Source organism: Clytia hemisphaerica, unplaced genomic scaffold, assembly GCF_902728285.1.
Source record: "Clytia hemisphaerica strain Z4C2 unplaced genomic scaffold, Clytia hemisphaerica genome assembly, whole genome shotgun sequence".
Classification (NCBI taxonomy): domain Eukaryota; kingdom Metazoa; phylum Cnidaria; class Hydrozoa; order Leptothecata; family Clytiidae; genus Clytia; species Clytia hemisphaerica.
The window spans coordinates 1,371,206-1,514,639 of NW_027103770.1; the positions used below are offsets into that span (position 1 = coordinate 1,371,206).

The following is a 143,434-nucleotide window of genomic DNA, read 5'->3' on the forward strand; positions in this document are numbered from 1 at the left end:
TTGATAGTCATGTGCTTATTACTACTATGCAACAACTTTGAACTTTGCATCATAACTTCCTCGTATAGTTTATTTATTTCTTACAACTTGCATTTTTCTGTACCAGAGTTCATTTTTTTGCTGAGTCTACAATGATATAGAGGTTTGGTGTATTGACGATTATTGATTTGTCACGCAGCTGACACATAATGTTGTTTCTACCAGAATGAAGTTTGTTTTAATGTTTATTTAATGTTAACAACGTCCATATAAAAATGTTCGTTGAAACAACAATGTCAGACAGATGAGAAGTAAAAGAGAAGAGGAGTATAAAGAAACTTTTCCGTTTCAAAATTCAGCAAACTTTGCAAGAATTTTGGCTTATTTGTTGTGTACAGTACAGTAAAGCCAATTTTCTCACCTGAGACAAGAAACTTTATTTTGGCGACTGGCTATTAATACGTTTTTGGAGTTAGTACTACCAGGAAAAATAGTAACATCAAGTTCTTCTAGAGGCGCATTCTGAGACGATTCTTTATATTTGAAATTCAATCAATTAGATTCATTTTTCTTACATTCTATGTCATCTAGCTTGGAGAAACAAAACAACAAAGAGAACTAAATATGACTTCATCAGACACAAGTGTTCCGAACAAAACAGTAGTGTTGGCATACAGTGGTGGATTAGATACTTCTTGTATTCTGGTATGGTTGATCGAACAAGGCTATGATGTCATTGCGTATTTGGTATGTACGAAAACCCTTGCCCGTATAATTAGTCTGAATCCCAGACCTCTATAGATATACTTCCTATATTTCTTATAAGAAACTTTTTTCGCTAGAGCTAGAGTATGCCCAGCTGGCACACAACGTTGTTTCAACGTTTATCTAATGTTCATAACGTCCATATAACGTTAGATGAACGTTGAAACAACGTTGTGTGTCAGCTAGAGGATGAGCAGAAGTCTACCGTATAATAAACCCCGCGTCCGATATTTACTAGACTTCCTCTAGGGAAAAATTTTTCGTATAGAGGAATTATATTTAAAGAAAGTTTGCGATTCAGTCAAGTTACTTCGAAATCCATTCCCGTAGAGGTATAATCTCTGAGCAGATTTTGATTACTACAATCCCGATTTATAAAGCCCGAAGGGTTAGATGTCGTGCTTCAAGCTTATTCCAAGCAAAAAAAAAGTAAAAAAGTTAATATCGCAAAAAATATTGCTGCTATTGTTTTCGAAAACCCCCGAAGCTTCATATTGGTCAAGCACTGAAATTCTATTGTGATGTCATGTACCTAACCTCGGCAGACTTTTCAGCCAAAGCACGCCATCTAGCCCTTCGGCTTTATAAATCTATGGTATTATCTCTGAGCAGATTTTGATTACACCGCGCCGGCATGTATTTAGCACTCTAAAGGTCATGGCTCAGAAAGAGAGACCTTTTCATAAATTACGTTACAAACATCACTTGCTTTGTTTTGAAATTATTACCGTGGTGATGAACTCCCAGCGGACCTAAAACTACTTTCTATTCATAAAAAAATCATTTAATGTCTCAAGGGACATAATTTGAATATGAGGCAAGTGATGTTCGTGACATAATTTATGAAAAGCTCTATTGCACCAAAAAAGTATTAGATTCAAGTCGTTTTAGCCATTGAGTTTAAAGCCCGAAGGGCTAGAGTAGAATCTCTAACCTTTCTCAGGCAAGAAAAAGTGAAGCCTTAAAAAATGCGCCGTATTTTTGACGACAGATTGAATCTAGCAATTCCTTTGTTTACGATTGATATTTTTTTTTAAATTTAGTGGTAAATTTTAGTTTCAATCTGTCATTCGTGTCAAAACCAAGCGAGCCGCTCAAGGCCGCGCAACTTTGGTAGGATTTGTTGGCTTCAAATCCTACCAAGGAGATTCAATTCTAGTCCTTCGGGCTTATACTTCATTGGTTTTAGCTTTCGCTTTCAAGCAAATGACAATGCGCTTTTAAATATTTTGGATGAACAATCAGATCAGATCATCCCATTCGCCATATCGCTATCACACGCACAAAGTTATAATTATCTATTTTGAGATTAAACGATAAACGTGAGCACTTTGTTGCAAATTTTAAAAGCTTTGTCTTTTGATCATGTATCTTTTTTTTTTGCAGGCAGACGTTGGACAAGAGGAGGACTTTGAAGCAGCACGTATAAAAGCTTTACAACTGGGTGCTAAAAAGATTTATATAGAAGACTTAAAAGAACAATTTGTAGAAGAATTTATTTGGCCTTCTGTTCAAGCTAATGCTATCTATGAAGACCGATACCTTCTTGGGACAGGTGTGTCAATCCTTTCCGTGCTGCTGTCGGCACATGTATGCATGTTGCCGACAAGAGCATTTTCGATTTCTTTGCCGGTGTCGGCATTTGCCGACAAGAGAGCCCCAAGAGAGATCTCAGCCTATTTCAAGTTTATTGAAAGTCCGATTTTGAGCTAGATTTTATTAAATAGCACAATTGAATAATTAAAATATATGTCAAAGATGTTTTTCATAATTATACGTTTTGCAATTCAAAGTAAACACATATCACTTATATTTCTGATATTTTTCAGAAAATAAAGCTAAATGTGATGATAAACTCTATAATCGCTCATGTCGGCATATGCCGACATCTGGCAAATAGGTCGAACCTTCATTTTTTTCCGTGGTAAATTGGTCGAACCCTTAAAAAATACGAACGGCATTTAAAAGGTTAAGTTCTGTTTTAAACAAGTTGTTCCCAAGCTTCTTGACGTGTATGAATTTGAGTATTTGTAACTCGAACTCGCGAAAATTATCAGACCCTTCTGGTAATGAACACGCTCAAGTCACATAAGCCTCTGTACATAAGTCAAAATTTTTAAAGTTAAACAAATTTGAGCTCCATGTGGGTCGATAGAGTCTCCCTTGTGACCCCCCTCCTGGAAATTTGAATTAATCGCCGTTGGAAACTTATTCATTAGAGAGAGGGAATGGTAATTTGGAAGAGAATAGAAACACTCATTAGGTGTGAAAATCTTATTTTTATTTCTCATTTAGCTTTTGCACGACCATGCATTGCGCGACGACAAGCAGAAATAGCAATCAAAGAGAATGCTGGGTATGTTTCCCATGGTGCAACGGGAAAGGTACATTGTTTACTTATTCGTCGTTGATATGCTATTTTGTAACTCGTACAATTGATGGGAAATTCCCAAAAGACAGCCTTACGAACGATTTTTAAAGTAAGATTTTAGGTACATGTAAAAAACGCTTAAAGACAGCAGACCTAATTCCACACCCCAAATACTTCGTCACAAATAAAAATCTCATTCCCTAGAATGAATTTCTAGCTTATTATCGAATTCTCGAACTTCTCGAACAAGAGAAGCCATCGTAGATCAGTTTAATGGTAAAATAGTTAGTACAATTTTAGGCCAACTAATACTAATGTTATCTTTTTCTTAAAGCGATATCGTTACTTAGGTTTGTTGTAAAACTTTATGATGAATTTTATTCCATTTTTTAGGGAAATGATCAGATTCGTTTCGAGTTGACATATTACGCACTTTATCCGGGCGTCAAGGTAGGAGGAAGCCTGCCCAAGATACCCGTGTTTTATTACCCTGTTAGGCTTTCAGGAATATAGTGGACTAAAGCATGACAGTCAAAATCATCATTTTATTTAGTGTAGTTGCAACATCTATTAAAATTTTGTTTCCTATTAATGATATTCATGACGTAATGTTTATTACGGAAAGACCCCGTATTTTGTCGATTTTGTCAGTAGTGACGATTTTAAAACAATGTTTCTTTAGCTTAAATTGTCCACTACTGGCCAAAACCGGGGTGTTTCCCTAGTAAATATTACGTCATAAATATCATGAATATACCTATTCTTTATTTCAGGTCATTGCACCATGGAAGCTTCCAGAATTTTACGAGAAATACGCTGGACGATTAGCCTTGTTTGAATATGCAAAGGTTTGTTTGTAGACTCGGTTATCGAGTCCCCCCCCCCACATTTAGAAATTTTCGGCCATTTGATGGCTTTAAAAACTCTTATTCGAAATCCAGTTATTTGAGATTTTGGTGAATCTTGGTTAAATTTCCCTCAGTTCCTATTGGCAGATGGTAGTAAGACTCGGCACTCATATTGTCGGACCTACAACATATGCCACCCTTTATCTGAAGTACCCGAAATACACTGTAAGGTTGTACTTTTAAAGGAGTGCACTGTAAGCGCGTATGTTTTTATTTATTTCTATTTTTCATATAACAGGAGCGAAATATTCCTTTACCGGTGACCAAAGACAGCCCTTGGAGTATGGATGCTAACTTGATGCACATCAGGTGAGATACATTGAGCTAAAGAAGAATCTTTTAAAACGCTCTAGCCCTTGGGAACCTCAGCGGTGAGATACGCTCACTGAAATTACATACTGAGATTACATTATGAGGGACATTTCCTTGCTTACAGACTTAAATGCACCACAAAACATACATTTTATGACTGCTCAGTTTTGTTTTTACTATAGTACTATCTTGTTTATTCTTTCAGTTACGAATCTGGAATCTTGGAAGATCCTTGGGTAAAAATTTTATTTCTCTAATCTCTGTGTAGTACTAATTAAAATCCAATAGAATTTTAAGTCTGTCCACGACAACTGGGACCCAATTGAATTTTGAAAGTGCTTAGTTTGATGATGTAGTAGCTTGTTGTCAAACTCGAACCCAGTTCATGTGCTTGCTTTTAATGAATCTCGTTTATCAGTAAAATCAAAAAGTGGTGTAAGTAGCTCTGGGTGCGAGGCTTGTTGTTAGAAATTAACAAACTGTCTTATTTTCAGCGCGAAGCACCAGAAGATATTTATCAGATGACTACAGATCCTGCAAAATCACCTGAAAAGGTATTGTCTAACTTTGAAATGCTGCAACAAAATTGACCAAACAGTCAATCATGAGGACCATTGACGTCCAAAATGCTTGATCTTTCTCGGTTTAAAAAGTTGAAAGCTTGAAAGTTTTCCGCCTTGGACCACATCCATCTAATGTAAACGTCTCCCCCGGTTATTAATTTGACCCCCTTCCCCTGTTCTTTTTGAAAATATTTTTAGCTATGAAAAGCTGACGAATTGTTTTAAGTAGCCTGGTTTTAGTATACATTACTTCACTATGGGGTTTTTAGAGGTACAATCTCCAACACCCGGCAATATATATTATTTCCGCCTGATTTTCGAGGTGTATTATCAAAATCTGGTTGTAAACTTCGCCGTAAAGTATATAGATAGAGTCCAATATTTAGCGTGGATAGTCCAATATTTGTAACGATTTCGCCGTATACCAATTCCCCATCGCTCCTTGCAAAGTTTGTGAGAAAATCGGACTTTCGTTTTCCCAAACTTTACTACAACAGTTGACGATAAGATAAGAGAAACCAAATTTCATTTGCAATTTGATTCTTTTTTAGCCAAGTACAATTGAGATTGATTTTAAGAATGGTATGGCTTCTATTTTTGCTTTCTTCTAAAATTTTAGTAATACCCTCAAATTACTTGGTAAATTGATGTTTGTTAAGAACTTGAGATGTCTCCTCACCTATTCGTCGGTTGCCCAATTTAATTTGCTTTGAATCGATGTCAAAAGTTTGTTAAATGGAAAACGAACGCAACTAACTTGGTAAAAAGGAAAGAGACGAGAGATCTTGCGGATTAATTAAATTACCAACGCTGAACTGAGGTCGTTCTTTTGAGCATGGCTCATGCTCTTAATCTGTATCTTATAAAAATATATCTGTGACATCTTACTTTTCATCTCAGGTCTACCAGTGACAACAAGAGATCTGGACAATGGAACAACTCATAACAAACCATTCGAAATGTTCTCTTATCTCAATAAAATAGGGTTAGTACACGCTTTTTTTTTTATAAGAATAGTGTACTTTGACTGAGGGTCAAGTATTCTTAAGAAATTGCCAAAATTGAGGGTGAAATATTCTTAACGTATTCTTATTATTTCAGAGAAAAATTTCTTTCCTGGACAGCTTATCTTTCATCCATGTTTATTTTCACACGAAACGTAACACACACGAAAGAAAGTACAAAATCTCTTTTGTTAAAATTATCTGTGTCACTTTTGTTTTACCATTTTCTGAAAAATGACAGTCTTATTCTTATCAATTGACTAAAACTCACCCTGGAGGGTATTCTTAGGGTATTCTTACGATTTGGCCAATTTTCACCCTAATATTCTTATAAAAGGTATTCTTATAAAAAAAAAAGCGTGTAGCTCAGTTGTTCAACACTTAATTTTACTTAATTTACAATTGCATTATTTTATTGCAACACCATCGAGAAACGAAAGGAAACGAAAATATTCTAGGCCTGAAGAAATCTGCTAATTTTCTAAATCCGAGACTGTATTTTTTGAAGGCTTAAATCCCGGACCATACTTCAATACACCCTCTTCTCATAGACCCACTGGAACCTCTTCCAACTGGAATAATCGGTCAAAATATCATCCTCAGAGGAAAGTTATACCCTAATTTTTGTCATCGCTGAAAATAATCCGATAAGCAAATTCTCACTGTAAGATATTGTGCTGTTTTTCTATACCATATGAGTTGTCTGGCTCGAAAACAACGGAGTCCAATTCCCCAGTCAAAGAAATATAGGAATCCCCATCGAGTTGCCATTTTTACCCCCACTGGCTAAAAAATTCCCACCGGGTCGGTGAGAAGATGTGTTTCAATGACTTCTTCCTTACCATGAGTATTAGAGGTTGAGCTTTCAAAGAACATATCAACCTCTGACGACGAAGCATATAAATTTTATCTTCCTTCTAAAAAAACAACCATTTTTTTCCAGAGGAAAGCACGGTATTGGTCGCATTGATATTGTTGAAAATCGAAAGATTGGTATGAAATCGAGAGGTGGGTTTTTTTTTTACTATTCCAATCTGTTTTATCGAATTAACGACTGGTTTTTTCTAAAAGTAAATCCCCTTAATCTTGAAAAATGAGCACCTTTAATTTTGAATATACACTTTTTATGAGAACATCCCAAATTTTGAAGCCTTTGGATGTTCCTAACTTTTTGAGTTTTAAGTCTAAAAATGTTCTTAGGATGTTCTTATTTTCACCATTTTGTGAGTATTTTTGTGTGGTGTCCTTAGAAATTGGGTGGTTCGGCCAACGCAGCCTTATGTTCTTCTATAGCTTGTTCTTTATATAAAAACGTATACATGGTTGGAAGTTAGAGTCATAACGAGATGTCCATGGGATAGAAGACAAGGATACGTATTGACTGTCTTATCATTTTGACTTTTCGTTGCCTTAGGAATATATGAAACACCAGCTGGTGAAATATTGAGACATTCGCATATCGATATCGAAGCCATGACTATGGATAGGGTAAGATAATGTTATGTAAGATGAGTGAAAGTTTGTTTGAAACTAACTAACTGTCAACTAAACTTTGCGTTTCAAAAAACAGAGATAGCTTTCACACTCCCGTGTCATAGACTGGGGTGAAGCTCCAGCCTCACTCCAAAAATTGGCCAATTGTCCCAGGTGGAAAAATACCCTCTAATTTCAACCTCAATTGGAAATTGCCTTATGATTTTATCCTTATTTCTTTTTTTTAGGAATTGAGGAAAATCAAATCTTATTTGTCAACACAGTTCAGTGAACAAGTTTACAATGGTATGTCTTGTTTATTGGTGTTTTTCTTTTATTTTGGTAAATTTTGGCGAGAAATTGACCCTTACAACGATGCATTTCTTGAAAATTTTTGCCCCAAAAAACTTCTTTTTTCTTACATTTTACACACATATAGTGCACTTTCTCTCATTTCAAACCTGACTTTGGGAAGCCTGAAAAACACAGCCTTTAAGGTCACATTTACGGTTGATCGCTTACCTTGAGTGCTCTACCCCGGGATGATACAAAATGTTTATTTTGTAAAATTGAACATTTTGTCAAATACCTATGCTGCCCTCAAGGGTGTACACTCTAATCTAAAATTGAGATTTAAATGTGGGTAGTTTAGAGTTTATCTAGGAAGAAGTATTTCTAAGAAACATACAAGAGCAGCGGAGCCTCTTTAGCTCGATCCTTTATAACTTATCGAGCTAAAGAGGCTCCGCTGCTCTTGTATGTTTCTTAGAAATACTTCTTCCTAGATAAACTCTAATCTACCTAAGCTACTCGGGTTATAAACCTTACTCATAACTCGAAATTTCCTTAGATCGAACAAATTTGCTTGTCATGCGTGTTTGAGTTATGGAGACTCCCTTGCATTGAGGTTTAATTACACACCTAAGGAGACAAATGAATGCAACATTCCAACTCTGGATTTAAATTAAATGTTTTTTTTTCTTCTTTTTTTCAGGCCTGTGGTTCAGTCCAGAATGTGAATTTGTGAGAAAATGCATCAATGACAGTCAAAAGAATGTGGAAGGGGTTGTCAGAATGTCTATCTTCAAAGGACAGGTTTGAAATATCTCAATTTATCGACCCACATCGGGTGCTATTGGCGTTAATTTTTCGTCGCTGGCGTAATAGAGGCCGGCGTATTGGCATTGGGATCAAATTAGGGCCAGACTAAAAAGAATGAGCTTAGTCGTAACAAGGGCCGCCGTAAAAGGGGCCAGTGCTAGATTAGGGCCGGCATAAAAAGGGCCGACATGGTATTTAAGTTTCTGCTCGGAATAAGGGATTTGATTTATCTTTAGGCCTCCAAATTTGGAAGGTTTATTTCTCTGCACTCAACCAAAAGCAAATTTAATTCAGGGACGGTTTAATAACAGTTGTACATTGTTTTGTTGATAAGACTCCATTTTTGATACTATCAAGTTATCGGTTTTAACTCACGTCTTTATTTTCTGGCAGGTTTATATCAAAGCTCGAAAATCAGATGCATCATTGTACAACCAAGAGCTTGTAAGGTAAGGTGTAGTTAACTGGTCGTATTAAATACAAAGGCTATCTCATACTCAGTTCTATACCATCCTTGGAATACTATGTTAGCGGTTAAGTTTTGACAATAGTTTTTATGACACCCCTGTATCGATAACCCGATCAAAAGTATCAAAGATAAAAATTCACCCGATTTTTTCTCTCTGAAAGTAGACTCACTTCCTCTAAAAAGGAACTTCTAGACCTAAAAAAAATGGAAGCATGATTTTATATTTCTCTCATCTTAGCATGGACGTGAAAGGAGACTACAACCCTCAAGATGCTGCTGGTTTCATCAAAGTTTCTGCTCTAAGGTAAATATAATCAAGAGAGAGTTTTGTCCACATATTTGAAGCATGAAATTAATGGGACAGCTAGACAGGGGGGATTTCCCTGCGGAACTTTAAACACCACGGATAATTTTTAAGCGCGTTAAACTACAGTTGGAAAGTTGAGTTTTAAGTCTTAGGATCTCAAGATTTAAAAGTTTAAATTTGCTCCAATAAGGTTTGGAATATAGCCTAGAAGCCACTCCCCCACAACCCCTCAAAAATCGACTAAGTAAGTACTAAAATAGCAATTCTCGCAAGAACTCTAAATTCTGAGAAACGTTAAAATACACTAAAATCTCAATATATTTCGACCAAGATTATAGTGAAATGCCGACTAAGGAATGTTCAGGGTAACCGTCTATTATGATATTTATTACGTGATGTTTTCTACGGTAACACGCCGGTTTTTCATTAACAGCAAATTTTTCTCTACCTTTAATTTGTCAATACTGGCAAAAACCGGGGTGTTCCCGTAGTGAAAACATTACGTCATGGATATCACGAATTGAAAGATCTTTAGTTCTGATTTTTGATCCTGTACTGTTTTCTTTAGATTGAGTGAACACACACGACTCCAACGACACTTGCAACAGAAATGATCAAAATGACTTGATATAATTTGATAATGTGATCGACAACATGTATCGATCACAATGTGTATGTAAAAATTACTTGTAAGATAAATGAACTCCTACTCCGATATCGAACGTAAGATGAACATAAGACAGAAAGGATAGCGAGAGATGTTGGAAAATCCGAAATGTATGAAAACAAGAAGATCGGTGGGAGCGATGAATATAGATAAAGTTTTGAGATTATAAATTTATTTAAATTCTCTGTATTTTTTTTTTGCACTATAAATATAATTGTATTTACTATTTTTATTTGGATAAAGATCTTACCGGGTACTGTATGCAGGTTGTGTCAAATTATTCTGATTTTTTATCATCTATCGCTTCTTATCACTGATCTGTAACTACTTGACTGGATCGGGCTTCAGTCACAAAAGGAAGCGTGTCTTATGACCCTCGGACCCTTAGCGGGACTAAAAAGGAGAAAAAATAGGAAAATTTGGCGATTTTTACGACTCTTATTAGGACTAATTTAACCAAATTTTGATCTTTCAAAGTAGGAATTTTCCAATTTTTCCGACTCTTAGTGGGACTGAAATTTAATTTTCTGTTTTTTCCAACCCTTACAGGGACTTTAAGGCACTCTTAAGGGCGGCACATACCCGTACCCTTCACTTGCCTAAGTACCCCCTCCCGGGACTGACTGCAGGCAGAGATGAGTCAATCATTTCGAAATAATTCACAAACAGGGCTGTCATCCATAATGTTTTCTTTACAAATATTGTTCGAAAGGGGTTATCAGTGATCGTAATGAGAGAGACGTTGAATTCTTTCTTCCTCATCTCTTTTGGTTCAATCTGATTCAACTTTTCTTATGTTTGTTTTTCTAGATATTTCACCCTTTAATGTGATCCTTGATTGTAAGAACAGGGGAAATTCCCGGGAAATTCTACATTCAATGTTTTTGAAATTGGAAGGTGAAACGGGATGTCAGTGAGGTTTAAGGCAAAGCTTTGAAAATATGACTTTTACACAGTCAGTAACCTTTCCGAACGCGATAGGTACAATCACAGACCTGCAGCGTTTAGTGCCCTCCAATCCATATTACATTTTAAATTCATAATAAAGTGTTTCCCAGTTTTCTTTACGTTCTTACAGAAAAAAGGTTCATTCCCCGCCGTTGGAATGTTTTGTTTGAGTGACACTTTCTTGTCAAAATATTTTGGAACAAAAAAATATGTCAAACCTTACAGTGTAAACAGTGGTTCAATTAGTTCATTCTGTTTCCCTCATAAAGTTTGGAGAACTTCATCATACCTGATGGAACATCAGCTTGAAAGTTCTATAAAGATTGGTTCTACAGAGATTGCATAAATATTGACGCTAAAGATTTTAGCAGTATTATATTGAGAGAGCTATAAATGGAGGATTATTGACTCCCTGACAGCGTACAACATTACAAATATCTTGGAAGAAAGGCACTGCTGCTGAGACATTGTCGAGTCTGATAATACACACTTTTGCAAGAATATGTTTAGTCATTTGGTTTTATTTTCTTCGATTTTTTTGTTGATCGATGGATACAAATTACCATATCAGATACCTGGACCCAGATCTTTGGACGACAAAATCGCCATTGTTGGGGCGGGACCAGCTGGAATTCACATGGCATTACTACTGAAAGAGAAAGGTTTTGCCAATATTGAAATCTTGGAAAAATCAGATCGAATCGGTGGTAAATCGAACTCAATCCAAGATCGAGGAACTGTCCATGAACTAGGCACTGTCTATTTATCGAAAGATTACCAGATGATTAAAGATTTAAGTGAGAAATACGTGCCAGGAGATACAAGTCCCTTTCCACCAGCCTCTGTTTGGTTGGATAACATGACGGCGCCGATACCTTTTACAACGTACGCTGGAGGTTTTGTTGCAAAAACTTTGGGCATTACTGACCAACAAGCAATCATGATGGAGATATTGAGAGCGTTGACGAGATACCAGGAATTACATCGAGAAATCTTTGGTGAATATACTGGTGAACTGATGCCACAACCTTCCAAAGAGGTTGGTTTGAATTTTTATATTCAAATTCTTAAAAGCTTTTTCTACTAACTTCACAATGTGTAGCAGGCCTGGTCGAGCTCCTTCCCTGCGGGGAAAAACTTTGCCAAGAAAATGTCTTGGTTTGGTAAGAGAAATAGCCTGAAATTCACTTCCGAGTGGAAGTCTCAATCTCAGTGGGCAAAGCCAAGATCTTCCATCCTCGTTGGCTTTTAGCTCGACTTTATCCCTTATCTTCCTTATCTCACTACTCTTAGGTGCCAAATAAACAGGGGGGTTGGAAAATTTTCAAAATTTTAATAAACGGGGGGGGGGAAACTAATTGCCGGGGGGGTTGGAAATTGTACTTATGAAAACCCAAAAATAAGGTAAATATAGTCTAAAATCAGGCTTTTTGGAGCAAAATAAGGGGCCTTCATTTTGCCAATTGAAAATATTCTTAGAAATTAATAAACGGGGGGGGGGTCCTAATAAGGTCCGGGGGGTTGGAAAATTTTCGAAAAATTAACAAGCGGGGGGGGGGGCGTTTATTTGGCACCTAAGAGTATGTAACCAAGACAGTAAAGCAGTGCTTGAAAAAAGATGAAAAATTAATCCTATAATCCTTCATTCAAATTTTATGGTGAAGAAGCCCTATAGTATTTCACAACCCAGTCATTTTCACTTTTGTTTGATTTTACAGAACATGGAAAAAATTCGAGGGACGTTCTTAGAATTTATCATAAGGAACGGCCTTCAAGCACTTGTTCCGTTATTTCAAGCGTCCACAACATTTCAAGGATACGGACATATCGATGAAGTAGCAGCTCTATATGGATTAATGTGGAATACGCCGAATTTCATCAATGGCTTTAAAGAACGACTTGCTGGTAAAGGCTTTGGAGGTATGTAGAATCTTATCTCGTACCAAAGGCCACTTAAAACACTTTTTGATTTTACTAACGTCCCACGTGATACGATAGACCTTTTTAAAGGGACATAACAGTACTTGCTAAATTTGTAAACAAACTGTATGCTGCGGATACAAAATCAAAACAAATGTCACATGTCAAAAAAAAAATCAAACCAAATATGGCTAATTTTGATTGTTCAATTGTTTTACAAGTTTGTTTTGGACACGTGATTTTAATTGTTCTCTTTAATGACACGTGGTTCGCGCAATGTTTACATTTTACTACTTTAATGTCCCTTTAATAGGGAGGTTAAGTATCAAAGATAAATCAACGCGACGAACAAACGGGTTTTGACCCGCAACCTGCAGTAAACATGTGGACCTGCATTTTCTAGAATCCAGGCTAAAACAGCTCAAGAACGAAAAACCGTGAACATCTTCGTTGCTGAAAAAAAAAGATATAACATCTACTTTGCTACCCTTAGCATCTTGCAGAGAAAAGGCCCGTTCGTCGCGTAGATTTATCTTTGATACTTAACCTCCCTAATAACTTACGTTTACCAACATCACTTGCTTCGTTTTGAAATTATTGTCATGGTGATTTACTCCAAGCGGGATTTTATTAAAACTATTTTGTATTCATTTAAAAATCATTTAATGTCTCAAGGGACATAATCACCATGGCAATTGTTTGAATACGAGGCAAGTCAAGCCTGTGACGTAATTTATGAAAAGGTCCATTCGTGAGCGCTATCAAAATCATAAAAAAAGATCTAAGAGGCTGGGTTCGAGTTTGTAGAATCTTAACAACTTTCGACCTCATTAAAATCAATTTTAGATTTTGATTTGGGGGTGTGGGTAGCATTCGGGCGTAGTAGTCAAGAGTTTAATTGGAGCTCACAAAAAATGACTTCAATGTGCCAAAGAATTGATGGAAAATGGACAAAAATCTTTTCTTATGGGTGCCAAGAGAAACTTTTTTATTTTTGTCGCTTTTTTTCCTGAACTACAGTGGAATACGAGCAAATGTCCTCGTTCCTTCAAACAATGCCTTATATAAATTTGCAGGCCAATCTCACACTTATTTCTACCATATGTGTAAATATGTAAAAATCGTATATCTACCATATGTGTGGATATTAGAATCCGTAAATCTACCATATGTGCAGAAATGTAAAAATCCATAAATCTACCATATTAGTAGTTAAGGTATAAATACTATCCAGACAATTTAAAAAGAATGACAAATAACTATTAAAAAGCGACAAACCTAACCATAACTATCAAAGAACCATAAATTTGTCGTCCTCTAACTAATCCTCACTGCAAAGTATTATGCTATTTTTTAACATCCTCTCTAAATTTTCTGACTGAAAACAAAATAATTTAAATCCCCGGTCATAAAAAATACGGGATTATCAATCCCCATTGAGTTTCAGTCCGTTATTTTTACCCCCACTGGCTGAAAAAATCCTACCGGGTCTGTGAGAAGGGGGTGTTAAATTCTATAATTCGAACAAATTTAAGTTCCCCGTGCGCGTTCGAGCTCGAGCTATAGAGGCTTCACAGTAGCACTCTTTTAAAATTTATAGATATGAACATACTGAAGTCAGGATTCCAAAACTTGTGGGAAACAATCGTCAACAAAGAAAACCTACGTGTCACATTCAATGTAGATATTCTGAAGATCTATCGACCAATCACATCCGTTTATAAAACCAACCAACCTCTCAAAGAATCAAAATGTCGACAAGTGTGGATCGCTAAAAGGACTGGAAACGAGGCTTTACCCACATGGGAGAAATACAATTTCCTTATATGGAGTCCGGAAATGAAGGATAGTCTACACCTATGGAAAGAGACCGTAGACAAGGAAATCGACCTGTTTTCAAAGACCATGGAAAGTTATTTTACAGCATCGGTCGTGGATACTAGAAATATGGTTCGAGGACAAACACCGATCGACTATTGGGTGGACAATGTGGTCAAAAAACGAGATCACAGCGTATGGGCTCAAAGGGATTCTTACGGTGTTATTAACAGACATATGGGACCTGGTTATCAGTCAGGTAGTCTACCCACTGGTGATGATGGTGACGAGAAACGAACAACAGTGGTCTATCAAATGAGTCGAAATATCCCGTCCGAATCTTATTTGAAAAAGAAACTACGCAAACATTTGGACACTCTGAACGCTCAAGATTTGAATATTAAACAGTTTAAAACATGGAGATACTTTCCACACTATCAACCAAAGGATATTGAGGATGGTATTTTGTGGAAGATATTGGAGATTCAAGGACGTTTTAACATGTGGTATATTGGCTCGTCTGTATCATTTGAAAGCGTCAAATCTGTAGTAGAATATAATAGCTTGATTGTTGAAAATATGGAGCCTGTAGCAAGATAAATATACTTTTTTTATAAGAACAAATAAATTTTTGGAACTTTGAGCCTTAATTTGTTCTTATCCTGTTCTTATTTATAGGTTGTAATGGAGGTACAGTTGACGCTCTTGGATTTTCTTCGAATAAGGGAGCGTCGTTTATGAGAGTTTCTTGTTGACGGGGACTTTATTAAATTTTATCGAATAATGGCGAGCGTATCAGTCGAATTAGAGAGCGTAAACTGTATTTTAGGCATTGTACCCAATTTTTACTACTCTAACTTCTAAATTGCTTGAAATTCTGTAATTTTAAAATTCAGCATTGTTATTACTTTTTGGCGATTTTGAGCCTCATTGCTCTTTTAAAATTGTTCTCATAAAAGAAACAATGCTTGTTTCTTCAGAGCTCTTGACTGGGCGTTTTTTAATAGACAGTCCGCCATTATTAGGAAAGATAATCGTCAGCCGTGCAAAATTACTCGAATCTGATTGGTTTAGAGGAGTGCGATTAATCGTTAATTGCACTATTACCACTTTTTGCACTCTTCGGCGGGGGGACACTTTTGTCCCCTTATTCTTTTCTCTCCCAAGTCCTGTGTCAGAGACTTTTTTTTACTATACAGGGTGTCCCTAATAAAAGTATCGAGTTTGAACATGCGATTGAGTAAAAAAGTTTGTGTGTGTTATCGCTAAAATATAAGAACGTTCTCCATCACATTAGGCTCATTACAAAAGGTAGTTACAACGTATAAATTAATCGTAATGACAAAGAAAAAAGAGGGAGAGCTTAAAATACAATTTTGTGAATACACACTTAAAACTTTCTACTCAATCGCATGTTCAAACTCGATACTTTTATTAGGGACACCCTGTATAATAAAAAACAAAGACATTTTTTTTCTCCAATATAAAAAAGAACAAAGAAATTCGCATTGTGTACATAAGTTGCATTGCAATTCGAATGTCAAAAATTTTCCCTTTTTCTAAAAAAACTATGATTTACTAATGATTATTTACTGACGGTTACCTCGGAATCGTATGTTTTGTCGTGCAATTAACGATTAATCACTCGTAACAAAGGAGAAAATACCGTATAATTTGCACTCGTCCTTCGGACTCGTGCAAATTACTATTTTCTCCTTTGTTACTCGTGATTAATCGTTAATTGCACTCCAAACCATACGATTACTAGTACGAATACCAACTTTGGAGAGACAAACGAACTTTTCAAATATTTACGTCACGAGCAACGCTTACCTCGTTTTCAAAATATTTCGATGATAATTGATTCCTAGAGAAGTTTATAAGAAGTTTTTATATTTATAAGAGTAACACTTGAAGACTCAAGGGATTTAATCACCTTGGTAATTGTTCTCAAAAAGAGGCAGTCGTTTGCACTGAAGATCATTTATGAAAATTATCGAAGGGCTTTCTTCTATGGTTGCGGAAATTATTTAATTGTCCAAAGAGCCTCTACTGAGTGAAGATATTTTCAAATAGTTATTATGAAAATAGATTTAAATATTTCAGGATTTTGTTAGAATTTCGGGAAATCAGTTGAACAGGCAGCAGGGAGATAACATAGCATTAGATGAAAAACGAAAAATATGTATTCTAAAAATCTGATCTACCCTATGTACAATGTTTGTCTATCAGTATCGATGAAAAATGGATGAAAAAGGATCAAAAAAGGATCAAAGAATACCTAGTCTACAATCAGTGACAAAATACTTGGCACAAAAGGGAAATTCACCGGGGTGTTTTGAAACCACAATCGATTTGTAAGTGCTCTAAAGTAGGTTCGAAGGGTAGAGTTTTAACTCTGAGTTTTAACATCAGACTTAAGGCTTACGACCTTAGGATCTGAGGATCTAAAAGTTCAAAAATGGTCCAGTAGGGCTTGAAATATAGCCTAGAAACCAATAAATCCCACCCAGATCGAAATAATCGATGAAATCAAGTTGAAGGCCTGAAGTTGACATTCTCGCTCAAACTTCAATTTTCGAAAAATGGTAAATTAGCCAAAAGTGCAAATATATTATGGCACTGATTGTAGATATATTTAAACTAAAAAAATGCGATCATGAAAAAATCAATATGGTTTTTGTTTTGAAAAAATATTTACATTTTAATCTAAATCTAGAAAACAAAAAAAATCTAAAAAAAAACAAACAAAAATAAAAACTGAACAAAAAACACTAAATCGTTTACAAAATGTCGGTTAGCTGATGCCAGCTTAATACCTGTATTATCTATCAATATTAAAATTTACCAAAAACAATTTGAAATGACTTTGCTTTTGTATGGTTTAAAAATAATTACTGTCAAATGAAAAAATATTCAACCAACTTGAATTTAGCGATTTCACTATCGCAGGAAACTCTCAAGTATAAAATATGATGATTTCTTCTCATCTAGAAATACAATTCTTTTAAAACGGATACTTTGTCGGATGATGGGTAGATTCGATTATCAGAAATGTTCAATAATTTCCTTTAATGCGGTTATTCTTTCCATCAAAGAGTGATTTCAAATGAAGAGTGGCAGGAATCATCTTTCCCATTCGTTCAATCTGATACTCTCCTTCTTTCAAAAAAGCATTATTGACCACTCCTCCTTGGGGGTCTTCCACGTAACCATACCCAATACTCTTTCCAATACTGTACCCAAAACCTCCACGACGGAGAAAACCAACTATTTCACCGTTACGATAGATGCCTTCGGAACCGAGTAATGCTCTGTGTCTGAAAGAGAGTAAAAGAGGTTTCTATCATTATTTGTTTGGTGAGCAAATCAACAAAAAAAATGCTCGATATAATAGATAGTTTCCATTTAATTCATCAAATTTCTATGACAAGTTTCATGCTCTCAGCAATCGTCAGATTGTCATAGAAATATACGATTTTAAAAGAGGTTTACAAATAGTTAAAACTAGACGGTTCCCGTCGTCACAAACGCCGGTTAATGGTTTTGCTTGCACATCAAAAGCCTTTAAAATACTATAATGTGGGTTTATTAGTCAAAATTTTGTGTCTGTAAGCCTCGATGATATGTCTTTTTAAGATAACGGAAGTTTGTGTTCAATGAAAGGTCATAGTGACCCTGTCAAAATTATCGAGGGTACCCGTCGTTGCAGACGCTCAAAGGTGTCTGAGGTGGTGAGAGGGTTGCTTCTAGGAAAGAAAAGACCTTAGTTGTGAAGGAGAGGCTCGCGCTTTGCGATTGAGCACTGAAGGTTTTCTCGTTTGTTGGCTTCACATGCGGACAGCTTAAAACCGGCGCATATGCAATGCAACCAACATTGAAACCTTTTTAAATAATGTTAGACGAAGTTTAATCATCAAACAACAATGTTGGATTTTGTTGCGTGTGTTGATATAAAATAATTCGAAATCGTGCAACAAAAATGCCACACCTTTTTATTTGAAACTTTGTGACGTCGCAGTACTTTTTCATGAAATTGACGTCAGAACTTTTTTCGTTTACAAATAGCAGTGTAGAGTCTTCTCTAATCCGAGTTTTCGTTGAAAACTTTTCTACGCTTGTCAAACTTAGCACGAGACTTTTTGTATCGAAGGTGGGTAGGTTTTTCAGCCGCGGCGTTCAAATTTTAGAAACCTGTTACTGGGCTAGCGTTACAGAAATTTTTCATAAACTCAATTAGTATAGTAAGATAAGTGCCAATAAAAATTACTTTCAAAATAACCTCGAGTTCTTTGTCTCCCTTGAGCATACTTTGTAGACCAATTAAATTCTATCAACCCACTAAAAGTGCCACTGATCTCATTTGAAATCGGCCGATTTTTTTATCCTTAAGGTACTTTTGGAAACACAAAATATTCGGAATGCGAAGTTACGGAGTGAAGGCATTTATATGATTAATTATAATTTCTTTTAAAATAATAGAGTTGAATACTCCTCGTTCTGTAGTTGTCTTCTGACCAGCCATCATAACAATCGGATGACGCACAGATCCGGTGAAACCCACAATATCATTTGCGAGCATCTACTTTAATGGGGTAAATTTTCGCGGGTGTTAAATTTCGCGGACTTCACGGATTAGGATGTCATCCCCGAAATTAAATCCCAATGGAAATTTTGAAAGGCCTTATCCGCGAAATATTTTAGAGAAAAAATTTACCACTTACCACATTCCAAGGAAGTGGCTGTTCGATTCTATCAAGCTACGCTTTGCTGCAAACCAATCACCTCACGAAAAAACTGTATGTATACACAAGCCTAACGTATGAAGGCGAAACATTTCAAACAACTTCGGGTGTCCGACAAGGTGGTCCAGAGAGCCCCTTCCTTTTCAATTTATTCATTGACTTTGTGATGCGCGTATTTATCGAAAAATCTACCAATACCCAATTCTTCGAACACAAGTATCGTATCGACCCAGGAGTTTGACAAGGGAAGAACGATACACACTCAGAGAACAAAATATTGACTTGAACGGCTCCTCCACATTACCCTGGTGTGGATATGCCGATGACTTAGTTCTGTTTCTCACAAATCTGGTCTGTCTCAACAATTCTGCAAATTTACTGAACTCTGTATTCAAAAATTTTGGTCTGACAATAAACACCTCTAAAATGGAGACAATGATTATCAACGATGAAAACCCAAATACAAATGAATACCCGGCAACCATAATTTCGATTGATGGCTCTCCGCTGAAAAATGTTCAAAAATTCAAATACCTTGGCTGCCATATAGACTATTTGGAACCAAATTCGGGTAACGTCGAAATAAATCATAGAATTCAAATTTCATCCGTTAAGTTTAATGAATTATCAAATTTACTACAAAACTTTCAAATCAACTTGAAAACGCGTGTAAAATTCTTGAACAGCTTCGTTCATAGTAGATTGATCTATGCATGCCAGAATTGGAATATCACCCAGAACCAATATGATCGCATTGATGCAACATATCGTATGTTCCTTAAACGTATGGTTCGTAATGGCATGAAACACGTAAACGAAGTGGAGAATGATTTTCGAATGATGATTAGTAATGTTCGTTTACATGAAATTTATGGCACAAAGGATGTGAGTGTATTTATTAACAAGCTACATGCTGAATGGACCTACCTGAAGATTGATGTAATAAGACAATTGAAAAATGAGAACAATAGTATGAAAATGCAGAATAATACGAGAACAACTCGAGAAATTCATGGAATCCGGCGATTCTCGGCTGTTCTGGCGATTTTTAGAAAGTTCATGTACCAAAATCAGTTTCATTGAAAATTGAACCATGCTTAATCGTGGACATTCTTATAAATTATGTTTTTGTTTGAAAAAAACAAAGACATGAAACGAAAAAATCCAATGAAAATCTGCAAGAACGGAAATTTCCGGCTTTTTTGGCCGGAAAAAAATTTTTCTCAAAAATCGAACTCGGTCATGTTTTGTGCATTGCGAATACGCATCACTCTGCAAAAAATCAAAGAAATATAAGGATGAAAATACGAGAAAATGTCAAAAAACCGGTTTTTCCGGCATATTTCCGGCATTTTCGACCGGAAAAAAATGTTTTTCGAAAATCGGGCTCCGTCACATTTTAGGTATTGTCATTTTGCATCAGTGTGCAAAATTTCATTAAAAAAATATAAAGTAGAGCTCGAGAAATTCAAGAAATACTGTCTTTCCGGCGAAAATAGGTTGTTCCGGCGATTTTTGAATAGTTCCGGCTTCAAAAATCAATTTTATTGAAAATTGGAACATACTTGATGGTGGACATTGCTATTAATAATTTTTTTGAATGAAAAAACAACCAATTATAAGGAAATAGTCCAATGAAAATACTGAAAAACGGCGATTTCCGGCATTTTCGGCCGAAAAAAAAAATTTCTCAAAAATCGGACTCGGCCATGTTTTGGGCATTGTTAATACGCAACTTTGAGCCAAAAATCAGAAAAAACTAATGATAAAATCTCGAGAAAGTGCCAATCCAAAAGTTGATCAAATCATTCCGATTGGTAAATCTCAAAATTATGATGTAATTGACCGCAATGAACCCATCAGTGCCCAGAAAAGGCGTTTGAATGTTGAGGGAACTTTTGGATTGTTATGGGTAAGTACGGTATAACAGGGAGAAAGTACCAAAAAGAAAACTTACTCATCGATAGTAAAGCAAGCTAATTTCTTTTTCAAGCCATCCACTTTCTGTTGTTCAAGAACGCTTCGGCCTTGGAAAGGAACATCACTTTTCATTTTACACGTGAACGCAAGTCCGCTTTCTAAGGGTGTGTCCGTATCTCGAATGTCCGCATGCCAATGACGGTACCCTTTCTCGATACTCAGATCGTCGATTGCACGATACCCTGGAAAAATGCGAATATTAAATTCATTCATTCATTCATTCATTAATTAGCATACAATATTATCAGATTTCTAATTACAATTTGAAAAACAGTATCCAAATTGGGAAAGTTTTGATAACATGAAAGCTCTACGTGGCTGAATCTAACTTTTCGTAAGCCCTCCCTTGCCTTCAGATTCGACTCAGTGTTATATTAAATATATGATATGCCGTTTGTTACCTGCATTAGCAATTCCATGTTTTTCGCCAGCATTCATCACAGCTCTGTAAACGTCAACACAACTTTCAGCAGGAATATGCAACTCCCATCCAAGCTCACCAACGAAGGTGAGGCGAATGGCACGCACTTTATGTCCTGCAATCACCACCTATGTAATATGAATTTAAAAATTATCGAAAAAATTCATTTAGCATTTCTTTTTTATTTCATCCTGATAAATAAAGTCATATCCAGTTGGTTTGACCTGTAGAAACCTTCTGTGGTCCTGAGTAAAACCTAAAAAGTATTTTTGTCTAAACTTTTTTCCAAGATTTGAAATTTGTAAAAATGGTAAAAACTCCTCCAACGGATCTTACGTTGAAATTCATTTGTTTTCTTTTAATAAAGTAAAATATTTGCAAGCTAGAATGAAAGGAAATGCCAAATATCTCGAACCATCTGATTACCCCTTTAACCAATAATACCATAAGACCACATCATGAGAGAACTTTGTTTCAGAAATCCATTTTCATTAAAGATTTCGAAGTACAGCTTGAAAAATTTACAATTCATAAAACTCTTGAAAGACTCCATAATTTCCAAACAACACCAACCTCTTTGTGAGTTGAAAATGGGAAAGCTTCATTGCTCAAATCCTGTCCAGTCAGTTCTTCTAATAAAGTACGGCTGTTTGGCCCTTGGATACTTAACATGCCAGCTTGTTCCGAAACATCTTTTAAATTGACATTGAATTTTTGTGCGTGGATTTCACGTTGTAAATGGCACCATGCGAATTGACCGATAGCGCCTCCAATCGCCAAATAGTAGCCTTTACCTAGTGTGGTAGATTTTAGATATTGAAGAATTGAGATTTTAAAAAATTGCGAGAAAACGTAAAAAGGAAAAATTAGGCTCAACGTTTTTTTTATATCCACGTAATGAGAATGATTCCTAAAAGGTATATTCGTCCTCTCGTCAAGGCGTCAACACCTAAAACCAGGGGTTTCCTGTTCGAATCCCCTCTCCTTCCAATGTTCCATTCAGTTCAAAGATAGCCGAGTCGGCTGACCGTTGACCCCAATAAAACACTAAATAGAATGCCTTAAAGTAGTGCATGATAGATCTTTTCATACATTACGTTACGAGCAACGGTTGCATCTTTTTCAAAATATTGCTCTAGTTATTGATTCAGAGAGTAGTTTATTATGAGTTTACTCTATTCAAAAAAGTCACACTCGAAGACTAAGGGACTTAATCACCTTGGTAATGGTTTCAAAACGAGGAAGTCGTTGCAATCTCAATAATTTATGAAAAAGACGATCTCTAGGTTCGTTCTACCGCTCGATGGAACTTGAAAAAAAAATTGTGGATAAAATATAGTTTACCATCGGTTTTGGGTGAGAAAAGGTTCGACCCATCTCCTTGATCTAACGTTGATACAGTCAAGTCAGCCATGATACCGCCTTTATCATTCAACATGCATGTATACGTCGTCGAGCCTGTGTTGGAAAGTAGAGAAATAGTCAATAATGTTGTTGAAAATTTCACAGTTTTGTCCTATTTAGAACATGTTTGTTTCAGTTTCAATTTTCATTTTCAAATGAAAAAAGGCCAAATTTGTAATTTCGCGGGGTCTAATTTTCGTGCTTTTGCCGAAAATCCGTGAAAAAAGCGAAAATTAGTTCCCTTAAGGTAGTTCTGGTACACACCTGGTTGTTTTCTCATGTTAGCAGTGAAAATCCAATCGACAGCTTTCTCGGCATCTGGTCCATCCAACAAGAACTTAGCAAAGTATGACATATTGAATGCAGCAACTGAATCACGGCACGCAAAAGCTTCGTTTCCAATCTGGTAAATAAGGAAATTTGTGAAGAAAACAACAGATCAAATATCTTTTTTGAGCGTTGTTTCTTTGTTTCTTGTCTGATACAGATAACATACAGTCAACCCTCTCTTATTCGAACTTCTATAATTCGAACTAAAAAATTGACCTGCGCAGCTGGAACGTGAATTAACTCGGAGCTTTCTCTCATGCGAAGATCATTCTTGAGAGAGAGAGTCAACTGTATATGAGAAGAATTTTTCGGTCACTGGCCTTTTTCGACGTAAAAATTGATTTGTTTAAATGTTTGACAAGGTTTATAATATAGGAATATACGAGAGAGTAAATGCCAAAAAGTAAATTTTAACTTAAGCCAACATAGCATTTGTCTGTCTATATTTAAAATATCGTTACTTTAAAAATACTGGACTTCTGAGAAAAGAATAAAAAAGTTCTGATATTGACACAAGACTAACCTTATGAAAATGTTCGGAGAAATCGAAAGTGTAATCTCCAACAAGAAGTTTATCGTATCCGTAATTTTCATGTTTGGGTGTCGGCTCTTCATAGTCAGCTGCATTTCCGTACCAATCGTAATCCAACACCTATAGAAATGAACAATTGTTCAGAATATACATTCCGTCTAAATGATTGGTTGTTCATTAGCCAAAATCTTAGTAACTTACAGTTAACACTCTATAATTCGATAATGTTGAAAGTCACCGTCAACAAGAAACTCTCATAAACGACGTTTTACTTTTCGATACGATCCCTTATTCGTTCTCCCCTTAAAAATCAACTGTAAGCATTTATCACCGGCTTTTCCGGTGAGTATGAGATCCTACCAGGCAGGAGTGTAATTATAGCTTAGTTTTCTCTTACCTAAGCTACCTTCAAGTTTTCAGAGATGCAATTAATTCAAACGATTCTTAGCGTCGGCAAAGGGTGTAACAGACAGCAGAGAGCAAATCTGATATTTTGGCATTACCACCGTGTTCTGATTTTTTGAGATGCGTTTAAATCGATGACCTAATGTATTTCAAATATCTGAAACTCAAGAGGGTTCAATGGAAGACACAGGTTTAAACTGATGTTTTAATATAAAAACAAGGCTTTAAACATACCTAGTTACGCGGTCATTTCATGTGCAAGAGATTGAACATTGCATTTAATCCAATGCTCTCAACCACAATTAAAATGATGTAAGATATTAAGATATCATTTGAGATATTTAGAGATTACCAGAGAAGTTATACTAAAAGATTGTCCACAGATTGGCCTTTTCCAATTTTTTTCCACTGTTGAGGATAATGATTTTTCGAAGTATCGAACCCCCTGGATATCTCCTCTTAAAAATATGATTACCCCTGGATATCGTATTTTTTACTTGAAAAGACACTTTATGAGCAGGGGGCTCATTATTTGAAAAGCCCGTTTTTTTAATAACAGTAATATAATAATATACCTCTGGATCGTCACCTTTGACAAAGTATCCGGGTCTTTCCCAGCCGTGTCTTTCTTGAAAGTGACATCCTGCTTTCACCATTTCCTGAAAGCAGAAGAAATCCCTTATTCAGTGGTTCAACAAGATTTTTCGACTGCGAGACGGAAAATAGATTTTACACACCAGGTTAAAGCAAATATTATTGAAATTTAGGTGAAATATGCAGATTGTCGAGACGGAATTCCGTTTGAAACGGAAGGACTTTTGACACTGCTTATTGGGTAGAATTGTCACTAGGGTGAGAAGTAGGTGCATTGTATTAATTTTAGCGCCTTCAAATACATAGTAGCATGCGAAAATCCATGTTGGACCTGGTTGGACATCGCCTTAGATTAGTTTTCATCATATAACAGGTAAATTGCAGGTCTGACAGTAAAAATCGGATGTATCTTTATAGTTTTTACTCGCATCCATTTGTTTTACACAGTGTGTCGATATCTCAGGCTCATTTTCAGGTGTCTTCAGCAAACTAAGATGTGAAATCAAACTACACTGTAAGGGTCATAAAAGTTTGGTAAAATGTACTGTAAGGGTACCTTTTCACTGCTCAAGGGCTGCACTGTAAGGGTAAACTGTCCGATTTTGAAAGCCATTTTTTTTGCGGCACATGTCGTCGTTAGAAATCGATTGCCCCCCGGGTCGTCAACCCTCCTAGCAGCTGGTGGAAACAGCATTATGCATACATACATAATTTATGTAGTTTTATTACTTAATGCCGATTTATTATAACGTATTAAACTTCGAAACCTGAATAACAGGTTTTGTAATTTTGTTGTAAATACGAATAAAGAAACCCCGGTGTGAAAATACCACACATTTTGTAAAAATTTAAATCTGCATTTTTGATAAATTTGAATTTGTAAGCATATTATTATAATGTGTCACTGATAATAATAAAAGTAAAAGATCAATGCAAACAAGAATGTCACGACAAAGTCTTTTAATATGACTTTTAGGTTCACTATACATTTGTGTCGATAATTTAAACTGATCTAAACATAATGCAATGAAATAAAAGTGTAAACCCAAGAGAGTGATTTCTAATTCCAATGAAAGTGACTGTAGTCTTGGTCTCTGATACCCAAAAGGTGATAGAGACCAAGACTACCGTCAAAGACCTTGGGATCACTTTAGATGTGGGTATGACATATGACAATCATATAGAAAATGTAATCGACAAAGTCAAAGGCATCAGTTCATGGATATATCGAACTTTCAAAACAAGGGACCCTACTGTAATGCTGACCCTATGGAAGACATTGGCAGTCCCTCACATTGATTACTGTTCACAGCTATGGTCACCATCCAAGAGACGCCAAATGCAACGACTAGAACAGCTTCAAAAATCATTCCTAAATGGAATATTCTCTTTACAAAAACTGAACTATTGGGAAAAACTTAAAACTCTAAAACTATACAGTCTGGAAAGACGTAGAGAAAGATATCAAATCATCTATACTTGGTACATCTTAGAAAAATATTCTCCAAATTTCAACCACTCTGAGAACAAAGGGGGTATCACCTGCTACGAAAACCAGAGGCTCGGACGAAAATGCCACCTTAAAGAAGTAAATTTTAAACACAAAAACATTTGGAGAGGCTCACTATCTGAAGAAGGACCTAAGCTTTTCAATTCTCTCCCATTCTACATTCGTAATATCACAAACTGCACAAAAATTAAATTCAAAAGACAACTCGACCTTTTTCTTTCCACACTGCCGGACGAACCACTGCTCCCGAATTATTACCGAGTTTATGTATCGGAGGATATCGAGGGCGACGGTAAGTGAAATGATGCAAAACAAAGTCGATAGTTGATGTACGGCTCTATATCGCCTTTGCTCACCTAAACAGACGACGGTATCTTGGTGTTTTTACCGTCGTCGAGCAAAGTGGACGGTGGTTTTGGAGACATGTCAACTTTGCTTTATACCGTCCCCCTCCATTTATCTCGAATACATAAACTCGCTAATATCCCTACAGGAGAGCGGATTCAAATAGTGTGAGAGAAATGGCGAATCACCGGATTCCCAAATTGGATGATTGAGAGACTCAAAAAACCCATCAAAAGTATCAAAAGTTAAGTAAAGTAAAGTTTTTTGTAAGCATGTCTTTTGGGGGAACATACTCGGTTTTGCTTAGGGATCTTTTAGAATAGAGCAGACATATACAGTCGAAAAACATGACCCCTATTGACCTACACGTTTTTTTATAAGAACATCCAAAATTTATGAAGCCTTCAAATGTTCTTAACTTTTTGAGTTTTAAGCCTAAAAATATTCTTATTTTCACCATTTTGTGAGTGTTCTTGTCTATTTTCCTAAGAAATTATATGTTTTAGAGTTCCCAAAGCCTTAAAATGTTCTTAACTTGTTCTTAACATTTTGGCCATCGAAGCCTTATGTTCTTATATAGTTTGTTCTTATAAAAAAGCCTGTATATACAGTTAACTCTTGTTAAATCGAATTCAAAAGAGAAATCTTATTCGTTCGAATCACAAAGAGATTCGAATTATAGAAAGTATTTTAAGAGCATAAATTGATATCATCAAATCAAATTATAATTTTATAATGTTCACTACTACTCATAATAATAGAAGTTCGAACAAGCGAGAGTTTATTTTATGTGTATAACGAAAGGAACCAATACTCATAGAAGATAGTGTTACGCTACTTACTTCGTGTAGAGGATCTTTTCTCATGTTACGACTAGCTAAGGGTTCGTCATGTGGGAAAACCATGCTGTAATTCTTAGCGTATGCTTCGTGCGATCTTTCGTAATTCCATTTCTTGTTTGATGTCAACGAATGATGGAAACGGCTAAAGAGGAAATTCGAGTTTTTGTCAATCAAAGTCAAAATATTTGAGTAAAAGGGAAATTCCCTGCAAATTAATAAAAACAACAAATCATTTCTTAAACGCTTTCATTTAATACTTCAAGGATGTAGAGTTTTAACATTAGATCCACTGAGACCTAGGATCTCAGGATCTAAAAGCCCAAAAATGTTATATAGCTAATATGGCTAGGAATCACAGGAAAAAATTATTGATTACCTAGCCTAGGGATTGTTCATTTTCAGATACGGTTTTTATTCGATTACATTAGCCTAGAATCTTAATAAGTTCGGGAAAGTAAGGAAACTAGAAAACCTACTTTCCCATGCTGGAAGTGTTTTACAAACGTGTTAGTGAAAACAGATTTCCACATGTGGAAAACTAATATCTTTAACTTTCTAGTTGCCCATTCAGAATTGCATCGGGAATAAATTAAAAATCCCAAGTCTTTCTAAACTGATTATGGATGAGTCGGGAAAAGACAGATCGCGAGTTTTTAAAATGATTACTTTTTACAAGCTAGGGAAAGGAAATATCACGAATTGTGACCTTGCTTGCTTTATTCTATTCTTCTTTATTCTTCTTTCTCTGGATCGGGAAATGTGATTTCTCGAACTCTTTAATTTGAGTGTATCCTTTAAACAATTGATTAAATCAGAACTTATTTTTCAAACCCTTCAAATAAGACAATTCAATCAAAAAATTTTAACTGTCACAACTTAGAGTTAGAGCCTGAGTTCGGGATAATTATTTTCAGGTTAGGGAAAATTGATTTCCCTAACTTGTATTATGCAAAAGTGTTCGAGTCGTATGTAAAGCAAACCATTATAAGGGTGTATTTGATCAGTGTGTATAACACAACACTAAAGGTGAGGCGTTCCGGCAGGGTGGCTTCATTTGTTCGCAATAGACTTGCGTCGCAAGGGCTCAGTGGATCGGTGAGACGGGTTTGAGGTCATTAAGTTGGCTCTCTAGTGCAGCTCCACTATTGTGACAAAAGTGCCGGGATTCTCAAAGTAGCGCAAGTACATGTCAGAACGAATGAGAGCTATCGAAACAATGCTCACAGAATGATCGAATACATTTGATTATTTTACCAGCTTCCTATAAATCAGGATTTAATTCATGAATATGGGTAACCCTATGGGGCTTTATTGAGGTTTGCTCGAGAAAAGCACTTTTCAATAATAGGGGAATTTAACATCCCTAGGTAGTCATAAGATCGGGAAATTTCATTTCGATAACTAGGGAGCTGTTGCACCTTCCCTAGCTAGGGATTTGTCAGGGGAAAATCTAGATTTCCAGATCTGGAAATACACATTTCCACAGCCTAGGGAATCAAAAAATTTTACCTGTGAATATAGCATGGGAGTCAACTGTGAAAGCAATGAAATACCCTAAAGTCTCAATATTTATCGACACTAAGTGTAGGCATTCCTATGAGACGATACACTGTCACATATTCAAACAAACGTTGACAATGGATTACTTTATGTACATCAACCCCCGTTATGATTTGTATAGAAAATTATGTTTTCCATTTCATGTATAGCTGGTGTACATAAAAAACTTGTCATATAATTTATTTTTATGTTCATAAAGAAAAGGTCAAAATATTCGTGTTAAAATATGGGTTTCCTTTCTTGACATCTAGTGTAACATTAGAACACTCTAGAAAAGAAACTGGATCACTCTGGATCACTTCATTAAAAAACACAAAGAAGGCATATCGCATTATTCCACGGCTTGTAGCTATTGTCAAGTTTTGAATTCTTACAGTAACATTTCAACCCATGCATAATATGACACCTTGCCTGTCGAATCTTTCCTTTTCGCAAAAAAACTGTTCACATTTTTATTTAGTTCTACAATTCATGACCATGAAATCGCTCAACGCGTTGAATAAAAAAAAAACAAAAAAAAAACGGATCTGCAAAAGTTCATCGTATGTTCAACTTTCAATCTCGTCATCCTTTGTGTTAATAGCTAACAATACCAAACGAAAGGTATCATTTCAAACTGTGAGATTGAAGCCGAAGCGCTTTTTCCATTCAAAATCACCCTTATTCGAAAGCTCTTTGCTTTTGATAGCTCTCAAAACTAAAGAAACATCACTATTCAAAGTGTCGCAAAGCAGCTGCATAACCTAGCCAAAAATTGTTACCTTGGATCATAAGCAAACATATCAAGATCAGGATGTCCATGGATAATCCACTTAGCAAGTTGATTTCCACAGCCTCCAGCATACATAATACCACTGGAGTTGAAGCCACAAGCATGGTAAAAACCACGCAAATCAATATCTGGACCAACCAAAGCTTTGTGATCTGCTGTGAATGACTCTGTGTGGAAAGAAGAATTTTTTTGATATTGTGTCCTACAGGTACTAATAAAATGTTGAATGTCTTTAATAGCCAAACAATTACATGCAATAATCACCCATTACAGCACCTGACCCCGAGAATGTAGTAAACCCCGAGAATGTAGGTTTCTCATTTTTTAGCATTGTAGCCCTAACGATAAATCAACATCATAAAAAGTTGTTTCAGAGTATACTGTTACATCTTACTGATTATTTCTGGACATAAAATTTTAACTTGAATCAATTGTTTCCAACGAAAATTTGAAAGGAAGTTGATTGGATACTACCCGAATTGATACATTTTTTAAATAAATCCTCTCTAAATCGAAATCTATTGGAATTAAGTTATGATGATAGGGTATTTTCTTAGTCCTAATGAACTAAGGAAATGGGGAAAATAGTTCATTTCAATATTTATTGTTCTAAGTTAGATATTTTGACGAAAATGTTTGACATAACTTTTGGGGTTAGTTGACCTAGAATTTGGGGGCCTTTATAACCCGACATAAAAAGTCTGTCAAATTATATAAAACTTGTTTGTTGTACTTTCATAACATGAAAGTACTACCTGAGAGATGATTAATGTTGACATTTGAGCTTTTACGACGTGTCCCAGACCCACTGGGACCCCAGCCCAATCAGAAAATTTGCCTAAGTTTGGAACAATAGAATTTCTATCCCAATTTGGACTTAGTTAGAAATTTTTGGACCCGCATTGGAAAAAAGTTCCACCGGGGCTGTGAGGCAGGGGTGTTGTTACATTATTCACATCATTTCAGCACAAAATTTTCAACCCTACAAAATAAAAACAACTTTCTTGCTCTTGATTTCGTCCTTTCTTTTACTTTTCCTCATTTGTAGCACGATAAAATTAATATGTTTGTTAATTTTTTGTCAGAGTATATTTCTAAAATAGGAATTTCACTTAGAGAACAATAATTTCCGATGAATACCGAGATTCCATTCTCAACAACCGAATCTTTTTACCTACATTCTGGGGGTTAAAAAGGGAAAAATCAAATTTTCAGAATAACACAATGCTCTTTAGAATATTGTTTTGGCATAAAATATTTCTAAAATTTACTGTAAGAGTTAATCCAATTGAAAAAATATCAACATTTTACTATTACTAGATATAAAGCCATAAAACCAAACCTACATTCTGGGGGCTATAACGAAAATGGGAGTCAACTTCAAAGACCAAATAAATTGGGCTAACTATCAAAAATAATGAAACTAACCCCTGGGAAAGGATTTTAGGAGTTCAAAATTTCGTTGAAAACATTCAAGATCTTTTAAAATGCAAATCTACGTCTTTCAGGTCTGATTCAAATTTCACCTACATTCTCGGGGTCAGGTGCTGTATATCGAATGCAGTGGCAATCCTCAACATAACAGACAGAACTTAAAATTTATACAACAAATTAAAACAAACTAAATGAATTGTTGAATTTTGAAATAGAAAAGCCTCCTTTTTACAATTTGTTGAAAAGGAACTTAAATTTTCAACATACACAAAATACATTTTCAGAACCATTTACCATATAGCTTGAAATGGAGTGTTAGCAAGTTCCAGGGATTTTTAAACTAGAACCTACCTGGGCCACAAACAGTTGATTTGACTTCAGTGTGTTCAACAATCGGAACACGGTTGATTGCTCCCTCAATATGAGTGCTGAAAACATCCCAATCCAAATCATACAGTGAAAAGGCAAAGTCCTTTGCAATCTGAAAAAAAGGGAGAATGGCCGAATATGAGTGATTGGGATAAGACAATTTTTACATATAAGGTCGTTATTCATGATATGTAAAATATTCACACACAAAAGACCCAACAGTTGATTGGTTGTTAGTGACATAAAATCAGTCAATAAATACGCCACTTGCAACCAATCAGCTGTTGGGTCTGTGATGTAATATTAGAAGAAATTACATTGATGATCAAAATAAAATGATGTTCTAACCGATTCACTTGTACTTTTTATGTATTTCATGTCACACTAATACTTTATCTTATGTTATTGACCTAGTAATGATTTCAAATTAATCCTTTCATATATTACCCTGTCAATGAAGATTGGGTTGTTTTCATATCCACCAATATGTAGTTCATCGCCAAGCATCTTCAGGTAGACTGATGCATCATGGTCACGAATGCTTGGCATCCCTTACAAATATGAGAGGAAAGTTTCAATTGTTTGAACAAAAAATTACACAATGAAAATTGGTCCCTATTCATGTCTGGCATCAGAAAGCTGAGACTGAAAGTGTGCTCAATGTTTTGTGAAGAGGTTAAAAAAGTCTTGATATGAAAGTTTTCATGTAATGTAAATATACCTCTGATTCCCTCTATCTTTTCTGTGATGATGTAAGCATGTTTCATGGCAACTAAGGGTACAGATACACCACACATGCCACCAATATATGGTGACCAAGCACCACATGCATTGACCAAACAATTTGTTTTAATTTCTCCTTTGGTAGTTTTAACACCAGTTACTTTTCGTGCACCAAAATCATCAATGTTTGTATCAACACCTGTTACTTCACAACCTTCTACAACCTAAGAAGTAAAATAAAATAATCTACAATATTTGGAATAGGATGCGACTTATGTAAGGTTTCAATCATCTTTTTCAGCCATTGCATCTTGTGTAGCCTGGATAATGAGCTCTTGATTACTTTGGTAAAGAAAGAAAAAAACACTCTTATCAGTTTCTTATCAGTTCAACCCACACCTAAATTCGTTACCTTAGCTCCTCTCATCATTGCCCCTTTAGATAGTGCAGAAGTCCAGCTTGAAGGGTCAATTGTGCCATCACCAGGACTGTACATGGTTCCATACAAATCATCAATATTCATCAATGGGTATAACTCCTTTGATTCTTTTGGAGACAATATATACGATTCAACTCCGTAAACTTTTCCAAGCTGTTGTTAAAAAGAATTATAAGAATGAAAAGGATACAATCCCATAGAGAGAGTTTTCTTGTTTTTTCTTTCACTTTTCCCAAGTACTTATTAAAGATTGTACAAACTTTAAATTCAGAAATACTTTTTCAGGTAAAAGACTTCAAAAATATTATAATATAAATTTCGAAAAGAGTGAAGAAACATTTACCGTTTGAAGTCGCTGGTATTCTTGTAACCTCTCCTTGTTATTTGCAATAAACAAGCCTCCATTCTCGTTATAGCCTGTACTCAAGCCTGTTTCTTTTTCAAGAACAAAATGGGCTAGATGCCTTGTATAGTTTAGCAATTCAATACTCAAATCAGATGGTTGGTTTCTCCAAACAAGCCCTGCACTATGCCATGTTGTTCCTGCTGATAATTTATCTTTTTCCAGAAGGACAATATTTTTCATACCATGTAAGGCAAGATGATATGCAGTGGAGCATCCTATTGATCCACCACCAATTATAACTGCATCAGCATATTCTGGAACACTTGACTTATCCTGAAAACAATTGGTGAATTTATTTAAAAAAATTCAATTTACGAAACAAGTTGCTACCTGAATTGTAAGGGGCCTAAATCCTGAGAACCTTAATAATTTCAATGAGACCTACAGTCTTGGGAGCCTTACTTTTAAAGCTGTATAAGTCCATTTTTGTGATTTTGAGAAAATAATGATTATGTGATGCAAACCAGGCATTTACACTGGACAAGAAGTTGACAAGAAGTTTTTGACGTTTCTTCAATGTAAGTACGTGATGCATATAAAGAAGTTTTTCACAGAAAAATGGTAACACACATTTCCTTGCCCTGCCTTGACAGGCATTTCTGAGATTGAACCCAAACCCTGTTTACTTTACGAAAACATAAGATTACAAAATTTGACATAGTTAAAGGTTCTTGATTTATCTCTAGGTTTGAAATTTGCAACATGGCTTTTTGCATTGTATTTTAGCCAGCTTTCAAGCTTTACAATTGGCAGACGAGAAGAGTTTAGCTGTTTAGAAGCTATGAAAGTGATCCCAATTGAGAGCATTGTTTTGAGAAGTTCAGTTTGAGAAATCCTCTCAGTTAAGCACTTAAATTCAGACTAATTAAACTAATTACTCTAGCATAATTTGTTTTAAATGTAATCTAATTGATTTGTCTTCTGCATGACAGCTGCTGCCTAGAAACAATATAATTCATCCCATATTTACTGCTTGGAGTAAGTAATTTATGCTGTAATAATCAGTTATCAATAAAGGGTCATGTTCTTCTAAACAACTATCAATACCAAGCAATGTCAATAAAACTGCTCGATTAACTAATTGGATTTAATCCAACAATATTGAATAATAAGTGTTCGATTACCAAAAGAAATCAAACAGAACTGAGAAGTTCGATTATGTTGATTAATGTTTGATTTATGGTATTTGCTTGTATTTTCCATTTTGGCAGTGCAGCACACAACAGCACACAATCTTAATGACCAGCTTTTATGCAGGTTTTCAACAGCAGTTTGGCTGTTTTCCAAGCAAGATCTGCTGTGCTATTGATATCTGAACCACTCAAATATTAACTGAATTTAAATATCAAATACAAATCTGTAATCAAACTGTAATCAAACTGAAATTTTTTTGGTAACAGCTTTGCACCTTTGAAATCCAGAAATGCCTTGTTGTCCCACCCTCACTGTTTTGTGAAATGCCGGAAAGGTATATTGGTTATTAATTGGTCATTGATTTATGGTAAAATTCACGTTTTCGAGACATGCCAGTATGGAAACGATGTGAAGTCCACGCCGAATTGTTATTTGTTTAAACTGAGGTCTATGTCAAAAAAGTTTGACTTGCGGAACTTCAGGGAGGTCTACGTCAAAAAAGTTCGACTTGCGGAACTTCAGGGGGAATCGAAATTGGAGGGGTTTTGGGTCTCATGCCTAAAAGTTGCCCAAAATTTGCTATATTTTTTAGTTTTATGATTAAAAAGTTAGAAAAAAAGCTTGTATTACTGGTACTTCTAAATTGGACGCGCTTAAGGAACGACCGCACTTATCGATTAACAATCGACTGTCGAGTACCAAAATTTCAAAAAAATTGTGAGTATTCTATCACTTTCTTAACAACCCTTCTAAGACTCAATAACCGTTCGAGTACTTTGATTGTTATTGATTACTTTCGATAACTTTGAAAACTTCGATAACCAATTGATTACTTTGATAACCAATTACTATGATATATCTTTAATAAAAACCAAAAAAATGACCTAAAACCAAAGCACAAAAAGAAGGCCTGCCATAAAGATTGATCCCCTTTTATTTCCCAGCCATTTCACCTGCTATTTTGTTTGTCTTCGTCCTGGGTTTCCTCAAGTAACTCATATTGCGCGTTCTGATTGGTTGGAGAAAACGAAAGTGGTTATTCGCGCGTTCTGATTGGCAGGAGAAAACGAAAGTGGTTTTCGCGTGTGAATCGCGTGTTTAAATTGGCTGAAATAAATTTGGTTTCAGATTATTTTGACGCGCTGCTACTGGAAACATATTTGATAAAATCAATGGCTGGAAGGTACTCAATACAATCAAAGGTACCGTCAACTGCTCTAACTTGGGACTATCTGACAAAACATGGGAAGGCAATTCGGCCACCATTTCACCGAACCTCCAAAGTCATTTGATTTGAGTTAATGAACGGCGTATTAAAAAATACACGATTTCTCTTTCGCACCCAGTAGGCTTTTAAATCGAAATATGAAAAAAAAACTGTAATGGAACACACGCGAGTGTCCGTGCACTCTAAGAGGAACGAGGAAGTATGATTGATAAACTTGGTAGAGTTATCAAAACAAATTTGTTGTCAAAGAGATTTAACAGTAAGTGAAAATACAGACCAGATATCAACCAGTCCCATGTTTCGACCAATCGTCCCAAGTTACACAAGTGTTTCAACCGGTATTCCAACGAAGCCATATTTTGGTTTGTACAGAAATTTCGCCCGCTCAAATCCAAAACAACAAAATGGTCAATCTCATTAAAGCAAAACATTGCGGCCACGGCATTTCTGGTCACGTGACCATCCGTGATTTTAGACCAATGAAAACGCTTCATTTCCCCGGATTAAAGTTGTGTCTACACTAACACGCGGGAAATGGCTAGAAAAAGAGAGAAAAAGAGAGAAAAAACCAGGGGTCAAATTAAAATTTTCTCCCTTCTTGCGGCAAACATAAAAGACTTTAAGAGGCCATTTATTTAAGAAAGAGGTGTTATATCATAAATAATTTATGTAAGTAAGTGATATTTTAAGTAAAAAGTTCATTAACAATTTTATTTTGAAGTTTGTTTTTAAAAACAAAACCCCCGTGCTAGATGATAATCTCATTTTCTTAACTTATGGACCCATTTGGAAGTCTTCGTAATACAGATCATTTGGCAGTGTAGTTGCAGCCTATACAAGAATTGGAATCTAAAGTCTGAAGTCGTAACTCCTTGAAAGTGACCCCGCAGAGAAATTTTTAGTTGGCAGACACTCACTTTAGGTTGGTTTGGAAATAGTTTTATTTTGAAATGTAATCTTCACTTTAGATGAATACTTTTATCTATTTGGATTCATGAAAGGTTCAAGGTTTGTTTACTTTTTATTTCGAATTATTTCATTGATTTATTAAGGTGCAATAGCTGATTGAAAAACGAATATTTTTTATAGTTATCAGCGTGGGCTTGGCCGCCATTTTGAATTTCGATTTTTTTCTCCTGTACTCGGCAATTAAGAGGTTGTTCGTAATACGCGATTTGGCTTACGCGTAACACTTGTGGTTAGAGCAGTTGACTGTGTTCAATATGATCGAAGGTAATCGAAATGATTAAACAAATCGAAAATGGTTGAAGAAAATGCCATAATCTGGAGTCAAGTGTGTATTCGATCACCGATAAAATCGATAGGCCGAGACAAACTTTCAATAATTGGATTGTAACATCGAGTTAAGTCTCTTTTGTTAAGTCACCAGGGGGTAAATAAAACAGACCTTGATACATTTATCGTTCGTTTCAACTTGACGATTTATTTAAAACTCAGCCTCCTAAATATTTGGGGTAGGTAAAATATGTACAAAGAAATTCATACTTTTCCAACCCGGCGAATCTTTAAAAAAGAAGCGAACAATAAAATATAATTACCCTTTCCAAATAAACCTCTTCGGTGGTGAGCGTAGTCTACTCTGACGTAATTGTAAAATTTATGTGATGGGAGTTTGACATAGTAATGTAATGTTGTTTGGGGAATTATGAAGTTCTCTGGAATTTCGATTGCATTTATTCAGGTTGATTTTTTATGACTTCTAATGGTACTTTTTCTAACAAGTTTGATTACTCTGTTCTCACACTTATGTCTTTTTTTTTAGCGTCCTTTTCCGTGATTACTTTTATTTATATTTTTAAAGACATGTAAGAAGGCATATTGATGTAACTGTTAGTACCGTCTGGTGTAATGAAATCGGGCATTAGAATAGCGGTGCTCCTCTCATCTTGAAAAGATTTGACTTACGCCAATATCTTACTTATAGACCTTTTTTTAAAGAGGCCACCCTGTTGAATAATTATGTAGTCCAGCAGAAAAACAATGATACAATCATGCATAATTATTACATTAACATTGTCATTATGTGTGATACAGTAATTATGCATGACTGTATCATGGCATGAACCCCCCCAGCCCGCAGGGGGGGGGGGGCTACAACCAAAATCTTCCTGAAAAAGGCTGGGGGCTGGATTTTTTTTCAATTTCAGGGGGTACCTATGATCTCTGGGGGTATCTAACTTTTATGCAGTAAGGTCTGGGGGCTTGGGAACTATATTTTATCTTGCTTTTATCTAACTATCATTATTCTTTTTAATTGTAAAAATATACAATTTTTTTCATTTCTTGACATATACTCAAGTCACAGGGGGTGCCAATCACAGGGGGTACCTACTAACATCTGTTCTTTGGGGGTACCTAAAATTCAGGGGGTACCTATTTTCTTAGGGGGTACCTAAACCCCTGGTCCATGCCATGTGTATCGTTGTTTTTCTACTGGACTACATAATTATTCAACAGGGTGGCCTCTTTAAAAAAAGGTCTATATCTGCCCCTTACGCTCCTAAGCCAAAAGTAATAACTGCCTCACGCCGAATATCTTCGGCGTATTGTGCACCATTTCCAGCCTTAGGAGACATGTCATAACTTCATTACCTACCCCAGTGATGTCCCATCAGTAACGTAGAGCCTGGGATACACAGGGCCATTCCAGAATTTGTCTGTAACAGGGGGCGGATGACACAGGATTTCCGAGGGCAAAAGTTTTCACCAAAATTTGAAATTTCCAAGGCGAGAGAAGAAAATGTATGAATTTCCAAGGCAATTGAATTAAAAAAGGCAAAAAAGAGTGGAATTTCCGATGCATTTTGCAAAAGTACATGGATTTTTATCGGAATTTCCGACCACCACTGGAAAAGAAAAATTATTTCCGAGGCTAGAGAAAATTAAAAAATGCAAGTCGTCCGACAGGGGGTAACAAAAATTTTCTGGAATGGCCCACAGGGACAAGATTGTTGTCCTTCTTAACCTAGTGATTTTCATGGATCAATTGCTCTTTATTTGATTTGGAACAAACGAATTTAGATAGAAAGGCACATCGGACATCGGAAGTATATAAAATAAAAACTTTATTTCATACCTCTGCTGCTGAAAAAAGTGATGCTTGTGTACTGAATGCAACTCGTTTAGCTCTGGAGCCTTGATTCAGGAGATTTTTTGTATACTTGCATATTCGATACATATTCAAAGTTCAGTTTGCAGTTCTGGGCCTGCAGAAATCTAAGTTTTCTCGTGGGTACTCAAGGGTACTCTAGGAGGTGCACCTTTGTTTACATTTTGATAGTCTTGAACGAGGTCTATCGGACCCACCGGTCTGACCAGTCATACCCGTTTTTATTGGTATAACTTATCATAAATTTTTTTTTAATCATAAATTAGCGGCATGACGTCACATACTCTGACGTCACAAGTCTCATTTCTCTTTCTTAGTGTAGCTCAACCCTTGTGGATAGAGCCTTATTATCAATCGAGTACGCATGCGCGATCGATATTGCAAAGTTGAGTGTGAGAAAATCGAAAATCTGTTCTACAAGATCTCAAAACCACTTGTTCTTGGCCTGTTGGCTTATTTCCTTGGCTTGGTTTTGTTACTTGGGCCGAAAATCCATGTTCATATCTTCTACATGTATTGACAAGGTAACCATTCACACAATTAGATCAGATTTTTCTGCATAGTAGGTTTTGTTTTAATCATTTTTACATTTTTCTTAAAATTTCCATCATGGCAGTTTTTCATTGTGATTTCTGGCAGGCTTGCCTCTTGTGGACCCTCTTCATTTCCATTTGGATTAGAACCTACATGACTATCAAGGATCAGCTAGTACGAAACGCAGGTTAAGGTTACAGGTTTCAGGGCCAGGGTTCAGGTTTCAGGGCCAGGGTAGGGTGCGCACTCGTCGGGATTTTTTGCGTGGAAAAAGTCGAAAATCAAAATTAGAACATTCCATCCATCATAACTTATCCTTAACAACTCCAAACTTGTTCATTCTTTTTTTTTTAATACTCAGAATTTATCAGAGAAAACAAAGAAAAAAACCCCATCCCATTACCTACCTTCAATAAAAAGATATACAATTTATTAGACATCAAGGTGGAAAAATGGCGACTCGGAATTTGTGGCACCACCGTCGACCTTGACCACCATTTTTCAAATGGCTATCGCTAATGAGCTGGATTTGTTATGGACTCACAGTTTTTTTTATAAAACGCGGGAAAGATCGTACTTTAGTTTGTCACGTGGTAGCCTTTTCGATAATCTACGGGCCATCTTTAAATCGAGAAAAAAGAAGAAATTTCGATTTTTCGGCACTTTCCTGAAATTTTTATCAGGGCTACCATATATGGTTGGAAAGCTAAGGGTTTCAGCTTTTCATTGATAAAATTTGTTTTTAGCTATCATTTCCAGCTCATTAGCGATAGGCTAAAGTTTAACAGTCATCGGGCCGATTTTCAGACCGCGCCAGCAAAACTCCTCACGCCCTGCCACACGGAAGACTACATTTCATCCGCTATTTTTGGCGCGATTTTGGTGCTTCCGAAAATTATTTCTTGCTGGCGTGGTGTAAGGAGGCGATTCTTTGAAAAGGTGTTTTTTTTGTGGTTTGAAAATGGAATAACTTTGGAACTACTTAACCAATTTTAATAAATGACCCCTCATTTTTCTCACAAAGGTAAGGACTTTCAAATAAAATTAGTTTGGTTTTCAAAATTTGAGGGGAAAATTTTGGCCTGACCACCCTAGCCAGGGTTCAGGTTTCAGGGCCGGGGCTCAGGTTTCAGGACCAGGGTTCAGGGTTCAGAGCTCAGGTTAAAATTATCTACAAAACAGACTTGCCTTTTTCAAATTACTGACCTCTTTACTTCTCTTTTCTCTTTACACTCTTTGTGTGGGGGGAGGGGGATCAAACAAAAAAGCGAGGGTTGAATGGCATGGAATGCATTCACACCTGACCTTTCACATCTTTATTTGATAAAAATTTACAGTTGGTATTTCATTTGAGTAATAAAAGCTTCGTTGTTAAAAACGCCGATAAAATTTTTCTTTTAAGAACACAAATTCAACAAAAAATTAAGTTAGTTTTAGCAGATTTTACAAAAAAGAGAAAAAAAATTTGTCGTCTTCTATTCCAGCCAATTTCATCTTACCAAATAAGTTTTATAAAAAACTATTTCTTTTTAAAAAATGGGTGGGTGATACTTTCTTGCTTTGAAAGAAAAAATAATTTAATGTTACGGATGATTTCCACTGGTTCTGATCTTACTCTTTCAAAAAACGATAAGCGTTTTGCCATATTTCTTTTTACAGGAGGAATAATATAACTTATTATTTTTTCGTTATTATTCTGTTCAATATAATAGTAATTGTTCTTGGTTAATGCTTTGATTTATAATTCTGCTTGTAATAGAATATTTTAGTTAATTATTGTTTATTCAACGAGTTTTGTAACAAAAAGATAATTTGTACGTCAAATGAATTATGAAATATTTTCAAAGCAACGCTGAAAGTAGTAGTGGTAGTACCTGCTGTCTCATATTTTAAAAAGTATTGCTCACCACCAAACTATTAAAAGTTTAAAAAGAAAACACACAAGTATTATATAGAACATCAAGCAAATGGTCTGCAGAATAAATAAATATGCCTTGGAACATTCTGGTCTGCAATGTACACAATTTTAACATGAACCCTGAAACCTGAACCCTGGCCCTGAACCCTGAACCCTGGCCTTGAAACCTGAACCCTGGCCCTGAAACCTGTGACCTGGGCCTGTGTTTCGTACTAGCCGATCAAGGATGTAGATCAGAACATTTTGCTGAAAGGTTCAGAAAATGAGCTTTGAGCACATCTTGCAATAGACCTTTCCCCTTTCCTCTCCATCATCCTGCCATATTCAGTCAGGACCTCTTTGGTCTTTTTTAACATTAGTTCGGTTAGAATAAAAACATACCTGATCAACACAACCAAACCTTCTGTCTTGCATTTACTCTTTCCTTCCCAACAACTTTTGTTTTTGGTTATGTGGGTTTTTAAAGTCCACTTAAGTATAGTAATGAACCTCTTATACGCTTATCTGAATAAATCTGGTTGAAAACCTTCTGTCAGGTTTCATTCCGTACGTTTATTATCCACGTGGTGAACCGGTCTACGAATTATTTTCTTTAACGGGCGTTGAATCGACAATGACATATTTAATGATGTCATAATCATCAATGCCGTGCATATTTTGTCAATGCCGTGCATATTTTGTCAGCGCCATGCATATTTTGTCAACATCCTTTTCATTGGATAAATACCACTAAAATATACAAGATAAGTAAACATAAATTTATTGCCCGCGAGCATTATCTCAGAATTGAAGCGGGCAAAGATTACTGCGCAGATTGATAGCGGACAAAGGTTTTTTGAAGATATTTTCAGTTATAATCTAAGGTAGAACAAACTAAACATAGAAAGGGAGTATTTTTCAGTGCTCTATATGATGATCAGTATTTTTTTTGAATTCTATGTTTAGATTTTTCTACCCAGCCCCGTTGCTATGTACGCACGCCCTGTTGCTAAGACCTTTGCTTGAAATCGGAACTGAAACCAAAATAATTTAGCGCACACTGCCGTTTGCGTAATATCAATAAAGTGAAATGAGGTCCTGACTGGCCATATTGAATGGGCTATTCCAAAAAAATATTGTATAGGGGTATTGACGAACTATCCCCTGGAAATTAGGGGTCGACACCCCTGGAAAGTGAAATTTTGTGAAAAAGGGCCTGGAAAATACCTATTGTTGATGTCAGTTTAGGAGGAGAGAACCCCCTGGAAAATATCCCCCTTGGAAAATCTGAAAAATGAACAAAAACCCTTGGAAAATCAAGGCTCAGACCCTCTGGAAGAGTTCGTCAATACCCCTGTATGGTTTAAAAATGGAATAGCCCAATTTTTGTATGCAAATCATCATCATCATTCCCCTTAGAAAGTATCCAAAACATATGCAAAAAGAAAGTATTAATTTAAAACTTACATGCATAATTGGCATTATATTAATGTGTAATCTTGTAGAAGAAAGATTAAATTTGCTTCTCTTGAAAATTAAAAATAATCATATTCGCTCATCTCTTACCGTCAATTGTTCTAACTTGGGACGATTGGTTGAAACATTGAGAATGTTGATATTCTGGCCTGTAGTTTCACTTACTGTTAAATCTCTTTGACAACAAATTTGTTTTGATAACTCCGCCAAGTTTATCAATCAAACTTTCTGTCATAACATGTCACGATAACTTTCACTGATAGTGCACCCTTTTTAGTTTTTTTGTTTTCATTCAAAATGACCGGACAATGATTGGAGAATTAGAGAACGCCTGTGGGATAACCGCCTATTGCCTGATGGGATTTACAAATAACGAGTAAAACAGGGGTTTTGATATTTTCTTGCACAAGAAAGAGAATGTGTGTACTCCGTCTTCGTGGAATTTTTTAATGGCATGAAAACAGAATATGCTATGTCTTTAAGAACAGTTTCTAAAAGGCTTTTATTGTTCTGTAAGTTATTTTCTATTTCTTTTATGCTTATTAGGGCTTCTAATTAAAATAAAAGGTGCTTAGCCAATCTAACGGTCATTTCAGACAAAATGTTCAAAGGGGATGCATCCCTTTAGAACCACCCAATTTACCTCACATGGTCCAGGTTTGCTTGTCAGTAAATTATGCATGCAAACTTAGTTCAAGTGATTTATTTTAGTAAGCTTTTTTGGGACTGGTCAAAATTTTAGATGTTTAGATGATAACTTTTTATTGACTAAACAGATAACAAAGCTTCTTATAAATCAACAAAAATTGTTCTTATTGACTCGCTTTCTTCGTAACTTTCATGAGTGTTTCTAAGATCACTTTTATCGGCTTGTTTACTTCATAACTTTCAAGAGTGTTTCTTAGTAAATATTTATCGATTCGCTTTCTTCTTAACTTTCAAGAGTGTTTTTAAGACCACTTTTATCAACTTGCTTACTTCATAACTTTCAAGAGTGTTTCTAAGATCACTTTTATCGGCCTGCTTACTTCATAACTTTCAAGAGTGTTTAAAAGTTAACTTTATCAACTTGCTTACTTCGTAACTTTCAAGAGTGTTTCTGAGATCACTTTTATCAATTTACTTTCTTTGTTACCTTCAAGGGTGTTTCAAAGTTAACTTTTATTGACTCGCTGTCTTCGTAACTTTCAAGAGTGTTTTTAAGACCACTTTTATCAACTTGCTTAGGCGGTCATCGAAAAATTGTTGTATTCGGGTCACCCGCCCGCATCAAATTTTCCGCTGATTTTCCGGTGCGGAGATGCGGAAAAAAATCTGGGAAAAGCAATTTGTTCTTTTTAAAGCATAGCTTTTTTCTCAATTGCTCTGACGACCATCGAAAAATTGTTTTGCTCGCATTACCACCCGCCCCTGTGTTACTGGTGTGATTAAAAAAAAACCGGGAATGTTTTTGACCGCCCGTCCGCCCGCATGTATTTTAACACCCGTTGCGACGCGAACAGAGCATTTTTTCGATGACCGCCTTACTTCATAACTTTCAAGAGTGTTTCTAAGATCACTTTTATAGGCTTGCTTACTTCATAACACTTTCAAGAGTGTTTCAAAGTTAACTTTTATTGACTCGCTTTCTTCGTAACTTTCAAGAGTGTTTTTAAGACCACTTTTATCAACTTGCTTACTTAATAACTTTCAAGAGTGTTTCTAAGATCACTTTTATCGGCTTGCTTTCTTCGTAACTTTCAGGAGTGTTTCTAAGATCACTTCTATCAGCTTGCTTACTTCATAACTTTCAAGAGTGTTTCAAAGTTAACTTTTATTGACTCGCTTTCTTTGTAACTTTCAAGAGTGTTTCTAAGATCACTTTTATGAATTTGCTTTCTTTGTTACTTTCAAGGGTGTTCCAAAGTTAACTTTTATTGACTTGCTTTCTTAGTAACTTTCAAGAGTGTTTTTAAGACCACTTTTATCAACTTGCTTACTTCCTAACTTTCAAGAGTGTTTCTGAGTTAACTTTTATCAACTCGCTTTCTTCGTAACTTTTAAGAGTGTTTCTAAGTTAACTTTTATCAACTTGCTTTCTTTGTAACTTTCAAGGGTGTTTCTAAGATCACTTTAATCGAATCAATTTCTCCGTTACAGTAACAAACTGTTCCAAGGTAACTTTTAGTTTACCTACTCTCTTTCTCCGTAACTTTCAAGACTGCATAATTTTAGAAAAATATACACTGAATGACCGACAGGATTTTGAGTTTGACCAACAGGATTTCATTTCTGTTGGACATGATGTCCGATAGACTAATTATATTTATTTGTAGCCCTGTACTATTGTGTTTTGATTCAGCAAATTATTGTAATTTTACAGCTAGCCAATAATAAGCAACCCTTAAAAGGCTCACTTTTAAAATATAAGAATGTTTATATTGCCTGTGGCAATTTTTTTAAAGATAATTTTGTATGAATTCTTTATTCACCTTCATTATAAACATTTTAGAATGACATTGTTGACATGATTATAATTTGTTTTGAGGCAGCTCTTATACTTGTTTTATTTATTACAACCTCGAACACTCAGAGACAAGTTTGTACAATGCTTAATCTTGATATTTTACTTTTACCATAGTCATTATAAAAGCACTGATCTGGAAGGCTTTTTTCTCTTTTAATATTAAAAGATGGAGCTTACGTACCAAAATCAATTTATTTTGCAGACTTTTTGATCATGTGATTAGAAAATAGACCAATCCCAAGAGGAGATTTTTGTAACATGATCAAAAAGTATGCGAATTGCAACTTGTCTTTTGTTTGTAAGAAAAGAAAATTGAACAAAAAGCTAAAACAATACATTGCCAGACCGGGGTTTTTTATAATGACTATGCTTTTACAATGGCTTGTACTGATCCTTCTTCTTTTAAACAGACATGGCTAAAAAATCAATTAACTTCAACACAATCACTCTACAAGAGCTTGAAAAGATCCCTGGTATTGGAAAGTTTAAAGCCCAATCACTGGTTGATGAACGAAACCATAGATTGTTTAAGAACATAAATGACTTGATCAAAGTTGAAGGACTCACTTTGTTATTTTTAAACAGACTTCAGAACAAATTTGACTTTATTTTCGATACACAATCACCATGCAAAACAAATGCTCTAAAAAGGAAAACCGAAAATGTAGATACTTCAATTGATGAAAAAGACAATGGGATCACAACACCAGAGAAGAAAGCCAGACCAAAATATAACAATAAATGTGCTTCAACTTCCAGCTCAAAGATTGTCCCAAATGTGGAGAATGCTCTTTGTAATAGAACTATACCTTCATGTGATAGTCCTGGAAAAGCAGTACGTAGTAGGCTTCAATCAGAAACAGCTAAGCCACCTGATGGACTTCCAGATTGGTTGAATAAATTCCATGACTGGTCCAGAGATGAGAGATTGATTGCGTTAAATGACTTGATAGGTTTATGTGATATGTCGGTCGTCAGACACATGATGGCCAAAATTGAGCCACATTTTCAAAGGGATTTTATATCTTTATTACCAAAAGAGCTGGCACTCTATGTTTTATCTTTCTTGGAACCAAAAGATTTATCAAATGCTGCAAGGACTTGCAGATATTGGAGGATCCTTGGAGAAGACAATCTGTAAGCCATCATCTTTTCTCTTTGTTTGTTCTTTGATAGTGAAACTGAATTTTGTTTATGGCAGTGACAGTGTTAGAATATAAATTGTTTTTCTATACTCTAAATTTAAACAAAATGTGTTATTTTTAGGTCAATTGATGCTATTATAAAAAAGCCTAAATTTTCAGAAGGTTGAAACCAATTATTATTCTTTCTTTAGGTTATGGAAGGAGAAATGCCATGAATATCAGTTATTTTATCCTCTAAGTGATCTTTTAGAAGAAGGAAAGGTTGATAAGAAGGCATCACAACCTAATGAGGCACCTTACAAAGAACTTTTTGCTTATTGTCACAAATTGGAGCGGAATTGGAGATCAAACACTTTGAGGCCTGTCATGTATTTAAGAGGTCATGATGATCATGTTGTAACTTGCTTACAGTTCGACGGTGTTCGTATAGTCAGTGCCTCAGATGATAATACGTTAAAAGTGTGGTCTGCTGATACTGGAACTTTGATTCGCACCCTTGTGGGACATACAGGTTTGGATTATTTTTATACAAAAAAGCATGAAATGGTCTTAAAATGTCTTATTGAAACTTCAACCAAGTGGGGTTGCCTATTTGATATGCGTAATTCTGTCACTTTTATTATCCCACAATATATTTGACTGCTTCATGATATGTTTAGGACATTTTTGAATAATGTTCTATAAATATTGAATTACTTCAAATAGGTGGTGTGTGGTCATCACAATTAAGTGGAAATATAGTTGTGAGTGGCTCAACAGACAGGACGCTGAGGGTCTGGAATGCTGATTCAGGAGAATGTATCCATGTTTTACAAGGTCACACATCAACTGTTCGTTGCCTGGCAATGCATGGAGATAACGTAGTAAGCGGATCCAGAGATGGAACTCTACGTGTCTGGGATGTCATGAAAGGAACACATCTTCATGTTTTGATTGGTCATGCAGCTGCTGTCAGATGGTAAAACTGTTCTTAGACCCCACATCCAGGCTTTTGTGGTTTTGGTTACTTTCTCTGATTTTTCATAATATTTATAGCTCAACAACAAACAATTATTTAAGCATAGAATTGTAAAAATTTAAATTGTGCTACACCGCAACTTTTTTCAACGTATTTCCACTCCAGTTGAAGCTCTCTCCTTAAAATCTTGCATCCATTTTTGCTAATGGTGTGTATATTGATTCCATTATACTAGTTTTAGTAAAGAAAACAAGTTTTAAAGTTTATTCCATTATATTGATTTCATATATGATATTTATTTTCAACAGTGTACAATACAATGGTAAATACGTTGTCAGCGGTGCTTATGATTATTTGGTAAAAGTTTGGGATGTTGAAACAGAGACTTGTTTGCATACTCTGACTGGTCATTCAAATCGTGTCTACTCATTACAGTTTGATGGTAAATACATCGTGTCTGGCTCTCTGGATACTTCGATACGTGTTTGGGATGCTCTTAGTGGGCAGTTATTACACACACTCTTAGGTCATCAATCTTTGACTAGTGGAATGGTGTTGAAGAATAATTACTTAGTATCTGGGAATGCAGATTCTACTGTAAAAATCTGGGATATTGTGTCTGGACAATGTTTACATACTTTAACTGGTCCCAATAAACATCAAAGTGCTGTGACTTCTTTACAATTCAATACTAAGTTTGTGGTTACTAGTTCTGACGATGGATCAGTGAAATTATGGGATCTAAAGACAGGAGAATTCCTTAGAGACTTGGTTGAATTAGATTCTGGAGGATCTGGCGGTGTGGTTTGGCGTGTCAAATGCAATGAAAAGAAACTTGTATGTGCAGTTGGTAGCAGGAATGGTACAGAGGAAACTAAACTGTTAGTGTTAGATTTTGATATTCCCTCTATACAATTTACGTGATTTCAAACTATGATTAATGGGTTGTCCTTGGCATTATACTAAGAAATTTGTATCCACTCACATGTAGCTTAGATCTCCAGTCTTCCTATGCGAATATAGGGAGATTGTTTAAAGTTTCTTTTTCATCAGTTATTCAATAAATCCTTATTATATTCGTTTATTCAGAATTTATCAATTTTTTATATGTTAATTTTATATTAATGTTATAGTAGATGTGCATTTGCTCTTCTTTCATACAACAAACAATAATGTGCAATATTTATAATGTCTTTTTAGGGATGCTGTCAATGTATGCTATGTATACATTACAACATCGTTGCTTTGTTCCTTTGAGAAAAGTTTTTGTATCTTTTTGAACTACTAGTGTATTCTGTATTTAAACAGGCATCTTGTCACAGTTTTATGAATTGATCAATTACCAATGCTCAATGAAAGGGTTTCATAGTTTTGAGCTCGACGTTTCATTGTTTTTCATGTTTTATTTATTCGTTTCTCCGTGTTTATTGTTGTTTATTGTTGATGAGTTTTCATGATGTATGTGTGTTGACTCTTTCTCTCTAATTCGATGTACAAGGGGCCTAAGATTTTCTTCGAATTACAGAAAGATTCGAATTACAGAGTAAATCAAACCCATCAAACCACTTCTCAGCCGAGGGGACCAATATTTGAGTTGGAATTAAAGAGAGATTCCATAAAAGGAAGTTCGAATTCAAACCCATCAAACCACTTCTCAGCCGAGGGGACCAATATTTGAGTTCGAATTAGAGAGAGTATGCGTGCTTTTCCCCTTACCTTTGACCTACTCGATAATAGGTTTACTAAAATTCAAACCCATCAAACCACTTCTCCATTCCATAAAAGGAGGTTCGAATTAGAGAGAGTATGCGTGCTTTTCCCCTTACCTTTGACCTACTCGATACTAAAACCAAAATTAGCTTCTCTAAACCTAAAAACGTTTTAATAGAACAACTTTAAGGCTCAAATGTAAAAAAATAGCTGTATATATTCGGTTATAATATCTAAAATGTGGTTTCTTCATCGTCTCTTCTCAACAAAATTCAATATTTTATTTTATCTTAATTCTTATTTATTGCATTTATAAAATTTATGTGTGATTCGTTTTCTTGTGTGCAATGTGCAACGAATTAGACTTTATAGGCCCTCTTATATCAGATACATTTGCTAACAAATTCATTTTGGGATCCCTGCTACTTCGTGCACCTTTTCCCTTTTAATCAATTATTGATTTTCTTGGTGTTTGAATATTTCAGCTTTTTCAAACACGTGTGATTTTGTACACACTTAATAGTCTCTATAAGCCCTTAAACTTACGAGGTTTTGCAAGAGTTTTATTGATTGTTTTTATGTTCACAACTGCATTTCGTCCGTTATATGGACATACACCTTTAAATATAATATTATTTTGATTGTGCATCTAGTTAGAAAAACAAACGTTTAGGCGAGACCAATTTAATTTGTTGCTCTACGGACAGATCGTTAGAAAAATATGGGTCGGTCGGTCTGCAAAATAAGAATAAATTTTTCATTTATCAGGGTTGGTAAGGTACCGAGAAAATTTTCTCCAAAAGGTATATGGATCAAAAATTCACTTTGTTTTTTATCTTCGATGAAGATCATAATAAAATTTTAGTGTATGGAATGCTTTTTATGATTTTTCAATTTCTTGAATTAATTTTCAGCTTTATTCAAGTTTAATTCCTACAAACAACTAGTGTGTAAAATATGTAGTGGAAATTCGATATTATTATTTTTTTGATTTTAGCAAAAAAAGGGTCGGTCGGGCCCGTAGAACAACAAATTACCACAATATATCATATATTATTATAATAATAAAGTTTTTAGTTAAATCTTCAACGGATGGGAATCCTTGTTTAACTGTTGAAAACTTATGTTTGTCCTACTTTTCATTTAACTTAGAACCCCCCTTTAACCTTTATTTCATCCATATAGTACGCACGCAAAAACTTTCGAAATATTTGATACCTCTTTGTACTCAGAGAACAATAGAAATGACGTCATTCAAACAAGAGCTTTTACTAACCTCCCTCTCCCTCCCCCTCTCCCCCCTTCACTGCGTAGGTACTATGTGGGTGGCCCCTGTGCCAATCTACAAAAGCGTTCATATTGAATTAATTGTCTTCAAATCAAAGTTATCGTCTTTTATTTATTTCAGCACAAAAGAAATAGAATTACTAAAAAACCATTAACTAACGATTCAGCAAATGGTCAATATACAATGAGTGAAAAAAACTAAAATGACAAATCGAATATGTAATCAGCATATTAGGAATGTTTGTCCAATGCTATAATCAAGTATCTTCAACATGACATCTACGGAGGAGAGCAAGGATGTAGAGTTTGACTATGGTGATGAATTCTTTACCAAATCAGCCCAAGATACTGTTGAATCTCAAGATGCAGATCCTGCACAGCTGACAGAGACAAATACATCCGTCGAGAGCAAAGAAGAGTTGAATCAAAACAGGATTGAGAATAAATTACCTGAGTTAGAAATTACTGATCATGAACAAGATGTAATGAAATCTACTGGTGAAAAACAAGCTTCCATCAACGATATCACATCGGAGCCTGGTGAATCACCAGAAACTGAGGAGGCCAGGGTTGAAACGAATGCTGAATCTGATGGTGAAGTTGATGAATGGGATGAACTGCAACTGGATCCTAAAAATTGTAGGTGTATAGTTAAACAGAAATTTACTCTTTCAATGAAATCAGAGTCCAATATCATTATTTGAAAGTTTCTTAGAAATTTTTCAAAATATCATATTCCTTTATTCACTAGATAGGCTATAACTGCTCACATGTTTCTGTGTCAAAATCCACCCGTGCTCATTTATATTTTCCAAAATGACTTTTCAATCAAATTACTGCTTTTCTTTCAGCTGCCGAAAATCCTGAAAACATGACATCTCCAATGGAATTCAAAGAAGCTTTGCAATTCTTCGAAAACATCGATCTCAACCAATACGCTGATAAAATACGAACAGCTCCAAAAAGATCTGGGATTTCTTCAGTCTTTCATAACATTGTTGGACCACCGAAACTTCACAAATCACTAGTCCCTGAACGCAATTTGATATTCACTCTAGCCTTGATACCATTTCAAAATGATGAACTGGTGCACGTTCGGATATTACAGACATTATATAAATCATTATCCAACAGGAAATTTGATTGTCCACGTTTTGGCCCTCATTGGGAACTGATCGGGTTTCAAGGTAAGCGAGTAATAATAATTTTGTAAGAACACGAGGCTGACTATGGTTTCAGGTTATTTTAATCTTCAGGTAAAAAAAACAAAACTAATAAAAACGTTGTAAGAACGTAGATGACGACGTAGTCTTTTATACGGAAACACCCGAAAACACGGGGCATTTGTCACCAGTTTTGAATTTAAACTATTAAACTGATGGCAAACACCATAGTGTCCTCCCCCCTGGATTCAGGGGGGGGAATGGGTTTTGAGGTCAAAAGGACGTATAGGGGGGAAAGAATTTTTTTTGTAGCCAGGGTGGGGGAAAACGATGGGGGGGGGAATGGAAAATTTTCATTCTAGGCATGGGGGGAACTCACCAAAATCAATTCAAAATTGAAAAACATCTGGTTTTATTCATTTATTTCAACCAGCAATATTACGGTTTAAAAACAACCATCCTTTCCATTTATTCTTGAATTAGAACTACCTTAGGGAAAACAATAAGCGTTAAATTCATCAAATTACAGCTTTTTATGCGTGAGGGGGGGGGGACAGAGAAATTTTTGGAGGCAGGGTGGGGAAGAATGAGGGGGTGATGGAAAATTTTCATTCTAGGCATGGGGGGGGAGACACCCTGAAGGACACTATGAACACTCGCTGTATTTCGTGTGTTTCCGTATAAAAGATTACGTCATGAATATAAAAAATTAAGAACATCGAGCAGCAGTTTTAGTCCTAGACCAGTAGTTAGTGTATTCCCCTTCTTGAAGTGTATTTTTTAGTATTATCGACTCATTTCTTTCAAACCTAGCAAATCAGAGGAAAGGAGAACAGTTGTTACACTTTGTTTTTTTTCACCTTATAGGTAATGACCCTTCAACAGATCTCCGTGGCTGTGGAATGCTTGGCTTGTTAACAACTCTTCACTTTGTTACATCATCTAACACCAAAACGCTAGCTTCAAACATTTATCAACTATCACGTCATGAGATTCAAAATTTCCCTTTTTGCGTGATGTCTATCAATATCACACGCATCTCTTTACAAGTGCTTCGTAGTGGGAAAATTAACAAGTAAGTCGTTTGTACGTATCGTCAAATAAAGGTAGTCTGATGATAGCTCTAGCACTTTTTAACAAAAATGGAAATTATTCTTTTCTATGTAATTCATGACATTTATGACGTATTGTTTTATACGGAAGCACTCAAAAAAGACCGAGTGTTTGCCACTAATTTTGAACTTGAACAATAAAACTAGTAGCCAACGCTCAGGCTATTTTCGATGCAAACATTACGTAATGAATACCATGAATCCTGATGAGTGATTTCTTGTTAGGTATCTTTATTTCACTGATAAACGTACTTGTCCTTAAGTTATTTTCGAAAATCCTGGTTATAAATTGTACTTTGGACATAAACTGGTCTGGCCCAATGATGCGAGAGGAATTTCTGGAAACGTAGCCAAATGTAAATTTCGTGATTCAAGCAACGATAACCTTCAAAAATGGTCTAATCATCCTTCTATTTTTGTTTCAGAGAGTGCAACCAGCGTTTAAAACAAAGACATAAATCGAAACAGAAATATACTAACGACATAGACCTTACGGTTTACGATGTTTTTCAAGAACTTTACGAAGCCATATTCTACAAATTATATACAGTTTGGAAGAACGAAGGAAAAACAATGACAGAGTCTGGTTTCGTCATAAGAGATATTGAAACATTAGCCAAACAAAAACCAATGGATTTATTGAAAAACTATAGGAAAAGACTTTCTTCTGAAGGAAGCAAGAAGAAAAATGGTGGAAACCAGAATGAAGAGAAAATCGAATCCTTTGTAGGAATTGAAGACTTAGGATGAAGAACGCTTTTCACTAGGCAAAAGAAGGTAATTTAATTAGCACTAACCACTAATGTTTCCTCTGGCAAAGTTACTTGAGCATGTTAACTGGGTATCTTCATTAGCCAATGGGCTTCTTTTCATTCGTTACATTATCTTATTACCAAATTACCGATTGATTGATTGATTGATTGATTGATTGATTGATTGATTGATTGATTGATTGATTGATTGATTGATTGATTGATTGATTGATTGATTGATTGATTGATTGATTGATTGATTGATTGATTGATTGTTTGATTGATTGATTGATTGATTGATTGATTGAGATACAGATGCAAGATTTCTATTTTGCGAGTAAGAGGGTTTTAGAGTCAAATGATCCACTTATAAAGATTTATAATGACCAGGCTCATATAACTTGGACGCACCAATGACAATTTGTGACTGCGTAAATACCCTTCAGTAATTCCTACACTTTACTTTAAAATTATTATTTTGAACTAACAGGAAAGTTGGATTTTTTAAGTTTTCAGGGCTGTATTATTTTAGTAGTTTTTAGTTTTTTTAAAAAATTTTTTATTTTGTACATATGAACTTTGAATTTTAACTGCCCACGTGTAAATTATTGATTCCATAAAGATTAGAATTTTTGAAAGAGAACATTGGTTCGCAAGATGAAGAGCAAACGGTTAAAAAGCCAAAACAAAAACAAATCTTTTATCTTATGTTTTTCCTGTTTTTTTTTCTATTATTTTTTTTCGTCTTCTGTTTTTAATAATCAAAATTCGATAGTTTTTGTATAGCTTTGTGTTATTTCAATCACGAGAATTATTTCGAAGTACCTTGACCATAATACTCTTCTAGAGTCTGAGTATCAAGTGCCTAAAACTCAAAAAGTTTGAGAAAAGTAAAGAGAATGTTTCTCACAATCTTACTTTCTTGTCAAAGTTAAGTACTTTGTAAGTGCCTGTGTCCAGAATGTATTGACAAAGAGAATTATTTAGTTACCCATTGCTTAAAACATTGTTATCGAACTATTTGGACTATAAACGTTTTTTATAAGAACATCCTAGATTTTTGAATTTTGACTTTTTTAGTTTTAAGCCTTAAATGTTCTTAAAATGTTCTCATTTTTACCAGCTCCTTCTGCAATTATCTAAGAGATAATGTTTTGACTTCTGTCTTTAAAACCTGAAAAGTGTTCTTAACAGGACCACAGAAGATATCTCAAACCATCTTATTCCCTTTTTCTTAGCTTGTTCTTAATATTTTGGTCATCGAAACCTTATGTTTTTATAAAGTTTGTTCTTATAGAAAAACGTGTATTTTTACACTGTCTATTTATTTTTCATTCTGAAGAAGCAATTTGAAATTTTTTGGATATCTCTAGACTAGAGATTTTATTTCTGTTAGATTCGATTTCTATGTTGATATTGGTTGCCATGGTGAAGCACAATCAGCTGATCAAATTGCAATACAATATCAAAAGGACGATGACAACAATGCGCCATTATGGTTAAAAGTCTCGTCTTACCAAATAATGTGAGTGATACTTAATATTTTGCTACTTTTTTCTCTTTCTGTCATTTTATAAAATTTGGTTTTGTCAGCATTTTACTTCGTTTACCTCTGAATATGAAAGTCTTAAAGGGAATAAGATGGTTTGAGATATTTGGTCTGTGTAGAAATCTTCTGTGGTCCTGAGAAAATCTCCCAAGTATTTTCGTCTAAATTTTTTCCAAAGTAAAGATATCAAAATGGGTTCTTACGTAGAAATCTTATGGTTTTCTTAAGTCGAAAACATGTATATTATACTTGCCAGATATCTCGAACCATCTGATTGTCCCTTTAACGTCAATTGACTACACAAAGACATTGTTCAAAGGTTTGTCCGTGACGGTAGATGTAAATCTTGAATGTAATTGGCATACGAAAATCTTTTGGCATATCTTCTTTAATGATCGTGTAGGAGGTGTCAATATTCTACGTCAACTCACGAATCTCATTCAAAAAAACACTTGAGAACATTTTGTTTATTTGTATTCGTCTGATGAATTTATGTTTAGTCAATAGAAAAGGTGACCTTGATAAGCCATATTGATGCATATCCGGGAACAAGAAAAATAGTTTAAGTGTTTGACATAGTTTACGAAAAGTTTATGAAAATGCGTTTGTTAATGTCATATTTTACTAAACCATCGATGGGATTGGGTTTCTTTACCTCTCGCTGGTACAATCTCGGTCAAAATATATTGGGAATTTTGGTTAATGCCTCGTTTTCAGCAACTAAAAGTTCGGGTGAAAATGTCGCTTTTGGGCAAATTTATAAATTTATTCGAATATTCAATTCGGGAGGGGTTTATAGACTTCCAGGCTATATTCTGGGCCCTATTGGACCATTGTTGAACTTTTAGTTCCTCAGATCCTATACTCTACCCGTCCAACCTAATTCAGAGCGCTTCCAAATCGTTTGTGGTTGTGAGATTTCGTGGGAATTTCCCTTTTTTCTCAAATATTATGACTTTGATTGTATATTACGGTACTCTTAGGTTCCAAATAAACGGGGGGGGGGGGGGGGGGGGGGGGGGGGTTCGAATAAACGGGGGGGGTTGGAAAATTTTCTAGATTTCAATAAACGGGGGGGGGGGACCTAATTGCCGGGGGGTTGGAAATTGTACTTCTGAAACCCAAAAATAAGGTAAAAATAGGCTAAAATCAGGCTATTTAGAGCAAAATAAGGGGCCTTCTCTTTGACAGCTGAAAATATTCTTAGAGATTAATAAACGGGGGGGGGGGGTCCTAATAAGGTCCGGGGGGTTGGAAAATTTTCGAAAAATTAACAAGCGGGGGGGGGCCGTTTATTTGGAACCTAAGAGTATGCGTTTTATGGAACGTTTTTTTAATGTTGGTTTTTCATTATTTGATGATTTAAGACTTTTACCTTTTTTTTATTGATAATATTCCATTTCTGATTATATTTTCAACGCGCACAAAATCACTATCTAGTTCGAATTCCACAAAGAGTTTACAGCCTTTCGTCTCCGCACGCTGTCGATTGTATCCAATACTTTGAATGTATAGTTTTTTCGTTTTTTTCCCATTTTCCATAATTTCTGAAATTTCACCTGGGTTTAGTTATTCATTACTTAGTTCTCGCCAAAATAAGTTCTTACCATATTTAAATTTTTACTATTTTTGTCCTCGCCAAATCAGTTCCCTTAAAGTAGTTAGGGGACTAAATACAATATCGGGTACCGTGACTTTCGTTACAGCTGTATCAGTCAAGTCTCTTTGGTATGGGGTACCAATTTTCCAAAAAGGTGGAGTATGAAGATAAACCCTGAAATATATTCACTACATTTGGTTCTAAGATTTAGAGATGCCTTGGAGTTTTTACAAGATGCTTAACTGATTGGTTATTTTTAAACAATAGGGATGACGCGTTCTTTAGTAAAAGTAATAAAATCGTTTGTCTCAACGTTTAACGACCAACATAGTCATCAAAGAACTTGTAAAAACTCTAGCTTGACCCAAGATTTAAATTAGTAAATCCTCCTTCAAATGGTGAAAAGTATGGATTTTTAACATTTTTAGTTTTCTCACAACCTCACTTCAAACTTGTACACTTTTTTTAAATACCTGGTTTTATTTTAGCCTTTTCTTGCGAGTGTTGTGTTAACCGTCTGAAAGGTCTTATATTTATCTTTAAGATTAACACAGTGCAAGGATTTCCTCATCTCAGTTTTTTTTTGGTTTGTACGATGTACACGTTTTTGTTATAAGAATAAACTATATAAGAACATAAGGCTTCGATTGCCAAAATGATAAGAACAAGTTAAGAACATTTTAAGTCTTCGCAGACTCTAAAACACCCAATTTCTTGGGAAGATGGACAAAAATGCTCAAGAAATGGTGAAAATAAAAACCTTTTAAGAACATTTTTAGGCTTGTAACTTAAACAGTTAAGAACATCCGAAGGCTTCAAAAATTTTGGATGTTCTTATAAAAAAAGACGTATAAACGTAAATCGTGTAAAGTGTTTCGATTACTCTCTTTCTAAACTATATTTTTACTTCACTTGTTGATTTATGTTCTGTTCAAATTTGCTTTTACTTTGAATATATGTTTCAAATTTGCTTTACTTTGAAGTACAATCATGGTCAAAATCTATTGAGAATTTAGCTTATTTCCTCGTTTTTCGAGTTGGGAGTTCGGGTGAGAAAGTCGATTTTGGGCCATCTCTTAAATTTAATCTGATATATTTCAATTTTGCACGGGTTTATAGACTTCCAGGTTATATTATGAGCCTTATTGAACCATTTTTGAACTTTTGGATCCTCAGATCAGCCTAAGGTCCTAAGTTTTAAGTCCAGCGTTAAAACTCTACCCTTCTAACCTAACTTATAGCAGTTCAAAATCGTTCCAATTTTTCCTCAAATATTACGACCATGATTGTAGTTCGATTTGAAATTATGGCTGTTCAGCCACTTTTCAGCTTATAGAGTGTAATTAATATTTCTGACTTGGTTTTGGGACCCTTCCAGAGACTCAATTGCTAATTTATGGTTATGAATCCCTTCGAGAGCATTTCGAGGGTGTAAAAAGGGACCCTTATGGCTCTCACATACTTGACGCCCATATTTTCTCTAACTACCCCCACCCCCTCTCAAATACGTCACTATTCATTTTTTCCTTCAATAAAGTAGATTCCAAAACTATGTCCATTGGGTTTTTTGACCTGGGAACAAACTTTTTATCCCCTTTGTGGTTTTGATAGAAATTTTCATACCCACTTTGGGAAGAAGTTCCACCGGGGCTCTGAGACAGGGGTGTAGCTGACGATTGTCTACTAAAGACTTGAAACAAGGATAGTTGCATAGAATGAAATTTTTGTTTTTTATCTTGATGGTTAAGACTTGGTTTACTGAGGAATTCTCTCCCTCGATAACTCTTGTAATGACGGTATTAACAACTGAAGTATTTGATTTTTGATTTTTTTGACTTAATGAACTGCTAGAAAGGAGTTGTTTTATACTAACGACGTGTGAATATTTTGTCTCGATACTTCGTTTGAAAATCAGTTACATTTGCGTCTTAAGGGTTCAACAAGCTAGGCAAAACGCATGCTTTGAAATCAATAGTTGAAACTTTTTCAAAAATATAAGCACAATTAATCTTGTCAACGTTTGTTTTTTGTACCGATTCAGTTGTTTTGAGAAAGTTTTCTTGCTAAGAATGTAACATTTGGAGGTATGCCTATGAGACAGAGTTATATCATGTTTTGTCTACCTCGTCATCGATTTTTTAACGTTCTAATCTTACAGAGTCAGTGTTGAGAAATGATGTTTAGCCGAGACAAAGATTTAAATAACAATGGAGTACAGTACCGTTTACCGGCATATGATAAATTCAAAACGCTTAATGAACTTGAATATGAAAAACGTTTCACAAACAACAACCTACATTACGTCAACCCTTTACCACGTGATGAACAGACTTTCAGCGTAACAGGAAAACGCATGGTTCAAGTCAAAGAAAATTTGAGTGAAATCCTAAAACAAATCGAGAAAGAAACTTTAGAACGTTTACAACAATCGCTTGAAGAGAAACATGAAAATTTTCTAAAATCGGAATACGATTTTCCACTGACGGTGGATGAACAACAGGACTCCGACGTTATGTCGGAACACGGAAACCGTGTGTACGTTCCGAACGATACTTATTACCGTGAAAAGGAAATTCAGGATGCAGCACAAAACATCAGTTGTCGAATTTTGTTACGTTATAATCAACCAAATGAAAAGGATCAAGAACCACCAGATTTACAAAACGTCCAACCAAACGTTCAGGTGGAATCGAATAAGCCGCTAGATGATTATTCTAGCGCAAAAGCAGCTTCAGCGAGAACACAAAATGAGAATGATGAAGATTATGAGATTCACGATTTGGAAAGATATTTGGTGAGAACTTGATTACTCTGTATTTTAAAACAAAAGAAATACAGTAGAGTCTCTATAACTCGAACCTCTATAGTTCGAACTTCTGTAACAAGTTTTCTTGTCCCTTCAGATAACAATGCCTCTTATAATTTCCTTATCTCGAACAAATTTGTGCTCCCCTTGCGTGTTCGAGTTATCGAGACTCAACTGTAACACCTTACGCCTTACGCCGCTGAGCAAGCACGAATTTTGAGAAATTCTATTGTTTATTTGGCTTTTATTTGTCAGCATAGAGGCGCTTCTCATTTCTATTCTTGATATGCGTAAGTCGAGATTACGTCATTTTTCATATCGGAAACACCCGAAAAAAACGGAAATTGACCCATGTGTTTGCTATTTTTAGTAACATTCATGAATCAAATTCCGACTTTTTCGGGGGTTTCCGATATGAAAAATGACGTAATCTTACGCATATAAAGAATATCATAAAAAAAGAATCTCTTCATAGGTGGATTCTTGATATTCATGACGTAATCTTTTATATGGAAACACACGAAAAACGCCCGGTGTTTTCCGGGTGTTTTCGTATTATTAAAGATTGCACCATGAATATCAAGAATTGAATTTGGGGTGCTTCGATTTGCAATTAAAGATTTCACCAAAATTAAAGATTTGCGATAAAAAGTCCATGCGAAAAATTTATACACTTGAAATGTTGCTGTATTTCTAATATAAGTTCTATCACTCCATGGAGCAATACAAAAAGCAGTTAGATTTTTGTTTAGAACACAGTCTAAACAGCATGCCTACGTACTGAGTTGGCGTACAGAATTTGCTCCGTCAGAATACAGTATTTTTCTGATTTATCTCAATTTAGCATATGTTAACATAATTGGGGTAGCAAAAACCAAGAGTAAAGCAATAGCAAATTTCATCGACTCAATAGTGGTACAATTGATACTGCTATCTTCTCAGATTTGATATAGTCGGTTTTCAATCATAAAGAGAATCATAGAATTCTCAACTGAAAGTTGAGTTGGAGAGATTTTTCTCATGTCTTGAATCAAACTATCTTATTCTTTATAACTTATTTCATAAGACCTTTTCTAATTTATGGCTTTTTAGATGAAGAAAAACTACATTTCCAAAATTAACTCAAGGTATGAACCTATTTATTTATTTCAACATTTCCTCTTAGACAGCTTATGGCTCTTAAAAACCCGGCAACCATTTTGCCTAAATATCTGAACTATCTAAGGTCTGAACTTATCACAAAATAGTTCTGTTTTTTAAAGAATGTCGTTGAACATGTAACTTTATCCTCTCTCTGTCAATTTTTTGCGACCTTTCTGTCGTTAAAGAAAAAGTCAAACATTGTTAAAGACTTTCAACAGTTTTGAAATTGATATTGCAAATACTTAAGGCTTTGATTGCGAGAAGTGATTTCTTGTTTTTGCTTCAATATTTGCCAAATAAATTTCTTTAAAAATTTCTTCAGTCAATGAGTGTAACCAATTAGATTGTCTAAAACGTAAGAGCTTTTTTTCGTTTCTTGATTCAAGAAAGTTCTGTCGTTAACTATTCCTAGAGAATTTCAAAAAATCACATTGGTACGCAGATTTTAAGCTTTTTTACTTTATGGTGTATAAAATACTGTATAAGCATTTTAAAACGCTTTGATATAAAAAAAGCCAGGAAGGTTCTACACAGAAAGTAACATTACTTTTCAGTTCCCTTAAATACAGAATTTGATTTTGAAAAACTGTTTATCACCCAACTCACACTTACCTGGAACTCTTTTAATTTCAATTTATTCTAAAATCTCTTTTTTTCTTCCAATAAATACACAGCTCTCAAGAGAGTTTTAACAGAAAGTCAAAGAAGAAGATCGAAAACGAATCACCACAGCAATCAACGTCTTTTCCTCCGCTTGTTTTTTCACCTTCACTTCCCTTGTCACAGAAACATCAGTCTAATGCAATGATGGAGAATCAAGAACCATCATTGTTGGCGAAAGAAAGTTTATACTACACCAATAACGAGGTAATTATGATAAATTCTGCATCGCTGCAGTGCACATCAACGCTTTATTTGTTGAGAAATCTTGTTACGAATTGAGATATAAGTTTTACAAAGGCAACAATAGAAAAGAGTTCATGAATTCCCAAGTCAATTGAATGATGACAAAAAATCAATTTTTTTCAACGCCTTTCTCGAAGAGAATCTGTACAGATTTGATAGATTTATAGATAAATTAATTAGAAAATAGCATGTATAAGTAAGTAAGAAATGTACGAATCCTATGAAAAACTATATAATTATTTCTCATTGTCAGTGTCCATTCGTACAACCGAAGATCTTACAACTGCGATATTTACGTGCCAAGGATGTTCGGACGCGAACTGCTCCTTCAGTCAAGTTTTGTCGTGGTTGTCGTCAACATGGAGATTATCATTCACCTAGGTAAGCATAATTTTTCATTGCTTTCTCAAAGGACATGATTAGTTTTCGTTTTCATTAATGTTCTCTATTGGGCTCTTCCTGAAAAAATTTGAATATGGGAGGGTGGAGGGTTTAACAATTTTTTAGACTCCCCAAACATTGTGACTTTTGACCAACCGGCTAACCCCCAACAATAAGCATCAGTTGAACCTCCAGACATTAAAAAATCCCCCCCCCCTAAACAGAACAATTTTAAAATTTGTCAAATTTTGTAGACTTTTCATTAACCCAGTCCAATATATCATCTACCCCACACGTACGAACATTTTCTTGAAGAGCTCATTGTATATTTCCTTGGATTTCCTTCTTGGCTATCCTAACTGAAAAAAAATCATCAATTTGCCAACGTTTCACTCTGATTTTAAAGGATACGGTGAATCTGATGACAACCTCGTTTAATCCCCCGGGGGAGTACTTAAACAGACACGGGTGCTGGGCAGGGGATAAGGGTCAGTTTTTCACCTCCCAAAGTCTCTCTAAGGGTTACACAATTTCAGAGGTCCCGTCTGCACTATTTTGCAGTGAGGATTTACTTATCTGATTATTTTCAGAGGGGACAAAAATTGGAGTATGGTTTTCCACTGTGGGCGATATTTTGGCTAATTTTTCCATTGGGAAGGGGTCCCCGTGGGTCTGTGAGTGTTTCAATCGTTACTAGTCAAACCTGCTTGGTTCATTTACACACTTTCTTCATCACGAATCTTTTCGATAAGCCTATAGTATACCACACCGTTAAAAAATTAGTTGGACAAAGTCAGTCCGTACTTTTTTTACCTACCTGTACCCTTCCTAATTTTTTATCCTTTTGTTGAGATGATCAAGTTCTTTGAGCTGGTTATGTTTTATGTTTCAAAGAGTTAGGAAGTTTGTTTCGATTTGTTTCCAGAACATGCAATATATATATGGAAATCACACTTCTTTTTCCTTACCTCCACAAAAAATGTTCCGAACTATATAACGATCTTACTGTACAGTTGAGTCTCTCTAAGTCGATCTCTAAGGGACCAGGGATTTTCTTCGAATTAGAGAGAGGTTCGAATTACAGAGACTTTTTAAACCACTTTCCAGCTGAGAGGATTAATAAGGCCAAAATTTTGAAGAAAAATATAGCATATGAAAATATTTTTCATTACATCTATTCCCTGGAGAACTCTCTTATCCGATAAAATTAACACTTTTCACCCCCAAAATCTTTCACAAGAATCACTTTCATGTTTTCTTTAGAAAAGAGCTAGTGTTTAGAGTAGAGTGATAGACCCTCTAAAAAAGCTTTCTTACGGGAGAATTTTTATAGTCGAAATAAAATTTAGCGCCTGTTCTCTCTTTGTAATCAACTCTCTTGCTTTCTTTTGATATATATATATATTTCGCTTTATCTAGTCCCATCGTATTTTTAGTATAGCATCTTTAACGAAGAAAGGGCCAGTCTAAGTTTTGAATTTTCGAGACATAAGTATATTTTTTCCATTTTACGATTGTGACAATACCACGATGGATCACTTTAATCGTTCGTTCGTTCGTTCGTTCGTTCGTTCGTTCGTTCGTTCGTTCGTTCGTGAGACAACGTCCTGATATAAAATAGGTGTCAAATGTGAAACGAGAACACTTCTGTAAAAATAAAACTGTTAAATCACCTGCTCTCTTTTTCATCTTCAGGTGTTCTTCAGACAGTATGTACATTCGTCGGTTGGGATCCACTTCAAAACACACCAGTGAAGAAAACCAACCGTCTTCTAACAAACAAAAAAAACCAATCAAAATAAAAACAAATCCAAAGAATCGGTCTGTCCTAAGAAAACCCTCTCGACATTTCACAATACCTGACCCTTTAAGTAGAGCCCAAAGACCTGATTTCAGTGGAAACCTAAAAGCTACGAACTGTCAAATTTGTACCAGTAACAAGTTAAAAGGTATTGATTGTCATATTTGCTCGAAAACCCGATTACAAGAAGCTGGAAAATCGGACTCATTTATCGGATTAAAATCGTCACAAGACTGGATGTCTGCTTCTAAACCAAGAAAACACTCGAAGCCGGCAAATCATAACCGACTGAGGAACATTTCTGGAGCAAAGCTTAACCAGTCGTTACCCAATCGGTTAGGATTGCATGACGATGAAGAGCCTTTCTCTATTGGACAATACGTAGACCAGAATGGTAACTTTTTGTTAAGATCAAAGGGTTTGGATAGTTTGAACAATGTTGATTCTATGATCAGTGATAAATTTATGATTTCCGATTTCGGTAAGCTTCTTGCCGAAGATGATTCGAACCATCCCACATTATCTTTACTACGTATTGATGGTATCCGTAAAATGCCGTTACCGCCTATCCGGAATTCCGGTGAAGGGATAGACAGGGAGTACTTCGAGAATTATGGCGCTTTTCTTGAGAAATTGAGTGAAGACGAACTACGTTTGTTTTTGATGGGTCGCGTCCAACCGAACATCAAAAGGATATACCCTGGATACAGGTAACTTTTATAATAGCTTTGGATCATCAATCTGATGAAACTTTTGATAAGATGATAATTCATTTGACAATAAATAACCCGATCTCATAGATCTGATCGGATTTTTTCAGCCAATGGTGGTGAAAATAACGGACTGAAACTCGATGGGGATTCGTATTCCCATATTCTTTATGCCTGGGGATTTGAAGTCAAAAAATTGAGCGGGGATGGGAAAAATAGCATAATATTTTGCAGTGACGATTTTCCAGTCGAAGGGGTTTCAGTAGGTCTGTGATAAGGGGGTGTCAATAAGGCAGAAACATTTTAGCTTTATGACACGGAACTTGTTTTTAAAGATACTCTTTTTCATGATGTTGCAAGGAGGCACGCCTCTATGCTAACGAATCAATGATCTCAAAATTTAGGGGAAAGCTGTTCTAAACCAAAAGGTTTGAAAATGCTGTGTAAGCTAATGATAGGAGATAACGTTAGATGGTGTCCTTTAAGAAGTGAGTATACTTTAGGCGTACAAACTTTCCCGATCGGAAACACAAATTTTGACCTTTTTCGCGAAAATTGTACCATTGTACCAGTTGTACCAAAGAGTACCATTGAATGGCTAGACTTTCTCATTTCCAAATAAAACATGTTTCCGGGATTTTTCCGCTGCTTTTCCGGGCATATTGACAAAAATGCTGCTTACAAATTTGTATACAACACACGTCAGTCTTGAGACTGAGCGCTTAACAAGTCGAAGCTACTTTTGTATCTATCCAGAGTGTTTCGTCGTTGTGTATAAGATTTCCTGTGCCATTTTTCTAACGGAGAAAGACCAGGACTTCGGGTAATGAAAATAAGGAAAGTTCGGAAAGTTAGGCAGTTTCGTGAGTAAACACAAGATTTTCCGTACCTTTAGAAACAAACCCTTTCCAATCTCATGCCAGTTATCTCGGCAAAAATAGCGGAGATATTTCGGAAAAGTGACAAGAATCTTAGTGCAGAAATGGGAATCTTATTCAAAACGACGGTAATGCTTTTACTCAAAGTTTGCCATCGTTTGTTTCATTCCATTCACTGATTTTCCTTTAGGTCTCGTCAGAAACAATCAGTGGCAAGGCACAGAAGAGGCAACTTGCAAGACAATACAAATGATTTATTTCCCGGTGAGGAGGAAGAGTCGAGTGGAGAGTTTTTGCATGACGAAGATTCGCTTCTCCTTAACAGCAAGTCCATTGACGATTCACAAGACGACCAAAAATCTCTCAAAAGCTTACTCACGCCTTCTCCGCCTCCAACACCACCCATAAGAACACCATCACCTGAAATAGAAAATGAAAGTTTTCCCCAATCACTTGATGATGATGAAAAAAGTCTGATTCTTCCATCAGAATCTTCAATCGATCCTAACTTCATTGAAGAGTACAACAAATCGTTACTGAAACAACAAGACAACGATAAAACGTCAGCTAGTTTATCTGTCCAGTCATCAGAGCTGACAGTCAAACTTGATTTAGAAGATGAATCAAATAACTTGAATTCAACAGTGATAACACCAGTGTTAGACCAATCACCTTCCTCCAATGAAGAATCTGGTCTAGAAAATGCAGCAGACAATATCGAACAAGACCTTTCTGACTCCATAGAAAAAGACTCCTTGATTACGAATGAAAACCATGATAATGAAAACGTTGATTCGTACGGGACCAAGGAAGATGATTATTCTTTGAACACGATAGGTAAGACAAACAAAAATATGCACATTAAAGTTTCCAAATGACCTGCAGTGGAAATAAAAAAGTTTTTGTGCTCGTTGAAATGGTAATAAGAAGTGCAATATCATCAGATAGAAAAATTCGAGAAAATTTAAAAAATGAAGATAAAAAATGAAGAATGAAAAATATCAAACTCTTGTAGGGTTATGCTGTTCTGCAGATTATATCGAGACAAACTTGACTAACTATTAGTCCAATACCCCCCCCCCAATAAGGTTTGAGTATTTTGGCATTTGTAACCTCTAACGTTAGAGTTGTTGCCTGACGGTATAGGGAGAAGAATAACATAACTGATGATCACCCTCTTAATTGGCGTGGCAGGAGACATGAAAGTAAATAACTTTTCGATACATAATTTATCTGTTTACTTGTTCATTCTCTTAACCTAGAGTCTTTATCCCAAAAACTAAACATTTCATTGTTACATATTCAGAGGCTGAACGGCAAAATGAAGAGTCAGAAGATATTCAAGATGAAACGAATCCACTGGGAATGAGCGAAGATGACCGATTTCAAGACCAGGTTTGTTGTGTCAAATGAATCAGTTATGAATTACATGCTTTTTATAAGATCATCCAAAATTTTTGAAGCCTTCAGATATTCTTAATTTTCTAGTTTTAAGCCTAAAAATGTTCTTAACATGTTCTTATTTTCACCGGGCCAACGTCAACGGGGGGGGGGGGGTCATGGCAGGGTCACTGGCCTCCTCAATTTTTTTTCAAATAAGAAGTTTCTAGGCAAGATCAGTCTGAAATAGGATCATTAGAAATTATACGAGCATAACCGAAGAAACAAAAAATCCTTTAAGAATGAAGCAGAGACTTAAGATTTTCTAGTATACTTTATTCAAATATAGCCGTCACTCGTCTGATCTTATTTGTAAATGTATTTTATCTCTAAATTCTGTGCACAATTAAATTGAAATTTTCTGTTTATTCTTTAGAAGAAACAAAGCTTACGATCAGCATCTCCATTGCCACCAATTGACGAATCATCCACCATATTAAATGGATCACGTGACCATATCGACCAATCAGAAAGCGAGAATATAGAAATTGACCAATCACAGATTGAGGAATCGAATGAGATAGTAATTGATAATGTTCAAGAACCACCACCTATTGTGTTTGAAGCCCCACCTATCCCAGCATTAAAATATGTAAATGATTATTTTTAACTTTTTAATACTTCTACCCGTATAAATAAAAAAGCTGTCTTCAATGTGTACTATATTATTCCATGGATTGAATGGGAAAGTTTGGTATACTACACTTTTTTTTTATAAGAACAATTTTATAAGAACAATGAGGCTCAAAAATGCCAAAAAATAAGAACAATTTAAGAACAATCCTGAGCCTGGAGTTGCTGAGTTTTAGGTAAAATAAGGGCCAAATTAATGAAATTAGGGTTCAAACCCAAAAATACCCCCAAATTAGCCCTAAAAATAAGAACAGGATAAGAACAATTTGAGGCTCGAAGTGCCAAAAAAATAAGAACAGCCGAGCCTCAACAAAAATTTACTGGTTCTTATAAAAAAAAAAGTGTACCCAAAAACAAAACAAAGTACTAACGGTATCATAAATTTATTCAATTTTTCAGGAGTATAAAGACCATCAAAGAAAGCCAAGCGAAAAGAAGACAATGTTTAAGACTCAAGAAAAACCAAAGAAATTGAAGAAACCACCTAAAAAACCTCGTCTCCTTGACCTCAGGTACTAACATACATAAATGGAATACATTTTCGCGGGGATTGAGTTTTGCGGATGAGTGGATTAGGTGTCATCCGCGAAATTAAGTCCCAATAGAAATTTGGAAAAGCCTTATCCGCGAAATGTTTCTAAACAAAACTAAAAAATGTCAAATACTTTTTGAGTGGTTACTGGCATGAAAGAGGTGCTAATAATGCGTATTTCAAAAAACAAAATGCATGATTTGACAGTAAAAGTCACAAAATTGTGAAAATATTGTCAACCAACAGTTGATTTAGACAAATCCATCTTTACCCAACGACTTTGAGTCTTTCATAATTTGATTTCAGTGCACTTCTCAATATTTTAGCATGGAGTTATTGACTTGTTAGAAAATGCTCGTCAATGCGCCAGTTCCGTATAAAAAAACTGTTCAATATGGTATGAGTTTTTCGCCAGTCAAAATTATTCAAGTATTGATATTCGAACTAACTTTTTCGCAGGTTTGAGCAGTTCAAAGCTCAAAGAAAGCAAGCTAACATGGAAGATATTGAAGATGCTAATTTTGAGCGTAAGTTACACTTTCCGTATTACTTCGAATAAATTCTTTTGTTTTTAGGAGGGGTGTTTATTCGAGGAGGCTTTTAAAGAAAGGGGTGTTTATTGAATAATTTATAACCAAGGTTACTTACTACTATTGTTTGAGTACAAATCTATTACCTTAAGTGTATTTATTTTGGCGGGGATTAAATTTGGCGGATTTGGCGGTTTTAGGCGAAATCCGCCAAATTAAATACCCGCCAAAATTAACAAAAATAGAATTATGTGAAGAATCACAACTTTTAGTATATTTTTGAGTAATTTTTACCCATTTCAGTGTGACAAAATTTCCAATTCGCCAAATTAAATCCTCGCCAAAATTTCCAAAATTGATCAACCGCCAAATTAAGTACACGCCAAAATTAATACACTTAAGGTAACTTAGAGCGGGTCAAAATCATTTACAATACTATTAAGTTTTCCTTTATATTATACTTCTTTACAGCTACTTATTTCAAATAAACGCCCCTCCTAGAGTGAGGTTTTTATTCGAAGGGGGTGTTTATTGAAAATTTACGAAGTAATACGGACAAGGTATTTCTAACCTTTTTTATATGAAGCACTAAATTACCAATTATTATCGACCAATTCTATGTTTATCGTTTTGTATCTTAGGCGAAGGAACCATGCTTGATTTTGCATCAAAATATTGTATACTAAGGTTAGTACCCATGTTTTAACTAAAGTTATCAGTTTCAAATTATTTTATGATATAAATCTCTGAGTCTGAGAAAAGTCTCCCATATCAAAATTTGTCTCTAATGTCTGATTAAACCTGCTTTAAATGCACCGTCAAAAAGAGCTAATTTTATACAAAAGTTTACTTTATTGCTGTATTAATAGTTTGGACCAGTTGAATCGATATGAGAAGATTTTCAATGAATACTCTGCGGTAAGTTTGTCCATCCTAGTTCCTTGGTTTATCATCTTTGTTTCTTTTTTGTCCATCCCATTATTTTCTATATGGTTAAGCTGTAGCTGGCTTTTAAACCCATTATCGCAACTATAGACGCTTCCGATGAGCAACCCGTCCTCACCTTGAACTGACTACCCAATTCCTCGCACATGGTTCACATGACATGGGTTGACCCGGGCGAAAGTTCATCACTTGCCAAGTGTACCGCTGCAAGACGGAATCGAGTACTAAGACCGGAGGAGAGGAACGAGAGTGGTGCCTTCCCCTACCTTCAAATAGATAGCTATCGAAAGAGGAGCCTTCCTGTCGCCTCAAACTGTGGTCGCAGGCCGACTTACTAAAAGGGTCATTTGAGGCGCTAAAGTATACTCAGATAATTTTTCATGGTCCTATATCTTTATGAATCTTTATCAAAAACAGTTAAATTTTCTGATCTTTCAGTCGGACGAACCAACACCACCACCAACAGCAACAGATGAGACGCGTCACGTGACTGAAGAAGAAAATGAAAATGAAAATGAAAATGAAAAGGAAAGAGAGTATGAAAATCAAAAGAAAAAACTTCCTGAAGAGCTGGTAAGTATTGTATACCTTCTCTTAGATATGGTGAAATCCCCCTTGGGGACACCTTAACCAGGGGTTGTTAACTGACTGAAGGTCGAAAAATAAGTCCTGTCAGATCATTATTTCCGGCGAAGTGAAATCAGAATTGCAGTTCCAAAAAAGTCTTTACAACTTGGTGTCATCGTAAACAAAGAATTATTGCATCTAAATAAATTAGGGCACTCTGATGACAACAGCAGTCTATGCTCGCTTACCCGAGCCGCACTGATGAGTCCTGGGAAGGACGAAACACGTGTCTGCGGATAGATGTAAACAAATATGTAATATTTTTTTTACCTTTTCCACAGATACGATTTGTAGAAGAATATGAAGAGATATGTTATACATCAGATTCTCTCAAAGATAAAATGGCACAAATCAATACGAAGAAAGATAAAATTCAAGGTTCCCAGCTAGCACATAACGTTGTTTCAACGTTTATCTAACGTTATATGAACGCTTTGGACATTAGATAAACGTTGAAAAAACGCTGAGTGTCAGCTGCGTCATTCTCTTTTTCATTGCATTATCACTGACTACAGTCTGTTCATTTCCATGGTTATGCGTGATTTCTATTATTTAACGGACACAAAACAAAAGCACACCCTGTTGACAGTGTACAAAGATTTCACCCCAGTTTTAACCTTTCTTGGAAACCTCTATTAAGCGGAAACTCCTCAAATTATATCTTATGCTTCTAAATACACAAATACACGGCTATGACAATTACGAACTTCAATGTATTTATTTCATCATGGATGTTATCCTGGTCTATTTGTTGTTAAAACCACTTTGCATTGAATTAGTCTTTTAGTCTTTCTGATAATCAAGAACTTTCTTGTTATTTTTTTTCAGATGATTTGACAAGATTGAAAAGTATTATATCTTCGCCTGATACTGAAGTTCAAGTGAGTGTATTCTTTTACAAATTGTTTTATTTACGGTTCATATTCTGGAAAACCATGGTGTTGAAAACAACTGACATCCGGCCAAACGGTCGGCTGTCCTTTGAAAAAACTGATTGAATGGTAACTTATTTATCAAACAGTTGACGCTTTTTAATTCGTTCTTCAAGGGGAATTAGATTTTCATCGAATAAGGGAGTTAATCGAATAAAGAAGCGTTGTTTATGAGAGTTTCTTGTTGACGGGAACTTTAAATTTCATCGAATAAGGGAGCCTATCGAATCCCTTATCGGCCAAAACTTAGTCGGCCTTAATTTTAATCGACCTTAATTATAAGTCGGCCCCAATTTTAGTCACCTCGTCAAAATTTAGTCACCAAGGGGCGACTAATAATTAAGACCGATATATTCGTAAATTTTTTGTTAAAGTAATACCGATTTTAAAAGTGGGTTAAGGAAAGCTTAATTATAAACTTTTTATTTGGCCCAAATTTTTAGTCGGCCTTAATTTTAGTCACCTCGTCAAAATTTAGTCACTAAGGGCCGACTAATAATTAAGACCGATATATTCGTAAATTCTTTGTTAAAGTAATACCGATTTTAAATGTGGGTTAAGGAAAGCTTAATTATAAACTTTTAATTTGGCCCAAATTTTTAGTCGGCCCTAATTTTAGTCACCAAGCCAAAATTTAGTCACTAAGGGCCGACTAATAATTAAGACCGATATATTCGTAAATTCTTTGTTAAAGTAATACCGATTTTAAATGTGGGTTAAGGAAAGCTTAATTATAAACTTTTAATTTGGCCCAAATTTTTAGTCGGCCTTAATTTTAGTCACCTCGTCAAAATTTAGTCACTAAGGGCCGACTAATAATTAAGACCGATATATTCGTAAATTCTTTGTTAAAGTAATACCGATTTTAAATAAGGGTTAACGAAAGCTTAATTATAAACTTTTAATTTGGCCCAAATTTTTAGTCGGCCTTACTTTTAGTCACCTCGTCAAAATTTAGTCACTAAGGGCCGACTAATAATTAAGACCGATATATTCGTAAATTCTTTGTTAAAGTAATACCGATTTTAAATAAGGGTTAAGGAAAGCTTAATTATAAACTTTTAATTTGGCCCAAATTTTTAGTCGGCCCTAATTTTAGTCACCAAGCCAAAATTTAGTCACTAAGGGCCGACTAATAATTAAGACCGATATATTCGTAAATTCTTTGTTAAAGTAATACCGATTTTAAATGTGGGTTAAGGAAAGCTTAATTATAAACTTTTTATTCGGCCCAAATTTTTAGTCGGCCCTAATTTTAGTCACCTCGTCAAAATTTAGTCACTAAGGGCCGACTAATAATTAAGACCGATATATTCGTAAATTCTTTGTTAAAGTAATACCGATTTTAAATGATTTTAAATTTTTTTTTTTTTTTTTTTTTTTTTTTTTTTTTTTTTTTTTTTTTTTTTTTTTTTTTTTTTGTGGGTTAAGGAAAGCTTAATTATAAACTTTTAATTTGGCCCAAATTTTTAGTCGGCCTTAATTTTAGTCACCTCGTCAAAATTTAGTCACTAAGGGCCGACTAATAATTAAGACCGATATATTCGTAAATTCTTTGTTAAAGTAATACCGATTTTAAATGTGGGTTAAGGAAAGCTTAATTATAAACTTTTAATTTGGCCCAAATTTTTAGTCGGCCTTAATTTTAGTCACCTCGTCAAAATTTAGTCACTAAGGGCCGACTAATAATTAAGACCGATATATTCGTAAATTCTTTGTTAAAGTAATACCGATTTTAAATAAGGGTTAAGGAAAGCTTAATTATAAACTTTTAATTTGGCCCAAATTTTTAGTCGGCCCTAATTTTAGTCACCAAGCCAAAATTTAGTCACTAAGGGCCGACTAATAATTAAGACCGATATATTCGTAAATTCTTTGTTAAAGTAATACCGATTTTAAATGTGGGTTAAGGAAAGCTTAATTATAAACTTTTTATTCGGCCCAAATTTTTAGTCGGCCCTAATTTTAGTCACCTCGTCAAAATTTAGTCACTAAGGGCCGACTAATAATTAAGACCGATATATTCGTAAATTCTTTGTTAAAGTAATACCGATTTTAAATGTGGGTTAAGGAAAGCTTAATTATAAACTTTTAATTTGGCCCAAAATTTTTTGTCGGCCCTAATTTTTAGTCACCAAGCCAAAATTTAGTCACTAAGGGCCGACTAATAATTAAGACCGATATATTCGTAAATTCTTTGTTAAAGTAATACCGATTTTAAATGTGGGTTAAGGAAAGCTTAATTATAAACTTTTAATTTGGCCCAAATTTTTAGTCGGCCCTAATTTTAGTCACCAAGCCAAAATTTAGTCACTAAGGGCCGACTAAGTTTTGGCCGATAAGGTACTAGAACGTCAAATTAGAGAGCATCAACTGTATAACCCTGGGATATGCAATATAGCTGTACAATTCCAATTTCCTCTGCCCTTAATGCCAGGGCAAACCAATTTGAAAGAAATGTTGGATGAAAAATTCGTTATATGACTACACTGTCTTTTCAGGCTGATCATTTACAAAAGCAAGCATCGTTGACATCACGTTTACATAACATCGAGAAGAGACACACAGAAACATACGAGAAACAAAGAAGCGTTCAGCGTAAGTAGCAGCATTTGAAAACATAGAAGTCGATATTTTGTGAAGCGTAATAGATTTTTGAAATAAACATATTTTCAAACCAGTTAGTTCGAGATTTGTCGGCCTTTTTATTAGGTCATAAGCCTCAGAATTTTAACCATCCTCAACGTGTTATAAGAGTTCTTTCGTCTCAGCGAAGTAAATAAAAAGGCTTTTCCGTCTCAAAATTCACCAAAATCCAAGAATATGTTCTAAATTACCAGTGTCGGATACAGGAGGTAGGCTATCTTATTCATGGAGAGTAATTAGTTTCCATATAAGGTAATGCGATAATAAAGTGCACTCTCCTCCATTGGTTATAGCCTCCCTCTGTATCCGAGCCTGAATTACTGTGTAAAACCTTTACTTTGACCACAGTTTCAAATCTGTAATTTTTCTTCTAATATTGTATATTCTAAAGGCTGCTGGCTCTATCGAATCTGTGCTTTTATCATTTTGTTTTTTTAATTTCGTGTATGCGTGACATTCTCAGTCGTTTGTATCTTCATGTTCTTCATTTACTTTTGTTGCAGATATCGAAAAAGATTTGAAAGAATTCTTATTGTCACAAGAAGAATTCGATCCAAAAATTTTGGACTTGATTAAGGAGAACAAGAACACGTTTGCACGTCGGTTTCGTAAAAGAAAGGTTTGTATACATAATAATTTTTCAGACGACTCGCTTCAAAATTTATGATTTTAAATGTTTGATTACTGTGGCTTCCCAGCGTTGACACGCAATTCTTTGTCTTTAATCACGATCACGGAAATCATCAAAAAAATTAACTCGAAGCTTCCTTAACTTGAACAAATCCGTGATCCCCGTGCGTGTTCGATTAATGGAGACTCCATTGTGTGATGAAGAAATCAATGTAGTAATTGTCGAACTGGATACTTCCCTGAAATGTCTTCATTACATATTTGTTCTTCCTTTATAAAGAAAGAAATTTTCTCATTGGCAAAAGCACAATATGAGTGGCGTACTGTATAACCAGGAATCGGACCGGACTCTGGACCCTAAAAAAACCCGGAACCCTCGTAAACTCTGCAGAAAACACGGACCCCTTCAAATTTTTGCGAAAACACAGACCACTTCAAATTTTCGAGAAATTTATGAGGGGTCTAGATTTTCGTAAAGGTCCGGGTCCAGATTTTCTGAGGGTCTAGAGTCCGGGTTTTCTGAGGGTACAGGGTGCGGGTCCTGGTCATACAGTACGCCTTTATGTATGAGTCACAAAATGAAAGATGATGTTTCACAATTTATTTATTTACAGGCATCCTACATCAATTCTGAAGATTTACCACGTGTTCTGAAAAAATTGAACATGAAAATCAAATCCAAAGAATTGTCCTTCATTGAAAAGGTAAATCCTCTCTCTCTTCATCGATGCTCTCCATAAACGCCCACGAAACGCCTTTATACTTTCGACTTTCTCAGCTGTTGTAACAACCCTGCTTGCAACACGTTGTTGTTGAGATTTAACACCCCTGTCTCGCAGCCCTGGTGGAACTTTTTCATACAGCTGGGAAAAAATTTCGATCGAAATCCAAAAAGGGGATGGAAATTCTACTTTCTAAGCAATTTGTTACATTGAATTTCAAATAGGAATGAAAGAAAAATCAATTTCTCAGTTGGATTTAAATTGTAGAGTATTTTCCGCACTGGGGACGAAATTTCGGCCAAATTTTTCATTGGGGTCCTACCGGGTCTGTGACACATGGTGCTTATTCCAGTGTCATGATGCAACTGCTTGTGCTTACTTAATATAGTTCTTTTTTCTTTTAGTTGATGCAACTCCCTGAACAACATCCGAAATTGAATTTAAAAATGTTTTCGATCGTGGCTGCAATGACAGAAAAAATCACTGACATCGAGTAAGCTCTTCAATCTATTCGTTTTCGTATTCTCATACAATTTTTATGGTGACAATTTTAGATTTAGGTATTTTGGAAGAATTATTTGAAAAACCATTCACCTTTATACTTTAATTGATTCTCGCAAATTAGCGTTTTCAAATGTTTCGCGTGGATTTAAATCTGCGCAGCCAAAAGTCTGAAAATGTCATTTTGGTCACAAAATAGCAAATTTACATTAAGCATTTCTATCAGAATATCTGATCTTGACTATAATTTCGATTTAACTTTCTCAAGCAATCTCACGCGATTTCGCAAGTTTTATTTTCGCGAAAAAGGCTAGAATTCTCCCAAATGCAAAATTAAATATTACGAAAATTATGTCTTAGTTTTGACATTTTCGATTTTATTTTCATTTTTTAGTTCATCGATCAAGCATTACCTCGATCAAATTGACCTCAAAACGATGGAACGAAGATTGGAAAAATGCAAGGTGAATGAAAACCTAGTTCTCTGAAAAATAATGGGAGGGCGTACGGAATTATTGGTCTACGGAGTTTAGTCCATTTTTTGTTGGTATTTTGGTGTTGAGTCTAAAATATTTTTTGATTTTCCCTAGTCTGCGTTGTCCATCCATGTCCATCCATGTCCATCCATGTCCATTTTCTTGTCCAATATGCAAGATTTCCCAAGTGTAGTTATTTAGTCATGTACTTGTCATGGCGTCAAATGATATAATATAATAAGGTTTACTATGTAAGGGTTTTTCTGTTCAGGAATTATACATGCTAATCAACGAGGAATTCAACAAAACAGACCAAGAATTTCGAACTGATCGAAGTGCAGAAAATCTTTTTGCTGAACTTATCGCAGGTGGAATGAATGAAAAGGAAATGAAATCTGTAAGTTAACAGTATAGGGCCTATTTGTTTCATCACTATTTTTGCTGTATTTACTACAAGTGCACTCATTTCAATATTTTCTGTCCAGAACTTTAGCACTTTTTGTAACTAAACTTGCGAACTCATTTTCAGCAAAAATAGTAAAAACCTCAACCTTTTGCAAGCAAAGCAAAGATTGCAATTTCTTCAAAGTAAAAATTGCATCTAAAAGCAGACTGGATGATGTTTTCTTAGCCTGATTGTCGATTTAAAATTAAGGAATTACAGTCCATGGCCCATGAGGAAAAGCCTCACATCGTCGCTATCTGCGAAGCGAAGACAAAAGTAGGTACGTTGAGGGAATTACATGAATACGAATTCGATGATTATAAAATTGCTAGTCAAGTTAACTTAGACACAGATCAAGGGCGTGGCGTTGTCATACTTGTTCACACCTCGATAAAACATTTAGTAGCCGATGTCAAACCTCCAATCACTTTCAACGAAGTATGCATGATTGAAGTACAATTATCTGGAAAAGATTTGCTTGTTGTCGCGTGCATCTACCGAAGTCCAAGCAGTTCTACATCATCAAACGAAAATAACAGCAACCTGAATTGTCTGATCAAATCTATTGCACTGAACAACAAGTATTCCCACAAATGTTTGCTAGGAGACTTCAACTTCCCAACGATAAATTGGGAAAATTGGACAACCCCACACATAGAAGATAGTAAAGAAGAAAAGTTTCTAGATGCTTTGAGAGATGCATATCTTCATCAACACGTTGACGAGCCAACTCGATGTCGTGGAACAGATGACCCATCTCTAATCGACCTGATATTGACAGGGGAAGAAAATCAAATAGTGAATCTAGATTACTTAAGTCCACTTGGTAAAAGTGATCATAGTTCGTTAGCGTTCAAATTTGCTTGTTACGCTCACCCCAAAAGTGTACAGACAAGATATATCTTTGCGTCGGCCAATTTCCAATCGATGAATAACGATCTTAGCTTAAGAGACTGGAAACAAAGTTTCAAGAAAGCATCTGTGGAAACATCAGTGGATGATCTTTGGAAAACTTTCAAAGAAGCTATACTCGACCTCAGAAATAGGTTTGTACCACTGAAAGAAGTAGGTAACAGCTTTTGGAAGAATAAAGGCAAAATCCCTATAAAAAAGGACCTGCGAGATGAAATCAAGAGAAAGAAATTGCTGAATAGAAGGTGGTTAAGATCTTCACCTCTCTACCGAGATCATCACCGCGCCAACTATGTACTCGCAAGGAATAGAGTAAATCGAATGCTGGTGAAGGCACATCGGGCATATGAGAAGAGTATCTGTGACAAATCCAAAGAGAAACCCAAGATCTTTTGGTCTCACGTAAGAAGTAAACTCAAATCAACAAGTGGAGTTTCGCCACTTCTTCAGAACCCTGACGATAAATCGTCTCTTAAACATGACGACCACGAGAAGGCAAACATCTTGCAAAAGCAGTTTTGTAGTGTCTTTACTGATGAGCCAGAGGGTGAATTACCAGACTTCCCTGCACGAACAGATAAGAAGATTAGTGATCTATTCGTCACCGAGGAGATGATGAAGAAACAGATAAAACTGATTGACACCAACAAATCCTTTGGTCCAGATGAAATTCATCCCAAAATGTTGGTAGAATTGGTCGACCACGTAGCCGAGCCTTTGGCGATCATAATGAATAAAACCTTGTCGTGTGGAATCATACCGAAAGAATGGAAGATGGCTTACGTTTCGCCAATTTACAAGAACAAGGGTGCTCAAAATCTAGCAATAAACTATAGACCAGTCAGCCTGACATCAGTTGTTTGTAAATTGATGGAATCATTTCTAAGGAGGCATATCATGAATCATCTACAAGATCAAAAACTATTGTCAAATAAACAATACGGCTTCATCAGTCACCGATCAACAGTTACTCAACTCCTGAACTACTTGGATAAGTGCTGCGAAAGCATTGCTAATGGTAAAGTAGTTGATACGATATATTTCGATTTTGCTAAAGCCTTCGATACTGTTCCCTACCGTCGCTTGCTGAAGAAACTTGAAGGATATGGAATATCAAGTAACTGTCTACGATGGATAGAGTCTTTCTTGACAGACAGAAAGCAACTCGTAAAGGTCGATCAAGCTCGATCAAGTACAAACTCCGTTGTAAGTGGTATTCCTCAAGGAAGTGTCCTTGGACCACTTCTCTTTGTTATCTATATCAATGACCTCCCGGACAACGTCATCTCATCTATTTTCCTATTTGCCGATGATACAAAGATAGTCAAAGAGATCAACTCAATCGAGGATTCTTTGACAATCCAACAGGACATCAATGAACTGGAAAATTGGTCGAGAAAATGGCTTTTAAAATTCCATCCAGATAAATGCCATGTACTAACTCTCGGGAAATTCGAGAACATCATCCATGCACACCCATACTCGTTAGATGGAAACCAACTTGAACACGTTTCCCTTGAAAAGGATCTAGGTGTGCTGATTGACTCCGATATTACCTTTGAAGAGCACATATCGAAACAGGTCAAGAAAGCAAACTCAATTCTCGGTGTGATCAGAAGAGGCTTCGAGGAATTATGTCCCAGGACACTTTACACACTGTATACCACCTTTGTTCGACCTCACTTGGAATATGCTCAATCTGTATGGTCACCTAGATTGCGTAAGCACGTCAACCTACTTGAAGGGGTTCAAAGGCGTGCAACAAGAATGGTACGTCGTCTACGAAATTTAACATACGAGCAGCGCCTGCGAAAACTGGACTTACCATCTCTTGAATTTAGGAGACAATTTGGCGACATGGTTCAAATATACAAACACCTTCACTTCTATGACAAAAATACCATCGTCAAAAAGTTTTCTCGCCGAACTCGTCCCCATCGTAAACATGATTACGAATTGATCCCTAATTTCTCAGATGATGGATTAAGGGGTGTGCAAACAAAATCATTTTATTATAGATGCATATCGGCGTGGAACCAGCTCCCAAAAAATGTTGTTAATGCTAAGTCAATCAAAGCATTTAAAGAAGAACTGACTCAGGCATGGATAAAGCACCCGTTACGTTACGATTCAAGATCACTTTTGTAATCATTATGTAGATAGACCGGTTTAGAGGCCCTAGTGTGCCTGGACTGTAAATCCTTTAATAAATAAATAATAAATAAATAAATAAATAAAATTAGAGAAGTGAAGAGCTGAAACTCTAGCTTGCTCCACGCACGGGTCTATATCTGAAATCAAAATAGCAGTTGTTTTCATAATGGCGGGATAATGGCCACACAGCCGTGAATAAACAATTGATTGAAAGTTACTTCTTAGAATTTAAAGTACAACCAGGGATCATCAAGATGGCAGACAACAAAACTTGCAATATTTGCTATCATTTTCAAAGTTTTCATGGAATTTCATAGCACTTTTAGCAGATTGCATCTACAGCATTTATGGTAAATGAAACAAATAGGCCCATAGTTAGATAGAGTCGATATTTAACGTGAATAGCCCAGTAATCTAGGACCTTTGAACAGCCTTTCGATTGTTTCCATGGCGTCCACGTGCAGCCGGCTCGGCGCTGACGCCTTGACCACTTGGCAATCACTTCTTATTACCTTCTGTTTCAGTGGAAAAGAGTATAATTCGATATTCACGAAACCATAAAAAACTTTCTTCGAAGTAGAGAAACATTAGAATTACAAGGAGTAATTTATAAACCACTTTCCAGCTGAGGGGACCAATATTTCAGTTCGAATTACAAAAAGGTTCGGATAATAAAGGTTCGCATCACTTTCTCAAAGAAATTGAAAAAGTTCAATACCCCTGAGGTTAGGAGGACAGGGAAGTGCATCGGGAAAAAGTCTAAAAAAATCACAAAGAAATCTAAAATATCAAAAAATTACAGAAAAATCCCAAAATTTACCACCCCTCGCAATTTCACCTTTTCAAACTCATGAATAATTTTTTTTCAGATCATGGAGAAGCTGGTGAATGATGGTCGTGTTGATTTCTTGGATTTCGCCATGTACATTCCATTGTTTATTAAAATTCATGAAACAATATTGAAAACACCTTTCGGTTCGTTGTAGCTGGACAACCATTCTATGTCTGAGATAGTTTCTCACAAGTCTCATTTTGATCCTGGTGGACCGTCGTCATCCGAAAAGAAACAATTGTATAGCGCTAAATCATGTACAGACCGCGTCACAATAACAAACCAATTAACAATAACCGAAACAGAGCGACACACGGTAAGATTCAAGACAAAGTTCGCCCATGGGCGGCTAGGGTTGTACAGGTGTACATGCAAGGTCGCAGCAGGAGTGAATATGATTTTCTGCATAACAAATTTCATTCGGTAAATTATCATATTAATACAATTTTTAGTATTTGATTTCGGAAGCGAACTCTATCTGATCTTTCGTTTGACCGTCTAATTAAGATTTTGAATTTGTAAAATTTCGATAGGCTTGTATTTTATTGTATTTATGAGTGTTTATTATATTTGTGTTCCCGTTTGTACTTTACTTCACTTAAAATATTAAAGAAAAAATGAGTTATCAAAATATTGGTAAAATGTTCTAGTCTTCTAGTCTAGTTCCCAAGAAATTTTGCTTGAAATGATTGAGAAATTTTAGCGAAATTTGCGGCAAAAAAAGAGATGCTGGAAGATAATAGAATCCAGAAACTTTCTCAATATTTTCTAATTCTTTCAACCATTTGTACCGTACCACCTCTGAGGGACACATTTTTCATTCTATTTTGTATTTTTTGCAAACCTAGAATTAGATTATGACGGCGGATTGCTGGTGTGAGAATTTATAAGGCTGAATATTGCGAGAGCGCTTTCTGCGCGCACATCGAAATTATCTTGTTTGTCGCATTCTAAAAGACCGTGCACGTGCAGCAATTACAAAAGTAACCATTACTAGGCTATTTCACAGTCGGTCGAAATGAATCATGGGTAATTAGGACCACCACGCCATGAAACTTTGGTGTTTTCGTGTCAACGGGACCCAACAGGAAGCCGTTCGTTATGGATGTCAATCAGTCTTGATTACCCATGATTCATTTTGACTGTGAACAATGGCTTATATCACGAGGAAGGGGCAATTAGGTAAAAATAGGTGCTGGATATGTGCAGAGAGTAAGAGAAAGAGTGGTTTTTTGTTTTACTCTACTCTAGTCTCTCTAAAAGTTTCCCTTAGGAATCTCTCGAAACAATCGTTTCTAAAGGTTTAGATCAGTAGCGTGGTGGGCCGTCCAAAACTGGGGACAGGGACGAAACTTATTCGAAAGTTTGGATTTTGCTGCCCCCTTTTATTATTTTAGAATTAATATAAAATATGTTTGTAAATTTGTAAAAAGATTTTTTTTTTGTATTTTTTCTCCTTTTGACTGAAAATTGGTGTAAAAAAGAAAAGGGGAGCACCACTCTCCCCTGAGGGCACCCAGGCCAAGTTTTCTTCCTCTTCTGTGAATGATCGAGTGGATGATACACTATCACGGTCGTACCGGGCGCTGTGGGAGGAGGTGTATTTGACACTTTTCAGGGTGATTTGACAATAGGAAAAATGTTCGGTTTTTCGCTCTGCAGGGTCCCAATTATACCATACATTCATACAGGAAATACAGGGTCAACTTTTCAAACTCCAGCGGCACGTCCCCCCGTCGGCCGTCAAATATAGGTCCAGTGCCGTATTCATTCCGGTCTATTCCGCATCGACTACGTTCACTTTACTGTTTTGCCGCCATTTTGGCATTGTCCCATGTTTTTATAGAGAAGCTTGTGGCGGGGCAATTCCTTTTCGATCGAAACGAATGCGGAGCAAGCACGTCTTTCACTTTGCAGTGTGCTTTTTAGAGTAAAAATGTCCAAAAGAAGAAAAGTAGAATTAGAAGCAGACGAGTTAACAAAAGGTAAATTGAAATTTGGTCGTTCTTTTACATTCTATATTTGCAATCAATCACACAAGAGTATAGCCATATTTTTTAGACATATTTTTTGCCAAGCTCAAAACTCTCACTTGATGATACATTTTTCAATTGACTTGATGGCCCATTAGATTGAAAACCAATTGATTTTGAATAGGCTCACTACTTATATTTATTATCCAAACCAATCGATATCTAATTTATTGATTGGTCATCAATTGAAAAAAATGTATTGAGTAAGGGGAGCTGCCTTCCAAACTGAGACTTGCCACGGAAAACGTCAAATGGACGTTTATTTAGGGGAGTAGGGGTATAATTTGTAGACTTTTTTTCACCAGGAAAATTAATTTTAGGGAAAGTTCATTCCATGCCAAATGTTTCTTTGCCATTGTTTTGTTTTTGGTCGCTTTTGCCGTTTTGAAAACCATAACAACCCTGGCCCCCAATATGTTTATGCCTCGGGTTCTCTTTATTGCCCACAAATTACGACCCACGGCATGGCTCGAACATGTTCGGGCCTGTTCGGACCATGCTCGGGCCACACAAAAGTATTATTGAATTGGCCTGAACATTTTGTTCGGGCCATGTATTTCAGTCTGGGAAATCCTCTCAATTGCACGCTTATGTTCCGAGGCCGTAAGCGCGCAATTGCACGGTTATACACGCTTATCGAAATTGTTCTGAAACGGGCGGTAAGCGTTAAGCAAGATCGACAGGTGACGGCTTTTGCGGTAAGCGTGCAATTATACGCTTTAAAATTTCCTATATTTTTGACACGCAATTCCTTCCGAAAGCTCTGTTGAATTTCAAAAGCCTAGGGCAGTTTTACTCAAAATTTATCGTAGAAGAAGATTCCGTAAAAATGGATTGCCCGTTAAACAATGCCTTCGCCCGAATTAGAGAATTCTGAACCCCTTGAAATCCCTAAGCAATTTCAACCGGGGCGGGAGCGGGCGTAAATTATAACTATGCAATTGCGCGCTTACACCCTTGGAACATATGCGTGCAATTGAGAGGATTTTCCAGACTGTATTTACAATTGATACGGATTTGCTCGGGCCAGGTTTATCATCATCCATTGTTAAATATTTTCATTAGACAAATTCAAAGTTCCAAATACCAGTTTGATTCACAAAGTTGTATAACAATACAAAAAACGATCCAGAAAAATTCTGCTTCGAATTAGGAGAAGGCCACGAGAAAAGGGAACGGGATAAAGAATAAAAAGAGATTATGAAGATTCAAATCACACTTCTTTTTCCTAACTTAATTGGAAAAAGATGATTAACTTTTATATCTGAACAATGTCAATATATATTTGAAAAAAAAGTTTAAATAAATAAAATAAAGAAATTTTTTAAATTTATTAAATATTGCAAATTCGATGCAATAAATAACAATCATTAATAATTTTCGTCTAAAAAATTGGGAAAATAGATGATTAACTTTTATATGAATGTCCAATAATATTTGAAGATGAAGATTTTAAATTTGTTTGCTAAAATAAGGAGCAATATTGGGTCCTGAAATTACACGCGCAATCGTAGCAAGTTTCGGGCGAAATCTGGTCCGAAATTGCCGCGGACCACGCGCGGTCCATTTTAAAAAAGTATTAATCAAGAGGCCCGAACATGTTCGGGCCATGCCGTGGGTCGTCACAAATTCTGGTCTTTTTGGACCTACCTCCGGGTGCCCCGGTGGAGGTCCTCTAAATTAACCCATGTCCGTCCGTCCGTTCGTCCGTCCGTCTGTTACCAGCTTTTCTCAGGATTGGCTCATTAGTTTTTTCTGATTTTTTGCACAATGATGCAAAATGGCAATACCCAGAACGTGACGGAGCCTGATTTTTGAGAAAAAATTTATTTGGGCAAATTTGGGCCAAAAACTACCTAAAAATAGGGTTTTTTGGACTTTGTGCAAAATCCTGTCATTACTTTTTTCTGATTTTTTGTACAAAGATGGAGGGCAAGATTCTCTAAAGAATGGCTGAAGTGGTTTTTCCCGGAAAATTCTTATTCGCCTTAAAAAACGGATTTTCGTATTTTGGGAGAAATTCCCTTTAACCAAATAAGAAAATATAGCTTTTAACAATGTTGACTCATTATTTTTTTCTGATTTTTTGCACAATGATGCAAAATGGCAATACCTAAAATATGTCGGAGCCCGATTTTCGAAAAAAAATATATTTGGGCAAATTTGGGCCAAAAACTGCCTAAAAATAGGGTTTTTTGGACTTTGTGCAAAATCCTGTCATTACTTTTTTCTGATTTTTTGTACAAAGATGTAGGGCAAGATTCTCTAAAGAATGGCTGAAGTGGTTTTTCCCGGAAAATTCTTTTTCGCCTTAAAAGACGGATTTTCGTATTTTGGGGAAATTCCCTTTGACCAAATAAGAAAATATAGCTTTTCTCAAAGTTGACTCATTATTTTTTTCTGATTTTTTGTACAATGATGCAAAATGGCAATGCCCAAAATGTGACGGAGCCAGATTTTTAAGAAAAATTATTTTGGGCAAATTTGGGCCAAAAACAGCTTAAAAGGTTTTTTGGGCCTGAATGGTTTAAGTGATTTTCGTATTTGGGGAAATTCCTTTTTACCATTTTACATTATTCAACACACAAGCTTTATTTTTCCATTCTGAATTTTTGTACAATTATTGTCACTTTTTTATTTTTTTCATCTGATGTTAATCATTAGGTAGGTCCATTCAGCATGTTGCTTGTTTAACATTAGTTTGGATAGAATAAAAACATACCTGATCAACTCAACCAAACCTTCTGTCTTGCGTTTACTCTTTCCTTACCAACAACTTTTGCTTTTGTACCATCAACTGCTCTAACTTGGGACTATCTGACAATGGCGATTCGGCCACCATTTCACTAAACCTCCAAAGTAATTTGATTTGAGTTAATGAACAGTGTATTAAAAAAATACACCATTTCTCTTTCGCATTGAGTAAGCTTCCAAATTGAAATATGAAAAAAATTCTGTAGTGGAACACACGCGAATGTCTGGAACAAAGAAGACCAAATTAGTGGCAAACGATGGAGAGTTTGACGTCACTCGCCCGGCAAATTACACACTTGTTATTTGGTAATCCTATCCGGCGATGGCGGTGGGCGTTCTCTAATTCTCCAATCAGCGTCCGGTCATTTTGAATGAAAACAAAAAAGTTAAAAGGGCGCGCTATCATTGAAAGTTATCGTGACATGTTATGACAGAAAGTATGATTGATAAACTTGGCAGAGTTATCAAAACAAATTTGTTATCAAAGAGATTTAACAGTAAGTGAAAATACAAGCCAGATATCATGTTTCGACCAATCGTCCCAAGTTGTTGACGGTAGGTTTTAAAATCCACAAGTAACGAATCTCTTATAGCTTTATCTGAATAAATCTTGTTGAAAACCTTCTGTCAGGTTTAATACCTAAACATAGAAAGGGGGTATTTAAAAAAAATTCTGTTTAGATTTTTTTACCCAACCCCATTGCTATGTACGCGGGTCCTGTAGCTAAGACCTTTAACTTGAAATCGAAAGCAAAACCAAATAGTGTAATATCAATAAAGTGAAAGGAAGTCCTGACTATATTATGGACATAAAAAGTTCTGGGATTATTGGTAAATAAAATAAATATGGCTGGCAAAACAACGATGGAATATTTACAGTGAGCATAATGGGAGAAGGGTTGAATATTTTGAGAATCAAGTTTGATTGCCATGGACAATGTTATTTGAAGGGGGTAAACATATCAAATGTTCATTTGACGTTGTCTGTGGCAAGTCTGAGTTTGGAAGGCTTCCCTAAATGTAAACTATGTAAGTCGTAGCAAAAATTAAGATAGCTGACAAAACAACAATGGAATATTTACAGCGAGCGATGGGAGAAGGGTTGAATATTTTGAGATCAAGTATGATTGCCACGGCTGACGTTATTTGAAGGGGGGTAAGGGTTCAAAATCAAAACGTCCCTTTAAAGTTTTCCATAGCATATCTGAGTTTGGAAGACTCCCCTAAGGGAATCTGGGTACATCTTAAATAGTCTGAATAAGCATATTTATTTTCCTGAAAAGTCAAGCTGCTCTAAAGTTAACCTTTTTCATTCAGCTTTTTTATCTTATTTGTTTTTGTTTCAGATGTCGAGACTCAAACTGAGGATGACTTAACAAGTCCAAGGAAGGATAATAAGAGAAAACCTAAAAATGTTACCCAGCTGACCAAGAGTGACCAAAATGCAAACAAGAATGTTGCAGCCAGCACAAGGGAGGATTTGCAAACGAAAGAAAAAATCAGCTTGAACTGTAATAGTGACATAACAACAAAAATAAAAGTACCAGTGATGCAATATCAAGCAAAGAATGCCAGGATGTCAAAGAAATCATCCAAAATGAGGAAACCAGTAACGACAAGTGAGAAGTCAACAAACATGGAACGACAACGAACAGTCTCAGAAAATGAAAGCTTAGACATCTCTTCAGCTTTATTTGAACTTGGAAGGGATCTCAAAGTACCAATTGCAAATAATACAATCGTTCTTCCTGAGGCTTCCAGTGAAAGTGAACAACAGATTGTCATTGAAAATACAAAACCATCTTCTTCTGAAGTTGAAAAAACTCCCTCACAAAGTAAAGAGACTCCCATCAAAGACAAAGTAATTACCAGTGACGTTTTCGAGACTGTCCATGATAATTCAGAGACCACAGGGATTTCTATATCTAAGATTGAAGAATTGAACAGTGAAAATCTTCAAAACACTGAAATGAAGGATTCAGAGACAAGTGAAAATGATGTTATGCAGGAAATTCAGTCTGATAACAAGGGCGATGAGGTCAACAAAGAGAATCAAGTCATTGAAAATTCATCTCAAAACACCATAAGAACTATAGATGCCATCAATCGACAAGCAATTAAAATCTTGGATCGCCTACCTCCAACAATGGTCACCGAATCAATTACAAAATTGACTTCTGTTCAAACTACAACAGATATCTCTACTGTTCAGGAATTAGAACCCACACCTGTAACATCTCAATCAGTAAACGCAAAATCTAACCTTCAAGAATCAAATAGCTCTAACATGGTCAGTCAAGTAGAGAGTTGTTTAAAACTATTAAGTGATGGAAAATTCACTGGGTTCTTACATACAGCAGATTGCAAAGCACATTGTAGCCATGGTCAATCATGTGTATCAAGTAGCATACAAAATGTATGTGAACAATTCTTCAATGCTCCAATGTCGGCCAATATTGCGTCAATGTTTGCTAAGAGAAGAAACAAGTCTGGAGAAACTGGTGCCATAGAATGCCCTGAACTAACGAGAGTTCGTATTGCTGAAAGTTTGTTACTTCTTGGTGAACTAAGCAAATCGCAATGTAAGTTACCTTTATCTTTCCTTAATTATTGAGGACATCATTTTTGGACCTACCCCGGTGGGGTGGAGGTCCTATAAATTAACCCTTGTTCGTTCGTTCGTTATTAGCTTTCCTCATGATTGGCTCATTAGTTTTTTCTGATTTTTTGCACAAAAATGTGTAACTATAAACCCTCGAATGTGACGGAGCCCAATTTTCGAGAAAAAAAATGGCTAAAAAACGGGTTTTTTGAACTTTGTGTAAAATTGGATCATTAACTTTTTCTGATTTTTTGCATGAAAGTAGGGTACCATCATAGGTAAAAGATGGCTCAAGCAGATTTTTTCAAAAAAATTTTGTTGGCTCAAAAAACGCATGTTTATCTATAAGAATCACTATTAATAAGCATACATCGATGTTGTTAGCCAGATTACTCAATTTTTTGATGAGATAGATTTTTTTTTTGCTCACGAAGTCTTGAATATGAAAGAATATTTCAAGAGCATGAAATTTTGGTTTCTAAACGTTTTTTATAAGAAACAAACGACTAATTTTAATAGATCGTCACTATTTGTGTTCTGAATGATTGTTTAATGGTCACGCTCACGTATATATCAATTATATATGTGTTAAATGCATAACCAGGTAGGTCCATAAAAGTATCACTTGTTGAAATGTAATTATTTTGCCATTAAAAGGAAGAAATTTAAAAATCAATTTTGATGATTTATTCAACTATCGAAAAACATTTAGAAAAATCAACACTTTTTTAAAATGGCAATAGCCCACCTTTTGCATGGTCAGCATGATTATGAGTTGTTTTGTAATAAAGTTTAAAACTTGAGTCTCAAAAGGGTTTAAATCTTCATCAAAATTATTTCAATCTGTTTTGGCCGGACTTTTCCTTCTTAGATTTTCGGTTCTCGACTGGCCAAAGTCAATTTGAATGCCAAATTCATAAGCTGTGTTTGATTTTATTTTTGCAAAATTTACCAGTTTTTGGCTGCTTTAACAGATTTAATTGTTTATTGTAATTAAATTTTATTTTATATAAGTTATCCTTTGACAGCTGGAGGTGTAGAATTTGTAATGGGAACCCCTTGACCTTTTGCTTCATTTTTTATATCTAGAAATTTCCCGCCCACTATTTCACCCTGTCACAAGAAGTCAAAGAATGACAAATAAAAAACAAATAATAATCTTTTTTCAGTTTGTGTTGGTTGTAAGAAGCCAGTGGACGGTGACTGCACCATTCATGGCAACACAATGAAGACATTACACAAAACCAGATCAGTTGAATCACTACCTGATACATTGACTATTCAAGTCAGCTCCATCCCAAACTCTGGCCTTGGTGTCTTCTCACTCTCCATCTTTGAAGCTGGTTCCATTTTTGGTCCGATGGAAGGAGAAGAATTAACTGTTGAACAAAATCAAAAACAAAGTGACAGCTCATTCATTTGGGAGGTTTGTTGACGGATTGTTCTACTTACAACTACATTTTGTTGATATTCAACCTTATTCGCATTGTTAAATTCTAAAACTATTCTGAAGACTTCAAACTACTAAAGAGTGATTTGGTGATTTAAAATTGTTTCAGGCATACGAATTAACTTCCAAAGATCTTTTTTGGCCCAGCGCAAGCGAACGGGCCTTTCAAGAGCGCTGTGGTGTGTGTTTGTTACCATTTGTTTACTAGACGGGATTTCAAAATATACTTCGCACATTTTACAGGCTAGCTAGTTAAAATCTTCGCTTAGCGGATAAGAACTAGTATTTTCGTGCGCACCTTCGTACGTTCTATCTTTTTAACTTCTTGCTTCTGAAATTTGGTTGGGAGAAATTGAATTTTGATCTTTGTAACGTATACTCAAACGTTGCTCAAAATCTCTCTACTGTACTATGATATTTTCATGTGAAGTTCTGTGTGGTTTAGCCACCTCACAAATCTTGGTTGTTGGAACTTTAAAAAAGAAAAGAAGAAGCTCTCAGGAAAAACCTAACATATTTTGACAACTGTGACATTACAAAAGGTAAATTTAAAACTTAATTTTTACTTACTGGTAACTTTGTAAAAGTATAACTGCTTTGGTGTGGCAAGGAAACAATTTTTACCTAGATACACTGCCACCAAGTTTTCAGAGCATGTCATGGCTGCCCCCAAGGAAAAATTATAACATTAAAATCCTGTTCCTAAAATCTGTGAACCCACTCAAAAAAGCTTAAAAAGCCCGAAAAAGTGACAAAATAGGCCGATTTTCAGTGATGTTGCTCTTGAGACTTTAAAATTATCAAACCCAGCTTTGTTCCAGACGGTACTAATCGAAGGACCCTCCCGGCGCTCCGGAAACATCCGGTGCAAAAAGTGCCAATTTTTTCGTGCACCGGAACGTTCCGGTGCTTCCGGTGGAAAAATTCTCCGGATCGAGCTGCACCGGAACGTTCACGGTGCTTGGTGCATGATTTCCGCGATATAAATCCGATAGCGCTCGCTGTGCTAATCATGTAAAAACCAGACGATGTCAATCGAACGAATCGAACGCCGAATCAATTGAACGCAATCGAACGCAATCGAATGATTGAAATTCGATTGCCGAACGCAATCGAATGCCAATCGAATATTACCGCGATTTTCTCGATTGATTAGATTGCGTTCGATTAGTGCCTGGATTCGATTGATTCGATTGATTTGATTGATTCAACTACGTTCGGTTGGCTTATGCATTCGACTGGTTCGACTAATTGATTCTGTTGATTAACATTGATTCTCGTTCAACATTTGAATAGTTAAACGAGATGATATGAATCATTTTAGCCTGGATTCTAGAAAAGGCAGATCATGCAGGCCCACATGTTTACTGCAAGTTGTGTGTCAAAGCCCGTTCGTTGCGTTGATTTATCTATCGTATCGCGATACTTAACCTCCCTAATAAGAGGCGCTTGAAATTGAAAGGAATTGAGGTAAATTGGAATCTAATTTAATCGACCACCCGTCGAATGCAGTCGAACGTAATCGAACATCAATCGAACGTAATCGAATATCAATCGAACGTAATCGAATATCAATCGAATCAATCGAATTTTACCCAGAATTTTACGTTCGATTGATATTCGATTGCGTTCGGCAATCGAATCGCAATCATTCGATTGCGTTCGATTGCGTTCGATTGATTCGATTGGAATTTTCGTTCGATTCCGTTCGATTGACATTGTCTGGTAAAAAGTAACTATACGCACACGCGAATAATCCAAACGATGTTCCCATGTGTGATGCGGTCGTGGCTTCTTCATAACCTCGAAAGTCATATCTTGACTTGTTTCGTATTTTCCAGTCTCTGATTTGATATTTTTCTGATGTTCTGGGACTTTGTGAGTTATTTTCTATGTTTTTCAACTTATTGTTGAATGCTTGTTGAATGACTTACCGAAAGATCGCCACCGGTGGGATTCGAACCCACTAAATGCAAAGTTCTGTTGATCAGAAACCTAATGCCTTATCCACTGCGCCACGGATTCATATAGTTTCTCACGGCTATTTATATTGTATAAACCACAGACCATATTATATTAAGCAGTCTAATCGACATCCGAATACGAAAAGGTTGCTGTGGCAGAATTGGGGTACAAATGAACGTGGGGGTTGGAAATTTAATAATTTTTCAAAAATGTATAGTCCGTGGGGGTTGGAAAATTTTTGAAAAATTAATAAGCGTGGGGGCACGTTTATTAGGCACCTGAGAGTACACAGGTTCATGGTTGATCGAGACAAAAGCTGGTGTTTATTGTTTCTCACTTATTTTTTCAGATTTGCAACCTATCAAACGTGGTACTTTCTACAAAGAAATCGATCCCTTCAACTATCTTGATTCCAGGTGAGTAGCAATGAGAAATACCTTACATCAGATGATCAGCCGCAGCGACACAAGCTGAGTTTTTTCTTTACAACTGTTTACCCTATACAAGTGTCCGTGCGGCAAACTTAAAAGTTAGGTTTTGAATTCGAGACCTGATGATGTATCTCCATTTTCTAGTTAGCCGTGCAGACACTTATATAGCTAACAGCCATACAGAAAAAAACTCAGCATGCGTCACTGCAGCCAATCAGCTGATGTAAGGTATTTTTCATTATGTAATTTCTGCTGGACTACATTATTATTCAACAGAACGTCCTTTTTGAAAAAATATCTATTTTGTGACTATGTTTTAATAATAGCAGAGTCTGTTTCCAATGCCCATAATAGTGACTTAAGATTTAATCAATCTTTTGCTCAAATACACAATACTATCAATTTTTTCGTGAAATACTGCCATACTGTTAGAAAAAAGCTTGGCCCTGGTACTAGGTAGTGGGGGGCGTACGGGACTTCCAAAAACCGATAAACCGCGCAAAAATAGCTCTTTCACCGATAAACCGACAAAATTTATCCTTTTCACCGACACCGACTTTTTACTCTTGCTTCAAAAAAGGTCTGTAGCTCTTAATAAAGTAGACTGCATGTATCCCCGAAATTTTTGTAGCAAAACTAACCCATAATCCCCAATACATGCTGGCAGGAATTCAAATTGTTGTTTAGGAGGTAGCAACCATGGTTTGCGCCGACGGAAAATTTTTCTGTTTTCTAGCTTTCGTTTAGGCTAAAAACGCCCTTTTTAGACACTTTTTTCCAAAAATAAGCTGGCTTAGTGAATCAATACTATTCAATACGGGTTTCTGCATTTATTATGTTGGTTGCCCTCGATGAAGAAAACTTTTGTATTTTCTCAACCCTCCATGCGAGCGAATTGAGCGAGAAAAAAATTGATGGACTTATTTGTGCCGAGATTTGTGCAAGTTACTTATCCACGATTTTAAACTCAAAAATTATAATCTCTAAAATCGTGTTTGGAAAAAGCATCTTTTGAGGCCCTAAAAGTATTACTGGACTGGACTATTTTATTTTCTGCTGGTCATATATACACAGTAGGTAGAGTGGTGGTTAGGTCAAGGGTGGGGAGGCAAAAGTAGAATTTTGGCTGAAGGCGCCCCCTAGGCATATTCTGGCGCCCCCTTTTTGGTCGCATTAGTATACCGAAATTTGTTTAACTTGAACTTTTGGTCATTTTAGAAACATTCAGGAAATGCGAGCGAAGCAAGCAAGAAAATTTGCGACATTGTTTATCGAGATGAATTGCGTAAAGTCAATTAAACTAGAGTATAATGTTACACAATTTTCGACTAGAAAAGGAACAAAATAAAACCACGTTAAATGGGGCCCCCCAGCGGTTTGCGTGAATGCGTGAATGGGCATTTTCGGCTGCGTGAATGCGTGAAAATTGAAAAAACTTGCGTGAACGTGAAAATCCACTTTTTGATTGCGTGAATGCGTGAATTTTCCCTTTTTCCACCAATTATGGGTTGCTTTCCCGATTTTCCAATGTTTTACCGATTTTTCCCAAAAATTTCCCGAATTTCTGAAAAATCGGATTATACACCTTTCCCGAATTGTTTGTTTTTCGAAGGTCTTCAAACCATATTGAAAACTATATATTTGTATTCCTCCTATAAAGACAAGTGCATGCTGAAAATTTGAGCTCAAAAGCTTTTTTCTATCAATTTTTATGACTGTTTTTGTTCAAGATGAAATCCCTTATAAAAACTAAAACATACAGCCCGGCCTCGTTTCCATGTAATTCTATTGTTTATAAAGAAATTTCAAATCAAAATAACTCAAGAACCGGAAGTGCTTTTTTCATAATTCTTTTTTTATTTGTTTAGTTTTGCAACATACAATTTTATGAAACTAAATAGAAACATTCAAACATTAAAACAAAAAAGTCAAAAAGCCTAAATAACAATTCGGGAAAGGTGTATTGCGTGAAACCCGAGGAAAATTTGCGTGAATGCGTGTATATCGAAAAAAAATTGCGTGATTGCGTGAATTGAGGGTCCGCTGGGGGGGCCTCTTAAATTATTTTAATAACTTTATAAAATTATAAAAACTTTAAAATCAGGCATATAATATATGACAAATCTTATGAAAAATTCCACATACGATCCTTGAGGAACTATTATTGGTTATGCCTATTCTAAAAAATTCAATGCAAAAAGTTGACTAAATTTGAGCAAAAGTTTAGTAAAAGGGCGCCTTAAAGGGAAAGGGGCACTAACGTTACATACTAAATAGCAAGTACGAAAGAAAACTTCCTTCTTTTGGCGCCCCTTCAAAAAGCCTCCACTGGGAGGGGGGAGTTGCCCCCCCCTGCCACCACGCTACTGTATGTAAACAATTTTTTCCATCAGAGCTTTTACTAATGGGCTATTGCTGAACATATGTTATTTAACTAGGTCACTCCTGGTGTTTTCTGCGAGCGAAGCGAGGAAAGAAAATTTTACTTCTTGATTTTTGATTATTTATGCACATAGTTGTCTGTACACAAACCCAATATCTACGGCTAATTTCAAAATTCTACGCTACGATAATCGTGAGATACACTCTGGTACAGAGTATGCACATAGATAATCAATTCTCAGAAACCGACGTATGTGATAATCACCGAAAAACCGCTATTTTTTGATTTTTTCACCGATAAACCGAGCAAAAACAGCTCAATCACCGACACCGTGATGTTTTCCCTTCACCGATAAACCGACATATTTCGAGCTCTTCACCGATAAACCGACAAAAAAAGGGCCGAAACCGACAAACCACGCAAAACCGCTTTCCCGTACGCCCCCCACTAGGTATACCTTTGCATTATGTGATTATGTTAAAAGTCGCAAAGTTTCATGAGATTTAAAAAAAATTTAAGGGAATTATAAGCAAAAAACTGACAGGGTGGTGTAAACCCCCCCCCCCTCCGATATAAATACTAAATTTTATTCAATTTATTACTCTTCCTTTATTTTTAGGATTCGACAACTAACGTGTTGGTATCACCTAACGTTTCGGTATCATCTACGATTAAGCCCTCGTCGTGGATTGTTTACCACCTATTCATTCAGCCAAAGCCATAGCCAAAGCCAAAGCCTTTTACTGTCTAATTTATTTAATTCATAATTTATTATAATTGTTTGAATATAAATTGAAATCTCTACGAAATTTCTGTTGCATTTTACATCCCTAATACACCGTTTAATAAGATGATATCTATCGAAGCTTATCGGATTTCGATCGGTCCGAAAACCGCCACTTTTTTGTTGACCTATGGTTAAGGAGTGTGAGATAACAAACAAAGTAAAACAGTAAAGTACACAGGTTCATTTATGTAGCAGATGAAATATATATTGGAACTGTTCGCATTAATGTTCGTAAATTGACGTTTGAACGCAATCGCATAGTTGTTTGGACGTGATTGTAACATTTGATCTATTCGTTTGTGTGCTCGTTTGCATACGTCATATGATGTTGAACGTCTCGACAGCGGTACATGAATAAAAATATAAAAATTGTAAAAGTTGATGTCCAGAGGCCTTGTAGAGAACCCAAGCCCCACCCAAGCTGAGCATTTATCACACTGGCCCAGTCTTTTTCGCCCGTTGTACCGACAAAAAGCCCGTTCGATTAAAAGGGCGAGAATAAGATCACACTGGCCCAGTCTTTTTCGCCCGTTGTACCGACAAAAAGCCCGTTCGATTAAAAGGGCGAGAATAAGAAAAATAATTTTCGCTCTATCTTCTATACAGTCGTGAATTTTGTTATCGAAAAAGGCTCCGACAGACTACTCTAAGAGAAAAGTCTTATGTCCGAAATAAAAAAACACCAACGAGTGCAAACAATTAGAGCACTTTATTCTTTGAAGTGCAAAATTAACAGCAATCTCTGATGCTGGGCCTTCATGCCGCCAGGCTGCTTGTTAACCCTTAGACCCTGTGGGATGCGTTTCTGCGTCCAAAATTAAGTCAAAATGCTAAGCGTAAAGATTTTGACCAAAACACTTGATATAAAGGGCAAGGGTAGGTGCTAGTTGTCAAGTATAAAGCTTTTTGTTAATGCCAAGTTCAAGGTTTGAAAACGTTTTTGGCATACATTCTTCAATTAAATTTTCATTAAAACCTTCAAAAATCTAAATGGGAAGGAGTTTACTACAGTGTAGTCTCCATAGAATGTGAAGACTTTACTGTATATAAGTTTCATTGTTCAATTCGCTCTTTTTGTTAAAGGTTTACGATAATGATCGGCAGAATGTGGCACATTATTTGGATTGCTTCAACCAAGAGAAAAGTAATTGGTTGCGCTTCGTCAATTGCGCTCGCTTCGAAGAAGAACAGAATTTGATCGCTGAACAATATGACAAGAAGATTTTCTTCAAAGCTTACAAAAAAATTCTTCCCGGAGATGTAAGAAAGCAACCATCCAACCGGTTTACTCGATTATTTAAGGAATAGTAGCTATCTATGCAGGAAAAGAAGTCTTTAACAACTAGGTCATTTTAGGTGGGAACGCGTGACAGCAGGGAGAGAAGCAGAAAAAGCAACTACTCCCCTTGGAAAACATCTTAAAACGAAATTCTAAAGGAACGGGCGTTGATTTGCCTAAGAATTCCTTCTCTTTCGCTTAACAAAATCATTATTTTGTAAAATTTTTACCACCTCTCATGCACAGCTGCTCTGCCTCACTCGTCTGTTATATAGGCGCCTGTGAGTAATTCTCAAATATTATTCCAATTCTTTTCACAGGAATTGTTAGTATGGTACGGTAACGCTTCCGGCAGTATTCTTCAATCCATGATCAGTGTCCACGGAGAAAAGGAAATCACAACTCTTTCTAAAGACGAAAGATCCGCAACGTCTTCAAAAGAGAAGAGCATTAAAATGGTTCGCACCACAGATACTGGAGATCTTCTGGATATGCTAGACGACGAAGGAGGTTTGTTTTGTTGATCATATACACCTATCAACCCTTAAGTGCGCGGTCGGCTTTTAAGACCTGATTTAAACGGTCGATTTTCTGCCTTCCCTCCCCTCGTTTTTGACGTGAGTCAGCAGAAAGTTGACTGTCTAAAGTCAATGCTATTCATGATATGCACCATTGCAATGTCTTCCATTCCACCCAATAGCTGATTGGTTGAAAGTGACGTATTGACTGATTTTACGTCACTTACAACCAATGAGCGATTGGTTCCGTGATGTAATGTCAGAAGACATTGCAGTGGTGCATATCATGAATACTTTCTTTTGACGTAAATGAAATGACTTCTTTCAAGCAAAGATTTGAAACTGCAAACTTTCCGTTGATCTTCTGCCGTCTCTCACATTGAGAAGAGGCAAGACAGAAAGTCAGCCGTCTAAACTAGGTCTAAAATGAAAAGCCTGACGTAATACCACTCCCTAACTCGAATACAAACTGGGAACACAAATTTGTTCGAGCAGTTAAGGAAATTTCGAACTATTGAGGTTTGGGAGACATTAGCGAGTTTATGTATTTGCACTTTTGAGGACAGTAAAGTGATTGAAGCGATTCGGAATAACAGACGGTAAAAGTGCTGATTTACCGTCGTCCTCAGTCAGTCAGGATTTAGACAAATTAGAGCCTTACGCAACGCCTCCGTCGCAGAAAAACACACATACATAAACTCGGTATTGTTTGGACCAGAAAACGTATTTGAGTTAAGGAGACATTTATTTCATCTATTTATAGAGGCTCAAACTGTGGAAACTCCGCTGTAATTTATGGGCTAGGTACCCAATACACACCAGCCACGCTAGTTTGACTAAGCTCTCAGAAATTGAAACCTTAAGGGAACTAATTTTCGCGGGACTTAACTTTCGCGGAGCTAATTTTCGCGTTTTTGGGTGTCTACCGTCAAAATTAGTTCCGTGAAGCGAAAATAAAAAAATGTAGTGTTTCCGGAAACCGGCCGAATGAAAAATAATAATTTGTCTTACCCGGCCGCAGACTATGGGTTCATCTATATGGTTCATATCATAAAGAAAATCAAGTTGACCATCCAAGCTATCAAACGTCGTTTGGTTAGATATTCCCGCTTGTAAATCAAATTTTGTTCCTTAGTAGTTGATACATTAGTATTCAAGACTTACTTCATACTGTTTGTACATAAAAGTTATCTTTAAAGTTCTATTTCAATGATCTTAAGTTATCAAAAAAAGCAAAAAACATGATTTTTTTCCGGCCGGCGGCATGAAAGCTTTTTTCCTTCACCCGCATTCCGGAAACACTACATTTTTTCATTTTCGCCTGATGTGTAAATTTTACTAAAAATCCTCGAAAACTCTTAGGAATATGAAAGAATTTCGACAAAAAGTGAAAAGTTAGTTCCGCAAAATGCGCCAAATTTAGTACTCTCGCAGCGCGAAAATCAATTCCTTAACCCTTTATGACTTTGTGTCCCCGATTGTGTCCCCGATGAGCGTCCCAGGGGCAAAATTTCGAAAAAAAGTTAATGTTTTGTCAAAATCTAACGAAATTATGCATATAACCTAAAAATTAGGCCCTCAGAAATCGGTCTCATTTTGTGTCCATATTTCAAAGATTTTTCTGTATCATTTTGTTTCAGGTCTGCATCAGTGTAACAAATGTCTATCTGTTTTCTCTTCGGAATATTACCTGGAGCGCCACAAAACCTACGTCTGTCCGGAATTGTCCGAATTTCGTTGCGATAAATGTTCACGGCTCTTCAAAAACATTGCTAACTTTAAACGTCACCAGCGTCGTGGTTGTGATCTTGCTAAAACGTTTCATTGCATCATTTGCTCAGCCTCTTTTACTCAGAAAGCAAACTTGAAAGTCCACTTAAAAACACATTTGAATATCCGTGACTTTAAGTGTCAATACTGTGATCGTTTGTTTTCTCGAAATACTTTCTTGAAGAATCATATTATGTCTGTACACGATAAAGAAAAACCATTCGTTTGCCATGAATGTGGGAAAACCTTCTCCCGTATGGACTCTATGAAGAGACACGCTTCCCTTCATAAAGAACGAAGTGCGCAATGCAACTACTGTGGCATGACATACCACACTCTAAACAACCTTAACATGCATGTGAAAAGGAGTCATTCGAATAATGAAGAAATGTTAGAAGATAAATGTCGACTTTGCTTTGGAACGTTTAAAGATATCAAAAATCACATGTTTTATTTACACCAAAAGAAGCCGTTGGAGAAATGTAACATTTGTCATAAATCGTTCCGCAATTTAGTCAATCATATGCGATCGCACGAACACAAGAGAAAAGATTCGAGAGAAGTTTGTAAGATATGTCATAAGAGTTTCATCTCTTTGAATGGACACATGAAGAAACATTTGAATGACCGGAAAAATGCGGCTAAAATGTTAGAAGAGTTTGATGAAGAAGAAACTAAAGAGAAAAAGAGTAAAAAAACTGAAAAGGCGAATGAAAAAGTGAAAACGAAGAAAATTAAAATTGAAAATAAAGATGAAAATGGTGTAGAAACTACTGAAAATGAAGTGAAATCTACTTTGGATCAAGATTATGTTGGAAACGCGATTGATAATGCTCCAATTGAATTTGTTGTTGCTGTTACTTGCCAAAAGTAGCTAACAATGTGTTGTTGGTCATATTATTATTGTTAAATTATTTTAAAGATTACCTCAATGGGATAAATTTTCGCGGGGATTAAAATATCGCGGATTTGTGGGTCATCATCCGCGAAATTAAGTCCCAATGGAAATTTTGAAAGGCCTTATCCGAGAAATATTTTCGAGAAAAACTCGAAAACTGCAAATAACTACATGCATAACCATAACTACATAACCAACATGTATAATTTGGTGTAAAAAGACACAAAAAAGTGAAAATATTGTCTTATTGTAGTGCCATCTCCGAAATTAAGTCCCCGTGAAATTTAAAATTTCGCGGATGAGCTTAACCGCGAAATTTGATTCCTGCGAGAATCCCAAATAATATCCCATTTATAATGTATTAAATGAATGGTTTGTTAATTCCTATATGTTGTTCGTTGATAATATTTTTGTGGTTTGATATTTTGCGTTAAATAACATGGAAAAATTTTATTATTCGGGTAAATAAATACAGTGAACTGGTAAGCAGCAAAACATTTTTAACGGTCGAAGGTCGCATCAAAATATTGTCCGTCCTGGTCCGTCCACTATCATCTGGGTAATATTTCTTACAAGCAATTTGTTTTCATTGATTTTGATAATGAAAAGATGAGAAGAAAATTTTTTGAATGATTTGATTTCGTTGAACTTTCTATTTTAATTATAATATTTGATATTTTACAACTATCTGTGAGGCTTTCCAATGGTAATTATCTGAACATTCATGGATGTATGAGAATATAGTTAAATGAAGCCAATGCCTCATACCAACTCCTAAAACCACATTTTTATATCAAAATTCGTACGCATTTTATTCGTGTCTTTATTTATTTACAACTTTTAATTTATAATAGATTGATTTCACGTTTTCTTTCCATTCGAAGCTTTTCGGATGTTACTCGTCGGTGGTCGCGAGGCCGTCGAATAGCGACGTCTTGGGGTCGGACTCTTGGTTTTTGGCGGTGGTTGTAGATTATCTACTAGTGACATTCGCCTTACCCTTTGTAATATTCCATCTACCGATTCTGGCACCATACTTTCTACCGTAGCTCTTCGTTGCTTTTTATCCTGGATATCTTTGATTTCATTAGAGAAGAAGTTCTTCACTTGTTGCTTGAGGTCACTTGCCTATAGAAGAAGGAGAAGATATGTTAAGTGATCATTAATTTCGCATTTACCAAAAAAACATGTGTATGTAATCGGATATAATTATTTGACAATAGAAAAAAGTTTTGCTGCCTTCAAACAAATATTTAAAAGCAAATGATAGGCTTTTCAAAAGCCTGTTTGGGTTCAACATTTATGCGAATTTTTACTAAATTTCTTCATTTTCTAAAGATGAAAGTAAATTTAAAATTTGGTATATATAATAGATTTTGAGACTTTTTTGAGGGGGGGCCCGCGAATACCTTACTAACCAATAACAATCGAAATGTTCCCTCAACAATCAAATCACTTTCGCAGTCACTAATTGGTTAATTTGGCTCAATTACATCATAATTTTGAGAATTGACCAATCAGATTGATTTGATTATTATGATGGGTAGTAGGGTAGGGTCTAGTGAAAATTTTTATGGCCAAAAGAGTAACGCTATAGTGAAATACTCCTAAACCCCAAAATGGGTAGAAAATTGACGATTTTACCAATTTCGGTTTCGAAGGAATGACTCACAAAAAAGAAACATGAAATTCTTGATTCAAACAATTTACCTTTTTGAAACACACATAGAAAATACAACCTTTTTAAGTTCGAATTTGTCTCAGGTAGAGATTAACGTCAAATTTTATCTAAACCGTAATATATCTGACAGAATTTTGAACTTGAAACAGGGGTGTCTTTATGACAAAATAAATAATAGCAAAGAATTGTATACCTGTTCGTGTAATGGAGATCGGCTGCCGGCCATTTTTCCAATATTCTTGAATGATTTATTCTTTTAACTAGGATCCTTTTTAATGGTTTTCAAAATTGTCCCTTGTTATTATTTGTACCTTTTACTAAAAGATATTTTTCAGTAGTTTTTCCAATAAGTTGTGTGACTTTGTTTAGCGTCAGTTAAAATATGTATAATATTTTTAGTTCCAAATACCAGATTAATATGAAAGAAAGTCCAAATATATCATTATTTTCGCTTCTCTATTGTCTGGTTTCCTTTCTAAGTCGTCTTTGAGTGATAACAAACTTTTTTGTATAGAAAACTCGTGAAAATCTTTGGTTGACCAAGGTTGGTTGCGCGGATGTTTGATTTTTGTTTTGTTTTCAGCCCTTCCTTTAGATTTTTTTTGTTAAAGTAGAATTATAATAGAAGAAAAAAATTGAAAATATTCTTTTTTATATATCCATTGGTTAACGTTTTTGCATCTTGAAATGACAAACCGCAACGACCCTTTCTTTGATTCGAGATCAATAATATTGAACTAAGTTGTCGCTGATTGGTGGCACAAATATAAAATAGTTTGTTTTTTAATCTCTAGTTCTAATTTCAAAATAATATCCTAAGTCTAGGGTATTCATAAAAAAGCGTGCAAACCATTAAGCTTCAAGCCCGAGCGAAGGGCTAGAGGAGGCGAAACTTTAACCCTTCTCAGGCAAGAGAAGTTGAAGCCGCACTTATTTCTCATCCAAAACGCGCATAGAACGCGCCGTAATCATGGCGGCTGATTGTATCTAGCAGCGGTTCCTTGTGTTGGAGGACTACATTTTTTGAAATCTAGCGATAGATTTTAGTTTTAATCTGGCGTTTGTTTTGTGTAAAAACTAGATGGATGAGAAATACTAATTGGTTTCATTTCCCATCCAGGAGTTTCGCCTCTAGCCCTTCGGGCTTGAAACTCAATGGTGCAAACAGCTAAGCGCGGAGTGAGTATAGATATAAGTACTCAGAATACTACAATCTCAAAATACTCACATTCCTCATTTTTCAGCTTCAGTTCCCGGGGGGGGGGGGGTACTTAGTCAAAAATGGATGATGGGTATGTGCGGACGGTAAGGGTCGGTTTTTCACCTTTCAAAGTCTCTCTAAGGGTTGGAAAAATCAGAAATTGTTTAGTTAGATCCTATAGGGTCGGAAACGAATTCAGGATTTTTTAGGAATTTTTTTGATTTCCAGAGAAAAAATTGTAATAAAGTCTCTCTATAAGTTAAGTGAATTTTCGCCATGTTAAGTTGTGAAGTTAAATATATTTGAAAAATTGAATAAAAAGCTTTTCGGCTTACGCCATCATCAGTTATCATACAAGACTCTCTATAAGGGTATGGCTTTTTTCAAAAATCGAAAAAAAAAATTCAAAAAGTCTCTCTAAGGGTCACCTTTTCAGCAAAAATCAGTCTCTCTAAGGGTCGGTTTTCGGAGTTCCTGTCCGCACAGACCCCTCATTCACCAAACCTAGTAATTTGACCGAATTTTGATCTTTCTAATCAACAAAGAGCAAAAAGTATAAATTTTCCTATTTTTCCGACCCTTCTTATTTATTAGAGTGGGACTGAAATTTGATTTTCTGGCTTTTCCAATCCTTACGTTACAGGGACTTTAAGGTCCCAAAAAAGCCACCCTTAAGGGTGGCACATACCCATACCCTTCACTTGCCTAAGTACCCCCCCCCCCCCGGAGTTATAACCATCTACTCCAAAAGCCTGCAAAGTGTCGCTTTTTCCGCCCCATGGCGGTTTTGTCTCCGCCCAAAAACAACCGTCTCCCGATTTTTGTGAGTATCGGATTATTCGGATCACCAGCACGAAAAGCGTGTCTCGAACGAAGAACGTTATCTGATTTGTTATTATCTACCCGACTGATTGGAACCACATGTGGTGGATTTTGAAAAAGTTTGCTGGTTTTTTCGTTTTTTTCACTTTTATTTTCTTTCTTTGGTACAAAAACAATTTCATTATAAACCTTCAAAGGTATATCTGTATGGCTGTAAATTATGTTTGCAAGTTAATGATATACCTGTTGTTTATGTAGTTTGATTTCTGGATTGTTTTTATCCAGAGCAGAGACGGTGTCCTAATCCTAAACCAGATGATCTCAATCGAACGGAATCGACGATCGAACCAGTCGAACCAAATCGAACGCAATCGACCAATTGAAATTCGATTGTCGAACGCAATCGAATCTCAATCGAATGTCAAAATTCTGGGTAATATTCATTTGGTTCGATTGTTGTTCGACTGATTTGATCGTCGATTCCGTTTGTGATTGAAATCGTCTGGCTTTATTCTTGCAGCTTCCCAACATCTAAGCTCTCAAACATCACAAGCTGAATGAAATTACTTTCGATTTCCCGTAGAAATTATGCGATGAACAATCCGGGGGTCAATGAATCGACAGTCTGGGAAATCCTCTCAATTGCATGCTTATGTTCTGAGGCCGTAAAGTAAGGGCGCAATTGTACGGTTAATCAAAATGGCAGAATTTTTATACACGCTTATCGAAATTGTTCTGAAACGGGCGGTAAGCGTTAAGCAAGGTTGACAGGTGACGGCTTTTGCGGTAAGCGTGAATTGCACGCTTTAAAATTTCTTATATTTTTGACACGCAATTCCTTCCAAAAGCTCTGTTGAATTTCAAAAGCCTAGGGCAGTTTTACTCAAAATTTATCCTAGAAGAAGATTCTGTAAAAATGGATTGCCCGTTAAACCATGCCTTCGCCCGAATTAGAGAATTCTGAACCCCTTGAAATCCCTAAGCAATTTCAACCGGGGCGTGAGCGGGCGTAAACCATGCAATTGCCGCTTACGCCCTCGGAACATAAGCGTGCAATTGAGAGGATTTCCCAGACTGATCCACGATCAGTTGCAATCGAACACAATCGAACATCATCAATCTAACGCAATTGAATATCAATCGAATCTGAAAATTGCGGTATAATATATTCAATTGAAATTCGATTGCGTTCTTAACAATCGAATTTCAATCGGTCGATTGCGTTCAATTTGGTTCGACTGGTTTGATCGTCGATTCCATTACAGTATTAACCCTTGGATTAGACGACCCACGGCATGGCCCGATCATGTTCGGGCCTGTTCGGACCATGCTCGGGCCACAAAAAACCCTTTTTTGAAATACCGAATAAGAAATAATGAAGCGACCGTGATTGAAGAATCCTTTGGCATTGTGTTCTACGAAAGCCAGTTGTATACAATCTTTGGTTCACTAAACAAAAAGCAATGTCTATTCTTCGTATTTTCATTTTAAAGTTAGGGCGGAAAATTGTTCGCGTTAAAACGCGAATCGCCCATTTTCGCCCCAAGTTGAAGGCGTTGCTAAGTGATACAGAACCGAGAAATGGAAAGGAGTTGATTATTGAATAATTAAGAAATATCAAATGCCGTCATCATGTCATTTTTAATTACTGCCACACTATCCGAAGAGGCTTGTTAGTGTTCAGAGTAGCTAGGAATAAATGTTCAAATGTTAATAGTCACTCATTGTTCATGTGAATACAACGTCTTTGTATATTTTGTATAGTGATAATTTAGCAGTCAGTAGCAGTTTATATGTTATGTATTATTTTACAGAAGAAGATAGTGGGAAGGGTAAGGCTACAAACACTTTACAACAGGATAAGAACGTTTATTAAAGAAATGGACGCCTCGATCTCTCGTCCTACCTATGAAATGTCTTTGACGAAATGGATTATTTCTAAAGCCTTGATAATGAGACAGGGTACAGTATGATAGGATAAAAAGTACATACAGTATTTTCCAAATAAGAGCTTAAAAAGTTTGCTTCCAACTACGAGTATACTATGCATCTGAGCATTGAATATTATATAGAATTAATACTGTCTCCTGTCTTTGTGTTCATGGTGAGTCCACGCTGGCTCTGAATTCTTTAAGTGCCGCCATATAATACCCCTGTCTCAGTAACTCAGTGAAAATTTGAAATCGACCATCGGAGAAGATATGAAACAAGTAAAACACGCCGGATCTGTATTTTTAATTTCTTAATTCTCGCTGGAGTACGGAAGAATTCACTTTTAAGCATTATTCCTAGAATTCATTAATAATCTTTTTCGATTTTGACCGGGTTGACCTAGTTGCAGTAGAGGTGTCAAAATACCGACAGTTCTCCAATAGGGCCATAACATTTGATACAAATACTTTTGCTTGCTTCGTTTTTGTATTTTTGGAATCTTCCTTAAATTCTGCGTCGATCTGTATACAATTTGTAGGCACTTAAAGCAGAACCAAGGCCACCGGAGCTTTTGAAAGTCACTTTCGATGAAAAAAAAGGTTGACAGTGAACGTGTTAGAGTTCATTCTTTGTAATTTTTTTCACCAGTTTTCATCGAGACGGGATCTGTGACCGGGTCATGTATCATACGTTTTCTCTTATCATTTTGTCCACAAATCTTAGAGTTAACCAGAGCGTTATTGATAATCTTCTCCCGTCTCTCAGGTATCTAAGATTGTTCAGTACCACCTGAAATAACGGGAAAACAAAAATATACGATGATCAGGTTAATTTCTCTACTCTTTTTATCGGCTCAGCTATATCACACCCAGTATCACTGCGAATAAACTGGAAAAAGTTAGCTTTTCATAGGGCATTAGTAGAAGTCCATTGGATACTTGAGACAGGGGTATTCTATGGACGCTCTAAACGTCAAAACAACGTTCTTTTATAATGTCCGTAAAACGACGGAATATGTACACTGGGTTTTTTGGGCGAATTCTCTATCAACCTAACCTAGCCTGTGAATGTGAAACAGGGGTGTGGGTATGCTAGACTCTTCTGGGGTTAAAAGAAATACGCACCTGCTGGGTATGATATTTTTCTGCTTTTAAATTCAATGCTATCTATCGTGTAACCGTGGAATATAACGACCATATAACTAACGACCATGTGTTTGTTGACTCTATCGGTCGATGCTTCGATGAAAATTTGATATTTTCGTAAGTTGTCCAGTTTCTCTAATGCTCTTCTTTCTTAATCATTTATTTACTTCTCCCTTTTTATTTTCCTCTGGAACGAAACGCAAGCGTCAAAAATTTAAAAACAAACAAACTTGGATTTAGCTAATGTAGTCAGACCTTTCATAACCGTTTCATTTTCTTAAATCGCACTTTCTATCGTGCTCCTCAACCAAACTTTTCATAGCGCACACTAATTAAACTTTTATTATCAATGATACTTAACGTATTACCCAAAATAGATATCCCTTAGGTATTACATTTTTATGACGCTCCATCTAATGAATAATTAGTTAGTGAAAATCGTATAAATTGAAACGAGAAAAGGGAACGAGATAAAGAATAAAAAGAAGACCATATTATGTAAGATTCAAATCATTCTTTTTAATAATTTTCCTAACTTAATTGGAAAATAGATGATTAACTTTTATATTTGAACAATATATATTTGAATAAAGATGAAGATTTTTGAATTTGTTTGCTAAAATAAGGAATTCAAAATATAAATATTGGGTCCTGAAATTACACGCGCGATCGTAACAAGTTTTCGAAAATCTGGCCCGAACATGGTCCGAAACTGCGCGGGCCCGCGCGAGCCACGCGCGGGCCATTTAAAAAAAAGTATTAATCAAGAGGCCCGAACATGTTCGGGCCATGCCGTGGGTCGTTGGATTAGTTATTTCATGTTTTAGGAATTTTTTAAATGTACATAGCTCATAAAACGAAAATAAACTTGAACTTGAAACTTGGTGTCTAATAGACCTTTTTTCAAAGAGGACGCCCTGTTGAATAATTATGTATTATGTCCAGCTATAAAAACGATGATAGAGCCATGCATAATTACTATTACTGTATCATGCATATTGTAATAATTATGCATGGTTTTATCATTGTTTTTCTGCTGGACTACATAATTATTCAACAGGGTGGCCTCTTTGAAAAAAGGTATATCTTGATATCCATAACCATAGGGCAGTTCGTAAAAAATACCTTGGTTCCCGTCATTCCAACCATCAAAAAGTCGGTCGGTCGGTCGGTCGGTCGGACGGGCGGTCGGGCGATCGAAAGATATTTTCTGTTTGCACGAAACAGTCCAAGAGGGCGGAATTTTCCTCAGAAAACGAACGTGTGTTCTATGATAAGTAAGATGTCCCTTTAAAAATATAATGTGACTATCTATAAATGATTTCTGCACCTTTGAGGCCCCTTTGAAGTCCAAATATCTCAATTTTTCTTTAAAAAATAATAAAAAATTGAACTCGATCTTAATTTTTTTTCTCAAGGGCATAAAACCTACTCAAAAAGTTAACTTTATTCACATTATCCCCAAAAGAGGAGACTTTTGCATCAGATTTAATCATGATATTGTGTACTATTGCCCAGCAAGCAAATTTTTCTAAAATGTACAGTTTGGTACCCTGATTTTGTCCCTTCCGTTACGCTAGTTACTTTTAGTCAAAATAACCTAGTCAAGTTTACTTTTTGGGACTCTTCTTGTCAGTTTATCATTGGGATGTTCCTAGATTTCATTTTCATGCTCTCATCTAATTTCTAAGCTCAGTTTTTTCAAAAATTGTGCCTGACGGGAGCATAGTCACCAAATTTGACCCTTTCGTTACGCATGTATGATTTGGAATATTTAGTTAACTGATTCGCAAGAATCATTTTCCTTTGGTATAGTTTCTATACCCATAGGACTACTTATTTTCACAAAAGCATTTCTGAATTAGAATTTGTCTCATGGAGATACTGTGAAGTGAATCTTGTTGTCCCTTCCGTAACGAATGTCCCTTCCGTTACAGCATTTATTTATAAATGCTAATATAATAAAAATTCTGATACTTTTTTGTTTTTTCTGTTCAAAACTAAGGTATTTGAAGACATTGCAATGTGTTTCAAGCTGAAAAGGTTTGAAACACTTCAATGACATTTGATGAAAAACAAGCAGAGAAGTGTCCCTTCTGTTACGCTTTTATCATTTAGTTGGTATTTTATGATAGTATTTATCATAATAATCATAGTTTTGGTAGATTTGTTAGACCCTTTGATTAGCTTCCTTCTATTATACCCAAAAAAGATGTTATTGTTAAAAATAAGTTAAATATTTAAAAAAATGACAGATTACAAAATAATTTACACATCAACTGATAATTTGTCCCTTCCGTTACACAAAATACACTCTACCGTCAACTTGAAAAATATCTATTCAAATTTTATCAGTGGGATTGATTCAACAACTCTGAAGAAGCCTTTTTCAACAAATGTCTTTTTTGAAATTGCAATATATAGGGAGAAACACCTAGTCTCCATTGGTTTATTGATAAGGGTTAAAAACTTGACCAGACGTGGCAATTAGAGCTACAAACCTTTTATAAAACAATGTTATTGAGGGGCACGCAATTGATTATCATGGTAGAACCATTACTTAATACAAATAAATAAACTTACAAGCTTTTTGAGGATAAATATTTTTTTAGTGTAACGGAAGGGACAGGTGTACCAAAAATGTGGCCTTTACCTACTTACTATGTTTGCTATATCGTCTAGGCAAAAAACGGTAAAAAAAGACGCAAATGTAATTTTTTTTTTAGTGCTGTCATGATTTTTTTGATTGCGGCCGCGTACATGAACTCGCCAAATGTCCCTAACTGCCTTTGACAACAAATTTGTTTTGATAACTCCACCAAGTTTATCAATCTACTTTCTGTCAATTGCTGTCCCATGTTTTTTCTTGATAGTCCCAAGTTAGATCAGTTAACCGTAAGCAAAGAAAATTGGTTTCAATCAGCAATCTCGACTTTCCCATTATTCCTATCTCCAAATAAGGGTGTCAAAATTAGAAGAGGAATGTCAACAATAGACCAACTTACGGTAGAAGAGACCACTTTCATTTTTCTTACTGCTCTTCACAGGAAAATGTAGTTGTCTAAGAAAACAGCTATTTTTTTTAGAATTTTCTTTACAATCTAGTTTTTCTATTTATAAAAAGTAGATTGCTGACGTGTGGAAAGGAATTTTGGCATGACTGATCCTTTTGTTTCGATAATAACATCAAAGCGGGAATTAATTTTCTTCTCGATTCTTTCTTTCCTTTTTCTTTCTAATAAGTTGTTCAATCTTTTTTTTGCCACAAGCAATTATTCAAGGCTGAGAAATAGAATGGGGATTTCAATTCTTTTGTTTCAAGTCAGAAAATTCAATGGGGATGGGAAAAGTGGCATAATATTTTGCAGTGAGGATTGGTTTATTTGATCATTTTCAGTGGGGACAAAAATTGGAGGATAATTTTCCACCGGGGATGATATTTTGGCCAATTTATCCAGTGCAAAGGGATCCCAGTGGGTCTGTGAGAATGGCCACAGGGTGTGTTCTAGTGCTAGTTTGTATTTGCATAAGACATGATTACCTAATCTCACAAATTTTACGTAAAAGTTTAAAAAATGAAAAAAACATATCCCAAGTTATGATGATTAACAAAGGGTCACATCTTAGGGCAGGGGTCACATCTTAGGGCAGGAGTCACATCTTGGGACTGTACATTCCATATTTGCAGCACTGCCATAGCAGTAATTAATTTTTTGAAGCCTGGTAAAGATCAAAGAGGCCTTAAACTATACAGCTCTTTGTGATATTATAAAAACCCTTAAGATGGCATTCATTATCAAGCATCATTCAAACATACACATTATACTAACTATCCCTCATTGCATATTTTCTCACTGAATTTCATAGGATTATTTATGAAATATGTTGAAAGATGTCCTATACAAAGAATGATGGAATATCAGTAAGCATACAGAATTTGGATCTCGGTGATGGGGATTACGACTCTGACGAAAATGATGATTGGATGTTCACGTCAAATGTGCCAATTAAAACAATAACATCCAATAGCAATAACGCCGACCAAGCACAATCAACAGAGGATCACAAAGATGACTATTATGCAAAGTATGTTTTTTCATTGAAATGCAATTGAAGATGTCATGGATTTTTAAACGGAAATTGGAAAATGTCATGGGAAAAAGATTTATTGTCAAGAAACCATGATTTTAGACTTACATTTTGAAAGAGCTTCAATTTTATTTTATTTTATCATTCCTGACATAAATTTATTTTCACAACATTAACTCATCAAAACATTTAATGTTTCTTAACTTTTCAAAACAAAACATTTAAAATTTTTTTTCTAGACCACAAACATTTCAAGACTGGTTGAACCTTATTGAAGATAAATATTTTGATGAGCGAGATGACCTTGTACGCCAGACACTGCAAACAGCATACAATGAAGTTGAATCTCCTTTCTCACTTCTGTTACATGTATTACATCGGGCTTTCTTTGATTTGTATAGTAAGCGCGTCCCAATCAGTTTTTATGCGTTGGATGAAATGGATAGCTGGCGGACACTGAAGGTATAAGATCTTTCACACAATAATTGTTTTGATTTGATCGTTATGTTCAGATTCTTACTGAAAATTGCTAATACAGGACACTGCATTCAGGCTGGACTTTTGTTGGTTTGCCGTCAACCAACCCTAGATTTGGAGGTGGGTCGGTCGGTCAGAATTTTTTTTTATTTTGGCAATTTATGAAATTTTCGTCCATGGAAGGGTTAAGAGTTTGTTTACATTTAGGTAATTATGAATAAAAAACAGAAGTGCTTGCAGGAAATTTACGATTCTTTCGCTTGAGACAAACAAGATACGAGTTTTGATGTTTTATTGTTTGAAGTTTTTAAAGAAAAAAATCTTCTTTAAAATGGCAATAAAATTTTTTGCTGTAGCGCATAGGGTCAGTCAGGTGACGGCAAATCAACAATCTTTTTTAAGTCCAGCCTCAGCTAATTCTTTAAACTAGATTTTTGATTTTCTAAATTATGCAACACCATTAAAAAAAAGGTGTTTGTTTAATTTATTGCCAATTAAGGAAAATGCTATGGTGTATGGAAGCTCCTTTTTCAACCAGGGAGATTATAACTACTGATTGCAAATGCTCGTTCAAACGAAAACTTCCTTTTAGAGAACCAATGGAGAGTTTGTTCCAGTTCCAAGTTCAAGTCAAAAACAAATAGCCACTGAGTTTATATGCAGAAGTGGCTACAACTATCTTGACAAGGTCAACTCAATATTCCAACTTGATGAAGGAGATAATTCAGATCTGGCTCAATTTGTACAAACTGATAATCTAAAAAGTAAAAAACTGAAAGAAACTGTCACCATTATTCTCACCTTGAAACTACAACACTGTTTTGATTGTGAAAAAATTTTCTTCCCACTGATTGCTAACGATCAGCTGCAGCATATCGAACATTACGTTGGTGATAATAAGAAACTACAGATTGATTATGTTGGATTCTTAAACAAGTTATTGAACATGGAACCAGCACATATTGAACAAATGCTCATGTAAGCCATTACTTCATATTTACGCATAATTCTCATAAGTTTTCTAAACCAATTGGGTAGGTGAGTCTGCGGTAAATGTAACCCTTAACAGTAATTCTTCAGACTTAGCAAAGTACACTGTAAGAACTTTTTGGGCCGAATCTTTTATAAAATCTGATCATCTCACTCTTCAATTTTTTTTGTTCTTTGCTGGTTTGAATTCAATTTAATATACCCCTGGCTCTCTATACTAAAACGCTTAGAGTGATTGACTGCACCAATATCCTGTATAATTCGTAATAGTTATCGCACGGTACAGAGTACATTATGGGATATATTTTTCGAGTTCAGATTTTTCGTAATAAATTATAGAAATATAGAAAACTCTGAACGAGAAAAATATATCCTGATAACTGGATTATTGTCAACTTGAAAAATATCAATAAACCTTTCCCTCTCCATTTGCGTCTCTTCTTTGTTCTTTTTTTCTCTTCCTGTATTTTGGTGAATTCAACTTCAAGACATTTGACTCTTTGAAAATGATTCAGATGGTCATTAATAAAATATCAAAACATCGTTTGACAACTTTTTGTGAGTATTGAGAGGAAAAAAGAAAAAATTCCTGAGAATAAATTTTGGGATAAAGATACAAAAAGATACCCCTTGAACGCGGTCTTGTATGTACGGTACAATATGAAATACAGCATTTATGTACGTGTTTTTAGCCAATCAGATTGCTTATATTTTTCATATTGATAATAAATTATTATACCTTTAACTAACTTTTATTGTTCAAAATGTTTCGCTGCTTTAAAAACAATATTTTTATTCGAATTCCGGATTTTTTAGAGAACAAGATTTGTCATTGAAAGATCCATCCAAAATAAAACACAAAACATTGACCAAGATTGCAGAGAAAGCTGTAAAAAGATATCAATTAAACCCAGGTACACACTTTTTTTTGATAAGAACTTGGTGTAAATCCATTTCATCATTGATATTCTTAACTTTTTTGGGAAAAATCATCCTAAAATATTCGTACAGCATTCTTAGGTTAGGATCCTTATTGACGATTTATAATTTAAAATGGTCTAAAAATGTCATTCTTAGCTTGAGTAGCAAAATTCTATGATGGTGATATTCTTAGCATATTCTTAATTTTATGGTCATTTTCATCATGGACATTCTTATAAAGTGTATTCTTATAAAAAAAGCGTGTAATTTTGATCACTTATTGAAGTAAAATATAATAGCTTATCCCGGTTTGTGTGCTAGGAATCAATAGTATCTGTACACTTTTTTTATAAGAACCAGTAAATTTTCAATCAGGCTCGGCTGTTCTTAATATATTTTTTGGCACTTTGAGCCTCAGATTGTTCTTATCCTGTTCTTATCTATAGAATGAAATCAAGAATTTATCTGCTTTGACCCCTAAATTGCTTGAAATCGAGTAATTCCAGGCTCAGCATTGTTCTTAAATAGTTTTTATCTTTTGGCGATTTTGAGCCTCTTGTTCTTATAAAATTGTTCTAATAAAAGAAAAAAAAGGTGTATCCAGTCTGAATTTTGGAATTAACACATAGAATGCAACCCCCCTGGCTCTTAGGGGGGGGGCTAGAGCCTAAAGTTCTGGTTGGGGGCTCTTTTTCCCTAAGATCAGGGGGGGGGGGGGGGGGGGGCTACTTACTCAGGGGGGGCTATTTGTTTAGGTCTGTTGACTGGGGGCTAACCTAACAACTTTTTCCAAGAACTAAGAAATTTTTCTTACTTCTTATTTTTGATACCCTTACAGTGCACTTTTTCAAAATTTTCCTAGAAAATGTGGAATTTTTCCTCTAAAATTGACCAATTTTGTGCCAATTTTACCAAAAAATCGGCCTTTTATCACAATTTCCCACCCTTACAGTGCAGTTCAGTGCAGTTTTGTAATTTCCTACCCTTACAGTGCACTAGCTGAACTATGAAAAACCTACCCTTAAGGGCCGAACGTCTGGTAGGCATTTAAACCTTAAGTGCCCCCCCCCCCGGTTTAATAATGAAGTCGTACTATTGACGTTTGTTGATTAGAATTTCAAAGAAGACATTATACATTTGGTATCTCTTTCTCTTGTGTGGACATGCAAAATGAAGACCTTGCATTGTTTGAAATTTTTTCCATTCTAACATTTTTGTTTTTTGTGTATTTTGGTAGGGGGGGCTGTCTATTTCGTATTTTGGTGGGGGCTAAATCTCTGGGGGGGGGCTGAACCTTCAGGGGGGGGCTTCAACCCCTCTGCACTCTATGTAACAAGATTGGTGAAGTTCTTAGCTTTTAAAACCCCTGAAGCCCCATCTCTACTACATAATCAATACTAATTTTGTTTTGACTTTTGAAAATGGTATAATCATACTTCATTATTATCTTTTGACTTTAGATGATTTTCCGTACATCTTCGGAGCAAAGAACGTCAGTAGTTTATTTTATTTGATCAAGATGCGTATAGCAGAGGTAGGAATGGATATACTTTTTTTGATTGGCTGATTTTTTCAAATTGACAAAAGTTATCCTAAATTGAATATTTTCTATTCTTCCTCTCTTACCTCCAACCATATTTAAAGATATTCAATGAAAAACTCTGTACCAAGGGGATTTCAAACATGACACATTAAACTGAAAGGCTGATTAAAAGTGCTATGGAATGAAAATGGATATGTATCTGTATTCTTTTCTCTCTTGTATTACTTTACTGAATCAAGATTTGTAATGAGAAGCAAAGTAAAAAAAAAAAATTTAAATAAAAGTAACTAGTGAAAACACTTCTTACCGATAGTTTTAATGGTACTTTACCAATAGTACTTTACCAATGGAAATTTTACCAATGAAGTGCTGCTGGTAAACTTTTACTAATACAGCGGCAAAAGTTCACCGGTTGCCAATAGTACTTTCTTACTGATACAAAACAATCCATTAGTAAATATTTCAATCACTATCATTAAAAACTATCAATCTATTGGAAATGTATAAATGGAGATCCATTTACTGCAGAAACAATTGATCCCATGGAAGGTCACATATTGGAATCAACTTTTAACATTAAATTCACTTACATAATTTTCCAGGAGTCACTCACAAAGCAAAATGACCTTGGTGCTAGTTAGCCATATGCTAGGGTCTCACCAAAATGCATATCAAAGATTAGAATTGCAAAAGCGCTTTATCATTTACTTCACTTGCAAGCAAAAGAATGCGCCAGAAAACTTCTAAAAGGTTTCATGAAAAAATAAAATGGCGCTTTTTAATGAAATTTATAAACATTTTCAAAAACTACTGAAATTACCTAAACCATACCTTTACCATACTTACCTTACCTTTGAGACATAGATGAAAAAATTGACCTGACTGTAGCGAACACAAAAAAGTTTAAGTAAAGTAAAGAGTTTGATGATTACTTCATTTAGCCTTCTTAATATAAGTCATCTGAAATTAATTGAGTTCCAAAAAGTAAGAAAAAATTAGAAGAAAAATATCAAGTTCATTCATTCCACTCAAAAAGTTGAAAGTTGAATTTCCAATGTTCTCAAAATATAGTAGAAAAGATGAATTTTCCACTCGACCAAGCATGTTAATTTTTGTAGCCTGGGCACTATTTTAGTTGTTTTTTGTTCCTACAATTTTAGACCTATATTAAATAATTAGAAGCCACAGAAGTTGAGCCCAGTGCGTTGCACAACAGTTTAACTGGGGATACACCCAAGGAATATTGAAATATCTACTATAGGTTATTTTAATCTTTCATGAAACTACTGAAGACCTGTCCAGTAAGAGTAAATTATCAAGTAAAACATTTTGTATGTTAAAAGTAAACTTTTTTTCATGGGGGGTTTAATTTAACTGGTGGCTAGAAAAAATAGATTTTTGCAACTTTAAAACTCCACTTTAAATTTCAAGCCAAAAGCATTTCCAGTCCCAGGATACAGTAACCGAGGGGTTATTCAGACAAAAAGGGCAATTGTTGACAAGTCATTAGAATACAGGATACCAGCAGGTGAAAGAATTTTGACCCAAAATATGTTAGAATGACGTCATCAATTAATGATGCGAAGATTTTCACCAAAGAATGTCAAATTTTAAGAAGGTTGAATAAAGATCAGAAAAGTTTTTGAAAACTTCAATTTTGGGGGGAGACCCTAAGATGCACAAAGGGTTAAGAAGCAAATTAAAATGAAGATGTCATGTACAGGTACATCTATTGATCCCCCCCATCACCAAATTCAAAGAAAATATCACCATTAATAATAGTTTTTACATGATCAGAAAGCTTCAATAGTCTAGGTTAAACAAGAGTTTTATTTCTAGAGTTCTAAAAATTTGTCAGGGTTTTGCAATGTGGTGATTTCCAGGTTGTTATTCACTCTAAAGTTTTTTCATGCAATTTCCCACTCATTGATCCAATGTATTTGAAAACAATCCAATCCCACCAAGACCACTCCGACCATTCATAACCATGTTTTAAATAAAATTTACTAGCTATCGGATTCATTGATGCTGCTGTTATCTTCATGCCTCCTTTTTGTTTTGCCCATTTTTCTCCTTCTAATAACAGTTTTCCACCTATAGAATATCCTCTGTAGTTTATGTCAACTGACATTTTCCAAATTGTGAAAATTGTTCCATCTTTGCTGTGCTCATACCCTCTCTTGATTCCTATGCTTCCAACTAGAAGATGTGCCACCTTTGGATCTTGAAATATGAGCTCAGCAACCAACATTTGTACATTCTCTTCGTCAAAACACCATAATTTTTCAAGACTAGTGCCTTCTGGGCCCATATCTCCATCAACTGCAGTTGCATCTTTTGCATACTGAGAGAAGTGTTCTCTCCAATAAGCACGTTTCCACCACCATTGGGAGTCAACTGTTTGGTCCAAACCATTAACCCATATTTCAGTCAATCTTTTTGCATCTGTTTTAGGATTGAACTTTCTTATTTCTACACTTTTGATTTTCAATTGGGACAATTTTTGCTCTGCCATTTTCTAGTGAAAAATGTTGTACAGATTAAATTGAGGTTTGTGAAGTCTTTTTATAGGTTTTCAAATCTAGTGTAATTACTGCAATATTTTAAGATACCTAGAACAATAATAGTCTATGTAAGCAATATTAATTGATATCTTCCTTATGAAAAAAACTACTTAAGTTATTTTGCAAAATAAGCAAAATATATCAGATAATTTAAATTGATGATAGACCAAAGGAATTGTCCATGCAATAACTCACGTTTTAAATGCATAATTAAAAATAGATTGCTTTTTAATTGACTGTGTTGTAAAGAACCCATTAAAAATCAACTTTCTCAACTTGCGTACGACTGATTTTGATTAAATAATCAGAAAAAAAATTAGACCACCCTTAACCTGCATGCACCACCTCATGACTTTGAAGTTCATTCAAAGAAAATTATATTTGTATAGTATTTCTTTATGATTGTAACCCTCCATTATAATAACGCTTTCTAAAGAAAAAAATTAGACCACCCTTAACCTGTACGCACCACCTCATGACTTTGAAGTTCATTCAAGGAAAATTATATTTGTATTTCTTTATGATTGTTGTAACCCTCCATTGTAATAACATTTTCTAACGTTAAGACAATTAGTTAATTAATTTAAGTAGTGAAACTCATGAACAATCATGAAACAACACTCTGCAAACTGTGATACTCCTGGTAAATATTTCAAAGAGAATTTGATACACGTTTTTTTGCAAGAACATGCAAAATTTTTGAAGCCTTTGGATGTTCATAACTTTTTGAGTTTTAAGCTTCAAAATTTTCTTAACAGGTTCTTATTTTCGCATTTTTTTTAGTATTTTTCCATTTCCTATAAAAAATCGGGTGTTTTAGAGCCCGTGAAGCTGAAATGTTCTTAACTTGTTCTTGATGTTTTGGCCATCGATGTCTTATGTTCTTATATTGTTTGTTCTTATAAAAAAACGTGTAGCAGGCAACAGTGATTTTAAAGAATATAATTATAGCTTTTCAGGGGGTTTTAATGAGTTTTGTATTGTACAGTGTTGAACCCGGTGATCTTCTACTATAATATAGCTAATTAGCAAGTGTTAGTCCCTTAATAAGTGAATAAGTGATTTAATTTTCGCAGCATTTATTTTTGCGAATTGATCCCTTTTTCAACTAATTTTTCATTTTCATAGAAGCTTTGGAGAAATTTTTGGTTTCAAAATTTTCGCTAGCATTAAATTTCATCCATAAATATATAGATCTACTTAGGGTATCAAAAGATTAATGATTTTCTGAATAAGAACAGAGCAACACACCACAGGTGACATTTTGGAAAAGAAACTAATTTATGTCTCGATGTCTTATTCTGGTCAATTTCAACTGAATCTCAGAATATGTATAAATAAGTGAAACATAAAAAGCCTTGTGCTGTGCAACCAAATCAAAATAAAACATAACACATTTTCTTAACGATATTTCGACCTCTTACGTGTCTTTTTTAAGTTACTGTGAATACTGTAATACAATGATTATAACCATCCCCATACAAGCTTTCTGAATACTTTAAAGGGAGAAACATTCGCTTAAAGAAACCTCGTGCCATTTTTGTACTTTGCATTTCAGAAGATTTCAAAATAATTTGCCTCAATTCTCTTGAACATTTTTGATGGATTAAGGTTTAATATATAATATATAATGGTTTTTAGAAGAACAATGGTGGCACCAAAGCAAAGCTTATGAAATGGGATCATCTCATTGAGGTATGTTCGACATTATTTAGATTAAAAAATGAACAACACTATTTTTACCAAAAATTCTTAACTGTATTCAATACACGTTTTTTTTTTTATTAGAACACCTAAAATTTGGCTGAGCGTGGATGTGCTTATTTTTCTAGCAATTTTCAGCCTAAAATGTTCTTAAATGCGTTCTTAATTTTTCAGACTACTCTAAATCAACAATATGATACAAAATAAAGAGCACTTAAATTTGGCAAAATTTGGACAATATTTGACTCTTGACTTTTGAAGATCCACCCCTAAATTCGGTTAAAACTGCTTTAAAAGAGGAAAAAATTGTAGTTTCTTGTCATTTTTTTCCAAACTGAGGCTGGGCATGTTCTTAAGATGTTCTTAATTTTTCGACGAATTTCAGCCTATATGTTCTTATAAACTAGGTTCTAATAAAAAAAAAACGTGTACTTATTTAAAAAAAAAGATTCTCTTGCAACTCCATGTGAAATATAACTGTTTATGGTAATAGTAAATAAACCAGTTCTTAGATTTTAATAATAATACCATTGATACTTTATGAAGTATGTTTTCAATGCTTATTTATTACGAATTTAAAAGCTTGTTGTTTTTATAGGCTGCAGTTGCTGGCAAATTATGGCTTCAACTAAAACTTCTTGATCGTTTGATCAACTTGGGTGATACTGAACTTGCGATTGAATGGGCCAAACATCTTCACATTCCTCCAAACCAATTGCCAATGATCATTATCGATGAGCTGGGATTACATCATCTTGTGTATGATTATTCATTGACTTTCAAGCTCAAGTCTCCTGGATCTGGGAATGAAGCCACTTTCTCCCCTTTCAGAACGCCCACTTGTGGTTTTTACACAAACGTCGGATTGAAAATAAAAACTATCGCAAAATTTCAAAAAATGCAGTCCTCAAAAACAAAGTAAATGTTAGATACAATACCTTGTAATGATTGCGGTGCGTTCTAGGCGCGTTTTGGATGGGAAATAAGTGGCTTTGTTTGACCTCTGGTCTCAAATTTAAACTAATTGAAATTATTATAACTGTGTAGCATTATTTTGCAATTTGTCAGTTTAGATGCTCCCTGAAAAAGTCTCTTCGAGTAATGTCTTTCTTTACAATGCATAGGCATAAGGAATTATCAAGTGAAGCATCTGGACAAACGAGACAAGACACTGATGAACATGCAGAGGAGGACTGGGAAAGTGAGATTGAAAATGATCCATCGTCAAAAACCGGTTTCTCTTTGGGAAAAGGTAAACATCTTACAATCATTGCAAAAGAAAGGGACTAGGCTCGAATTTGACAGGGTCGAATGGCAGCAAATATGGTTATATTGCTGCGATGAACGATCAGCCAAAATGTCATTTTCCACTATTTAAACCCGAACTCTATATCATTATGGTGTTAAGGTGGTAAGGGATTGTATTCAAACAAATTGTTCAATCCTTTGTTGCATATTTAACTTTACTTCTGGACCTTGCTAGAGACATTTATCTGTGTTATCTGAATTGGTATTTTCTCAGAACTCAAGTACATTAGGGTTTTCCTGATTTATACAACGTTTAGTAAATAATCGTTTACCTAAATACCAGAAGTGAAGTCAAAATGCTCGGCCAGAAATTCCACACGATAGATGCAATTTTTTATCCTTCGGGAAGATGTCATTGTTTTAATTTTTCTTGGCACAATTCTACCATAGGTTTTTATGATTCTGAGCAAGAGAAGGAAGATCTAGAAAGCTACCATCAATTGTCTTTACCCACTTCATCTATCCATCTCGTCGATACCGTCAAAGGTCTGGTTGAGATGACAAAGCAACTTTTCCAGGTAAGGGGTCTGGGTTTAGTTAAATTGCATCATTTAGCGTATCTCCTACCATTTGCTTATCCAACATTTTTTAACAAAAGAAAGAACAAATTAAATTTTCTCTCTTTTGTGCCGCACGAGCATAAATTTGAGAACTTCTATTGTTTATTTTGCATTATCAGCATAGAGGCGCACCTCCTTTCTTTCTTTTTATCATAATTTAAAAAAGCGAGAAGCGACTAGGTTCTAATACTATGTAACGTTTGACGTTTTTGATTTTGATCGACGCGCTCAAAAGCTCATTTAATATTCATCCCAAATCTGTATGAAAAAGATCAAAGCGATCCGCAAACATGGGTAGATTCTAAAACGGAGCCGTGGTCTTTAGAGTGAATACGTGCACTGAGTAATCAGAATCTGCTTACCCAGGGTTTAAGACTTTTTTTAACTTTCTTTCTTGTCTAGATTTATTGTAAGATTTTCTTACGCAGCCATAGCCTTTAGAGTGAATACGTGCACTGAGTAATCAGAATCTGCTCGGATATTATGCTTACCCCAAAGTTTATGACTTTTTTTAACTTTCTTTTTTGTCTAGATTTATTGTAAGATTCTCTTACGCAGCCATAGCCTTTAGAGTGAATACGTGCACTGAGTAATCAGAATCTGCTCGGATATTATGCTTACACAGAGTTTAAGACTTTTTTTGACTTTCTTTCTTGTCTAGATTTATTGTAAGATTCTCTTACGCAGCCATGGCCTTTAGAGTGAATACGTGCACTGAGTAATCAGAATCTGCTCGGATATTATGCTTACACAGAGTTTAAGACTTTTTTTGACTTTCTTTCTTGTTTAGATTTATTGTAAGATTCTCTTACGCAGCCATGGCCTTTAGAGTGAATACGAACTCGAAGTAATCAGAATCTGTTCATCTGTTATCCTACAACTTTTTTTCAATATTTGGAACTCATTGAGGGCTTACATTTTTACAAAACATTTAGAGACCATATACGTTTGATGTTGTAAATATTTGAAATCATTGATAAGAACTGGTAATGATTGATTGAATACTCAAGAATTCCTATTGGGCTTTCTTTCTATTAATAAGAATAGGATAGCTCTTTACAAAGCATTTTTGACCACATACCACGTGACACTTTCCACCAGTGTCACATTCCAAATGCGTTGCGTGATAACATGACGTACAACGCTCGTAACGACATTTCTTCACTGGTGTACATTGGTTTATGAAGTTCGGTTTCTGTCGGCAAACTTTCTTACAACCAGTCCTCGCACCTGAAAAGAACGAACTGATTAAAGAAAAAAGCAAAGTTCAGCAAGAGGAAGACTCTAATCTAACTGATCAGTGGTAAATGTGAAACTTGGTGATGACTTCACTATCTTTATGATGAGGTCATCGACCAAATATTTTTTCTCTCTGTGAATTCCCTTCTGCCCAGTTTCACGTTCATACCACCTTTATATAAAAAGTTATTCAAGGGGGGTTGAAAACACCCCCTTGATAATAGGAACATAGCTTCAGCCAGGTTTCTAGCTCCCCCCAACAAAGTAAGGTCCCCCCCAACAATTTAGCTCCCCCCAAAAAATTGCCTTGTGCTAGGTCCCCTAAGGGATCTTCTCAAAAATATAATCGATTTTCGATTATTAAGTTCGATTAATGATTCGACTATTTAATCGAATAGCTGCCGTCGTTTAGTCGAATAGCTTCGACTATTTAATCTCCTATATTCGATTATTTAATCTCCTTTATTCGATTATTTAATCCTTGTATTCGATTAATTAATCCTTTTTCGCTTATATCTTAGGGATCCTCTCAAAAATACCGAATTTCGGTAAAATGGTTTTTGGTTAAATTCGTTTTGGACAATTTTCCCACCCATCGCAAGTGAAAGAGGATAAAAAATGCTAAAAAATGATATATAAAAAAGTACAGGTTGTAATCCGATTTTTTTGCCTTGAAGTTATATCTTTTTTCAAATGCTGTAACGTCAATTTTAACTTCACGTTTCAATGGAAGCGCAATTTCGAAAAAGAATCCCTTTATTTTACAAATCACCGACACATATCTACTCATTCTCTTTAGCATTTTTTACCTCCAAAATAAATAAAACTTACTGGTTATCCTTGGGAGTTTTTGATATCCAAAAATGAATCACCATTAATAAAAACAAAGTTTAGATAAATAAGGCTCCCATCGAAGGGAGGAAAGTCTGTAGTGAAAACTGAAGCAAACAAAGCATTCCATTTCCATACATACATACCTCTTACAACCATCAATGTAATAAATTTTATAACTTTCTGTTTTCAAAGTCTTTTCAAAATATGAATAAGATCACAATATTTTAGGTTTAATTTTTAGAAAATGTTTTCTTCTCAAAACCAAAATCACAAATGAATTCAATGTTTTGATTGCAACATTTTCGAATCTATCGAATGCGTGACGCAATTTGATTTGCAGAAAATAGAACTCGCGCAAAAACAATGCAACGACTTCATTTTTTAGATCACAAAAAGTGCAAAATCAATTCTGCGCCGATGATTCGATCTCTTATCTAGCCATTAAAAAAAAACCTGGATGTAAAATTCGAATCCATTTTTGCAAACAGAATAATAGAGCATGACGTCACTTGTAAGAAAAAAATGTTGCATTGACCAATCAAAACGCCATGATTGACGTTTGCGAACAGAACAATAGAGCAAAAGAATGCTTTCTTCCGGCATACTGGAGAAGTGGGACGTGGGACGGTGGGACGCTCAGGTGGGACGCTCGAGTGGGACGCTCAGATGGGACGCTAAGGTGGGACGGTAGTGGGACGCTAAGGTGGGACGGTAGTGGGACGCTAAGGTGGGACGGTAGTGGGACGCTAAGGTGGGACGGTAGTGGGACGCTAAGGTGGGACGGTAGTGGGACGGTAGTGGGACGCTAAGGTGGGACGGTAGTGGGACGCTAAGGTGGGACGGTAGTGGGACGCTAAGGTGGGACGGTAGTGGGACGCTAAGGTGGGACGGTAGTGGGACGCTCAGGTGGGACTGTAGTGGGACGCTCTCTCGTAAGGCTTTTGTATTTTTGCTTCTCTGATAATTATGTACGAGTAAAAAAGAACTCAATATGAGTAAATGAATACTTTCACAAAACACATATACATGATCTGTTCTTCAGTTTTCAACCTACACAGGGAGGATTTCGGCCAAAATATATATATTGATTTTTTTTATCATATAGTGGATGATAAACGAATAATAATAATATTCAAATTGGATGTTTGATCGAAAAGCTACCAAGCAATATGCGTGCGAGTCAGAAATAAACACCGGAAAATGTGTAATCAATTTCTGGCTCCTTATCTTCAGGCTCATATTGTCTAATTTATAGAACAATTTTATTATTTTCCAACACTTTCAATCCTTTGCAACTTTGTCTAGGCTAAATCTGGGAAAACCTAATGGCCAGTAAAACTTTTTTACCCCCTTTTAATATATAACAGGTTTTCAATAGGTTTTAGATTCTTCACACTAAGGTTTTTACAAAGTGGTCCAGCAGCAGCCTGACTATATTTCGAAGAGTTTATATTTATTGAGAATAACAAAATCATTCGAATCAGAGGGGTTTCCCCAGAAACACGATTTTGAATTCGAATGAAAAGAAAACATTCTAATTGTAATAAAGGGCTTTCCCCTCAGCATGAGTGGGACGGTAGTGGGACGTTCAAGTGGGACGCTCTTTTATTAGAATATTGTCTTTTTGTCTTTATAATTATTTAATGAAAAATGTGAAATCAATTTCTGGCTCCTTTTCTTTTGGTTTGGCTAGTAATTTATAGAACACTACTGTAAGTCTGCGATAACGTATTTCGAAAAAAAATGATGCACAAACAAATGAAAATAAAACCAAAAAACTCAATAAAAATCTAAAAACAACTTTCAACGATGGACACGCGACTTTAAAAATCTTTACAGAGGCGGATCTGGGATTTTTCTGAGGGGGTTCAAAAATCTCTTTTCAAAAAAAATTTTTCGGAACAAACGTTTTGGGCGTAAATTTTGTACCCGCCCTGTTTGGGCGGTGTCACCTTTTTTCCATTCCACATGGGGGACGTTAATGAGCGCCTGCACGTCTTCAGTCCCCATTACCTATGAACTCTAAACATAGGCCTCAGCGGGTTAACATGCGCTGAAAGGAGGGCGGCAGGCCAATTTTTTTTGACCCGGCTTGAACAGCCAGACGCTGAACGTGTAATAATCGTTTGTGGTGATATTCATATATACATTGGGAAATTCCCTAACTGCAATTGTGCACATAAAACGTACATAAAACGCACATAAAACGGAAATATAGTTTGAGCAAAGAAAATATAAGAGTATTATATTTCTTATATTTCTTTGGTTTGACTTTTTATTTTGATAAAACAGACACCCAGATCCTGCTCAAAACTGCTTGTTTGGTGTATATTCTATTCTATATATTCATGGTTCTTGCAGAAAATGTTTTTGAAAAAGCCATGGATAAAAGAGCAAATAAATGGTTTTGAAGAAAAGTTTGAAGAAAAAATAAGACAATTTATAATATTAAATACTTTACACACTTCAGTTTCATTTCGTGAATGTTTAAAATAATTTATTCTTATAACCATTTTTTATGGAATTTCTTTGTAGCAAATTAATTGGCTGACAATCAAGCAAAAACTTTTCATGTTGAGTATGTTTACATTATAAAACCAGAAATGGATAATATTTTGAAAACAGTGATCAAGTTAAAAAATAAAGGAGATTATTTATATAATACATATAAAACAAAGGAATACAATAAGATGGAAAAATAAAAGATTGCCAAAAAGTGGAGTACACCATGAGTACTGATATAATGTGTTTTATGTGCAAATAGACTAAAGAAATTCTAGCTCTCATTCAGAAAGAAATTAGATGAATAATCTCATAAAAAAGTACTTTTACATTCAAAGTAAAAGTTTGATGTTTTTAAGAATTTTAAGGGACAGTAATCATCAACAATCTGTAGGAAAGCACTTTTTCAACTTTTTCAATTGTTTGGAGTGTTGTTTATAATTCTATTGTAGAGATTGTGTTATATATCATTTCATAAATTCTGCATTCAATCGTACTCTTTTATGCTTAATTGTAGGGGATGGAAGATGCAGTGGCAGTACCCTAACAGAGAAAATTCATAAAATGGGGGGTCATTATTAACTGATTTTGGGGGGATTTTCCCAAAAAAAAAACAAGGAAAATGAAGGTTTTGGCACTTTATCAGGAAAATTTCATAAATTGGAGGTCATTACAAAATGCTAATTGGGTGATTTTTACCAAAAAATTGCAAAATTACCACCTACAATTTTAAGCAAAAGAGGGTAATTTTTTCAGAGGTCACCAATGTCTCTTTTTGTATAAAAGTACCATATTATGACATGACGAAACACAAAATATTTCCTCGCATCACATTATCTTGAAGCATGCATGAAGGTTCACCCCGGGGGGGGGGTACTAGGCAAAAGGGTGTCAGGTATGTGCGAGCCATAAGGTACCTTTTCTCCTCCCGAAGTCTCTCAAAGGGGTCAATCAAAAGTAGTCTCTGAAAGGGTCCCAAAATCACAAAAATCAAAAATTTCTCTCTCAAAGGGTCATGATTTCCAAAAATTTTGACCAAAAATTGGTGAAAATCAAACCAAGATTTGGAAAAAATGGACCAAATTTTAGGGAAAAAGTCCTCAAAGGGTCCCAAAAAACACCAAAATTTTGTCTCTCAAAGGTCGATTTTCGATTTTGCTCTCGGACATACCCGTCACCTCGCAAACCTAGACCCCCCCCCCGGGGTTCACCTTTCCAGATATTTCTTCGTCACCATCAAATCAATCAAATTGCTAAAATGTTGTTCCCTAACCGAACCTTTCTTCCAGTCTCTGTTATAAAACAATTTGTTGTTTTTTTCTATAATAGTTTAAAAATAAAGCTAGCTAGCTTTTTTTCCATGTGAAATTTATCAATGTCCAATGATGGGAGAAGAATCTCTCGAAACGTAGCCATGTGAAATTCATCAATGTCCAATGATGGGAGAAGACTCTCTCGAAACGTAGCCAATCGCAAATCACGTGATCCATACATAGCTAGGTAGATTTTTTCCCCATGATATTCCCGATGTCCGATGAGGGGAGAAGATCCAAACGTAAATCTCGTGATTATATTCAAGACACGATAAACTTCCACCAAATATTCACAATTCTGCACAATTAAGTCCTTTCCCATAAAAAATTCCAAACTTCATTTATCAAGCAAAATTTATTTAAGTTTTGTTTTTGTTGGTATGAATGCTTCTCCTCTAAAGATAAACCAAAACAAAAATGTTTCCTCAGAATGAAAGTCGTCTTTTCTTTTTCTTTTGTCACTCTTCACCACATCAAGCAAAAGCAGATGAAAATTCCATCACACAGAGTCTTTGTCAAAATTATCATACATTGATTGATATTGTTGTGTGATTCTCTCAAATTTACTGATTAAATTGAACCAAAAATGTCCTCAAAAAGATAAGTAATTGCCTGATTATTAACACTTTTCAGGACTTCAATTCCTTTATTTGCATTGAACGCTTGCAAAGAAGTGAGGTCGTTTGCCGTACGAATGGCTACCCTTCAAATCATTTCAATATTTTGCCGGCGACGACATGCGACTGAATGTTATTTTTGTAGGAAAATCTTTTACGCTCAAAACGGTCGGTCAGGTTCGGTCTCGTATTTTCGAGAAATTTCCTTGAACCACCTCAAATTTGCCATTTCACTGGATGCATTTTCTGAACCAGGTTCAAAATTAAAGATTTCCTAGCACAGAAGCAGCTATATATTTAATCCCGCAAAAAAAAATCATAACAAAGATTTTTTACAGCTCGGAAAGCTAGATGCACCGTACACACATAACCTAAAGATTTTTTAGCGCGGAAAAAGCTAATATTGTCGCGCGCACCACGGAATCGCACGCCACATGCATACAACCCCTGGTAAAATAATATCGAGATATGACCAAGAAGAAAAATCAGCTCCGATCAGAAAACTAGATTTCACTTGAGGAAAGGGTCTTTGTATTTTTTATTTACTATTACTAAAAGAGTTGGGGTGGTTCAGCTGAACCATTTGAACCCCCTCAGATCCGCCGCTGCTTTAGCCTAGTCAACTTCATAAAATTTGATGAAAGAAGTTTTTGGGCGCCACGTGTATGTTTCACCTCACGGGTTTTCCCTTTCACGTGAACAATGTGGATACTTTTATTATTCATGCTGATGGTGTAACCCTTTGTTGTCGATTCGAATGTTTTCCTTTCATTCGAATTTTGAATTCGAAAAGTAAACATCTTGTCTCTGGGGAAATCCCTGTGATTGGAATGTTCATTTTTTATATGATACTCTTTAAAATCAGTTCTCGCAGATTTAGACATTTAGCCTCTGGGCTAAAAAGAGCGTTAGAATTGTTGAAATTGCTCTGTAAATTACACAATTGAATTACACAAAAAGAGCCAAGAGGAGGAGCCAGAAATTGATTTATCTGACTGACTAGCTTTTTGTGTCTTTGTAGCTTCGATCAAATTGATTATGTTATTATTTTTATAATCCATTCACTATGAAAAAAGTCAAAAACATTTCGATCGATCTGTGTATTGTTTATAAGTACTTGACCTGTCCCTCTTCACTGTATTATAGAAAGAAAAAGACAAAATACATATAAAAGAGCGTCCCACTACCGTCCCACCTTAGCGTCCCACTACCGTCCCACCTTAGCGTCCCACTACCGTCCCACCTTAGCGTCCCACTACCGTCCCACCTTAGCGTCCCACTACCGTCCCACCTTAGCGTCCCACTACCGTCCCACCTTAGCGTCCCACTACCGTCCCACCTTAGCGTCCCACTACCGTCCCACTTTAGCGTCCCACTACCGTCCCACCTTAGCGTCCCACTACCGTCCCACTTTAGCGTCCCACTACCGTCCCACCTTCAGCGCCCACCGCGTCCCCACCATGAGCGTCCCACCGTCCCACGTCCCACCTGAGCGTCCCACCGTCCCACGTCCCACTTCTCCAGTATGCCCTTTCTTCCTGCTTTTATATGACGTAATGACGTATTCTTGATCTTGTGAGCGCTCTCCCTTTATCCTTTTATCTTTTTTGTTTTGCCCTTTTTGATTTGAACATGAACACAACGATGGAGTGCTATTTTCGAATCGAAAAACAATAACAAAGAAGCAACTGTGTTGAGAGGTTGATAACAGAGGAAAGAAATTAAAAAGATAGAAAAAGATAGAAGTACTTTATCGTGGAGAGATCGTGGAATTGTTATCCAAACATTAAGAAACTTAAGTTAAAGATGATGCGATGATGTGATTCGCAAAAGGATTATTCTATCATTTCATAATTTATGATGCCCCGTTGGTAGATCAAAAATCCTTAAAGGTAAGAAGAATTATGCAGTCATTGGTTGATTTGACTACGGCTTTTTGAAAATCTTTTTTCTTCTGTCTTTCAAATCCACAGTAGACAAAGGCTTGTTTGCGCTGTTTTCGATCTACGTAAGAAAAAATAACCGATATTCGATGTTTTGGAGAAAATTCGATTATATTTTGGAATCAAAAGGATTAATTAATCGAATAATAAGATTAAATAGTCGAACCGATGGGACTAAATAATCGAACCGAGGGGACTAAATAATCGAATTGAGGTGACTAAATAGTCGAATTTCGATTGTTAAATAATCGAAGTGCTTCGATTATTTAAGCGAATTTTTCGCTTAAATTCGATTATTTAAGCGAATTTATTTTTGAGAAGATCCCTAACACTTCAGGTCCCAAGATAAACAAAAACAAAAACATTGTTCTCCCGCCCCCGTAGAGAGAAGTAAAAAAAATATATATGCGACTACAGTACTGATAAATGAAAACTAAATTTTACTTGTTTTAATATTTATGTTTACAAGTCTTTTGCTTTTTATATTTGATTTAATAGTAAGATAAGATATCTTTTGAATTAAGCTGAACAGCCCCCAGAGTCTCAGTCAGATCATCTAGGCTCCCCCCCAACAATCTAGGTCCCCCCAAATATTTTGGTAATTTTAGCCCCCAGGCTCTTTAAAGGCCAAAATATTTCTTAGCCCCCCCCCAAAAAAATAAGGGGGGGGCTGAACCTATGTAGGAAACCTCCCCCCCCAAAAAAAAAAGCTTGATGCTAACAGGGTTAATTAAACACGATGACAGACCATGTTCTTTATACAATAGAATCTTTTGGCATGAAATAAAGCTATTTTTCCGACTAATATTGGGACAGTGTTTTCTTTTAAAAAAAAATTCTGAGCGTAATCTGACACGTGGTATAAAATGTCTCATGGCCTAGATCAATACGTTGAAACTTGACAAGATTATAGTAAAATAAATGAAATGATTTGAAAATCGTCTTTGTAAAAAAGTGACACCGTATAATTATAAAAATATTAGTCCCTTTATATGTTTCATTTTTATTTTACTTAATATTTTCAACACTTGCTCTCCTTGAGGTCATATCTTTAATCTTGACCATATATAACTTACATTTTCTGGAAATTCTACCACTACAATCATCATTCTTTATATTTCTCTTGCTTTTGTCAGGAATTACGTCCACTTGATCTGCTCGGTACGTTTTACCTTCATTAATTTGAAAATTCGAAGGTCTATTTTCCCCTAAAAATAAAATGATGGAGATTTATGATTTATGAAGTTAAAGAAAGCATTGTCTTTGTGGGAAAAGTTTTTTACACCAGATTCCTTGAAGGAAGTGCGTACTACTGAAAAATCAAAACAAAAACAGAAGTGGAGTTTAAAAAAGTACTTTTTGAATTGAAGTTGTAACAAACCTTAGTGAAGAAATGGAGGTATTAAAAGTGAACTCACCATTGGACCCTTCAAGTAAGAATACTATTGCAATAATGGAAAGACCAAAAAAATTCATTTTCACTCGTCAAATTTTTCTTTAAGAAAATATAACCATGGTCATTATCGCAGCCAGAAGACGAAGATATTTTTGAACTTGCTTGGAATTCGCATCGTTACCGAATCTCAGACAATGAGTTAGAAAAGTAAATAAGAAAAAAAGCTGTCTTAGAGCCAATATTGATCATTTTAATGATCTTGATAAATTTAAATTTAGAAAAGAAACCTGGCACTGGCTATCAACCAGTTCAATCATGAAAATATATCTTTTGCTAATCACGCTAATATTTTGATTCTGAAATTGGCGATGAAAACATTACGTAATGACTCCAAAAGCATTACAATCTTTGCTAGACAAAAATTGAAACCTTAACAAATTGATTCGCTATTAGTACCCTGTCGCTAAGATTATGTAATGTTTTTGAAGTCATCACGTAATTTTTTCGCCGCTAAATTTTAGGAGTCAAAATAGTCTCGTAATGAGCAAGAGAGTTATTCATGGTTCATTAAAATCAATTTTTGAAATTGTTTATACAAAGGAACTGTAAGGTTCCAGAACTCACCGAGAAATTCAAATTCTGAAATTGTTAAAGAAACCCCTCGTGTTTAGTCACGAGGATGGGTCCCCGGTTGTTCTTTTATTTTGGTGAATTCCAGGAACGAACATTCTTCCTTTTACGGGTACTCCTTTAGGTGATTGCGACGGTCTATTGCATAACTAATTACTCTACACTTCAGTGGATGTTTTCTTCAAATTGGTACGCTAACATTCTCCCGAATTAGCATGCAATAACACTGCAAATCTTCCCGTGCGACGCAGCGCGACGTCCTATAAAGTATTAGCTCGAGTATTAGGGTTTTATTTCCGTAATACGGAGCAGATGATTTCCGGCCCGAATGGCTGGAGGAATTTAATATGCGGAACTTAGTCAATAGGTCGTCGCATTTCGTAATAAACGCCACACTTTGTAATACCCGACGCACTTTGTATTATAAAGTGCAAAGTACAAAGTATTATTACAAAGTGCGTCAAGTATTACAAAGTGCGTCAGGGTGTTTTACAAAGTGTGGCGCTATTACAAAGTGCGTTAGTACAGCCTTAAAGTAAAGTTAGCCTATAATCCCAACACCCGATTTCTTTATCACCGATATCGAGAAAAGCGCCATGGTCGTCAAGTACAAGCAAGTCTCAAATGATCAATTTGTATTTTTACCATATTTTCCTTTTGTAGGACGGGAATGTGATTGGTTTCGATGCAGAGTGGAAACCGGTCATGTGTCGTGCTGGTGAAAAAGAATAGTATGTTTTCATATTCTTTTCTTATGGATCAATTGTGTTTATATCAATAATTACTACTGCTTTAATTTTCTCATAATCTTTCCTAATCATGATGGCTCCCAATAGATCATAGTTGTGGGATTTACGGTCGTTATTGTAGAGAATATTTAGTTTCGATCGTGAATATTTTCAAATTCTGAGAGAACATGCGATACGATCATTTACATATCAATATCATATTATACAGTTGACTTTGAATTCAAAAGAGTGCTCAATACTGCGATTTGGAGAGCGGTATTATACTTAAAAAATAAAAGGAGAAACTTTTTTCCAATACTCAAAGTTTCTTGCTTTCTCAAGCATAAGCCATTTCACAGTCAAAATGGATCATGGGTAATCAGGACTGATTGCGCCTCCATAACGGCTTTCTGTTGGCTAGACGTAATAATCTTCAAAAAATTTCAAAAATTTGGACCAATAGTAAGTCGTTATTAGCGCGCAGTGGTCCCAATTACCCATTACGCTTTGCGACTGAAATGGCCTAGTAGTTATACCAGTATCATTTTTTTTTACCAAACAAAATTTTATTTCCCTCTTTCTCAGTATGTCAATATTGCAACTAGCATTGAAAGATCGTGTCTACATTTTGGACATCAAAGTATTGTACACCACGAACGGTGCAGAGGATGCATTGAGGACATTTTTCTTTCAATTCTTCACCAAGAGAACCGTCACCAAGATTGGTAAGACGCTTTAAAGTTTTTGTTTTCAAATGATATCGTTTGCTTACCTTACCTAGGGAACTAATTTTCGCGGGAACTAATTTTCACGGTCGGGAAAAAATTGAAAAATCGCATTCCGCGGTCGAATAAATTTTTCGCGGTTTTCCCCCTTTTTTGGACAAGTTTCTTTCATTTTCTTAGGAATTTTTCAAATTTTTACAACCGCGAAAAAAGTGAAAATTAGTTCCCGCGAAAATTAGTTCCCTTAACGTACTCATGAATTTTAATTTACAAGCTATTTCACATTAAATTGACACATATGTGGAGCAAGATTGGTCAGAAAGAGGAGGTGAAAAACGATTTTTATTTATTCAGCACAAAAAAACAATAGTGAGACACCGTCCTGATATGAGACATGTGTCTGATATGAAACGGGAACACTATTTAAGAATAGAACCTTTAAAGACATTTTTGCATTGTTCGATGCCTTCCCATATTTGCTAACGATGTATTTTAGACAAGCCAGATAATATTCGAATGCTGTTGTTAAATTTTATGGCAATCAATGAAATATCGAGCACTTAACAACTATTTATGTCAATGGCACATCATGTTGAAATCCTTCTAATTCCGAGAAGAATTTCCAGGGGGTCCAAGGAAATGTTCACCCCCCACCCCTGTATGGAAATTAAATGGAACAGCGCAATACACTTTGATAACAGTTATGAGACTCACTTTAGCAATACTCCTTCTTTACTTGCAGCATCCCCCAGAAAATTGGCACTTTCAAGCATAGATTTAGTAGCGAATGACAAGAAAATTGTATTCTTTTGCACGAAAGTAACACTCAGCTATTCTGGAATCTATTACAAGAATAACATTAACATTTCTTAATAATTGAACTAAAAACAAAGATTCATTAGCTGGCTAATAATTAAGAATAGCTTTTTGGTCAGGTTTGGTAGTAAATAAATACAAGGAAAAGTAGATTTTATTTCGAATATTCCACCACTGTTCCATAAACGGTTGTTACAAACAGTTTCGGACATTTCCCGGACTCTCCTGATATGGCAGGGACGTTCGTTAACTCTTTGTCGCTTGTCGCAATATCTTCGTAAGATCTTGGTCCGAATTCCGACGTAAACTTTGCTCCCCATAATTTGCGTTTGCTTTGAAGCACCGCCAAAATAGAGTTACCACCACAAGAACCACCGGGATATCCAACAGACTTTGAAATCTGTAGGGGCGGGTCACTTGGTAAAACGCCATGAGGGCGCTCGCCTTTAAGACTAAAACCTGCGTGATTCCAATGACGCCAGAGTCTGTGTACCTCGGTGGTCACCATGACGGAGTGCCCCACAGAAAGATGTGCAATCTTTTCATTATTAGGTCTGTTTAGAGTATGCCATGTACCATGGTGATTTGTTCCTAACAGTAATCGGTATAAGTTTCCATTGGTGCCAACGGCGTATAAGTATTTTCCATGTAAAGAAAATCTGTGCAAGTAACTTGCATCGATACCGTCATGTTTAATCTATAGACAGAAAGAAAAAATGGTCATGTAAACACAGACTTAAAGCGCTATCAAGTTGAGTACTTGGTTTAAACCCTCAGTTGGCTTTCATTTCCTTCGATGTTTCTTAGATGTTCAATGATCGAAAATTTAGCGGAAAGAAAAAAAAATTCAGTATCGATTCCTTAAGCTTCAGAGAAATATGATAAAAATCAACAGCACATCTGCACCGGCTTTGACAAATGCTAAAAAAAGAAAAACAATAAATGCTCACCTGTGCTCCAGGGGGACAACCATTATTCCTCCAATACCATCCCCACTTGTTATACTTGTACGTATACGCACGTTGGTAGATACATCCATCGATGCCAACCAAAAAGATGCGACCTCTTTCATTACCTTAAAATTATACAAAAGATTCATTTATTAGAGATGATTCGTAATTCATTGAAAGATCTGGTAAGAGGAGTTTGATGGAACTTACATATCTACACGTTTATTTATAAGAACATCCAAAATATTTTGAAGCCTTGAGATGTTCATAACTTTTTGAGTTTTAAGCCCTAAAATTGTTCTTAACATGAGTATTTTTGTTCATTTTACTAAAAAATTGGCAGTTTTAGAGTCCTCAAAGCCTTAAATGTTCTTAACATTTTGTCCATCGAAGCCTTGTGTTCTTATATAGTTTGTTCTTATAAAAAAACGTGTTTTCATAATAGAATGATATTTGCACGAGTGGGATTATTGAAATAGAGAGTTTTGTTCGACAAAAGACCTGTACTGAATAGGGATACACATGCCATGGACACACATCAAGAGTCATATGTAATAAAATAAGAACCTCGTATTGTCTGGAGCTGTGAACGCTATGAACTCAGATTTACATACCTTGCGATGTGGCGCATTTCGTTGTGTGTACTTTGACGTATTCAAATGGTTTGCCATGCTTTGTCCACACCCAGCCTTTACCATTCCAAACACGTTCCACCAAGTTTCCCTCAGTCGTAATTACGAAAACTTTACCATCAGCTAACACGCAGGGTGTTGAGACAAGCCGATCGTTGCCCTTGAGAAATGAGGGTGCGCCATGGTTGACCCACTGCCATTGGTTATGCGCTTTCACCCAGACTCGTTCCCACAAGATTCCAATACCAACGCCAAAGAACTTTGGAGAACTTGATTTCATATAAGCCATGCCGGATTGAATGGGGAATGAATGTTGATGATTCGTCTTACGCCAGTTGTTTGCTTCCGTACCCAGTAAACATGCTGATGATACGATGATGATGCTTAAGAGCCATTTTTTTTAAGAGTCTTCAGGGTGTGATACCTCATCCTCTTGGATTTTGATGAAATTTTGACCAAATGATCCATCACACAAGAAAATAAGACCCTGAAAATTTCACCTTGATATCTCAAGTAGTTTTGAAGATACAGCGTCTCAAAGATAGGCTACTAAGCGGAAATTGACCCCTAAAAATCATGAACTCTGGTGGGGAGCAGATTTTGAAAGCCAATGAATTTTTATTCAAGTACATTAGAAAGCTGATTTACAGTGGATTTCAAGAACTTTTTGTAGGGAATCAGAAAAAATCAAATTGAGTCTCCAAAATTTTCCCCAAAAATCTCTAGCACCTCCTGTAGAGGGCTTCAAACTTTGTGTAATCTGGGTTTGGAAGCACTTTTAGCTGTCTGCTGATGGTCCTTGAGACTTTTTTGAAGCAAACTTTTGACCTGGAGTGGTTTACTGGTGGGTTTTGGCCACAAAAATAATATTTTCAGGATTTCTATTTTTGCGTAACCGTCAAAAATGGCCGAAAAAATTGCTATTTTGGCTGATCTGGAGCAAAATTCAAGATGGCGTATCTTTTTGAACCCCCTACAAATTTTTTTGAAACTTTCAGTAATGCTTCCTTAGTAGGTCTAGTTTATAACCTCAAAAAATCTCAGTGGGGCCTTGAAGTCTCTTAAGAGATATGATCAATTGAAAATTTGCTTAACTTCGTTGTTTTTTCCCTCCTAAAATGCTAAATCAGGCCCACTTAAGGGCTCTAAAGGTAAATTCTTGTCAAAATATTGGTTGATCTTCTCTAGCCAACTAATCATTGGCATTAAGGGAACAACTGTAAAAAAATTCAGGTCATTTCCATTAACAGATGACATTTTATAACTGTTTCTTTATTTTTAAGTTTAGAATATGTAAAAAAATGGGACTGACATCTGGCCTTTCCTACCATTCCAGGGCCTATATTTTCAGGAAAAGCCTCAACCTTTCACAGTTTGGTAAATATTACTCCTAAATATAAGCAGGTTACTTCAACTAAATGGGTTTAACAGTACTTAATTCCTATTCAAAAACTTTTTAGACTCATTCAGAAATCCTACTTTGACAATAATTTGCGCTTTACCGCAAAATTTCTAAGTCCAAGTGTCGTGATTAACTTTAGACTGTCCAATATTTCTTGTCCAGAAGATTTAAACATCATTGTTTGCAGTATCTCATAAAATATCACCCTATTAATGTTGCTTAGTTATTTAAGAATCAACAAGTAAGGCTGTCAGTGTACATAAATATAGAGATATTGGACAGTCTAAAGTTAATCACGACACTTGGACTTAAAAATTTTGCGGTAAAGCGCAAATTATTGTCAAAGTAGGATTTCTGAATGAGTCTAAAAAGTTTTTGAATAGGAATTAAGTACTGTTAAACCCATTTAGTTGAAGTAACCTGCTTATATTTAGGAGTAATATTTACCAAACTGTGAAAGGTTGATGCTTTTCCTGAAAATATAGGCCCTGGAATGGTAGGAAAGGCCAGATGTCAGTCCCATTTTTTTACATATTCTAAACTTAAAAATAAAGAAACAGTCATAAAATGTCATCTGTTAATGGAAATGACCTGAATTTTTTTACAGTTGTTCCCTTAATGCCAATGATTAGTTGGCTAGAGAAGATCAACCAATATTTTGACAAGAATTTACCTTTAGAGCCCTTAAGTGGGCCTGATTTAGCATTTTAGGAGGGAAAAAACAACGAAGTTAAGCAAATTTTCAATCGATCATATCTTTAAGAGACTTCAAGGCCCCACTGAGATTTTTTGAGGTTATAAACTAGACCTACTAAGGAAGCATTACTGAAAGTTTCAAAAAAATTTGTAGGGGGTTCAAAAAGATAAGCCATCTTGAATTTTGCTCCAGATCTGCCAAAATAGCAATTTTTTCGGCCATTTTTGACGGTTACGCAAAAATAGAAATCCTGAAAATATTATTTTTGTGGCCAAAACCCACCAGTAAACCACTCCAAGTCAAAAGTTTGCTTCAAAAAAGTCTCCAAGGACCATCAGCAGACAGCTAAAAGTGCTTCTAAACCCAGATTACACAAAGTTTGAGGCCCTCTACAGGAGATACTAAAGATTTTCGGGGAAAATTTTGGAGACTCAATTTGATTTTTTCTGATTCCCTACAAAAAGTTCTTGAAATCCACTGTAAATCAGCTTTCTAATGTACTTGAATAAAAATTCATTGGCTTTCAAAATCTGCTCCCCACCAGAGTTCATGATTTTTAGGGGTCAATTTTCGCTTAGTAGCCTATCTTTGAGACGCTGTATCTTCAAAACTACTTGAGATATCAAGGTGAAATTTTCATAGTCTTATTTTCTTGTGTGATGGATCATTTGGTCAAAATTTCATCAAAATCTAAGAGGGTGAGGTATCACACTTTCTTTATTCTGAAGATTTTTAAAAAAAATGGCTCTTAACAGCATCGTGTCAAGCTGCATTATTCAATTCTTCCTTAAAATTTAAGTGAGAAAATTTAAAACCCTTTCAAATCCAGTATTATTTTTCCCATTTCTTTTAGACTAAGCCTAGCCTAAGCTCCTCTTTGCCGCCCTGGTTATCATGATTTTTGATTCAGCCTGATTCTATTCCTCAAAGTTCTACAACAGCCAGCTACAATCAGTCGTATGCCAATTGACAATCACTTTTCTACTCTTCTACTCAAAGGTTGACAAATCTATCTCCTTATGAATTATTCTCGTTTGCAAATTTTTATACTCTTTGCTCATCAAAACATGATAACTAGTATTGTTAATTTATGACGTCATATGATAAATCATACAAAACGGTTGGTCATAATTGGCATCGGCTTAACCAACTTTAAGTGGTTAAACCTACGCTTTCTAATGATTAGCAGAAGGGTTTCACTTCTACCTACTTCTACGTCGGCTCATATAGTTTTATCAACAGGTCGCTATCTATCAAAGATTAAAAACCCTTTTCAATATATCAGTGTTAACAGGTTTTGCTTATTTGCTTCTGCTAAAAAGCTGATAAAAAAGTCTGAGCAAATAATACCTTTTTTCAGTAATTACTAGTAAGTTAGAGGAGGGAACTGAAATTGATTTTTTCGTCTTAAGAAATTTCACACACTTCTCGAGATAAATCAACAGCATTGCGGGCCTCGTTTTCCAATGAAATAATTACTTCAAACGACGTTTACACATATAATATGTTTTCCCACAAGACCGTTTTCAATTTTGATGTCTGACAACGTTGAAGTATCCTAGCAACAACTCTTCGAGAACGAGGTTCGCAATCATTTTTTGCCTTTCAAGAGTGTATTCCATACAACAGAAAAATTTTGACACGATAGAAAATTCAAGTACATTCTAACGATTCAACTCGGCCTAGCCTATACATAGTTTTCTGCACGCAAACCGAGTATCTACGACTAATTTCAAATTCCATGCCGTACTACGAAGCGATAAACGTGAGATACACTCTGGAGCAGAGTAATACATAGACGCCACGACTTTTTTCTACACTGTAACGTCTATTCCACTTTTTGGAATGTTTTGGATTTTTGACGTTACTTGAAAATTTCCAGCTCATTGAAGTATGGAAAAAATTTGTGACAGAACACTTGAAAGGCTTTTCTACCCACCAAGAAACGAAATGAAGAATCTAGGTTTCTGGCGAGGTACTAGATAAACTTGGCCGTCCTCACCGTAAATCTTTGAATATTGGTATTGATTGACGTCAATTCCCACACGCGTCAAAAGAAATTTATTGATTTGGCGTATTTTTTTTTCTCTTGACACGACTAGAACATAATTAAGTTTTAACCACACAAAAATGTTAAAATCCCCCAAGCGATTTGGAGTACATCGTCTCGGTCTCGTTTTTAATGTACTCCAAATCGTTTGGAGGGTCACATATATTGTAGGACTTAGTAAACAAAAAACCGCTGAATTTAATCGATCGTCTAAAATGTTCCGTGACAGGTTGTTCTCTATTTTGAGTGAAATTTTGTTCTTTTTTAATTCCTTTGTGCTTCAAAGTCTTCTTTTTTCTCGCTTATTGAAGGTTATGGCATTACCGGTGATATGAAGTTGATTATTGGGATGTTTGAATACGCCAAAGAGATGGTCAAGAATGCAGAATCTCTGGTAGATCTATGTGGTGTCAGTCAAAAGGTATGTTTTATCGTAGTATTTTTTATAAGAACATCGAAAATTTTTGAAGCCTTTGGAGTGTCCTTGAACTTTTTGAGTTTTAAGCCTAAAAATGTTCTATTTTGACATTTTTGTGAATATTTTTGACCATTTTCCTAAGAAATAGGGTGTTTTTGAGTCCTCAAAGCCTTAAAATGTTCGTAAGTTGTTCTTAACATTTTGGCCAGCGAAGCCTTATGTTCTTATATAGTTTGTTCTTATAAAAAACGTGCACCAAAGAAATACCATTTAACTACCATTAACAACTATCATAGTATCGTATAACACCCTTATTACTGTATTACATGGATTATAAACTACTCCATTCTAAAACCTTCAGTTTTCTTACGCGTTTATCGTATTAGTGTCACCAGTTGAACTTGAAAGTTCGCCCATTGTTACTTTTACACTTTCAATTAAAGATATTGGTATATGGTACCCTAACGCTAACATTACTTAATTGTGTTGCCTGGATTTGATGTAAATGCATTCAACGTATCCATATCCACCGGTCAACACTTTCCTAAAAGTCCTATCAAAGATGGGGGATATACCCTATTTTAGTCCAGGATCAGTAGGTTGTTGACCAGGATTGAGAAAGTTTTATATACAAACTCAGTGGCCGAGCCTCGGAATTTCTTTTACCATTATTGAATTTTGATTGATATGTACATTTTCCCTCCTTCTCCAGATTTTACCCCATCAAATGGTCCAGAATGAGCTCTACAACCTTGACAACAAAAGTTTACTTGATAAAGGCCTTAGCATGCTGGTCAATAGAACTCTGGGTAAAAGTCTCGATAAAACGTTTCAAGTGTCCGATTGGGAACGTCGACCACTCCAAGAACAACAATTATACTACGCAGGTAAGGGGAAACTTCTTTGTTCTGAGTAATTTATGTTGTTGCCGCTGATCTCTAACTACTTGACTGAATCGGATTACCCATATATAGAAAACGTGTCAAGATTTAGTGCTGACTAGTCCGCCATCTTGTTTTCAATTCTGGTCGTCAACAGCAACAACGTCAACAGATTTATAGGAGACACGTGGGTATACCGGTTTAACCAAACTTTAAGTCTTACATCAGATTTGATGAAGTGTAGCTATTCGTGGATACAGGGTATTAGACTTTCTAAATTATTCACACTTTTGAATTTAGCAAATTTAATTGTGAATCTTCCGATCTTCCTTTTCACAGCCCTTGATGCTTACTGCTTGTTAGAGGTTTACGATAGGCTGTGTTATTTTGTGAAAAAGTATGACCTGAACTTCAACACCAAAGAGAAAATGAAAACGAAATGGCTGAAAACTAAACCGGTTGGTGGGTAAGTGATACTGTATTTTTCTACCTTATTCCATATTATTGACCTTTTTAACGTCCTCAACGACCTGCTTGGAAACTATGGAATAATAAACACTCCGAAAAAATTAGATTATCATTTTAAATGATAGAGAGGCTATCTCGTCTGAAACCAGTTAGGTTTGTAGGATTTGAAGCCACTTGCTTGCGATTGTTTTCCATACAAACGCTGGACTTGGAAGTAACCTTTACCGCCAGAATTTGAAAACTAAAACGCCGAAACAAAGAAAGTTCTAGATTCATTCGAAGAATCAGATGTCATCCGAAAGGCGGCACAAATTTCAAAGGCATCGCTTTTACATGCTTGGGGAAGGTTGAAGTTTCACCTCTAGCATTCTGAAAATTTCAAATGTTAATCCTAGGTAGATTACTTACGTAGTAGCAACCACCGTGTATGGCTTTGTCTAAATGTGTAAGTTGTAGCCCCCCCTAGGGATTTAGGTGACCCCTTGCATAATGGTGCCCTCTAGTTGAGAAAGATTTCAGATGGCCTCCTGAAATTTGTGACTTGGAGAACTTGAGCTAATACGGCTATTACCAGTTGTAACGGAACCTTTTAACACCCCTGACCGAGTTGAAACCATACAGTGTGTGGAGAAATCAGGATCTGTTGGAAGATGAGAATAACACATCATATTTTTCTTAGACAACAACGAAAAGATAAATACGATAAACGGGAAAATAAAGAAAAGGTAAGTGGTTTTATATTTTCGTTACTAATTCACTTACTCTACTTAAACTACTTACTCTACTACAACTACTTACTCTACTAAAACTACTTAATTTGGTCAAATGTAAATTATTTCAGTGTGTTGTAGGAAATGGAATCCCTACACGCTGTTTTTTATAAGAACATCCAAAATTTCTGAAGCCTTCCGATGTTCTTAACTTTTTGAGTTTTAAGCCTAAAAATATTTCGCCATATTGTGAGTATTTTTGTCCATTTTCCTAAGAAAATGGATGTTTCCGAGTCTGCGAAGCCTTAAAATGTTCTTTACTTGCTCTTAATATTTTGAGCATCGAATCCTTATGTTCTTATAAAGTTTGTTCTTATAACAAAATGTGTATTGACTTCTAGGTACGGTTGCCCGATAACAAGCCACTTTATAAAGGGATTCCTCGACCATCAACGAAACTGAAAGTAGTTTGTGACACCATGCTACAAGGACTGGGTCGACAATTGCGTAATTGTGGCGTGGACACACTCATTTTAGAGGATGGTCAAGATCATTCTGTTGCATTGCAAGTAAGTCTGACCATGGACTAAGAACGTACCGTCTTGTATAAGATTCCAATTTCCTGCACTAAGATTCCACTGCCACTTTTCTACCGGAAAAAGATCAGAACTCCGGGTAGTTGAAAAAATAAGATTCGGAAGTATAGGCTGTTTTGTAAGTAAACACAAGATTTTGCGTTAAGTAGAATAGCCTTTCCAATCTCATGCCGGCTATCCCTGAGAAAATAACGGGAAAAATCCCGGAAAAGTCAGGAGAATCTTAGTGCGGGAAAGAGAATCTTATGCTTAACGGTGGTAGATTTGATTAAATTGTTCTGACGAATGAAAAAATGGTTTGATACTGTTCAACAGAAAGTTTTTTTAAACGTCTTTTATTATTAAAGTCGCTTACCTAGAAATTGGAACTAAATTTTTTTGGAAAAGAATTTCTGGTTTCGTTTTCAGATATCGCATAAAGAAAAACGAATCATTTTAACACGAGGAAAGCCCTTCTTCATGGTAAGATAATTTTATTTTCCTCTTCTCTATTGATATTGATTTGGAGATATTTTGATTTATTTATTTATTTGAGGCCTTATGAAGATATCGTGTTAAAACTTTATCTATCTTTAGTTTTCTTTTTTCGAAAAATTGTTAAAAAATTACGTTGTCAAAATTTTTTTTTAAATTACGTTATCAAAATATACAAAAAATCGGAAGTTATAAATAATCATTGTCTTCAAATGTTGAATGATTTATTCGGGTGAATATCATTCTGGTCTGTAAATTTCAAAAATTTTTGTTCACGTGCTGAGGCGGCTTCCGCTATTCTGCGGAGAGCATTTCCCTCGGACATTTGCGTGAAGATTGATCCCCAAGTTCGTTTGATAATTTGATCATCATTCATTGCACCACTCCCTTTGAACGTATACCCTTCGTAAAAATCATTCTCGGGTGGTTTCCCCTCAACACTTTCCACTCGGGTAACAATTGATTCATCCTTTTGAGGTAGTGGCTCATTAGCTTTGGATTTATGTTCAGTCTGGTCATCATCTGTTTCTCCGTGTCGGCTACTGTCTCCTCTAGTAGGTAATTTTCTTTGGTCGACAAAATCACGTGTCAATGGTGGTAGCTCTACTCGTTGTTGTTCTTCAGAAGTTATTGAACTCGATTTATAAGTGCTGCTCTTTTCCTTAATGTCATTAATAATTTTCTTTTTTCTCGACTTTGTGTTCATTTTTTCTTGATTGTCAATCAAGTCTTTCATCATTAGCCCGAGGCCTGCTATCTCAGCTCTGGTTTGTATGGTTGTTTTATAGAAGTCAGCTTTTAGTTCATTCAAGGCTTGCACAAGATATTTCACATCGTGATCTCTGTATGTAAGCTGTTCGTTCGTTCTCAACGTGTCATGACTTAGGTTCACGTGGTCTGGGCTGATCGTTTTCTCAGAAACTTGAGTTTCTAAGTAATCGTGTACCTTTTCAACACGAGCTTTAATTTGGTGTGTCATTTTCTTCAACATGGCGCTATCTTCCTCTATGGTGTCATCATCGTAGTACAGAACCTCAGGCGAACATCTCCGGATGATTTTCTCATTGTGGTGTCGTTGGCGTGTCGAACTTAACGTGTTCTCCATCTCGATAATCGTTGCCGCCCGCTGCATTTGGGCGGTTGCTTTGGCATTATCATACACCCGTTGGAAAGTATCTGATAACAGAGCGATGAATAAATTCAAGATGACAATTCCACCAAGAAATATGAACGCGCCGACGAGTAACTTTGACGGAACGGGCGCGTGTCTCTCTAATTCCTCGCCCCCGTAATCTCCCACGACTCCGATTTGAAAAATACTGTAAAGAAGTTCGCCGTGCGTTAACGTGTACCCTTTAATATTATATATACCGAACATCATCCAGAACGCCGCCACGAACGGGATGAAAATATGGAGCGTGAGGAAC

The 143,434-nt window shown here is 35.6% G+C and overlaps 10 protein-coding genes and 2 long non-coding RNA genes across 13 annotated transcripts in view; 8 read left to right on the top strand and 4 right to left on the bottom strand.

Moving 5' to 3' along the window:
• The first annotated feature begins 537 nt into the window (after positions 1-537).
• Positions 538-10,180, top strand: LOC136805909 (argininosuccinate synthase-like). The gene is made up of 17 exons (XM_067062484.1): positions 538-726; positions 2,131-2,299; positions 3,040-3,128; positions 3,509-3,565; positions 3,889-3,963; positions 4,262-4,332; positions 4,541-4,571; positions 4,830-4,889; positions 5,450-5,480; positions 5,799-5,883; positions 6,846-6,910; positions 7,317-7,390; positions 7,624-7,681; positions 8,370-8,470; positions 8,870-8,925; positions 9,184-9,249; positions 9,821-10,180. The coding sequence occupies exons 1-17, from the start codon at positions 604-606 to the stop codon at positions 9,864-9,866; spliced, it is 1,257 nt and encodes a 418-aa protein (XP_066918585.1). The 5' UTR covers positions 538-603; the 3' UTR covers positions 9,867-10,180.
• A 907-nt stretch (positions 10,181-11,087) lies between these two features.
• On the top strand, positions 11,088-15,255 carry LOC136805908 (uncharacterized). Its single transcript, XM_067062482.1, has 3 exons — positions 11,088-11,906; positions 12,586-12,787; positions 14,388-15,255. The coding sequence occupies exons 1-3, from the start codon at positions 11,370-11,372 to the stop codon at positions 15,203-15,205; spliced, it is 1,557 nt and encodes a 518-aa protein (XP_066918583.1). The 5' UTR covers positions 11,088-11,369; the 3' UTR covers positions 15,206-15,255.
• A 1,513-nt stretch (positions 15,256-16,768) lies between these two features.
• LOC136805904 (sarcosine dehydrogenase, mitochondrial-like) lies at positions 16,769-39,069 on the bottom strand. The gene is made up of 16 exons (XM_067062479.1): positions 38,876-39,069; positions 33,354-33,689; positions 32,984-33,163; positions 32,570-32,795; positions 32,296-32,399; positions 31,831-31,960; positions 30,035-30,212; positions 27,714-27,855; positions 24,998-25,081; positions 24,009-24,137; positions 23,420-23,558; positions 23,096-23,209; positions 22,325-22,545; positions 21,732-21,879; positions 21,308-21,512; positions 16,769-17,925 (listed from the first exon to the last, which is right to left on the bottom strand). The coding sequence occupies exons 1-16, from the start codon at positions 38,975-38,977 to the stop codon at positions 17,664-17,666; spliced, it is 2,700 nt and encodes an 899-aa protein (XP_066918580.1). The 5' UTR covers positions 38,978-39,069; the 3' UTR covers positions 16,769-17,663.
• A 281-nt stretch (positions 39,070-39,350) lies between these two features.
• LOC136805906 (F-box/WD repeat-containing protein 7-like) lies at positions 39,351-48,424 on the top strand. The gene is made up of 5 exons (XM_067062480.1): positions 39,351-39,432; positions 45,732-46,458; positions 46,658-46,977; positions 47,172-47,424; positions 47,733-48,424. The coding sequence occupies exons 2-5, from the start codon at positions 45,734-45,736 to the stop codon at positions 48,346-48,348; spliced, it is 1,914 nt and encodes a 637-aa protein (XP_066918581.1). The 5' UTR covers positions 39,351-39,432; positions 45,732-45,733; the 3' UTR covers positions 48,349-48,424.
• Positions 48,425-50,540: 2,116 nt separating this feature from the next.
• Positions 50,541-54,973, top strand: LOC136805910 (ELMO domain-containing protein 3-like). Of its 2 annotated transcripts, XM_067062486.1 has the most exons (5): positions 50,541-51,060; positions 51,273-51,608; positions 52,452-52,659; positions 53,122-53,473; positions 54,845-54,973. In XM_067062486.1, the coding sequence occupies exons 1-4, from the start codon at positions 50,694-50,696 to the stop codon at positions 53,444-53,446; spliced, it is 1,236 nt and encodes a 411-aa protein (XP_066918587.1). In that variant the 5' UTR covers positions 50,541-50,693; the 3' UTR covers positions 53,447-53,473; positions 54,845-54,973. The 2 variants fall into 2 exon arrangements, with proteins under 2 accessions (XP_066918587.1, XP_066918586.1); XM_067062485.1 differs by lacking the exon at positions 54,845-54,973 and having other exon boundaries at positions 53,122-54,128.
• LOC136805903 (interaptin-like) lies at positions 54,905-80,817 on the top strand. Its single transcript, XM_067062478.1, has 23 exons — positions 54,905-54,973; positions 58,756-59,391; positions 60,496-60,530; positions 61,221-61,413; positions 61,706-61,833; positions 63,529-64,344; positions 65,413-66,059; positions 66,529-66,617; positions 67,039-67,254; positions 67,695-67,807; positions 68,287-68,354; positions 68,999-69,044; positions 69,227-69,275; positions 69,741-69,875; positions 70,211-70,307; positions 70,758-70,810; positions 73,363-73,459; positions 74,011-74,126; positions 74,752-74,841; positions 75,264-75,352; positions 75,755-75,824; positions 76,108-76,233; positions 80,217-80,817. The coding sequence occupies exons 2-23, from the start codon at positions 58,771-58,773 to the stop codon at positions 80,331-80,333; spliced, it is 4,011 nt and encodes a 1,336-aa protein (XP_066918579.1). The 5' UTR covers positions 54,905-54,973; positions 58,756-58,770; the 3' UTR covers positions 80,334-80,817.
• Positions 80,818-82,021: 1,204 nt separating this feature from the next.
• LOC136805911 (uncharacterized) lies at positions 82,022-99,224 on the top strand. Its single transcript, XM_067062487.1, has 6 exons — positions 82,022-82,164; positions 86,313-87,548; positions 88,738-88,994; positions 95,668-95,844; positions 96,184-96,373; positions 98,022-99,224. The coding sequence occupies exons 1-6, from the start codon at positions 82,116-82,118 to the stop codon at positions 99,023-99,025; spliced, it is 2,913 nt and encodes a 970-aa protein (XP_066918588.1). The 5' UTR covers positions 82,022-82,115; the 3' UTR covers positions 99,026-99,224.
• LOC136805916 (uncharacterized) lies at positions 89,406-94,606 on the top strand. The gene is made up of 3 exons (XR_010846465.1): positions 89,406-89,560; positions 91,333-91,399; positions 94,417-94,606. It is a non-coding gene; the product is annotated as an uncharacterized lncRNA (long non-coding RNA).
• A 10,441-nt stretch (positions 99,225-109,665) lies between the features above and the next one.
• Positions 109,666-143,434, top strand: part of LOC136805912 (exonuclease mut-7 homolog) — a 42,634-nt gene continuing 8,865 nt past the window's right edge. The window contains exons 1-17 of the mRNA XM_067062488.1: positions 109,666-109,916; positions 110,159-110,381; positions 110,989-111,374; positions 112,203-112,300; positions 113,768-113,841; positions 118,056-118,109; positions 118,717-118,877; positions 119,243-119,370; positions 119,817-119,944; positions 131,124-131,191; positions 131,774-131,913; positions 138,772-138,881; positions 139,591-139,765; positions 140,099-140,225; positions 140,907-140,952; positions 141,339-141,506; positions 141,942-141,995. Coding sequence (XP_066918589.1) covers positions 109,723-109,916; positions 110,159-110,381; positions 110,989-111,374; positions 112,203-112,300; positions 113,768-113,841; positions 118,056-118,109; positions 118,717-118,877; positions 119,243-119,370; positions 119,817-119,944; positions 131,124-131,191; positions 131,774-131,913; positions 138,772-138,881; positions 139,591-139,765; positions 140,099-140,225; positions 140,907-140,952; positions 141,339-141,506; positions 141,942-141,995 — 2,334 coding nt within the window. The 5' untranslated portion in view covers positions 109,666-109,722. The remainder of the gene's footprint in view (positions 109,917-110,158; positions 110,382-110,988; positions 111,375-112,202; positions 112,301-113,767; positions 113,842-118,055; positions 118,110-118,716; positions 118,878-119,242; positions 119,371-119,816; positions 119,945-131,123; positions 131,192-131,773; positions 131,914-138,771; positions 138,882-139,590; positions 139,766-140,098; positions 140,226-140,906; positions 140,953-141,338; positions 141,507-141,941; positions 141,996-143,434) is intronic.
• LOC136805917 (uncharacterized) lies at positions 120,991-130,057 on the bottom strand. The gene is made up of 3 exons (XR_010846466.1): positions 129,853-130,057; positions 129,511-129,642; positions 120,991-121,216 (listed from the first exon to the last, which is right to left on the bottom strand). It is a non-coding gene; the product is annotated as an uncharacterized lncRNA (long non-coding RNA).
• On the bottom strand, positions 132,812-134,710 carry LOC136805894 (uncharacterized). Its single transcript, XM_067062466.1, has 3 exons — positions 134,294-134,710; positions 133,680-133,804; positions 132,812-133,426 (listed from the first exon to the last, which is right to left on the bottom strand). The coding sequence occupies exons 1-3, from the start codon at positions 134,598-134,600 to the stop codon at positions 132,884-132,886; spliced, it is 975 nt and encodes a 324-aa protein (XP_066918567.1). The 5' UTR covers positions 134,601-134,710; the 3' UTR covers positions 132,812-132,883.
• Positions 142,105-143,434, bottom strand: part of LOC136805895 (transient receptor potential channel pyrexia-like) — a 5,624-nt gene continuing 4,294 nt past the window's right edge. The window contains exon 5 of the mRNA XM_067062467.1: positions 142,105-143,434. This exon is cut by the window's right edge and continues 788 nt beyond it. Coding sequence (XP_066918568.1) covers positions 142,216-143,434 — 1,219 coding nt within the window. The 3' untranslated portion in view covers positions 142,105-142,215.

Bases quoted from the DNA above. Each gene is read 5' to 3' on its own strand.
- LOC136805909 (XM_067062484.1), top strand. From the start codon at position 604: ATGACTTCATCAGACACAAGTGTTCCGAACAAAACAGTAGTGTTGGCA. The intron at 5,481-5,798 runs GTATGGCTTCTA...TTTTCATCTCAG, and splicing joins TGAGATTGATTTTAAGAATG to GTCTACCAGTGACAACAAGA. The intron at 6,911-7,316 runs GTGGGTTTTTTT...TCGTTGCCTTAG, and splicing joins GATTGGTATGAAATCGAGAG to GAATATATGAAACACCAGCT.
- LOC136805908 (XM_067062482.1), top strand. From the start codon at position 11,370: ATGTTTAGTCATTTGGTTTTATTTTCTTCGATTTTTTTGTTGATCGAT. The intron at 11,907-12,585 runs GTTGGTTTGAAT...TTGATTTTACAG, and splicing joins TGCCACAACCTTCCAAAGAG to AACATGGAAAAAATTCGAGG. The intron at 12,788-14,387 runs GTATGTAGAATC...TAAAATTTATAG, and splicing joins TGCTGGTAAAGGCTTTGGAG to ATATGAACATACTGAAGTCA.
- LOC136805904 (XM_067062479.1), bottom strand. From the start codon at position 38,977: ATGTATCGAATATGCAAGTATACAAAAAATCTCCTGAATCAAGGCTCC. The intron at 31,961-32,295 runs GTAATATATGAA...CCTTTTTTTCAG, and splicing joins ACCCAATCTTCATTGACAGG to ATTGCAAAGGACTTTGCCTT. The intron at 27,856-30,034 runs GTAACAATTTTT...TTTCCTCTTTAG, and splicing joins ATGTTTGCTTATGATCCAAG to CCGTTTCCATCATTCGTTGA.
- LOC136805906 (XM_067062480.1), top strand. From the start codon at position 45,734: ATGGCTAAAAAATCAATTAACTTCAACACAATCACTCTACAAGAGCTT. The intron at 46,459-46,657 runs GTAAGCCATCAT...TTCTTTCTTTAG, and splicing joins ATCCTTGGAGAAGACAATCT to GTTATGGAAGGAGAAATGCC. The intron at 47,425-47,732 runs GTAAAACTGTTC...TATTTTCAACAG, and splicing joins CATGCAGCTGCTGTCAGATG to TGTACAATACAATGGTAAAT.
- LOC136805910 (XM_067062486.1), top strand. From the start codon at position 50,694: ATGACATCTACGGAGGAGAGCAAGGATGTAGAGTTTGACTATGGTGAT. The intron at 51,061-51,272 runs GTAGGTGTATAG...CTTTTCTTTCAG, and splicing joins GCAACTGGATCCTAAAAATT to CTGCCGAAAATCCTGAAAAC. The intron at 51,609-52,451 runs GTAAGCGAGTAA...TTCACCTTATAG, and splicing joins GGAACTGATCGGGTTTCAAG to GTAATGACCCTTCAACAGAT.
- LOC136805903 (XM_067062478.1), top strand. From the start codon at position 58,771: ATGATGTTTAGCCGAGACAAAGATTTAAATAACAATGGAGTACAGTAC. The intron at 67,808-68,286 runs GTACTAACATAC...ACTTTTTCGCAG, and splicing joins CCTCGTCTCCTTGACCTCAG to GTTTGAGCAGTTCAAAGCTC. The intron at 75,353-75,754 runs GTAAGCTCTTCA...TTCATTTTTTAG, and splicing joins GAAAAAATCACTGACATCGA to TTCATCGATCAAGCATTACC.
- LOC136805911 (XM_067062487.1), top strand. From the start codon at position 82,116: ATGTCCAAAAGAAGAAAAGTAGAATTAGAAGCAGACGAGTTAACAAAA. The intron at 95,845-96,183 runs GTAAGAAAGCAA...TTCTTTTCACAG, and splicing joins AAAAAATTCTTCCCGGAGAT to GAATTGTTAGTATGGTACGG. The intron at 96,374-98,021 runs GTTTGTTTTGTT...ATTTTGTTTCAG, and splicing joins TATGCTAGACGACGAAGGAG to GTCTGCATCAGTGTAACAAA.
- LOC136805894 (XM_067062466.1), bottom strand. From the start codon at position 134,600: ATGGCTTATATGAAATCAAGTTCTCCAAAGTTCTTTGGCGTTGGTATT. The intron at 133,805-134,293 runs GTATGTAAATCT...TATAATTTTAAG, and splicing joins GAAATGCGCCACATCGCAAG to GTAATGAAAGAGGTCGCATC. The intron at 133,427-133,679 runs GTGAGCATTTAT...TTCTGTCTATAG, and splicing joins GTTGTCCCCCTGGAGCACAG to ATTAAACATGACGGTATCGA.